Consider the following 138,507-nt stretch of genomic DNA (forward strand, 5'->3'; position numbering starts at 1 on the left):
GATAGCCATGTACATATCGATGGAGTTGTTTTAATATTCATTCGCGATATACCCGGTTTAAAGGGATTAAAATGGACTCCAACCCACCCAAAGAGCGCGCGTGCAATTTGAAGGTAGAAATGGGCTTTCATGGCAGTACTTTCCTGCGGAAACCGGCCCAAGGCTACAGTTTTCGGGCCCCAGACCCAGAATGCGAGGTACCAAGGCCTGCCTAGTCACTGAAAACGCCGCTTCTCTTCTGCGAGCCTGCACTAAAAAAAGCCAGAAGAATTTTGCCCCAGATCCATACCAATATCAACACAAGTTCTTCTCCAAATTGCTGGCATTAGAACTTTGCAAATTTTAAATTATGCACTGTATGGCAAACGGGGAACGGGGTTCCTCTTGCCTTAGTTCCAACAATGCAAAATTTATTTGAAAGTCATCGGTTCACTAGTTCATCACTGGCAGAATTAATTATACCATCCTCATACCGCCTATTCACATCTCTATCTCAAATAGGAGTACAGAACATTAAGCCTTTGATTTCTGGATTACGAGCAATATTTTGAAGTTTGAAGATAGATACTTTAATTTACCGAACACTCGGCACAGTAGTCAGTACAGTCACATAATTACACACGCACACGCTGGAGCTGCTATATTCGTCAAGAGGCTCCCACCTACGTATAAAAGCGTATAAACAGTGGCGTAATTCTTCTAGAGTTCAAGAATGGCGAGGGATTCTCGCAGAAATCAGTGGTAACTCGTATCTTCTCTTTAACTAAAAGCATCAGTCCATCAGTTATATACACACGAATTCCTTAGCATAACGTCACTGAGCTCACCGCATAGCCCGCTTTGTGGTAGGGGATCTTCACCTGTGAAGTTTACGAAGGAAAGAACGGTGCTATGGTTTTTCTGGTGGCTCTTGCTGTTTTGCTCTACTCCGGGACATCAACCTCTCCTTGATTTCTTTAAATGATTGGAGCTCTTCGAGTGCATCAGATTTCCTACGGGACACGACAGAACTGGTTGAGGCTGCTTCACTAGATTCAACCGCTGATGCTTGAGATGGACAATTAGAGTTTCGCAGAGGGCGTGCAGTTTTGAGCAGGTGCACCAGAGAGCCAACTGCGGCATCTTGTGATTTATGGGACGACGAACTTGCCTGATCTCTAGCTTCCTTCCCATCACTGCTCCTGTATATTATATAGTGCATATAGAAACGGTGTTAGAACCATAGAAACTCAGTAGTGGAAACAAAGAACCGAATAGTAGAAATACAAGAGGACATACATAACTGTTATATTTTATCAAAAGCCATGGGTACAGCTCAACAAAGATAAACATGAATGGGGTGAATAATAATAGAGGCACATATCCAGATAAGGTTATATTAGATCTGAATCTCCTGTTAATATAGGGTGCTGCGTCAAAAGAATATCTGATGGCACTGGGAATAGTAAAATAGACTAATCATCTTATTCAATACACCATATAGACTATCACGCAACAAATGTAGCTCAATGCATTGAATATAATTATCCTATTTTGGCACCACATAACAATGACCGCCCAAACAAGCAAAACTAGATGTTTAATTTAGAGTAAATTTCACATAACCTTATGTATTAGGACATGCCACTACAAATATGCCATTTTAGATAAATGCCACTACTATTCACGATATCGGCTACGTGCCACTAGAATTTGGGGAAATTAGAACCGTGCCACTAGTATTATGGTCCTTGTTGAACAAAACCACAAAGGTTTTGGCATGTGGCACAACCCCGGATATCATGGTTCTAGAGTTTCACAAAACCTCATTGTTAACCAATTGTTCTTTGTTTCATCATAAGTATGAGTTTCTAATATCAAATCTCAAAACTCGAATTAATGAATTTTTTTATCTATCATAAAAAACTTTAGCCATCTAAGTTAAGCATTTTTTATTTTGCTACAATGTCAAGTTAAATTTGTTGACGCCTTGACAGTGTGGTTTTATAAAACTATAGTACTATAATATAATACCCAAGGTTATGTGTCACGTGCCAAAACCCCCGTGGTTTTCTGCAATTTGGACCATAATACCGGGGGTTCTATGAAATTTACTATTTAATTTATGTACGAGTGTAATAAAAGTAAAAGGAAAACTCCATTTGAGCAATTCACTCTTCCTAAGGCCTGAAATTTGACCCTCGACCACAAACCAGATACTCAGCAATCAGCATCCCTGAATAATCATCATCCCTCTCCCATGTGCTATCCATCTAGCTTGTCAGATGTAGCATTTCTCGCCATTCAAGTTGTTCACTCAATATGGTGGTACAGTGACTGCCGGTTGGGGTTGTAGATTTCTGTTTTCAATGGTTCTGTAATTGATTTTTATGGTGAACTGTAGGGGAAGGCCCATATTGTATGGATTGTCATTAAGAAAATAAAGTGCTGAATTGTACTTTCCTGGAGCTCTTCTGCAGACTTATCTCACACGTGCAAGTAGTTCAACTAGCTTAGATTTTGGTGTAATAGGTAAATAAACTTCATTAGGTGTTCACAGAAGTCATTAGCAAGCAAATTTGCCTAACCCATAGGCATCAATGCCATGCCAGCTACTGTGATGGCATAGGTTTGAGTGACCATTACCTTGTTATGTGAGGACATAAGTTCGGTCGACCCAGCAAGCCAGATTATGTGTTACTACAGGATTAATCAGTGCCGTTGATCAGTTAAATGTTAGTTTGCGTATCATTTTCTTGGTTAGGTCTGTTTAGCTATTGTTGAGGATCGTTAGGAACATTATTTGGATATTGCAAACGACCTTCTCTATACAACAGAGGTGGCATTCATTATTAAACACAAGCAAGAACTTAGCCTACTCTCTTCTGTCCTGTCACTCTGTTCTCTTCCAGGGTTCCAGGGAGGTGAGGGTTCAGGCTGCACCCTCCTGTCGAGCACAACTACACCCTTTGCCATTTAAGTCCAGGGCCAAGCCATAACAAACATACTTGCACATGTAGGACATGTTTGATATGTGTTTGATGACCACTAGTACAATTTAATCTTTTATAAGTGCTTTGTTAGTTTCTTTCTGCCGTTCTGGTTGTATCTTGATATCGCTTTTGGTTGTTGGCCAGTGTGTTAATCATTGTCGAGTTGTAGCCTAGTGGCTATTTTGTTCCAGAAACTTTACCAGGATGGCCGGTAATCCCGACTACACTCTTCTATCTACCTATGCTTTCTATAAATAGCTTGGCTTTGGCCTTTTGTCTAAAAAACATTTTAATATGTTAAAACTTGTTGATTGTGACTAAGAGGCAGGTTACATAGAGGTTAGAACTTAGAAGTTGCAAAAAGAAAAAGTCATCGAGTCAAGTCCAAATTTGTGCTTTGCATTTGTAGCAACTGTTAGCTCTGACATATGATTGTGTTCACTCTAACTATAAAGCAAAGAAACTTAAGAACTGGTAACTATGCAAAATCTAGATCTTTGCAATAAACTACATATTGGTAGAGCTGTCGATCAAGGCACACCGAGTCCATGTTAACTAAGCCAATAACCCTCATTTTTATTATTCCTTTTTGCTATCTCTACCAGTTATTCTAACACTAGTTTTGTAGTATGACAAAATAACATGTCCAAAAGGTTTTCAAATCCTTAGTCCCCTTAATGTCATATTTAAACTTTTGAAAAAAAAAATCAAATAATGTGCAACATAATAGGATTTGATAGCTCTAACGATCAAATATTTGTGTAACCGGATAGCCTCTAGCATTCTTTAACAACTAGATCTATGGATACTAAATCAACTTAGTACTGCCTCCCTCCCAAAATATAACGGATAGGAGCTAGTACTTCGTATTTCATATGAATAGATAAGACTTCATGTAATTCGTTTCTGGCTTTATCTGATGCACTACTGCCCTAGCAAATGGCGAAATTCATCAAATCTATAGATAGAATATTTAAGTTACTACCATACATACCCAGGCTGGGAGCTCGGTGTATCAACATCATCCACAGCAAAGGGATAATCTGCATCATCTATATCATCTTGTCGAGGGGAATCACAGGAGGAGAGTGCAGAGAACCTGCCAGATTCGTCCTTAGTGTCCTTGCCCTGCACATGGGTCAAACGGTGTCAACGCAGACCCAACTCAAATACATATTTTTTTCCTGGCTTCAATAGCTAGAGGAAGATAAATAAGTTATCCATAGCTAATGCAGAGGATAAGATTAAGTCCCATAAAGGCAATCCACTAAATAAAAATTAAAAGTACAAGAGCAGACATATATTGCAGCAGACAAGGGTAATCCAAATATCCAACCATTTGAAGATCAAAAGCTGCTTTTGGGTAAGCCTCAGAAAATAACTAACTCAACAACCATTCTTCTGTTTCAACAAGTACTATGAACGCATTTCTTTTCAACAAATAATATGGTCTCAGCAAGAACCAAGAGACAATCGAAACAGTTCACAACTAATAAGAGACCCTGATATGTAGTCTATTTTTTGCCAAAAAAAAAAGGAGAGATGAGAGCTAAATGGTGTATATGCTAACAAACAGTATTTAGGCTGCTTCAACTCCAGTACTAATAATGGCTTACATTCCACTATCAAACATGGTTTGTTGCACAATATCATGAAGCTAAACTTAACATAACAACTTAAACTTGTGAATATGTACTGCTAAACATTGACTTGAAATAGCTCTTGGTAGAGTTTGTTTCCTAGTTTCCAAGGTAAATGCCAGTAGGCTCTACTCAGCCACATGAAAACAGAAAAGTCTACTTCAGATATACCAGATGAATTGCCTTACACTCACTCTCAAAAGTTATATGATTCATGAAGGATCCAGTATTGAGCAGTGATGAAGATAAGGCATACACAAGTATCAAATATAAGTTGAAAGCATATTGGAGGCTTTAAAACCATGGATCACCTTGCGTCCTGGCGACAAGCTTGCATAGGGATCCATTATTCGAAATCCATCTGCCCTCCCAAACGAGGGGCATCTCTCTGATGGAGACTGTTGTGCACTAGATGTTCCTGTCTCCCCTACTCTCCTCGGAGACGTTGGTGGCAATGTGATCGGCCGGTGAATTGGGCTCCTCCTGTCACCCACCTGTGGTATGCTCATTGGTGCAGACCCTCCCTTAGGACGAGATTGAAGATACCCGCTGGGAAAATTGGGTGGCGATGGAGTGGGTGATGCGTTGAGCAAATGAGGTGGCGAAAATCTAGCTTGCTGCCTAGGCGCCTGCGGCCAGAGCGCTGGCGTCGCCCAGCTGTGCGGGCGCTGCGGCTGATTGGACAGCGCCTGCGGGAAAGCGGAACCTGTGGCTCCTGTGAGCGAAGCTGGGAAGGCACGCATTGGCTCGGCAGCAGGGCTGCCCACGTAGTCGGCGATCAGCATGGAGGGCGACAAGGAGGAGATCTCGAGATTGAAGGCAGCGAGGCTGGGGAGGTACTGGACAGAGACGACGAGGCGGCCGTGCTGCGTCTCGACGGGGACGAACTGGTAGGAGCGCATGGCGGCCTCCTCGTCGCGGGAGAGCGGCACGGCGAAGGAGCCGACGCGGTGGACCATCTCGTAGTTGTAGGATTGGTTGGCGCAGAGGAGGCGGAAGACGCGGTACGCCGGCAGGAAGCGGAGCGTGGCGTACACCGACCGAAGCATCGTCATGCAGCGCTTGTACGCCCGGTTCACGGGTATCCCCTCGCCCGCCGCGGCGTCCGGCCAGGGCTCGCACACCACCGTCCATCTCTCCACCACCTCCCCGCCCGCTCCGCCGCCGCCGCCGCCGCCGGCTGCGGCGTGAGCCAGGAGGATGTCCACCACGAGCGGCTCCCCCGCCTCCGGCGCCTCCACTCCCTCCGCCGCGGGCGGAGGCTGCGGATCGTGGAGCGGGAGGTGGAACCACCTGTCCCGCCGCCTGAACGACGCCGACGCGGCCGGCTGCAGCGGGCGCGGCCCGCGCACGGCGAGCACGGCATGGAGCACCTTGAGGTGGAACTGCTCCACCATCAGCTCCGCGCCCCCGCGGCCGCCCGTCCCCGAGTCCGACATGCTGGACATTGCGACCGCCGAACCCCGACCCCAGCGCCGCCGCCGCCGCCGCCCGCCTCCTCCCCCTCACCACGGCTCAAGCTCCACGACATGGCTGGCGCTCCTCGCAGCAGCAGCAGCAGAAGCAGTACGGCCGCATAAATCCGATCTGCTCGCGATCGGAGGGAAGCGCACGGCGACGGGGGATAGATCTGCGCGTCGATGGGAGGGAAGAAGAGGAGAGGAAGAGGTTGGAGTTCGATGGATGCGGGGGGTGAGAGGAGTAGAGTTGTTTATCTGCAAGGATTAAGGATCGCTCGCTGGTTTGGTTTTGGATTTCTGGGGTTAAAGGGTCGCTGTTGGTGTGGTCATGATGAGATTATAATGGTGGCGACGACGAAACGAGATTATTTTCGTGCTCGTTTAAGATACCTTAAGATATTAAAGTTAACTGAAATTTTTTTATGGTTGAGTTTCAACGTAATTTTTCTTTCTCAACTCATAAAATCGTTCCCGGAATATAGGTACGTGTCAGCCCTTCTTCATTTTTGTTTAATGTATTGGCCATTCGACGTATATGAACATATGGCAAAGGAATCTTTCAATGGACGCCGGAATATTGTCAAATTTTAGTATCATTCATCATGTGATCTTAGTATACAGCTTCAGAGGAGTTACTGTTGTATATTTGTGTTCGTTAGAAGAATAAAGAAAATTAAATCCCTCATTTTCCGCTTACACTTCCGGATTGCTGAACGGGAGTTTTTTAAAAAAAGTGGATAGAAAAGTTATTTTAAAAAATTGTTAATTTATTTTTTAAAAATTTAAAATAATAACTACTTAATTAATTATATGCTAACGGTGGATCTAATTTTGTCCATTTTCTTAAATTTTTTATCCCCTTCTTTCAAACACATCCTTAAAAAACAAGAGGAGTTACTGTAGTAAATTATTAAAATATCGTGTGCTTTGCTAGCAGCTTCTTATCTTTGATTATGGGTAAATGTTTTGTCAACACCATATTCCACCTTCTTTATTGCGATCGAATAGCTTTACCTCTTACTCCTCTTTTTCATGGACTTTGACAAACGCTTCGAAATGGTGATTGCTGCAGAACTGACGCAACATCTCTAAACTACCCTGAAATTTCCCAGGAAAACAGCCCGTGCCAAAGCTGAAAATGAGCTGGAAAAAGACGAGTTTGGCAATTCTATACCGCCTTGTTTACGTTTTCATTCCGTCGGTGCTTCTTCACCAGTCAAGTCGTTCACTTCTTCCTCCAAAAAGGAACATCAGATGGAAAATCAAGTACGATGATCTGGTCAATTGTACTATTAAATTAATAATACAACGACCTTATCCATTATTATCCCATAGCATTATTCTTAGGACTCATTCCACTAAAAGTCCTGCTACAATTGTACCGCATGTACTATTAATAATAGAATCTTTTAGAGGTTCTCTCCTATCTTTAAGAGATACAATACATCCTCACCACCTCACCACCAATATCCCTTTAGACTGTCTCCAACAACGCGACGCATACTCATTTATCCGTCGTGCACAGTGATTTTGGGTAAAAAAAAACAGCCTCCAACGGGAGAGGCAAATGCGATACGCATATTGGGTAGCGGCCAAAGCGCTAGGCAAATATACGTCTCCTCTCTCCACCGAACACTGGAGCGGAGCTCGCGCAGTCGCGCGGTGGGCCAGGGTGAGGCAGAGCTGGTGCGGTGAGGCGGAGCTCCCGCGGCGGGGCGGAGGTGGCGCGGCGGGGCGGGAGCGCCGTCGGGGAGCACCGTCGGGGAGCGTCGTCGGAGCGCGCCGTCGGGGAGGAGGCGTAGTGGGCCCGTAGTGGCGTTAGGGCGGAGTGCGGCCGACGGGGAGAGTCCGCGGCGGAGCGCGGTCGTCGCAGTTCCCGCTGCTCCGTTCTGAGCATCGCCGCCACGAGGACGAGCCGTGCCGCGAGCCGCCGGTGGGTGTGCTCCGCCTGCCACCACCGCTCCGCCCCGACCACAGCCGTCGCGAGGAGTCGTGCCGCGAGCTGCCAGCCGTCGCGAGGAGTCGTGCCGCGAGCTGCCAGCGTAGGCTGTTGGAGAGAAGAAGATTGGGAGCACTGGGTAGGCTGTTGGAGAAGGGAATTTTTGAGTGTCCGACCTTTTTACTGTGCATCACTCAATCCATGATGAGTCTCTAGAATGGGTCTCCGCTGTTGGAGACAGTCTTAGAAGTTCTCTTCTATCCTTGGAAGACAATACATACATGGTACAACCTCGCCAATGGAGTGTAGAAAAGAATGTATGCCCGTAGCGACTGTTAAAACTGTTCCATGCTAGCTACGAACATAAACATTTGTTCTTTCTTTTTATTCAGCTGAGTGCCTGAGTCCGATCAAATATGATGGGATTGAGATTTTGTACAGCCGGTAAATATTGCCTTGCTTTGTACACAGAATTCAAGATTGGAACATAGACTCGCTGAATGGCTACTTCTGAATGCTGAGTGGCTGTTAACATTCGGAAGTCTTTCGTGTTAGTTGAACATACATTTTAACCTTGCAATTCAGGTGATATAGAACTCCTTTTGTATAAGATCGACCCTACTGATCGTCCAATAAAAAATAGCAAATGAGTTACATCTATCATACAGAAGTGCATGACAAAGGACCTAAAAGCAAAACAAAACAAAATGGGAAAACTGGAAAGCCCCCTTCCGTCAGTAGCATCTTGTAGGTTCAATCAGTTCAGAGAAGAGCGCCCATATCTCCAGCTATTGTAGGATCTCCGAGTGAACTGCTGCGGCGCAAAACTTAACCCAAACATCTCTCTCAGGGCCTTCCCTGGCTCAAGGAGTCCGATCAGTCTGGCAACAAGGGATGCACTCTCCCTGACATGCTCCAGGTCTTTGGTTTCGGTCCAAAGGCAACGAGCAACCTGTAGCCTTCTCCTCTTGGAGGCAAGTGAAACCCCCCATTTGGTGTACATGCTCTCTCGTTCCTCGATTGAGAGCCGTCTTTGCATCTGCCTGCAGAGCATCTCCCTTTCGCGCTGCAACTTCTTCGCACTGCATCCCGAGTCAATTTATCAGTAGGTATCGAAGTGTCACAACCGATGTAATGCAGTGAACTTGTAAGAAGTATGCTGAACATGACTTACCTTGAAACTAGAGAAGTATTCGGGATACTAGCTATCGCTCCATTGGAGTAGGTATCTTTAAGAAATGATAGCCTCCTAAGTTCCACTTCCATGTAAATGGAATCAGCTGGGTCTCCTTTGAATAGCAAGAAAAAATAGGTCCTATGGACCAAAGAAACATTGCATGCATGCCAAAAGTCAATAATCTCTTGTTGCTTCTTCTCGAATTCCAGGGGCCACCGTGAAGGTGACTGTAGGGCATCTGTAATCGGATCCAGTCCTACACTCCTGATGGTTCCTTCTGCCAAGTCTCCATTTCCACTCTGGCAATCGAAACAAAGAACAAAATCATAATTAAATGTGGCATATTGGACTATCTTAAAGTAGTGCAACGAGTATTTTTAGTTTATAAATAAGCCCTCCTTGAGCTATTAAAAATGTGAAGCACCATAACCGTGCGCAGTTCTCAAACAAGTAGAATGAGCAGCATCAACAGGAACAAGATAACATTTCCAATGACTCACATGACCAAGTTGCTTCTGATACTGAACCTGTGCCATTTCTTTCAGTTCAGCAACAAATTCACCTATGCCAGTAAATTCTGTGTCGCCTGCAACAGAACTGTTAGCCTTCAGTCCATCCCTCGTGGTAGTAATTTCAGAAAGCATTGACCCTGCCCTTGATAGGGTCTCGCTCTCTGCATCATAGTTCAGTGCAGATCCCCTTCTTTGACAATTTTGAGGTCTCCCAGCGAAATCTATGAAACTTCTGTTTGGTGGGGTGCAATCGTCCTTCTCCAAATCTTCAAACAAACTAGATCCAGTAAGAGACCTACAGCTCCTGCTCCTACCAAGTACTTTAGAGCTTGACGAATTACGTGTTGAAGATCCCAGATCTTTTACAATATTGGCAAAAGGTTTTCTGACATTTTCCAAATGCTGCTCAAGGGTAACTGGAGATTCATCACGAAGCCTAGAATTCATAGATGAATTTGAATCATTGTTGATATGCATACTAGAACCTGCATTTGGGTCTTGCAAACTATTGCTCCCCACAGCCGACGATTCCAAACATTCATTTCCTCCTGTTTCATTGGTTTCTATACACCGTACTTCTTTGCAGATATCATCTGAATCTTCATTAGAGATCTGTGAGAGATGATCACTTCTGTTAGTTGGGAGCATCCCACTGAACGGAGGACTGCTGACTGAGTACCTAGATGGGGTAGTAAACTGCACATTATTTTCAGCCTGCTGAGGCTTATGTTCCCTCTGTGCCACTCGCCGGCCTTGAAACCTAAAATTTTGGACACTGTCAACAACTTCTGATGACTCAGTTGTTGATTGCTCATCTTCACACGTCTGTGGAACATCGAAGGTAAAGTTCCTCCCAGAAACCTACATGTAGATAGAAGGAAAAAGGTAAATAACTTTATGTGGTTATGAAACGATAGTTATACTAAGGAAGTCTGCATACCGAGGACTGCTTTGAAACATGGACATGGTTATCTCCAACAACCTGAAGCAAATCCTGAAGCCTGGACTGAGCTAAATCACGCTGTAACTTCAATTCCTTAATTTCTTTCTCCATCTGCAAGGAAGAATATGTGAAATCTTTTACACCATGGCTAGAAGTTGGTGTATTGCTGGCATTGAAGAGAATTAGCATAAAGCATGCATAAAAATGATCATTTTAGGATCTACAAGTTCTTTAAGTACAAAGAAATAGCAAGAGTGAACACCATAAAGGTCAGAAGTAGCATTTACCTTCCGGATTTGGTTATCCTTTTCCTTCACCAATGATTCAAGACTAGAATAGGAAGCTGGACATCGCAATTCACTCTCCAACCTAGCAAGCTCTTTTTGCAATTGCTTAACTAGTGCTTTATCGGACATGACTACATTAACCTGGGCATTTGTAACTACTTCCTTTGCACAACTTGCAAATAGCAGAGTGTTTCTCGATTGTTCCATATGGCTACGGGCAGGACTCATTGTACAAATAATTGCAGTTCTTGCATTACCACCCAGAGAAGGTTGCAGTATGCGTGTGAGCTTTGAATCTCTGTATGGTATGTGCCCATTTCTTACTTTGCTGCATAGATGAAAGCAAGTAATCAAATGAGCCACAGCATCCATCCTCTAATGCCATGGGAAATTGGAATTCAACACGACACAAAGTATTAAGTTATGTTGTCAACCTTAGTTTCCGAATGACAGTTCCTAGGGTAAGTAAACTTCTATTAATATGACAGCCTTCTTTCAGCCTAGCACCAGCTGATAATGCCTGAGATGCACGTTCACTTCCTGCTAAATCAACAAAATTCTGCATGGTACAACAAAATGCGCTCAAACTTCACCATTTCTACATGAAAAAGAAATATGACCAAAATTTAAATGTCTCTTACCACACTAGCCACAAGTGTAGTTGATTTATCCTTACCCAAGAACTCACGAGCAGAACTTTCTATTGTCTGAAAGGACAGATGGGTAAGTTAGAGTTAATGGACCAATGCAACATCAATTTTACATATTTACTATAGCCTTTTTCTTTTCTAATGTGACTGCGTAGTGAACAAACCAGTTTAAGTATTTGATGCGATCTGGAGCTGTTTTCATTTAAGTATGTCTCCCCGGTTTTCCTTTGAGCTATATAAAAACACAGAATCAGATGGCAGTAATCACCACCTATAAACTTTTTTCTAGATAATGTATTAATGATTAATCTACCACAAACATCGCACCTTCACATACAGAAATAAGCTCCTTGAGATGGTTCCAGTCCCTCAATACAACCTCTGTGAGGTTTTCTACATAGGTTCCTTTCTGTAAAATAAACAACACCAAGATCATTAGTAGAAAGCAGGAGCCAAGCAGGATTTAAAAATAATTAGATAAGTAGGAGTTGTTTTGACCTCTGCATCATCCCAAAGTCTAAGAGGAGTGTTTTCTGCACTTAGCAGATCCCTTACAACTTCATTATATATTTCTATTGCTGAAAATTTCAAGACAAATGCTCTCTCCTCATGCTGCAAAAAGAACAACATGCCTATCAGCCTGACAGTTCAAATGTGTCTCGTTTCAACACCAGCTATGGATTAATAGGTACTAAGATAGGTGGCTGATTACCTTGCCAATGTAATCATAAATATCTGCTACCGTATATTCAGTTATGCCAGTCATGGTGTATGTCTTTCCACTACTTGTTTGACCATATGCAAAAATACTCGCTGTTACAGAACAAATTAAAAGGAAATAAAATGTGTTCAGTTAGTTCATGCAATCTTCAATCAAAACCAAATTGGATAAGATAGGCAATAGGTTTGGACTTAACAGTTAATGCCACTAACTACAGAGAGGGCAACCTCCTTGGCCCCTTGCTTGTATACTTCGTTCGTATCGCAGTCAGAGCGGAATACCCTATCTGCAATTGGAATAGAGTTGTGTCAAAAAACACAGCTGGAAAGTGAGAATATTAAAGAGCATACTTGTAGTACGAGCAAACTAAACTCCCACTTATCTGTATTCTAGTGGTGTGTAGTTGTCCACTACCAAAAAAAAATGTCCAATACATTTGTAAATGTAAACATTCAATTTCAGGAGGGTTAGCTTAATTTCTAAAGGTGTTCTGTCAGATTTTTTTTACTGGGACAGGAATGTGTCGATGTGTTCTGTTACTTGTAACAAACGACGATGTATAAGTAACAAATTACCAGTGATTGGACTCCGGCAGGTATGTTAAATTCTGAGATTTTAAATTTTAAAGAAATATACAAGGTTTGTCCTGATTTGAAGCAACTGGAATGCAATACATAAGAGCTGACCAGATAAGCAAAATCCTAACAGGAGATGCAGAACTAATGAATTACAGATGTAGAAAACCCAGAGTTGTGAACTTGTGATGAACTAACCGAAGGAGTATGCAGTCGGAGCCGATGGCCTGTCAGGGAAGGTGCTCCGGGAGATTATGGTAGTGTCATTGATGCACTCCCACTCCGACGGATCCCCTCTCGCAATCTCCTTGTCGCTGAGAGGCCTCAGCCTCACTGACACCAGTATCCTCTCCAGCTTCCCCACACCGCCGCCGCCGCCGCCATTGACCACCTCACCTCCGTCCATCTTGTCCCACTGCACCACCTCATCCCCGCCAATCGCCCCCATTTCACCCCTCTACACACACACACACACACACACACACTCCCCCTCTCCCCTGGCCCCTACACCATCTGCCAAGAGCCCAAAATCACACCATTATAAGCGACAGAAAAGCAGTCACATCCAAAATAATAATAATCAAACGGGTCAGCAAAGGCAAACTGGAATTCAAGAACCCGTCCTACTCGTTGGGCGGGGAGGGGAGCCACGGGGTGTTGAGTTGTTGCTCCTGCAGGTGGAGGAGAAGGCAAGGCAAGCACCTCTCGTGGACCCCCAATCGTCGTGGAGACGATTAAGATGGTGGTTAGAGCGTCGTCCGCAACAGTAGAATCGCACACTAACTAGGCCTAAATCTAGCAACCGCCCCGCAAGCAGAGCAGCTACTCTACTCATTCCAATGTTGACTATCGCGGCTACTTCCCGAGAACGCCTAAGCATATCCCGCAGGGGGCAGCATCGCGAGCTACTGCCAGATCACAATATCACATCAGTGAGCTAGGCACTAGCAGCCAAGTAGCAGAAACCCCGTAATGCTCAAGCCACAGCAAGGGAGGGAGCAAGAAAAACAAGGTGAAGGCGACGAGTCTACCTACCCTAGAGGCCGAGGCGGAGGCGCGCTTCTGGAAGCGGGAGCCGCCCTGCAGTGCCCGCCACGGCGCGACGGCCGAGCTTGGAGGCGGCCGCCATGGCGGTCGATATATGTGTCGGTTAACTATCGAGGGGGAGGACGAGTAGGGGGTTCCCGTCTTCCTAAGATGCGCCGTGGAGGTTCCGTTCCGTGAGCAGCAGCGGCGGCCGGCAGCCCGCCCTCCCCACGACGGCACGATCTGGCAGGTTTTTGGGCGATATCGTAGAGGACGGTGGCTTTTCCTTTTGGCCCCCTCCCTTCCTTTCCTCGTTTTCCCTTTTCCCACACGGTTGAGGGGAGAGAGAGCCGGAGAGGAGACCGTTGATTCCCTTGTCCCCACTCCCCACGTCGCTCTCGCTGGTTGCTCCTTGCCGTGCGTTTTTGCGCGATGCCCCTCTGCTTTTCGGTGTATTGCGAGCACTAAACATACGGAGGCACGGAGTAGTGGATCATCATTGGGTTGGGTATTCTTGTTTGCACAGGAGTTGAGGTCTCAGACTGGAGTGACTGACAGACTCACGGCGGCCAGACTGGTGCCTTCAGAATTCAGGAAGCAGGGATTACCACTAGCGGCACGAGGGATTTGATGATGAGATTAAGATGGGAATTTAATTTTTAATCCCAATATCTTGTTTGGTAGAGGTGATGAAAATTGATAAGGAATTTAGTTAGAGATTATGTCATTAATAAAAACGGATGGCTGAGATTTGCTTAAACAAAGTGAAGGAGGAATTCCCTCCCAATTAACTGCCCCTACCCAGGTATTGAAAAGAAAGGAGTTCCTTCCTCAATTCTCCATCCTCATCCCACCAAAATTTTCATGTCTCCCAAACAAACAAAACTCTTAATAGTCTCATCCCTCTAAATTTCCAATCCCTCCTAAAAACTTTCTCCAACCAAACGGACCGTAGGGGGTTAGGCGTGGATGATGATGCGTGGTTGTGTTTAGGAATTTTGTTTGGGAGAAAGAGGGAAGATTCATCTTGATGTGACTGGCAGTTACAGTCCCTTAGTGGTAAAGCAATTGCTAATTGGATTTTTCTGAGAGGTTACGTGAAACTTACTCGATCGGTATATGTTTACTAGGCGTGCTGCCTTAAGCGGTGCCATTTGCTTAATTAGCTAGCTCTTGTGGCTGGCTGTATGCCTGTATATGTTTTCTTGTACTGTCGATCTGTAAATGGTTGAGAAATCACACCTTGTTCTGCGTAGATGCGCACCTTCTGCATTACTTCAGCTGGTCTTGATCTGAGAATTTGTTTTCATTTTTGTCGATATCATTTCGGGAATAATAGCATGCTTGGCACTTAGATTTTGTCGCTTGATGAGGTGAATGATGATCGGCGTAGATGGTTCTGTCCCTTTGCCGGCCGTGCCAGTTACTGCGTCGCAAAAAGTTGCACTCATGCTGTCCAAGGCATAAGGATCACTGACCTACCCTTTCCCGGTGAACACGCACTCATTTCCCTCTCAAAACTTGGCGAACTAGCAAATCAAAAGACAATAGCACGGCTGGTACTACCAGTACAGTAGTACTGTCCACAACAGTGATCGAACGACCGATCGATTCGAAGCCACGATCGAGCTTCAAGGGAAAAACCTACACTACACACAACGAACTGTACGTACTTGTGACTACGTCTACGGTAGTAGTACTCCTAGTACATATAGTATCGGTTGCCATCCGCGACTGCAACCCCGATAGCTAGGCCAACGAAGTCAACAGCGCGCGCCAACCGAAGATCTCGCGGCATCATCTAGCGAGCGATTCGGCACCGCACCGGTTAACTCTCGCGCGGCGCGGCGCATGTGGCGTCCATGCGGACGGGAGCCGCGCGTCCCGTACCGCTTGGCAGCGACCGAAGCTGCCGCTCCCGCCGCGGGAGGAGGAGGAGGAGGAGGTGCGGCACGGTGCGTCGTACGGATTTTGTCGGTAGCCGCGGCGCGTATCGCGAGCGCGGACGTGCGAAGCGACGCGCGCTCCACGGCTCCAGTGAAACGGCGGTTCTTCGCGCGCATCGTCGCGCCGTGCGGCTGGTGCGCGAATCTGCTGGCTGGCAAGAGAAAACCGTTGTTTTTGGAGGAGGCGCTGCTTGTGTTTTTGGGGGAGAGGAGGGGGTCAGTCGAGAGACTGCACGCCTGACGGAATTCTTCGTCAGGTTAACAACAAATTAACGTCCTTTTAGGACGGGGTCCAGTGCGCGTACTTTGCCGGTTAACACGTGACAGGAATTTCTTTGGGTGAATCATTGTGCGTGGTCCAGTCGTGTATGCCCTCTAGAATCCAAAGTGCTCAAAAATAATTTATGGCTGATATTCTAGCCAATTGAATTCATAGCAGTATGTACTACTACACTGTTGTTCTACCAAACCACATTCTTACAGCCCACTTGCGTCGTCTCGTCACATTAGTTAAGTTAGGCAGTTGTCGGAAATGGTGATTGTGGTTATTCTTTTTCGACTTTGTGATATTTTGTTGTCAAAAGGTGCAAAAGAGAGGATGTCACTGATTGAGGTTGAGGGCATGCTTACCTTCAACTCTAATCAAAGTCGGGCTGTCTACTCTATTCTCTCCGTCCCAAAAAAAAAAAAGACAAACCCTAGATTTCCGTATCCAACGTTTGACGTCTTATTTAAAAAAATTATGAAAAAAAATAAAAAGACAAATCGCACATAAAGTATTAATCATGTTTTATCATCTAACAACAATTAAAATACTAATTATAAAAAAATTATATAAGACGGCCGGTCAAACTTTAGACATGGAAACCCATGATTTGTCTCTTTTTTTGGACGGAGAGAGTACATACGAAGAGAAAACATCTGGCACATGCTTCTTTATTGTTCACTGATATGTCGAGCATGTTTGATATTGACACATCTAATCTAACGGCAGGCTGGTTGGGTGATTGATTGATTGGCTACCCTTACCTATGATCAGCCAATAGCCTGAGGTTTGATACACTGATAAGCAAACCATGTAATATAATGTCCGAGTCCATTTTAATGAGCATCTATCCGAAAATTATTATTAAAGTAGAAACTTTATTTCAAAATAAGTCAATTCGTACCTTCTTATTACCCTCGTTCACAAATTGAAAAAAAATCTACCCTTTCATACCCTCTGCGGCTCTACCTACCCACCCACTCACCAATTCTAACCTTTCATTAATGAGGGGTGTTTTAGTCTTTTTCTCTAGCTCTTGTTAACTTCGGACGTTATGATTTTTTTTTTGATAAAAAAGCATATTATATGTGTTGCTATAGTGAATATAATGTATGGTCATAATGAATCTTTTGTCTCCTAAACACCATATAAATTGGCATGTCCATGTTCCATGTTACACCATAATGTTATAATGCTAAACAACATACACATTGTGTTCCTCAGAGAGATTTGTCTTTAGATTAAAAGGACAGGATTATATGTAGTTCTAACATGCTGATCATCTTCACTCCGTTGTTCTCCATCAAAATAAGCCGGACTTTGCAAAGTATGTGTAATAAGCTCTTGAAAAAAGTATCCACTCTGTTTTCTTAGGGGGGGGGGGGGGTAAAATTGCACCACCTGTTCATATTCAGGGTTGCAAACAACATATATGCAAGGCTAATGTAAATATTCAACTTATACCAAGGAAAGTCCATATTAGGTAAAATTTGTTAATTTTTAAAGTTTTATAAGTAAATTAATAGGACACTAAATAGAGTCTCATGCGAGTACAACTTCATAGGTATTAATTCTGGATGATGGAGTTATTTATCTTTATATTACACCACTTCCTTCGTTCACGACCTGTTTAATAGGGCTCCACCTCCTAAATTTAATTTGAAAAGCTAGGTCAGGCGTAGAGTGGATCAGAAGTAGAGTTGTAAAGCAGCCTAAACCTCACTACACCTATTTATTTCGTGATAGCACTTTAGCTCACTTCGTTCCCTTTTTGGGTGGAGTTAAAACCGTTTTGTCGGACTCCAGCTCTAAGAGAAGTGGAGCTGGAGCTCTACCAAGCATGCTCTAAATAAATGTAGTTTTAGCCTAAAAATTGTCCTTAAAAAAGTATATTTCCAAAGTATTTCACTAGAACTCTTTAATACTATTACCTTTTTTTTTCTTATTATTTTTAGTCACTGAACCAATAGTACTCTCCTTTCCCCCATTTTCCACTTATCGTTCTCTCGTATTAATGAAGGTATAGTAGGAGTAGTTTTTTAACCTTTGTTTTAATGCTCCACCTATTTAGAGACGGAGGGGGTACAAAAGATAGCTCTAAAAGCAACAACTAGATGTCCATGTAACCATGTTAGCTCTGGCTTTTGGAGGCCTAGTATTTACCACATTAAATCAGCAAAAAAAAAAGAGAAATGTATTCGATGTATGGCCTTAGTGGGTCCAGAAGCTATAATTTATACAAATTACAATTTATCTATTATATACTAAAAGTCCATGAAACTTTCTACAAACGCTCTCAAGCCACCACGTGGCGCTCTAATAAAATAGAGAAAATCCTATAAATTCTAAGAAAAAAGCATAACATATATCCCTTAATTTTTATTTAAATTGGTGGGTCCAATATTATACACCATTAGATAAAATTGATCCTAAAACAAACTAAATACCATGGGTCCCACCTATCCTCTCCTCCCGTGCATTGGCAGGTGGAGTATATACCGTACCCTCCCCCCCTTTTTTTCCTTTCTTCTTCTTTTTTCCATTTATATATATAATGGATATATTTTTTAAATAATGATAATTTTACAAACAAAGAATCTACCATCATATAACTTAAGCCGGTGTACTTTTTACTCTGTACTATTATTTTCAAATAATGCACTATTTTAAAATAAATTTTACACAATTATATCGTGTCATATCAAATAAACAATATCTATATTAACTAATTTATACGTGCACTTAAACTGATGGCTCCATTATATAAATCATCGGATCTACTTTTTATTACACTGGTCTATTATTCTCAAGTAATGCACTGTCACCATTATATTGTGTACCCATTAAATTAACAATTTAAAATCTATATTAACTAATTTACACTTACGCTAGAACTGGTGGACCTATTATTATAATCATCGGATCTATTGTTTGCTAATAAATAAAGCGTCCAAAATTCTCTTTTTGCCCGCTGCACAATGCACGTCTGCACCTTTGCTTTTCGCACGTGTGACAAAGCATAGTGTCTGAGACATCTAAGGTGATCACAACCGCTATAGTGCTACCGCTTTGCCACGTATTAAATCATATATGGAGATGATTAATTTTGTTAATAACATGAAAAAAAATTAAAGGTGTGATGCAGTGAGAGAATAATTAAGCACCATGGGTTGTGTTTTTCTCAACACTAATTAGCTCTATTTAAGTTGAAAATGAGAGTTGTTACATAACAATTATAATGTATTTGTGTTATTTCATATTTGGATTTTGTACTATTTGTTCGTAAAGGTGAAAGGAATCATTATGTTATAAATGTGAGCGCAATATTGACGAATATCAATAGAACTCTTACTATGACAAAGGTGATAAAGGGAGTTTAAGGCCCTCTCTTTTTTTTCCGATTTCATATTTTGGATTTTTGTTTGCACGCTTTCCAAGTTTCTAGATGGTGTCTTCTTTAAACAACATTATAACTTTTTAGAAGTCAATTCATTCGTTTATACCCTCAAATAGCTATCACATAAATTATATAATTCATCAATTTCAGCTATCCTAAACCTTAAGTACTACATATTTTTTTTCATGCGAGCCATGATGATCAGTAAATTGGTGAACAACGGATCATCAAAGTCGTAAGATGAATATATAAGAGTTGCTCTGAACAATTGTAAATAGGTGTCAAAATTAATTGTTATTAATTAGACATTTAATGGCTTGCTAGCCACAAAATTAATTTCTCTCTACATATATATAAACATGGACGAAGTTGGAACAAATATTACCATATGTCCCATACATATATATTGCGCAATTAACATTCTAATTAGTCATTTAAAATTTCTTAAAATGCTCTCAAGCTGCCACGTGGTGCTATAATAAATTAGGGCAAATATTAAATTCTAACAAAAAAAATCAAAGTATCTATTATTTTATTTCGCTTAAATCCGTAGGTCTAATATTATAAACCATTAGATTAAATTGATCTTAAAACAAACTAAATACTACGAGGTCCCACCTCGACATAGGTACGCACCTACATGCGCGGGTACGTACGCCTCCCCTCCCTTTTTTTTCATTTTTCTCTTTCTTCTTTTTTTCCTATGCATATGCTTCCCTCCCTTTATTACTATATCATGCGTCTTCATGAGACGATTTAATCAAAAGAATTTTGAGTATCTTGCACTCGCATTTTTAATTTGCGGGCATACTACACGATATGTATATACATGGACTGTATGATAATTAACTAGCAATAGTTTCTTATTTACTCGAGAAAAAAAACATGATTCAAAAGTCGTAAGTACTTAATCCATCTTCTACTCAAAAGTTTGTGAATGGTTTTCTAAGATACCTTAAGAAAAATAGAACCCTTAAATTATTATAAAATAACATTATCCAAACTTTAGTTTGCCCCGAATTTATGAGACAAAATTTCTGAACAAACAACAATCTTACCTTTCAAATAATATAAGTGCCCGCGTATACGCGCGGGCCACCTTCCTAGTTATATAAATGAAAATAGAAGTTAAACTTGTATACCAAATGCAACTAAGTGATACCCCACGCTTTACTATAAAATACATAAATGAATATATGCCAAATAATATATAAATAATGAATGTTCAATTATTATGAAAATAATGTGAGAAAGATGATGTAACATCCTTGTATGTTAAGCTCTACAATGTTCTCTTTTAGATGATGTATCTAGTATGAGATTTAAGATAATCTATAATATTAAATTACTAGTGGATAATGATGTGTTATGCTTGTATGTTGAGCTTTATAGTTCCTACTAATTATTATTAGTTGGTACCAACTATATAGAAGATATATATTCTACCTTTAAAATTTATTGTAAACATAAATTAAAAGTTGTATATCAAATTCTGTTCCACTTCCAAAATAAGGTGCGTGTAAAAATTGTGCAGGAAAATTCACTTGGACATTAAAAAAGGTTAAAATTAAGCTCCAAATAAACTATATAAAATTATGTATTTATTAATTCAAAACTTAGAAATTTATTGAGAAAACTAAACTAAGGCTCCACACCAACCTCCAACCTTTTAGAAATCTGTCAGCCTGTCACATGCGACTGCCATTCTGGATGATGCATTTTGATGCTCTCTTTTTTTCCGAGATGATTCTGGATGACGGTGGAATGCTAGTTAATCAAAAAACTCATCGCCACGTTGCTAATTTAGCTGACTTTGTCAACTTCGTCGAGGACACACAACACAACCACACACACAAATCCAGCGCAGCAACAGATCTATTGACTATCGACCATCAAGGGGATTGGATCGAACACACATACGTGGCAACCAAGTCTTCTGCTCCCTGAATTCCCTCGTCTAGATCTCACACGTCACAAGTCTCGACGACCTATAGCTTGCTTCACGGACGCAAACACAGGGGTTGCCGACTTGCCGTGCTACGACACTTCATGCGTAATTTCTGTGTGCTGATCGATGAACCAACTGCTGTCTCCGCGTTACTCTACGCATGCATGCATGTATATAAACATGCATATGGCGCGCAATTGTTTTCGACGATTACTATATCGCATGATTCTTCTGCATCTCCTGAAACTAGCATGGGTTCTGAGGCGCCTGACCCTGCCGTTGCTGCATCCGTGCCTCTCGTCCGCCTGAACCACGTCTCCTTTCAGTGCACGTCGGTGGAAAAGTCCGTCGACTTCTACCGCCGAGTGCTTGGCTTCGAGCTCATCAAGCGGCCGGAGTCCCTGAACTTCAATGGAGCTTGGTGAGTAATTAATTAACCTACATTACCCCTGAAGCGTCCAGCACAAAAGGACCGATCAAGATGTAATCTGCAATGCATGCAACTTCGTAGTTAGAAATTTGAACCAGTTGTCGAGCTGCATACACAATGCCTGATCATTTCAGTGTGAAATGCTGCTTGTTACAGGCTATACAAGTACGGGATGGGAATACATCTGCTGCAGCGGGGCGACGACGCCGACGGTTGCAGCATCCCGACAAGACCGCTGCCGGCGATCAACCCGATGGGAAACCACGTTTCCTTCCAGGTATCAGTCGCATGCACGCAGGTCGATCAGCTACTGTTATGTTCGAGAGCAGAGTTCGTATTTGTCTTAACTCGATTTGAGCGAATGGCAGTGCTCAGACATGGCGGTCATGAAGGCGAGGCTACGAGCCATGGACCGGGAGTTCGTCGTGAGGAAAGTGTGGGACGGGGAGACGGTGGTGGACCAGCTCTTCTTCCACGACCCCGACGGCAATATGATCGAGGTCTGCAACTGCGAGAACCTCCCCGTGATACCCCTCATCGTTGCATCGACGCCCGGGCTTCCTGAGCTGCTGCCGCCGGCGATGCAGACCAATGTCCATGGCTAGCTCGAGCTACGTTCTTATGTCTCTCCTTTGTACATAAATACATGATTAAATTTCATTCGTTTGAATTGGTTCATTCGTACGTTAGTTGTAAGTATTCTATTTGCTGCACCATGCATACACGTTAGTTGTAGTAATTGATTGCTGCCAAGATTACATTACTGCCCAATATATATATATATATATATGAACAAGTTGTTTATATATAATAAAGTGTTTTAAGTGTTCCAAGTCTCCGGTGTACGACGTACATGTCTCCCAAGTATTTTACTCTGTTCGTCCCATTTTAAGTGTAGCCATGATTTTCCGCGCCTAATTTTAACGGTCCGTCTTATTTAAAAAAAATTAAAAACATAAGTCACGGGTAAAGTGCTATTCATGTTGTATCATCACATAACAACAACAAAAATACTAATTATAAAAAATTTTCAAATAAGACGGATGATCAAAGTTAGACACGGAAATTTATGGTTGCACTTAAAATAGGACGGATGGAGTAATCCTGAACAGACTTTTCCCGCCTGAGAAAGCTTAAAATCACTACAGAGGCTTTTGCTTTGCCTTTCATGTGAAGCGATCATCACAAAGTGAAAAGGAAAAAAAATTACTCTCGTTATTTTAAAGGCCATGGAGTATGCGTATCCTCTGCTTTTGCTGTGCCGAGGAAAAGTGGGTTACTTCTTTAAGTATGAAATCACCGTCACACCACATGGAGTTATAAAAAAACAGTCACATACAAAGTTTTGTCAGAAATGCAACAGTATTTATCCATACCACACGAGAGCGCGTGCTGCTCAGCTCTGTCATGCAATGCAACAGGCCGTGCCAACGTCCACAGCCCAATACATTTGTGTGGTCAATTGGCCCAGAACATGTACGAGTCGCTGAAACCCAGTGCCAGAAATAGCCCTTATCCACACAAGCCACACACAGCCAGTGGCTCCAAGGCGGCACGGCACGGCAGCTTAGCCGCGCGCGCGCAGGCGCAGCAAACCTAAAAAAACCACCACCACCCACGCAACACAAACACAAGCCAAGCCAAAGCCAAGCGAAACAGCTGCGCGCAGCATGGCAACCACGGCGTCCCCGTTCCTGTCCCCGGCCAAGCTGTCGCTCGAGCGCCGGCTCCCGCGCGCGACGTGGACGGCGCGACGAAGCGTCAGGTTCCCGCCGGTGCGAGCCCAAGATCAGCAGCAGCAGGTGAAAGAGGAGGAGGAGGAGGCGGCGGTGGAAAACCTGCCGCCGCCGCCGCAGGAGGAGGAGCAGAGGCGGGAGCGGAAGACGAGGAGGCAGGGGCCGGCGCAGCCGCTGCCGGTGCAGCCGCTGGCGGAGAGCAAGAACATGAGCCGGGAGTACGGCGGGCAGTGGCTGAGTTGCACGACGCGGCACATCCGCATCTACGCCGCGTACATCAACCCGGAGACCAACGCCTTCGACCAGACGCAGATGGACAAGCTCACCCTCCTCCTCGACCCCACCGACGAGTTCGTCTGGACCGACGAGACGTGCCAGAAGGTCTACGACGAGTTCCAGGACCTCGTCGATCACTACGAGGTATACTACGCACCGTAACTCATAGGCAGAATTGGCAATTGCAAATGCAGGGTAGCAGTAGTGTACACCCATGGTCTCTTTCTCCAGGTGGAAATGTTAGTTGTAAGAGCTTAATTGGTAGTACCTGCTTAACTGACCTGGATTGAATTTACAGGGCGCGGAGCTGTCAGAGTACACGCTTCGTTTGATCGGATCTGATCTTGAGCACTTCATCCGCAAACTGCTATACGATGGGGAGATAAAGTACAACATGATGTCTAGAGTCCTCAATTTCAGCATGGGCAAACCAAGGATCAAATTCAACAGCAGCCAGATCCCAGATGTAAAATAGAATGCGTGTTGTACCCTAAAGAGAAAGCATGTAACTATCAATGATTTTCCCGTTCAAAGATGCCCAATGTATATTTTGCTCTTCCAGAAGAGCCATGAGCTAGGGTATTTCCGAACTCAAATCGGGTTCATACAAAAGCAGAACATTCACAGTCGATAATAATTTTGTCGACTCCAACATGGTTACATAAAGAGAAGCTGAGCAAACTGAGGGTATTACCCTGTCGTGAAGACTAAGGAAGGGTCTAGCACTCTAGTTTCATGGCATTTCCGTTCTATGGTTTTTGCTGAGTATTAGCGGTGTGAAAATGTCGATACTTCAGGTAATCCAATCACATTGAAATAACACCACTGCTTTATTGCTTTATGATGGTGAGATCAGGTAGAACATGGAATCCAGCCCTCAAATTCACAGGCAAAACTCAATGTTAAATTATTTGCAAAGAGGATGTGCGCATATTCCAATAGGGAATTATTTCTCGATCATTGGCAATATATTTATTTATCTCATTCCATATAGATACGAGACAATCTCTGCTGATGACATTACGTCACCCTTAAGAGAGTCATTCCCGCAAATAGATGTTTAATGTTTTGGACTTGAGGGTTTGACCAGCTGCAATGTGTAAATCTCAATCGATCAAAGGAATAACCTCGTGGTCTTTAGAAACATCAACCCATGGCCTGAATTGATCTTCATGTGCATTATTCTGCAAAAGAGTGTCATACAATTCAAAAATTGCCAATTACAAAACTGCATCTCAATCTTTTTTTAGAAAAATGCCATCGCTGCATTAAGTACTAATGTCATCATGCTACTTAGGTAGTTGTGTTGTACTAAACTGCAGAGTACAATTCCACGCAGTAAGAAAATAGTACTATTCAGTAATGCTGCAAATAAACTGTTTACGCTGCTACTTATATCAGGCTCACCTAGACTGATCTTAAAATGAACTGTATATTGAGCAGCAAATGAACCATCTATTCCGACTTAGAAAAAAAACATCTATAAGTTATCGAAAGAACACATTTGCTCTAGCAATAGTTCTATGTGGAGGGACTAAAAGATTTTGATGGTTAGGTAAGTCTTGTGCATAAGAAAGAGATGGTGGCAAGTACAAACTAGAATCATGAAAGCAGGTAATTCCTACACTGTTTATTTATTAAGAAACCAAAGCAATATTAATGAGGTTACCTGCAACCAGAAGAAAAACCCACGCATCAGAGCTAAACCATTTGGAAAGCTAGTGTGCATAACTTGGTCAACGAGATCTAAAGTTAAATAAACAAAAAAGACATTTGTTAGTGCAATAACCATGTAGAACTGCCAACAGATACATTATGTAAATCAGCCAGCAATACGCTATGCTACTAGTTTATAGTCAAATTTAAAAGTGGCAATGGTGTTTATAAGCAACAACAAAGAAAGCTAAGTGATCTGTTGAAGATAAAAGAAAGCTTCTCAAGAAAAATAAAACTATCACTTTCTTAATATCTAGTTTTGATCTTGGTATGGATCTCTGCATATAAGCTCAAAGTTTAAGCAAACCAATTGATAAGCTGACACTGTCCATACACTGCCGCTGGTGGTTTTAAAAAACATCAATCAAAGTGCTCCCATATCTGTAGATATCTTGGGCACAGAAATACTTTAATACTGAGACTTGGAGGTTCAACACTCTAGTAAAACTAATGCAGTGGCAATTGTTCAAAATAACATGGCATGTTTTCTTCTGGCCTTGCACTCACTTTTTCCTTTCGGAACCATTAGTCCTACAAGCTTATTTGCAAAATTAAGTACATCAAAATGTTGTTCTAAGATCCTATGCCTACAACTACACTCCAGAGATTAAACCAACACATCAATAAGCTATTTTGACTGTATACTAATTGGTCATGAATGTAACATCTTAAGAAGAAATTTGTAAACTTATAACAAACAGTTGAACAAAACTAACATCAATAAGCTATTTTGACTGTATACTAATTGGTCATGAATGTAACATCTTAAGAACAAATTTGTAAGGTTATAACAAACAACTGAACAAAGGGTTAATTTGTAAGGTTATAACAAACAAAGGGTTATAACAAACTATACTTAACTTGCAATGTTTGAGCGAGAAAACTATGAACACATGTAACCATAAATTATGGTCAACATATATTCACAAAGTGCAAATGGTTAACAGTCTGTAACAGAATATTAAGATTATCCATGGATTTAACTTTACCCAGTTACAATGACCATAAATATAATTCTGAGGAAAAATGCAATACACAACAGAATAACCAAAGAACAAACAACACATGTAAAACAATATATGTGCACGATACACAGGCATACCTGGGTAATGATCAAAGTATGAATTTCCCATTTCCTGTGTAGGGTAGAACTTTACATCATTGCGCACCTGCCGTAATTTTACTAATGGTGTACGAATAGAAGCCATGTCAAATAGCTTAATATATTCTTTTCGACTAAATGGTTTGCTGAGAGCATCCAATAACCTCTGCTTGAAATCTGAATCCGGTCTACTGTTGATATGTGCCGGCCATATAACACCTTGTGACCCCTGCATATTATAATATTTTTAAGTAATAAGAGAAGTGCATCATGTAAACAAGAGGAGAAAAAACCCTTATAGTAGATTTTATTGTTTGTGAGATAAATGCAAAATTGCCAGATCAATTGGAGAACAATGAAATACTTTAGCATGTACATTACATAACCTTAGTATTTGAGACTAATTCTTCTTTGAAGAGTCCATATGGGTGTTACTGTTACTGTTCCATAATTCAAGTAGGGGAAAATTTGAGAAATATCATCACAAAGATATGTGAGCCTGGACCCTCTCGTGTCAATGACACATCCGATGGTATTTTTCAACTCAGTGATTTTTGCGGTGGTAATAGGCAAATTGGCCCATAAAGTGGAGGGGATGTTCAGCGTGAATTTGCTAGAGAATAGTGTTCTGGTTGGTACAATACAGTATCAGCTTATTCATACATGTCCATCAACAGGCCTTTTGTTGAATCGTACTGAAATATCGAAGACTACTATCATCTTCTTTTGCGTATATTCTATTAGGCGAAAAACAGAGAACTATTTCTGGACTGAAAACGTGTATACGCTGCTCAATTCAAAGAAACAACAGTGCCACAGGTAACAACGATTGGAGATGTATAAAAAATTCTCACCGGGGGGATGGAAGGGCCGGCATTATTGGAATTGCTTGAACTCATCTTCCTCTTCTTCTTACTATCTAATGTTCGCACGGATGCGTCACCCACCGCCACCCAGTCGCATACTTTTGGGTCCGGAAGAATTACCACCGGCTCGTCTGAATCCATGGCCACCTCTTTCTCCCGCGCATCCTCGACCTCGCTGCTGCTCTCGGAGGACGCGGCGCACGGGTAGGTGACGACGGCGCCGTCAATCTCGAGCACCATGTTGTCGTTCACCACGCGCGTGTGCTTGAGGAAGAGGCGGTAGTCCTCGTCGATGTCGACGAGGGAGTCGATCCAGGAGGGGGCAGGAGGCTCGGCGTCCACCTCCACCGACGACTCCTTCTCCTCCGGCGGGCGGTTGGTGCTGGCGCGGCCAGGGGAGGGATCGGAGACGCACTCGCCGTCGGTGCTGCCGGTGTCGGCGGGGGCCTCGTACTTCACGAGGGAAGGAGGGGAGACGCCATCGGAGGGGAGCTCGAGGGTGTAGGAGTCGCCATCGGGGCGGATGTGGCGGAGGAAGTAGAGGTAGTCGGGGTCGACCTGGTCGGCGGGGTAATCGCCGGCGGCGAAGGGGAACTGCATGGCGGGGCGGCGAAGGGGTTTGGGCTCGACTCGAGGCCCGCCTTGGGAATTTGGAGGGCTCCTCTCATCTTGCGCCTATGGACGCTCGCGATTTATTGGTGGCGCCATATGTGGGGGTCAATGAATGACTGAAATTTAATGGTTTCCTGACCGAATTCAGCTATCACGCAGTATATTTATGGAAGCATTGCCCTTTTTTTATCTTATTATTATGGTACAGTGTAATACTGTAACTTGGAGTAAAAAATTTACGGATTTTTTGTGGTTCCAGACAGGCTCGACCGCTCGAGTGGAATAAACTGGAGGATAAGCGGGAATCGTTTTGTGCTCAAGTTCTTTTAGTAACAGGAATCGTTCGCATACGCAACAGTACATCAGCAATAATGTTTGTAATTTTTCCACCGGTACAACATGATTAAAAATGTCTGCATATTCAAAATGCAAAGTTCAGAATTTGTAATTTTTCAGGTCTGCTCGTCAGTTCAAATGTTTGTTGAAACTGGTCGATGAAGTGTTTGCACTGCCTGAATTTTGGTTCGCTCGAAGTTGCTACCTGTATTTTTTTCAGAAAGAGAGAGGAAAACCGCGAACACCAAGAACAACACGAAAAGGCCATCTTTTGGTGGAAACTTTAAATTTCCAACAAACAAATCGGACTTCTATCCCCGCTAAAAAAAAATCGGACTTCTATATCCACACAACCAAAAGTTACATGAATGTTTAGATTTCGACTCTCACTAAAAAAAATATTCATGCGTTGCAACGGGTGAAGACTATTTTAATTTATTATTATTATATTATTTAGTTAAGATGAAATTCACTGTGTTAAATTCGCTTAGATATATATTTTTGTTAGAAAATCATAAGCTGCAATTAGATGTCCGATCGTCTCAAATTAGTATGTGAGTTTTTAAAGTGATTTCTTATACGATTTCTTATGTATTTCTAAAAGCGAACGAACTTAAAAACCGAAACCGGATTTGTATTTTCAAAAGCGAACGGACTTAAAAACCGATTTATACACGGATGACGTACTAAAATACCAGTAAAATCATCTTCAATTTTTATATCGACTCTTATAAATAAGAAATGACGATGAAAATAAGAACAGAACTTGAAGACTGAGCTTCGAATCTATGCTTCCTGATGAGTCTCGCCACATCAAAAACCTGCATTCAGTCAGTCTTAATACGCAGCCCAAACTTCTGCAGTCCTTATTTGTGTTGCATTCGAGTTTTCGATGATATTCGAAGAGGAGAACCATCTAGCCCTGCAGCTCTAGTCTCATCGCCCCTACGACTCCCCTGAACCCTCGACTCCTTCCCACTAGCTCGCCGCTGCCTGAGCACACCGCTGGAGTTCCACGTGGGTGCAAGGATGGCGGCGGCGGGGTTCCTTTCAGCTCTCGGCAGCCCTCTATGGCCGCTTCTTGCGGGCGGGCAGGAGCGGCGGCTAGGCTTCGGGCGTGGCGTCGGCAGGTCGGCTGCTCCGGTGAGGACGGCGTCCGGTTGAAGCGGAACTCGCGACTCACTCTCCTAGTGGCAGAGTGGCGGCAACGCTGTTGGAGGTGGGCGGTGGGCCGGTGGCGCTGGCTATGGCTGGTGAAGCGGTGGTGTTGGCTCCTTCTGGTGGGGCGGCGCGGTGGTGATGGAAGCGGCAGATGGACGGCGTCAGCGGGGGAGTGGCGATGGCCTCAGGGTAGTAGGGGACGGCAGGTGGCATGCCGCTGCTAGGCAGTTGGCAGCGCCACGGCGGATTCCTCTGCGTGTGGCCTGTCCCCTTCGTCGCGATGGTGAAGATGGCGACGAAGGACAAAGGTATGCTCACCGGCAGTGGTGGTCCTAGGGGCAGCGGCTTACTGGTGTGACCTTTATGCCTAGATCTAGCCATGTGATTGTTAAGGGCGACAGCTGAGGTGTTCTGGAGTCAACGGCGGTGGCCTAAGCGTCGCCGCCGTATCCTTGGCAAGGAGACGGCGGGATTGGGTGGAGGTGGTATCGTTCGCAGCGATGTCTAGCAAAAGCGCCTGGGAGTCCGGGCGGAAGACTTCTCCGGCGGCGACGGCTGCCCTAGGGGTAGCGATCGAACCGAGACGGTGGCGGCCTGAGTGCCGGTGCAAGGTTCGCAGTGAGGAGGCGGATCCCGTTGGCGGTGGCTGCCCTAGGGGCGGCAGATGCCTGGGAGTCCGGGTGGAAGAGATTTTCCTCAACGGCAGCTGCAGAGGTCTCCGACGACGGCCCTTGGGGCGGCGACGAGCTGGGAGTCCAGGAGGTGGAGGAGGATCCCGAAGACGGTGGCGGCCCTAGGGGCGGCAGAGGCCTAGGAATTCAGCGAAGCGGAAATGGATCTTGCCGGCCCGCATTTGGTTGGCTTGTTTTGGCTGGGACGACGGATGAAAGTGGGCTAAACCAGGCGACGTTTGGCATCAACTCATATGAAGCGAATGAAGATGGCATCAACGGAGGCTCGCAACGATGATGCACTAGGAGCGTTGACGACTAGACAACTTCCACTCGCCGAATCTCGTTGTTTTAGGAGATGATGTCGGAAAGCAAGGATGTGTCAGGGTAGTTGGTTTTTCCTTTTCTTTTAGTTTTGTGTTCTCTCTTGAGATGTGAGTCTAAGTGCTCTTGTATATTTTTAGCTGTGTATATCCTTCGTGAATATAGAGGCCGGATTAATGAAAATTCATTATCTAAAAAATTGGTGTTGCATTCACCTCTAACAGACTCCTTTGCACTACTTCTACCTTCAGCCAAATCTATTCAATCCTGATCCGGCGGCTTCCGGTCCCTAGTGCCTTAGCTCACCGACGGTATCCAGTGAAAGCAGAGAAGTCCTTCCAACGCAACTTGCCACTTTCCGAATGAGCTCAAACAAAACACACCAGATCAAGCAACACTTAGACCCGAAATCTAGTATCGCGTCCCAGCCATCGATCGTAGTGGCAACCAAACCGTATTCTAGTATATATGCTTATTGCAAACAGATCACCCCGGAAAAATGGTAACCGTGATGATGCTGTCAAGTTGGTGCGTCAAAGGCTACCTATAGCAATCAGGGGCCATTACGATGGCTTGATTGACTTCTTTAGACTGATGTAATTAAGCAGGCCAGCTAGCTTCCAATTAGTCTAGTTGTCCATTGTTTCCATTTGTATCCTTTGGTCCCATTTGTACTGCTTTTACAGTTTTATAGTAGTCCATATATAGATGAATTTACTTATGGCGAGAGCATCTCCATGGTTTAAAGAAGAGCTTGTATAATCACGGAGCGTTGCCACAGGAAAGATCAAGCCTACTCCATCTATCCCATAAAAAACTAACATAGTAATGGATGTGATATTTTCTAGTAATGTCATCTCCAACATTATGTTGGTTTTTTAAGACGGAAGGAGTACACTTGAGTAATATAGGATGATAATGGATCCAATATTTTAGCATATAAAATGTAAGGGGATAGGTTTAAAAAAATGCTATAGTGAGATTCAATAGACTTTTGAGCTAAAAATATTTAAGAGTTGAGATAGGTGTCCCGTGTTAAAGAACCCATGGACATGGTCCCTGTCCCGTTACCACCCAACATGAGACGAATGATTGGGCCGGAACGGGATTGTGAGCATCGTGCGGTCCATATAGGAAAGTTTATATTGGTTGGGCCTGTTCGAGCTGTACTAGTTGGGCCGGAATAGTATCGTGAGCTACGCGCGGCCTATAATGGTATCACACCGACGTCGAGCACGCAGCATGGCTCTCAGGCTCCGAAAGGGCTAATCGGCGGTCACTCACGCGCGCCCTCCCGTGCGCGACTGGACACGTGTCGCGCGCGGAGAGGGGGCGCGGACGGCACGCGCAGGGAGACTATCGATTTTTCCGGTTTTTTTTCTGTTTCTGTTTGGTTTTTTCCGGTTTTCTTTCGGTTTCTCTTTTTTTTTGTGTTTTTAAAGATATATGTTTGCAAAGTTTATATTCGTATGTATACTAAATTTTGTATTCGCACGTATACAAAGTTTGTATTCGTGATTTTTTTCTCTCGGGTTTTAATATGTACATATACAAAGTTTGTACCGTTTTTTTTTTGACAAATTAGTCCTTTTGAAAACTTATTTTGAAACTAACCCTCGTAAAAAACTTCAACCAAAAATAGGTCGTGGGCTCAACGCCAATGTTAATGGCGCTAAGGTCCAAGGGATCAGCGCCACATTCGTTGGCGTTGAACCCGTGGCCACGTGGATCCGAAGCCGTTCTGCATTCTGACGTGGCGCGAGGTCAGCGCTAACTCTATTGGCGCTGAACTCATAACCCAGCGCTAACTCTAAACAATCATCAATGCTAATGTAGCGCGGTGGTGTGCCCTCTGTGCATGCAAGCAAGAGGTAGCAGGTTCGACTAGTTTACCGTACTTTTGTCCTGCTAGCAAATCTTTTTTTTTGTTCTTTTCTTCCGGCACTTCCCCTACATTCCGAAATAATACTGTAAGAAAAAGGAGATAATAATATGAGAAAAAAGAACGGAAGTATACTAATATAAGGCGTGCATGCATACATATCATTAATTAGCACCTCTTTTTCACTAAAATATTATTATTTAAATCATCCACCATTAAGATATCTAATTTTATTGGGTGCATACATTTTATTTATTAGGATAATCTAAACTATGATATGATAACAATTATTTCTTGGTATTTGAATTAAGGGTGGTTGTGACTTATATTTTGGAATGAAGGGAGTATATATTTGAATGTACCATTGGAGTATATATGTTAGAAATAGTAACGTGGGAAAAAATGATGGAAGTATTATATTTATTTTTGAAGTATTGGTCCAGAAGAAAAGGACGGTAAGAAGTATACTACATATTTGAAGGTACCATTGGAGTATATATGTCGGAAATAGTAACGTGGGAAGAAAGATAATGGAAGTATTATATTTATTTTTGAAGTATATCGGTCCGGAAGAAAAGGACGGTAAAAAAGAAGAAGTATACTACATATTTGAATGTACCATTGGAGTATATATGTCGGAAATAGTAACGTGGGAAGAAAGATAATGGAAGTATTATATTTATTTTTGAAGTATATCGGTCCGGAAGAAAATGACGGTAAAAAAGTTGCAATAAAAATAGATAATTTATGCTGCTCAAGGGAGTCAAACTTGTTACCTCAAGCTTGCATGCACAGAGGCCACACCACCATGCTACAATAGAGTTGGCGTTGACCTCATGCCACATCGACAAATAGATCAGCTTCGGATCCACGTGGCCACGGGTTCAGCGCCAACGGATGTGGCGTTGACCCTTTGGACCTCAGCGCCATTGACATTGGTGTTGAGCTCATGATCTATTTTTGGTTGAAGTTTTTTGCGAGGGTTAGTTTCAAAATAAGTTTTTCAAAAGGACTATTTGTCAAAAAAAAACGGAAGTTTATATACACGTATGTAAAGTTTGTATATGCGTATGCAAAGTTTATATACGTGTATATTTTTTATACGTCAATTTGTTGATACATAAAAAAATTATATATATGTATGTATATATTTTACATACATACATAGAAATTTTATATTGATACATAAAAATACAAAGTTTCTATGTGTATATATAAAATATATACATACGTATATATACATGTAGTAGTACTGTTATAGTAATAGACTAATAGTAGTAGTGCTAGTAGACTAGTAGTAGTACTAATGGACTAGTAGTAGGAGCCTGATCGCGCAGGGGTTAGGGCGCGCGACCAGTGGGCCTGTGGGCGGTGTCCATGGCCGCCGGCCAATCTTTGCACAAACCGTGACTTCATGAGGGAGATCGCTATGTTATGGATTCTTCAGGATCAGCACCACTAGCTCTCGACATCATCAGGCGCGGGTCGCGCATGCAGCTCGTGCTCGCCCATCTGCCGTGTGCCGGCGAGTAGCTAGCTAGCTAGCTGCCTGGCTAGCTGGGCAGGGTCGCCGAACCTTGGAATTGGATCTAGCTAGCTACCGCTCAATTGGCAGCTATGAGCTTGTGATTGTGTAAAGACGATGTTTCGTTTTTATTTTATTTCTGGTCATTTATTCCATGTGTACGATCGAGGCGCGAGTATTTTCGTGTACCAAGTGATACACAAACAGCGCCGTACGTGTTGACAACAGCTTTAAGCTTTTTACAGATCCAGCTATTGTACGTGTGACGTGTCTCCTCAGTCATCAGATCGGCATGTAGAGCGCGGTCGATCGAGATCGTACGCAGCTTAGAGATGGCTTAGCCGCGGCACCGGTACGGCGGACAGCCGCACTGCTCGCGGCGCGGTGAGCCCATATGTCTCCTCCATGTCGAGCTCGCCGGCCGACCCCGTCCCGCCGGGCAAGCTCCAGTCGAAGCCGTGGAGCAGCCTGGCCAGTGCTAGCTCCACCGCGAGCATCCCCAGCTGCATGCCCGGGACACCTCCCGCAAGCTCCAGTCGAAGCCGGAGAGTGATTTTCATCGACATGCCGAACACGAGCTCGCCGACGTTGACCACCGCGCCGCTGTTCTTGGTCACCTCCCGCAGGAGGCTATCGACCCCGTCGTGGACAGCTGCCCACGACGCGGCCCGGCGCCGGTTGAAGAGCCTGTTGATGCACAGCTTCCGCAGCTGGCGCCACAAGGGCCCGTAGCAGGGGCGGATCCAACGTGGGTGCAAGAAGTCCCCCCTACACCTACAAAACTCATGGATACCCCCTTCAATTTTTTTTTGCCAAGATTGGTAAAATAGGATGTGTTAATAGCATTTTAGCATAGTTTAATATTGAGATGATGTGTTTATACCGATGTACTCGATATGTTTAGTCCCCCAACTTTTTATTTCTGGATCTGTCTCTGGCCCGTAGGGGGCGAACACCATGTCGGCGCGGTCGTATGTGAGGTAGTCGATGGCCGCGGTGGTCGGGCGGTCGGCGAAGGCGCGGTCGTTTACATGGAGGACCAGCCGGGCCATCTCTGGCGTCGACACGACCACGGTGCGGAGGCGGCCGAGGCGGAGGTGGAGGAGGCCGCCGTAGCGCGAGGCGAGCTGAGCCAGGCCACGGTGGGTCATGTCGCTGGTATGCAGGATGTTGCCAACGAACGGCAGACCCCGCGGCCCCGGCGGGAGCGGGAGGCATCGCTCGCCACAGTGCCATGACGAGACCGTGTGATAGAGGAGAAGCATTGTTGGTAGGAGCACAAGGAGAGGCTGCCATGTTGGAAGCCACCAGCTCTCCATTACTGATTGTTATTTGCTAGCTAGCTCTTTGCCTTTCTCGTGCCTAGATGGATTGATCCTCGTCCGAATGAGAACGAAGACAGATGGGGAGACGAGAGAAGATGAAACAGTGGCCTCGTTGGTCTTACGGAGGATGGATTTCCATGGAGCAATTGAGTGTTCATTCAAGCCGCCACCACCCTAGGCGTCTCCCTCCTCTACTGCAGCAGCTGCAACCCACCCTGAATAGATACAGAAGAGAAGAGAGGATATTTCGAGGAGACACATAGCGAATGTGCATGAAGGAGCTGAATGCAAATTTGCATCCAAGGTGAACATCCATGTGGGAAACGTACAATGGACCTACCATGATACATCAAAACCAAGTCCAAGATATACGATTTACAAGATCGTGGACAAAGTGATATCACGTTGCAACTTTAAGGAATGGTGATGTAATTTACTTTACATGAAAGTATGTGTGTACATCATGTAGGAGAAGTCCCATATCACGTATCTTTATGTATCTGAGATATCCCATATCTAATATACCAACATATAAATAGGTAGATGCATATGTCAGGTGTATGCATGCATAGCTTGTATGGACAAAGAAATGGATTATAAAGCCCCCAACTAGAGCATCTGTTGTTTATTGTATGCGGTCCACAACGTTATAAAAGATATTAAAAATGAATAAATTTATCCTATGACAAATTCTTTCACAAACAAGCAATGTTACCGACATATAGAGGAATATATAAAGAAGAAAATCAACTGTAAATAAATATTTTTCTTCATATGTCCACGTAAATTTAATCCTATATTTCTTCATACTTTATTACTACTTTAGGATAACTTATATTGCCTATGTTTTTTTATATATATTTCTTATCTGTTTTGACGAGCGTCATCGCCAGAAAAAAAAAAAGAATTGTTTTCACATGGATAGCGTGGTTATGAACTTCGATATATAGGTGTCGTCTCTGTCGGAACTCGGGAGAGCTCTACGTTGGCCTACTTCCTCGTTTATCGGAAGAACTCTGTTAGTCTGGTTGATCAAGCGCACTGTGTACTGATGTTTCTAGGCATGTTTGTAAGTGGTTATCACAATAATTGTTCCTTTCTCCAAATCTCCGAAACGATCACATGAGATATTGAGATGCTTTCAGAGTAAAATGGCACTGCAAGTTACCTCCCAGAACAAGTAATATACCTTGTTAGTTTTTTTAATAATAGAAAGAATTTACATCTAAGCTACAGCTCCTGCCTATCCCTGTGGTAAGACATATAATAACCGATAAATTTGTTTTATTCAAATAAGGTGATAAGATAAAATCCCTAACATTCATTGAGTTTTCTAGACAATAATTCTACTGAATACTATGTTATTGAGTTTAGACCCTGTACACACAGTAATCTGTTGTAATGTTTGAACCTCCTAATTAAATTTTGCTGGGCGCCCCCTGAATTTTGTTTCGCACGAGGCAGGAGTAGCTGCCACCTGAATTAAAAAACCTTCAAGAACAGTTTGTTGCAATGGGAAATATAGTGCGAGGTCAGCCTATATAGCACAATTCAACGGAAGGATAAGCTCAATTGCAGCAAAATTAATCTGAAAGCAATGGGACCCCTCCAAATGCAAACACTTCGACTGGCTGTTGCTGCAAAATAGGATTTGGACAGCAGATCAGCTACATATATATCAGATAATGGTCAAATAACTATTCCTGTCAACTATGCTATAGGAACCTAGAAACATCTCAACGTCTCTTCAAGGATTATCCCTTTGTACGGTAGGCTAGGGAAGCTGAACTGCAATGAAATTGACCTGACACATGATGAAAATGAATCACTATTGAACTGGTGGATCATGAGAACAACTCAAGGTGGGAAAGACAAAGCCAAAGCAAAAAAATCAATCCACATGCTGGTAGAATGGGAGATATGGTGCGAGCGGAACTGAAAAGTATTTCGAAATCAAGAAAAAAAGCCCTGCTGCAGCTACTAGACAAATTCATGACGAAGTCAAGCTATGGAGAATATGTGGAGAAACAAACATTGCGAGATTATCGGTATAATAGTACTTTTGATCGATTATATTAATAGTTTTCCTCTCTCTTCTTTTTCCTCCTCTCTTTCTTTTTCTTTTCTTTTACTTTTCTTTTCATTCTATCCTTCACCGTTAGTGATTATGTAAGTAGTTTCTCCCTCTACTTATGCTGGCTCGGTTTTTTTTTTAAAAAAAGAAAGATATTGAGTGGCTTAAAGTGGCATAAATCTCCAACAGTAAGCACGTTGTCGTTTTATTCTTTTAGATAATGGAAGTTGTCGTTTTCTATAATGATCACCCTAAATAAATCTCTTGCATCAGATGATGATTCCCTAGAAAATTAACTTGCCGGCTGGTATGCCGTGTGGACTGCTATCCTGCCAACTCGCTTGCACTGTGTCATCATGTATCGGAACTTGCACACGGCTGTTCATGCATGCGAACTTGCGTATGAAGCTGTGGCGCATGTGCGACAGTGACGTATGATCTAATTTATATATTTTAAAATATTCGAAATATAACAAGATTAAAGTATAAATTAAATAAATATCTCTACTATTTAAAAAAATAAGAGGGGCTTCCATCGTCCGTCAAAAAACCGGGCGAAAAAAACCAAGTTTGTCTGATCAAAAAATAACCGGGCAAAAAAAGTGCGAAAAAAAACCAAATATGTCCGATCCAGAAAAAAAGGCAAAAAAACCGGGCTAGAAAACCAAAATTGTCCGATAAAAAAAACGGGCGAACAAAAACGTGGGAAAAAAAGAAAAGAAAAAACAAAATAGCGATAAAAAAAAGTCCAACTCGGTCCCGTAAAAAAATAGAGATAAAAATAAAAAAAAGTCCGACTCCTCGTTGCGATTCCCTCTCATAAGAAAAAAAAAGTTATCTGAGTCCCACTCCTCTCGGTTTGAGTCCGAGATACTAGGCAACACTTTTCTTGGTTTCAATCTATACCGTGATATTCCATACATCTTGGTGAAAAAAATTGATGTGCTAGATTGAAGATCTGTTTGTAAAAACGGAACCTACATGTCGATAACATTCTATTTTTATATGATTTCAATATTTGGGGTTGTACATTTGCATTTGAGTCCCTATAATTTTTATATTTACATTTGAGTACCTATAATCTTGCAATAAGATGCTTTTGGTCTTTTTAAAAAAAAAATAAATAAAAGGGATATAACAAAGGCAGAAAGGTGCATAAAAAGAAAAAGAAAAGCCACACAAAAAAGAAAAAAAACAAAAAAACAACAACAACAAAAGTCTATTTCCCCTAAGTGGCGAAAAAAACTGTAGATGCAAACGGAAAAAAAATCCGATTCCTATAAAAGGCAAAAAAAAAAGTGGTGAAAAAAAACGCTAGATCTCATTCCTTTAAAAACAGAAAAAAAAAGTCTAATTCCTGTAAAGGCGAAAAAAATCCGAAAAAAAATTCGTCTGATTCCCTAAGAAAGTGGCAAAAAAATGGTTCATAAAAAATAAAAAGCTAGTTCATATAAAATAAAAAATGCACGCGAGAAAAAAAATAGAAAGGGCGAAACAAAGTCCAATTTCTAATCAGTATAAATCTCGTCTCTATCTCTAATCTAATCTAACTATTTAAAAATAAAAAATGCACGAGAAAATAAAAATGGTCAAAAAACGTGTGAGAAAAAAAGTCAGAAAAAAGCGCAAAAAAACATGATGAAAAGGTTTTTCCGTCTTCTTAAAAAAATAAAAAAACGCGTAAGAAAAATTATTTCCATTGTCGGCAAAAACTTTTTAAAACAACATGCGAGGAAAAGACTGTCTGAAAAAATGCGCCATTTCTAAAAAAATGGTTTGAAAAAACCACGGAAGAAAAAAACACTATCTATATAAAAAAATCACTCTGAAAAATAGGATCCATTGATTTTTTTTACCATCTACTACACGGCTTTTATTTCGTCATATATTATCATGTATTGGAAAAAAGCAAAAAAATGACATTCAGAAAAAACAGGCAAAAAAACCACGCGAGAAAGTATTTGTCAGAAAAAATAGGCAAAAAAACACGCGAGAAAAGCAAAACAAAAAAGGGGAGAAAAATATGGTTTTCGTCATTAGTAAAAAAAAGGAAAAAAACATGCTAGAAAAAAACTGTTAGAAAGAAATGCGCTATTTGTAAAAAAATGGTTTGAGAAAATCGCGCAAGAAAAAACACCGTTTATAAAAAAAAGCCGCTCATTAAAATACAAACATTGTCATTGACATGATTATGCATGAAAAACTTATATTATCATTAGATTTTTTTCACCCGTTGCAACGCACAGGCATTTTTGCTAGTATATTATAATATTGAAGTATAAATTGATCGAGTATGCATCATAAAACTTCTCTCAAGCTCTCCTGCCACGCATGCTGGAAGTAGAGGAGGAGCAGGGGAGAGGGGAACGATGGGAGGTGGAAGGAGCATAGGCATTTTTTTTTCTAGCTTCCCTCTCACTTAGATGTGAACTCCATATATTTTCTTGATGACTGGACGGTCATGTGGATGTCGCGTCAATAAAAACTGTTCTTAGAACAGTTGAGTAAGTCGTTTTGCATGGTTGTAGTAGTTGGAGGAGTTAGTATATCCGGTTTTGCCGTTGAGTAATACAAAATAGATGCAACTTATATTAAGGGAGTTATATTGGACTTTTCTCCTTTGTGAGCAATATTGTTAGGAAGGATTGCAATTGGGCCCTTTACATAACCTACATAACTGGCCCATAAATAGCCCAAGTCCAAAAGTTCTCCTCTCTTAAGTATAGCAGCCTTGACACAGAATATTTTGTGTTGCTTTCTTGATTCTCATTCCAGGATGAGTGGTACTCCCTCCGTTTTATATTATAAGATTTTCTAGCATTACCCATATTCATATAGATGTTAACGAATCTAGACAGTATTAATATGAGCAATGCTAGAAAATCTTATAATTTGAAACAAAATGAGTACTTTGATTTATACCAATGAAATTCGTTGCCAATGGTGGGCTTTTGCATTGACCAGCCTATAACAAAGCTGGTCCAGCATCTCAACGCAATTGTGACGCATGAATCGTCCAAGGAAAGTCTGCACTGGGCCAAAATAATTCAGACATTTCAGTGGCACCGCCAGCTTTGTCTTGAGCTCGATCGAGGAGCATGGTTTCAGCTTGACCTTTTATCGCGTAATTTAACTCATGTCACCTTGACGATGTTCTTTACCACGGCTTTCTCACAGTCTGATTGCTTACTGCAGGTAGTACGTGCTCACTTCGCAACGGCGACATCCTCTTTGCTTGATGTGAAAGGCAAGTCAAATGGAAGGATCGATTTTGATGGCATCGATCGCCCATAAAACTCCCACTCTAGCGAGCGCACCACCAGGAGCGGAGCTAGAGCGAAACAGAGGGTGGTGCCACTTGCTTAATTTACTCTACTTTAGATTGAGTTTAAGCTGATACGAGTGTCTAAGTTTGTATTGAGGGGAGTGCATACATGGTGAAAATAGATGATGTATAGCTAAAAGATTTTCTTGACCGGGTTCCTAGGCACCCCCCTACTATATACTAGCTCCGCCCCTGCGCACCACCACCGCAAAAAGGAAGCTACGGAAGAACAGCCACCACTGTATACATCCCCATCCCCGTCCTTCCTCCTTCGACGTAACAAGGCCATGATTTGTCCTGCAACTGCAAGCAACGAGACCAAAAGCGGCCGGAATAGCTGGGTGGAAAAAGGCCGATTTTCTTTTTTGGTGTCGAACTGATGTGCGTGATTCAACAATCGCCGTCGAGTGGCAAAAGCACAGTGCATGCCAACGACGCCACGCCCGCGTCCTGTGTCTAATGCGCTGATACGCGCCATGCATCCCTTGGCGACTTGGCGCCTTTCTTTCTTTTGCTAGAGAAAAATCTCTTGCGATCTGCATATCTGGCAGCAATCCAGAAATAATAATGATGATATTAAACGGTATAAAAATGTCTATAGGTAAGGTGCGTCTGCGTGCACATGACTGCGTCCGTATTTTGCATCATGCCTGTGGAAATTTAGGAGGTCGTCATTCTCGGCACTGATCACAACAGCTATAAGATCAAGGTTGTTTTCGCACGGCGATGTCAAAGCTGCAAAATCAGCCTGTACGAAAAATTGCGAAATCAACAATTGACCACACACATCTCTGTAGCATATCGCATCGCCACACCGGCAGGCACAACGCCTTCAGCGCAGTAGGAAAGGGACGTGAGCATGGTAAGTGGATATGTACGCATCAATTTGGCACCTAAGCTCCCCGGCCTACTACTGGTAACTGGTAAGTGGTAACCGGTTGCACCTCACACGGCTCGACAGCGAAAAGATTCAAAAGCCTAATAAGATCGGTGCCGACTGGATCTTTGACAGCCACGAACACTACTCGATTGTGCCCACGCACCGCAGCCCACCGCAAAGGCCCAAACCGAACGGCCTCGCGCGGCGCGACGTCGCGTGCTCTCGGCGCGGCGGTGGCCCGCGTGGGGCGCCGCCTCCGACCCGCCGCGCCATTCCTGTGAGTTCCCCATACGGCCATACCCCATACGCGGTGAAGGGAACACCGAACACGTCAACTCGGAGCCCATGCATGCGGACGCAGATGCGTAGGCCCTCGACGCCTTTAAAGTTTTTAAGCAAATCTATGGATATCCACCGTCAATCACGTGGTGGGAGCCGTCTAGATGCATCGTCTCTTATCTTAGTTTGGCCCGTCGAATCTGACATCCCGATGAGTTTGAGCTTTCATCTTCACAACATTTGTCATCCATGATGTTTTGGCTATCGTTCCGGTTGGCCAGTTTACTCTGCTGCCGGGATTGTATTGACGATCTCGAATATTTATCTGCATGGTTGTCTGGTCAGTTTCATCGTGCCCCTATGCTGATTTTTTTTGTCGAGTTTGTCATCGAGAATTTTCCTGTCCACGGAAGGACAGAAAACTCGGCATCAGATTACCCTCCTGAAGATTGATCCTGTATTTTTGTCTACGCCTTCTGAAACTGACGACGAATTTAATTTCTGGAACGCACTGTTTTGTTGCCAAATCGTGGTCATTCGGTTAACAGTTAGCATCGTGTCAGCGTTGAAGAACATAATGGAATACTTGCAATCTTGCACACAGAAGTTTAACGCGCGGGGATAGCTACGGAAAATTCGCGAGTAGAACGAACATGGAGCCAGGTACTGTATTAAGTAGCCCAAAAACCTCGTGAGAGGCATCTGTTTTGACGTACAAGGAAAGTATGAACCGACAGCCATACTTACGGCCGCAGTAGTAGATGTACACGTACTGCGCGTACGTACGACCCTGCCTCTTCACTATTCACGCCATCGTTTTTATTCCACGGCCGTGCGCTGCTGATTTACCTCGCGACGAGGGCAACTCTGAGCTGAGAGACGACTATTATTATTACTCCTACTACTCCGTGGTCCACGGTCCATAGGGCCAGCTCCAGCCCAAACCCACACCGCCGCGCGGCCGTCCTCTCTGCGCCTTTAAAACTGCTTTACGTCGGGCGGTGAGCCGGCCCAAGACCCGGTCCACCTCTCGCAGCCCGAGCCCACCTGCCGCCACCGCCGCGCAGCGCGTGTCCGTACCCAACCAATCCAGTCACGCCACGTATTATCCGTGACGCGTCCAGCCGGCCGCCAGGTCGGATGACGACTCGGCGGCAGGTACGCCTCGCGGACCGCGCCCGTTCGGCTGACACGCGGGCCGCTGCTGCTCAGATGCGTTGCGTGTTGAGGCGACGTGCTGGGTCCGGGCCACCCACGTCGGCTTTTTTAACTTTGCCCGCGCCGCGAGAGAAGGCATCGTCGTCGCGCCCAAATTGTCTAAACTGCCCCGCTCGGCTCGTGGCACCGCGCGCGAACGGTGGCCCGGTTGGGCGACCCGAGAGCCGATGCGGTGTACCCGCCGCTCGGATGTATTTTTTTTTCCTTTCGTCAGGAAGGGTATTCCGGTAACTTCGTGTGACAATGGAAACGATTAGTCAATTTTGGCGATTCCCGCGACCCGCTCCAGCATACGGGCGTCCGACGAAGAAGCCACGCGACGCGAGTGCCGCCGCGGCAACGCGTGGAAGCCGGGCCGGCGAAGGAGGGAAACATTTGAACTGTGCTAATCTCTCTAATAATGGCTGCGAATTTCTACTCAATACTATTCTCATTTACGCTAACGTGGTATTTGAATCTTCTAAAAATAAAAGATTAAGTATTTCACGTAAAACAAGATGATAATAACTTGTGATTAATTGAGTTTTAATTATTATAAACTTGAAAAATATATTAATTTGAATTTTACAATAACTTTCATATAGAAATATTTAACACAAAACGAACCGTTTAGCAGTTTAAAAAGCATCCAATTAAAATCTTAATCTTCATCCAACTTTTATTGAAGAAAAGTATCAGACCTACTCTCTCTGTCCCAAAAAAGACAAACCCTGGTTTCCGTGTCCAACATTTGACCGTCCGTCTTATTTAAAAAAATTATGAAAAAAAATAAAAAGACAAGTCACCCACAAAGTATTAATCTTGTTTTATCATCTAACAATAATAAAAATATGAATTATAAAAAAAATTATATAAGACGGACAATCAAAGTTAGACACAGAAAACTAGAGTTCGTTTTTTTTTTTTTTTTTTGACGGAGAGAGACTTTAGCAGACTGTTCGGCAACATGGTTCGGTCGCTTTCGATGTTCCCTAAAACGATGGATGAAATTAAAACCCAATACTCGGGCTGCCTGTAAGGCCGGGATGCTTCATCTGAATGTAACTTTTTGTTTGGTTTACACAAAGAGGAAAATATGCCGTCAGTTTCGTCACAACAAATGGATTTGGAAAATCGCCGAAATAATATTTGATATGTTATACAAACAACCCTTTTATGCGAAGAATACAAACATCCTTTTGTGGGCATGCTTGTTTGAATTACGACTTCGAAGTCGATCTCCAATTTTAAATTATACAGTAATTTTATTATTATTGTTTACTTAGCATTAGTATTTTAACCGTTAGTACAAAAGTCTTACATTATAACTACTTTTCAATAAAATTTTACTATAAAATATAATCACTTTACGATTTAAGCAGTATGACACCACACATATGGAAACACTCTAAGAACGTAAAGAAAATACTATTAGGCAACACCCCTATAAATTTAATATTTTTGGGTAGATAATGGGGAGAGGAGGCAAATGTGTGTATCAGTGTATAGAAATATTGCACTGGAGTTACGGTGGGTTATGGGAATGAAAAATGGCTTCGGAAGTTCAGCCTTAACGAGGGGTTTTTGATTTCCAGTTGGAGCATTGGAGGATGAGCTTAGGTTAAGTTTCCCTTAGCAACTAGAGAGGAGGCAGAAGGGGATGACAAGGCAGAGGAGCCATACGAGAGATGTCTTGGGTGGCTAAGCGTCAACTAGTAAAACGACGAGGACAGCTTGAGGTGAGCAGGATCATCGAGGAACGATATGAATTCAGCTAGTCAATGTGTTGGTGGTGGCGTGACGGAATGACGCATGCAAAGTGCCTGACCAATGATCTAGAGTGTTTTAAGGTGGCGATGGGTCGATGGCGAGGCCAACATTTATAGGCGACGAGGGTTAAAACACGGGTCCTATATAAGCGACGAGGATGATGGCGACGCCGATAGCATGGAAGCAATGCTCAAGGTGAACTCTTGGCCACGGATAGTCAATTGGCTTGGCATCGGTGACAGTGTACGGTGGGTCGATGTCCGAGTTGGTCTAAGTGGAAAACACAAAGGACATTTACATTCTTTTTTCATGTGCGCATGTGCCCCTTCTCTCGTCCTCTACTTGAAAACATTAATTAAATTAACGTGAGCGATGTCTACCATGAAATTATCATGTTTTCAAAAATATGTTTAATTTTGCAATATCATACAACCAAAAACATTTATGGCGTTATATAGCAGTTTTTTCTTTACGCAGATCATGTGTTTTTGGCTTTTAACTGTTGGCTCAAAACTTCCTTCCCAACATGCACATTGTGTACTTGTTAGTTAGAAAAATGCAAATCCTATATTTCTATGTAGGGTGAAATGGATTGGATATTATCCGATCCGATCCGCTCTGAAACGAGTATATGGTATGTGTTCTAGAAATTTAGCGGATGCATATTATCCGATATTTCTATTGAATTATCCGATAGGCCGTTTGTTGAATAATACTAAGATTTCTTAGTCAGATACTTTCACCGTCTATCTCACACTTATTTAGATGTATTTCTATATTACACATATCATGTATTCATGTTGTTAGCACTTAATTACACAATTATTATTATGATGGGTCGTTTATTGATTATTGCATCGTTGACTTTGCATTGCTAACTCAATCGTTTATTACTTGCATACACATATAACATCCGATAAATTTAATCTATTTCTGATCCATGTCTGCGCCGATCCTGCACTATTTTCGACAGCCGAAACAATCCATATCCGCTCACTATCCATATCTGCCTCGAATCCGTTTAACAAATATGTTTAGGATATGGTATGATCACCATACATAATCCATTTCGTTTTCACCCCTATTTTTATGGAGACAATTTGCTGTGTTCGCAGAATACTACTATTAAAGCAGCCGATTAATGTTTGAATGGTTTTTCCAAGCCAATCTGTAAATGCATATAGGTATTTTTAGAAGGATGGACGTATATATACATTGATTAATACCAAATCCTCAGCACATGAATAATTGAATACAGCAACAGAGCCCTGGCAAAGATTGAACTGGAAGCAAACCCACCCATCCCGAGCAAAATCCAATTTGAACCTTTCCACAATCCGCACTCACATTTCAAAAAAGACGCCATTTATGATTTACCTCCAAAAGAAGAGAGGCATCAGTGCCTCCTGGCCCCACCAAGTGTCCCCCCCGGCCACTAATCCCTCGCTTACTTTTACCCAAACCCCATCCGTTCAATCGTCCGGCCCAGCCCACCCCCGTCACGCACACTAATCGCGAGGCGGCCCGGCGAGGCGGGGCGGGGTAGACCGGAAACACGCAAACGCTCCCGCGCGCGGCGCCCAAAGTCTGGCTGTCTGGGGGTGGCTACGGTTACCACCACTGCCCCATTTCACATTTCACCCCTCTCTTTTGGCTTCTTCGAAAAGAGGGCGTATACAAAAAGGGAGAGTGATATCAGACAGATGAGATTACGAAGTGGCAAGATAGGATTTAAAAAAGGCTAAAAAACAACTTAAAAAATCAAAGATAGAAAGCAGTAAGCACCAAGGGCAGAAAAAGAAAAGAAGAAAAGAGGAAAGATTTGGAAGGGAGGGAAAAGGAATTGGGGAGGAGTAAAATGGGAGAAAGGTGAGGGTCGAGGGGAAACTGGCGCATTTGTTGTGGGCACGGACTTTGGCAGCCATTCAATGCTCCACCAAACGCTCATCCCTTCTTCCACCCTTTCCTTCCCCTCCTCCGCCCCCCCTCTCGCCTCCTCTCCTCTTCGCCTCAAAAGCCGCCGCCACCGCCGCCCAGGGTTCCAACACCTCCCGCTCCTCCTCAGCCATGCCGTCCTACGCGCACCACCACAGTTCTCTGGTAAGGAAGGGAGCGTTAGCCTCAGGAGACGATAAGAAAACGACTCTTTTATAATTCTTTGATGGGATTTTTTATGGGAAGGGGGATGACGAGGAGGAGAACGGGCGTTTCTTGAGCCTGTGTTTGCTTGGTTTCTGGAATTTTGGGAATTTATGGTTTTTGCTGTGTGTGTATGTGGGTGCCTTTTGGACGGAGAAGGATGGGAAGATGGACGCGCTGAAAAGTAGTTGCCGGTCGGAGGAGGCGGCCGACGAGGGGGCGGCCGCGGCGCCGTCGGCGTGGGGGATGGTTGAGAGGGACGGGTTCTCCGTCGAGGACCTGCTCGACCTCGAGGAGTTCTGCGAGGCGGAAAAGGACGCCGCCGAGGAGAACGAGCAGGCGCTGGCCCTCGTCGCCGCGCCAGAGGAGGAAAAGTCGAAGGACGACTCCCAGCCGTCGTCCGTCGTAACGTACGAGCTTGTGGCGCCCCCGCCGCCGCCTCCGGAGATTGTTGACCTGCCGGTGAGGTTTCTCGAGACTCTCGTTGACCGTGCCTTTCGGCGGAAAGGCTGCGGCTTTCGCGATGGTTGTCTTTTTTTTCCCCCTGTAATTAATTTCTTGCTGTGCTGTATGGTTTCTCTGCAGGCGCATGACGTCGAGGAGCTAGAGTGGGTGTCGCGTATCATGGACGACTCCCTTTCCGAGTTGCCCCCGCCGCCGCAGCCTCCTGCGTCCGTCGTGGCGTCGCTGGCCGCGCGGCCGCCGCAGCCTCGGCAGCTGCAGCGGCGGCCTCAGGACGGAGCTTACCGCGCGCTGCCACCCGCGTCCTATCCGGTGCGGACTCCGACCATCTGCGCGCTGTCAACGGAGGCGCTGGTGCCGGTGAAGGCGAAACGCAGCAAGCGCTCTCGGGCCACGGCGTGGTCTCTCTCGGGGGCACCGCCTTTCTCGGACTCCACGTCATCCTCGTCCACAACCACCACCTCCTCGTGCTCCTCGTCGGCTTCGTTCTCGTCGTTCTCGCCGCTCCTCAAGTTTGAGTGGCACCCGCTCGGCGGCACGTCGGACCTCCCGGACGATCACCTTCTGCCGCCGGGGAAGAAGTCCAAGCACGGTAAGAACGGCAAGAACAAGCCTAAGAAGCGTGGCCGCAAGCCGAAGCAGCTCCCACCACATCCCTCGGGCGCGGCGGCGTCGGCCCCCGCGCCGGGCGACCGGCGCTGTAGCCACTGCGGCGTGCAGAAGACCCCGCAGTGGCGCGCGGGGCCGGAGGGCGCCAAGACGCTCTGCAACGCGTGCGGCGTCCGCTACAAGTCCGGCCGGCTCCTCCCCGAGTACCGCCCGGCGTGCAGCCCCACCTTCGTGAGCGCCATCCACTCCAACTCCCACCGCAAGGTGCTCGAGATGAGGCGCAAGAAGGAGGTCGGCTCCGGACTCCTCACCGCCGCCGCCGCCGCAGCGCCCGCCGTGGCGTCGTTCTAGCTAAAGCAAGCTAGCCACCCCGCGCGCCCCCGCGGTGGCTGTACATTTTTCCAGCCGTATTAGTCCTGTACCGTACCTGGATTTTTTTCCCCTTTCTTTTCCAGTATTATCTTAGTTCCGGTTGGATTAATTAGAGTTAGGTGCCTTTAGGTCATGTTAGGTCTAGGAATTCAGCTTTCCGGTGCTCCAGCTCAAAAGCTTTTACTATAGTTTGTTAGGGCACTGCTGCTGTAGCAGCAGTGCAGCCGCGGCAGCGCTAGCGCAGAACTTCATTTCCATTCTAGCTTACCCGAAGGAGTTTTTTTTTTCTCTGAGGTAGTACCTGCATATGCTTGGTTCATCAATGCCGGTGTGATTATTTCTGAGGCAAAAGGAAGAAGAAACCAAGAACCAAAGCGCCCTTTGCATGGCGAGAAGGGGAGGAAGACGAAAGCAAACCGATCGCCTTGTTTTATTCCCCAAGGCCAGGAGAGAAGAGTGCAGCACAGCACAGCAGCAGTGTGAGCGATGACAGGTTGGTGTGTGTTGCGTGCACCCTTGGTTACATCGCGTGATGGTGTCAACTGTAACAGCATGATATGCTTAGGGGGTGATTAGATGGGGCTAAAACTTGTTAGTCTATGTCACATCGGATGTTTGACGTTAATTTAGAGTATTAAACATAGACTAATTTAAAAATTAATTTCATAAATGAGAGCTTATCTGTGAGGCGAATTTTTTAAGCCTAATTAATCCATAATTATTAAAAGTTTACTATAGCATCATATTGTCAAAGTCATGTTGTAATTAGACTTAAAAGATTTGTCTCGCGAATTAGTCTAAACTTATGAAATGGGTTTTGTAATTAGTGGATGTTTAATATTTTAAATTAGTGTTTAAATATCTGAGGTGAATAAGTCCCTGAAAACCAAACAGCCCCTTAGTTAGGAGGATGAGGGTTGAGATAGCGAGGGGTAGAAGCAATCGGCATCAGATATAGATGGAGATGTTGCATGTTTGCAGAAGTTTGTAGTACTCCTGTGATTGAGATGAGGCAGGAATGAAACTGGGAGGTAGGGTCCTTTGCAAGTTAATCCAAGTCTAGTCTTGCTGATGCAAGTGTGTCCTCCCACTCTGCCTTGGTGGTGGGCTCTCTGTACCTGGAACAGAACTGTTTGAAAAATGGAACATCTACTGTACACCTCTACACCTCTTGGGGCTCTCCTTGCCTTTGCTCAGGTACATGGCCTCGCGTGCGTTCCCAGTAGTGTTTGTTTACGCACAAGCTTTGGTGCAGCAGCTGCAGCGGTAGCAGTGCTCGCTCAGAACCTGAGACACTGGCTTCTCGTGATCAAGCGCTACTGCTAGTACCGTGCTAGACGAAGATGATGGCATGGGAGTTTTGACGGGCGCGCGGGGCGAGATTTTTTTTGTTTGCACCGTTGTTTTTGTGGAAGTGCAGGGTGGTGGTGGTGACTCACTCGTTTGGACCCAGCTGCATTTTCCGACCTAACCAGAGCGGTAATGGCGATGGTGGTGGTGGTGGTGGGGCACCGAGAAGATATGTGGTGGTGACCGGCCGTGGTGACCGCGACGCGCCTTTTCTTCTACTGCCGCCTCCTCTGCTGCCGGCTGCCTCGCTGCCTTGCCCGGCCTGCGCGCGCAGCCGCGCTCCACGCACGCACGCGTGGCTCCCACTTCCACTCCCACACTAAACCCGTGTCTTGTCTTAAGCAACCACGCAATTGTTTTCGTTTTGTTCCGCGCCTTCGTCTCCCCTCCCCTCCCCACTCCCCAGCTTGGATTCTTTGCTCCTCCTCCTTTCAGTTCCGGCTGATCGTACGGGCTAACTTTCCTGCTCCGTTTTCGCTGATGTTCTGTTCCCAACTGACTGCGTATCTTTGCTTCTCGAGCTGTCTACGAAACAGGCAGGGCAAGCGTGATGAGTGCCTTCACGAGGACGGGGATTGCGCTGTCTGAGAGATAACCACTACGCCACCAGAAAACCTGTGTCGCTCACCGGTTGATGACAGGAGATTTCTGTAGCCGTGCGTCGGGGTTCAGTTTAAGCAGCCGGAGTGCCCGGGAATTTCGTTCCGAGGCAGCTTGTTTTCGGTTTGGGGGGTTTTTGGACGGATCGTGGGCAAGTCAGACTCGGGCCGGCGCGGATAAGGCAGAAGACGACGGATCGAATAATGCAGCTAAGACGCACCGAATCCATCCCGCTGTGAGCCTGTGACTCTATTCTTCCTAGTTTTTTCTTTCTTGTATCTTAAACAAATTTCACTCTCACAGTTCGTCACGTGAGCCCGACGGGCCCCGCAGCGTCGGCGCGTCCGGGTCTTTGCTCATAAAAAACCCCTCAAGTTCCCTCCACGATCCTGCATTTGAACATCCGTTACCGTAGGCATGTGTTGGATGCGTAGTAAGGTAGTAAGGGTCACAGACTATGATGAGGACGTCTGCTCTACTCTCTCCGTCTTAAAATATAAGTATTTTTAACTTCGATACAGTCTTCGATATGCTATTTTGATCAATAATATATATAAAAATAAGATATTTTAAATAAAAAGAGTTTTCATATTATAATAGTTTGTTTAAGATAAATCTAATAACATCAATTTTATATGATTGATCTTTTTTTTCTATAAATAGTTAAAGTAAAAAAGTATCACTTGACACTATGCTAATATTGCTTATATTTTGGGATGGAGGAAGTGTATTCTCGCCAAGATAGCATGGACCGTTTAGATTAGTCTTTTCCAAAACATAACAATTTTAAAATTAATTATACCGGGTTGGACTTGGAATTTAGCATTTTATTAGTGTATTCCAAATTCGAAATTAGTTTACTAGAAAGCTGTAATTGAAGTAAAGTATATTCTTATTTTAATTTATGCGCTATAATTTACTAGAAAATTAGTTTACTGGAAAATTTCAATATTTATAAAATCAATAACAGTAGTCTGTGCAACTGCAACATATGGGTTAGTAACCAGTGCCTTATCCATTTGTGCTTATAATTTCATCGGTTCTTCTCTTGTTGAATTGGCCCTTTTATGGATATTATGGATACACAGACAAGATGATTGATGAACGATTTACCCTAGCAGTTCGAGACTTCGAGGGCAATCTTAGTGTCCCGGTGAGGTTAAGCCTCTAGGTTTAGGAGCGGTATCTGGCACTGTGTAGCATTGCTAATGAGGTGAGACGGTGGCTTGGGTAGTGAAAATGAATGAAATCGTTAATCAGGTGACATATGTGAGGTCAAGTGTTCAACTGTTCGGAGTCGGTGTTAGGCAATATAATTGTAACTCCTTTGTTCGTATAGCGTATAGCGACGGTCGGTCCGGTCCTAGTTCCTTCGTCGGTTGTTTGTTTAGGTGATGTTGGTGTGTAGTGGTTCTTTTTCCTGACTTTAGGGCCCCTTTGAATCACAGGGTTGAAAAAATAGAGGAATAGGAAAAACACAGGATTCTAATAGGAATTGAAGTATAAAACAAAGGATTGCAAAACACAGGAAAAACACAGGAATAGTCGTTTGATTGGAGCGCAGGAAAAACGCAGGAATCGGATCAGAGAGATAGACTCAAAGGAAATTTCCCAAGAGGTTAGATGTAACATCTTGAAAATTCCTAATAATAAAAATCACTAAAATTTCGAACTTTTTAAAACTTTTGCATCATGCTGGGTGTTATGGTTGTCATTGCTTGCCAAATATAAATTGTAACAATGGAGAATCAAATTAATGGCGTACACCTGAACAATAAATATATGATACAAGAATACATTAGTGCACAAGAAAGCAAGCCAAATAAAATATTAATTTCTATTATAAATCATAGATCAAATATTAAATATTCGAACCATGTTGATAGCTCGATGTCAGGTTTAACTAATGAGATTGTAAGATTAAATCTAATGTATGTGGATCCAATCTCACATGAAGTATTATAAATTCACATGAAATGATGATTACCACTATAATGATCCTATTAACAAATGAGAATTTCATGGGAATATATATACATTAATATTTGAACACTTGATAAAGTCACTCATATAAAATAATGGTCATATAATTAAATTAAGCTTTATAAAATTATGTGAGTTTTTAATTAAACAATTAGATTAATATTGTGCCGAGTCTCAATTTACTATTTAGAGAATAAATAGATTGAACCCATCCGTGTAAAATATATTGCTATACAACTAAACTCGACCAATCTGCTAATGTATTAATCATGACAAGTCGTTATATTAAATTCAATATTACCTCAAAGTTTTCAAAAATATATAAGTTCACCTTAGGGTCAATAACCCAAATTAATCTAAAAAGAATTCATTTATGCGATAAATAAATAAATATGGGTGGTAATAATTTTGGATAAATTTTCATGAGGATTTAGTACTTAAATTTAGTTAACATTTAACTAAGTAAAATTAGAGTTTATAGGATTAAAATTGTATAGGAGATAGGCTAAAATGGGGTTTAATTAGGGATAGCACTATTCATTGCACATGAGGTGTTTGATGGAGTTCCTAGCCACCCTAGCCCTCTTCCTCCCCACTGCCGCACCTAGCCCTGCTGCGCCGCTGCCTTGCGCCCCGCGCGCCATCGCTATCGCCGTCACCGCGCGCCGCGCGCCGTCATCGTCACGTTGCCGCACCCTCGAGCCCCGCGCCCCGTCGCTGCCGCGCCGCTCGCTTGTCGCCGTCGGCCTCGCGCCCCGAGCCGCCGCGCGCCCCTTCCCTCCGCGCGTGCTGTCGCCGTCGCCCCGCGTCGCGCCCCGTGCCGCGCCGCCTCGCGCCCCGCGCCCCTGCCGCGCCGCGCGCGTCGCTGTCGCCCGTCGCCGTCGCCTATCTCCGCGCCGCTTGTGTCGCCGTCGGCTGTGCCGCGCCGAGCCCAGCGCCGCGCCGAGCCCCGTGCCGCTGCCGCGCCATCGCGTCACTACCGTCGCCATTAGCGCCTCGAGCCCCGCCCGCGCCGCGCACTGTCGCCGTCGTGCCCGCCGTCCCGTCGCCGCGCGTTGCCATCGCCCCGAGCCCCACGACGCCGCGCCATCCCGTCACCGTTTAAAGCCGGCCGCCCCTACCCCGTGCCCTATAAATACCACTTCCCTTTCCCTTCCCTCCCCATGCCATTTCCCCTCTTCTTCTTCTTTTTTTTCCCCTTTTCTTCCCCTCCACCGACGCCGCATTCCGCCGCCGCGCCGCCGCTGCCGTGCCCCGAGCCCCACGACGCCGCTGCCGTGCCCCGGCGCCTCGCCGCCGCCGTGCCCCGGCGCCTCGCCGCCGCCGCGCCGCACCTCGCCGCCGTGTCTCCACCGCCGTCGCCGCCGGTCCGGTAAGCCCTCCCTCCTCCCTTCGTCGCTGGTAGCCGCGCCGCGCCGTGAGAGAGGGAGAGAAGAGAGAAAACAGAGAAGAGAGAGAGAGAGAAAAGAGAATGGAGGAGAGAGGTTAGAGTGGGCCCCACGTGATTAGTAAATAGTAATCCTCCCCTTGATCTTTATTAGTTAAGTCCCTTACATGTGGGGTCCCTATGATTAAAATCTATGAAAATTCACTTATATATGTTGTGTCCATGGCAGGCCGGTCCCACAGGTTAGTCAATGTAAATTATGGAATAAAAATAAATGAGTTAGGAACAGTACTGTTTCGCAATTATTCAAATTTGAATATTTAAACTAGCATAACTCTCTCATTTTAACTTGGATTTGAGTGAAACTTGAACCTAAATTCATATAAATTCATAAGCTTTCCAATGGTATATAATTCACTATTTGATAAAATATATTTATAAATATTAAATAATTAATATCAAGATGATGCATAATAGTTAACTTAAAAATGTGCTAATAAATAAAATTGATATTGTACCGTAAAGTAGATGTCAAATAATTGTCCTTAACACGCTTCCTCACTATAAAACCTATGTAAACTAGTTAGGAGCATTGTTTCAAATTAATTAAAGCATAGGAAATACTAGTGCCATTTATTAATATATGTCAATATATAATTATACTCATGACGTCCAAATTGTATAGCCTCATACTTTGTGAGTAAAAGTTGAACACATGTAGATGAGTCTTTAAATTGTTTATGAGAAATAATAGCAGAGCTTGTATGATTAAATCACCAATATGAAATTAATTAACGACATTCCCTATACAGTAGTATATGTTTAGGTTGGAAATCGACCCTTAAGTTGTTAGACAGTAACTCACTCATAAATCCACTTAAAATCACATGTACTATATAGCTTAAAGTAAATAGCAGCTATTTAAATAAATTATTCAATATTAAGATATTGTGCACTCACATATACTGTACAGTCCATTATAGCTATACGTTGTAGTATTAAATCGCTTGATTGCATATATTAAAATTAAAGAGGATATATGACAAACATGTATGGTGGATAAATACTAATTATAAACCTTGACCTAATATAACACAAGTTCAATTGTAGATTAGGATTATTCATTGTAAAATTATGTGATGGGATAATCTGTAACTATAATATGATTAACCTAAACAACTTTAACATACAAAGCATGGATAATTATTAACCTTTTATAATTTATTGTGACAAGTAAAATATGTTCATAATTAAAGTAAAGCCTCCATCAACTAAATAATAATACAAATGATTCATTATTTGATTGATCCTAAATCCATCTAACAACAGAACCTCTAATATATAACCGTCCTATTTAGATATATGCATATATAGCCATAATCCTTCGATAGCTATTTGATAGACTAAACCACCGATTAGCCAAATATATATATGTATCCAATAAATGCTATGTTGGTTAACTCCTAAATAGACCATGATGACAATAGAAAGATTAAGAAACTTTAGCCCTTAGCATGATTGGAATCCATTAGCAAACACGAATATAACATTTTGTTGTGCACATTTGATTGTTGTTTGAATATTGGTTTTTCTCGCTTATTATAGAAATTGTGTATCAGTTAGTCGTGAGGCAACGTCTGCAGCCTCCAGGAAGTGAAGGTTGATCAAGAATTATATCAAGAATAAGGACTATCCTGAGCAGACAAGTCATTACTATTCCTTGAACATGTTGATACCAATTGCAAAATTATTTTGTTTACAAATAAAAATTGCATGCAATGATAAACATCCTACTTGCGATTATGCCATGCCTTGATTATTGTTTACCCCCTTATTCCTTCGTAACCATGTTTACGTATGAGTCCCTAGTCAATTATGACAATTGCTTAGAAATGCTATTTTAGAATCATGCATACTCATATTTATCAAATGTTATATGCTTGGGCAATTACCTTTGGGAAGGTAATTGAGATGCGGCATGTGGAGACATGAGCGCCACATTGCCCTGATGTTGATGACATGATTTGTGGAAGGAGAAATAAAATTAAACAACTGTTTTCGGCTGGGGCGGACGGAGGATTTGGGTGGTATCTGGAAAATGCTAGCACCGTCCCCGGTCAATTAAGGACCGAGCCATGAAGTTAAGCTTGAAACGACCCCCGTACAACCGCACTTCTCGTATGGGTATAGACCTAGCAGAATAGATAGCTGAGCGGAGGCAGTATCCATGCATAGTGGTTTCTTGATGTGTGAGGCAGGGGCTCTACGGTGGGGCAGCCATTGGTAGAACCGCGAGGCGGGTGTCTACAGTGGTGTCACCATCAGTAGGACTGCCATGTGAGAATTTAAACATAATTATAACTTAATGCATGTGTGAGTCTTTCCTTCCCGGGTGCGCCAGAACTCCTCTCACTGCTAGAAACCGTGTACGCCTAGAGTGCATGAGGATGTAAAGTTCATGGAGCGGGTACTGCCAATGCGAGGTTGTCGAAAAGTTTTGCCGTGACACATCTCATGTGTTGGGACGAGGCTCATGTGTTGGGAAGTCGCGGAGTGCGGGTAAAGTGTACATCCACTGCAGTGTGAGTAAACCAAATCTATTCGAGTAGCCGTGCTCGCGGTTATTGAGCACCGGGACGTGTATTACACTTGGCTAGACTCTAAATTCTTAACTTGTGTAGGATGGGTTATTGCATGATGATTTTATGCTGATGGAGCCACTTCCTAAGAGGAGGGAAGGTGGACGTTCTCAGAAAACCATGACGACTCAATGGCGGGAAGCTATCATTGGGATCACAATGGATGCTGGATAGAACCGTCGTTGTTTAATGTGAACACTGGTAATAAAACTTGATCAGTCTATGCTAGGTATTAAGCTTGTGAAAAGAATTGTAAAACTAGCTTTATGCAAAAGAACCTGAGGCCATTCCTTGAAATACCCTCTATCATATGCATTGTTGTTGTGGTGGCTTGCTGAGTACTGTTGGTACTCACCCTTGCTATTTATATATCTTTTAGGAGAGTGTTGAAGAGAAGCCCTTGTCGGTACGCTTGCGTAACCAACAAGATGATCGGAGTGCGGTCTTGTTCTAGGTCTTGTTCCCCAGTCGACTGCCTGTGGCATGTTAACCGGGCCCTTATATTATTTTTTTGTCTTCCGCTGTTGTTCTCTGATAGTTGTTGGCCTACCTGGCCCTAATGTAAGTATTTAACTCTTTTAGCTTGAATTCATTCGTGATATGTTGTGATCCAACTATGTATGTGTGTACCAACTACTGATCCAGGGATTGGTACGGATAAACACAGAAGATTTCCGATTTCCAAAAATCGGGGGTCTACATTAGAGCTCTTGCTACATTTCCTCCAAAATCCACATGCAATGTGCCATTCCATAGGAATTTCATAGGATTTAGAAAGTTTCGATCCTTTAAATCAAAGGGCCAAACATGAAAATTTCCTATAGGAGTTATATCCTATGAAATTCCTATATAAATCCTTTGATTCAAAGGGGGCCCTTAGCCTTTCAAGGTTTTAGTCTTGTAATTTTTATTGCTCTATTCAAAGAAACAATATGCATGCATATTTGTCTTGTGCTATTCGTTTTAAAAAAATTCCATGTTCCACGATGGATGAAGTTTCTACGAGTAGATGCTTGGCATTTGACATCTCTTAACCACAATATGGCAGTGTTGGAGATGAAGACTATGGTTGGTTTGTTGAGGCTTTACACCACACTTTTGTGAATGAAGTTTTATAGCTTGATAGGAGTAAGCGCGAGCAACATGATTTTTTTTTTCTAAATGTAATTCTCTAAGTGCTAAGCCTCGGGTACTGTTCTTTTCGGCTTATCGATTAGTATGCATTATCTTGGACACGCTTCATAAGTTGTTAAACAATACGATTTATTTGCAAGCATTCTTCTTATTATTTATTTGAAAATGTTTTAAAACCAACTTCTTAATTTTCTAATACTGGCCTTAAATAATTATCATAAACTCAGTTTCAACCACAATCCATTATATATATCAAATGGAACACCAAGGACCACATTTTAGTGAGAAAATAGAATATTTTCCACTTTAAAACTTGTCGCCTTCAAATACTAGCACTTTTTTTTTGTTACGAGGGGTCCTAAAATGACGAGTTGCGACATGAAAGCATGAAAATGTACATCTCTTTTTTATATATATCCATGCGACGCTGAATTGCTGAAACAAGGAGATTCGAATTGCAGAGCTCCTGGATTTTGTCTCTTGTGCCAATCAACTTCTGAAGAACAAGGCTGTCAGAATAGGGATAGTAGGTAGGAGTAGGATCGTTTTTATCATAACTGTATCGAATTGTAGAATCGGATTTTAGGATCATGATCATATCAGGTTAAAGTACATATTTTCACATATAATTTGTTAGACATTATATTAAAAACCGAAGCCCATAACATTGATTTTTGATAAATTTAATTTTTTGAAAACTTGAATAGACTTATTAACATTATTTTCAATTAAATGAAACTTAAATAATATATACATATCGTAAAACCAGGATCCTATATAAGATTCTAACGATCCCGTAAAATCGTGTGGAACTCGCACTAATTTAAAATAGTATGAAAAGTAGGATACATGGTAAGATCATTATCTTAACAGCTTGCCGAAGAAAAGAGAGGGACGATAATCTCTTTATCTAGCAGTGACTTTCGGACTGGCTATATTATTTGGTCGTCCAAACGTTGTTAGTATACATGACAACGCTGGATTGCTGGAAGCAATTAATCGCCTTGTTGCAGAGGATTCACCAAGCAGCCGTTCAACCTGCTTTCCATCTCAACCGTCCAAAACCAAGTCTTTATTTGGTAATCAGGGAAATGGAAAGGAAAAGGAGCACCGAAAGTCAATGGAAGCTCTAGCCTGCAGTGTACTGAGCGTTGCGGTTGAATTGAATTGAGCTTAGCTTGCAAACCTCTATAATTGTCTGCTCCGTCATGCCTACTACGTGGTGGTCACATGGAGGCTCAGATAATAATATCAACTTCAAAAATGAGTAAGCAGCAGCATTATATATGTATACAGTATACCCAGATGTTCATGTTCCTACCTACTAGTAGTACTGATCAATCAGCCAAACAACAACTACCAGATACATGTAGCAGCTCATTCTCCAGTTCTATACAGTTGATAATTCATAAGTGGAAAGGTTTGAGCTATTGGAGAACAACATCATGTGTGATGATTCCTATGCTCGTTTCAGCTTCCATCCATCCATCAAAACTCAACGATGGCTGTGTTTAGTTCAGCGCAAAGTTTAGATTTTGGTTGAAATTAGAGATGATGTGACTGAAAAGTTACATGTGTATGACATATTGATGTGATGGAAAATGACTGAAGTTTGGATCCAAACTTTGGATCTAAACACAGCCATGAAGTACAGTATATGGCTGGCTGGCTGCTGTATGGCCTCCAGCCCTTCCTTTCCATTTATTCCTCGTTTGCAATTCATTCCGTCTGGCCGTTTGGGTGCTAAACCCAGCAGTAGCATGGCAAATTCTGGCCAAGGGACAGAGCAACAGAAACTAACAGGGAATTGGTTATTGCAGGACGCATCCCTCTCCCTCTATTCCCAAATGAGTTCCTCCTGTCCATGTGGGCGCGATGGAATGATAGGTGCTACGCGAAAGCGAGGCACTTGCTTACGAGGGCCGTAATGATTAGCGGGTTAGCATGCACTCGAACGGCGAAACACGCAGTTCCTCACTCGCTCGCGGCCAGGTATTTTTGGAGCGGCGTGCTAGCCGTAGCCTCCCGTTTCTTTCTTTCCAATTTTTTTTTGCTGGGTTTGCATGATGGATCATGGCGGAAAGATGGGTACGGATTGCTTCCTCTCGCTCTCTCTTTTTTTGCCTGTGGTGTCTTGCTGCCTGTACTATCTGCTGTGCCTGTTACTTTTGACCACTTTAATTTACGCACGCACTGTCACCACACAGTGGCCAGGAGTATCTAGGGAGGTATATAGGGAGGGCCGGGGGAGACTGGCTTTACAGTGTGAGCAATCTTTCCCTTGGAATACAATCATTTTGATCAAAATCTGACGAAGAACTTGCTAATTCTATCCTGGCATGTGTGTTTCTCAACTTTCTCTCCGTCAGGTGTCTGGCTGATTACTGATATGGGCGAATTCGAGAGGACAGTTATCCAGCTTGAGGATGTTTCAGAATTTCAGAATATCAAGTGGCAGTTTACCAACGTTGCTACTTCCCCCCTTTCACAATGTAAGTCATTTTAGTATTTTCCACATTCATATTGATGTGTCTAGATTCATTCGCATCAATATGAACGTGGAAAATGCTAAAATGACTTACATTGTGAAACGGAAGGAGTATCTGTAAGTGGGTCTAGATTCATTCGCATCAATATAAATGTGAAAAATGATAAAATGACTTACATTGTGAAACGGAGGGAGTATCTGTAAGTGGGTCGGGTCGGAGAGGTGACAGGAGTGACACCGACGGCGAAGGCGGCTATCTCCCTCGTCGACTCGTCGTCCCTCCACCTCGCGCGCTCTCGCTGCCTCGGCCACTTGACGAAGAGAAGGGGTCAATCGCAGATCACACCGTGCAGTATATAACTGATTTCCGTTTACCCACTGGAGGAGATAAGCGATCGATTGGATCGGTAGGTCACCAGCAAATCAGCGATGAAGTCACTCCATGAGGCGAGGCGTATGTGCTGCATGACACATCGGCACGGAGTGGTTGCTGTGGGTGATGCAACTCTTTTTAGGTTTTACTCGTGTCATCAATTTCATTTTCCGTTCGGGGAGGTATGCATGCGTGTTCCGGAGAAGACGCATGATATGCATAAAGACGTCGCTGTTCACTGTTTTGTAGTAGTTTGTACCGTCTTCTGCTTCGTCTGTACTCTGTATATATTGGAGCTCAAAATATTCCCGGGCTCTGAATACACCAAGCTGCGGCCTGCGAGCACTGCAGACTCATGCTACATTGTATTAGGATTTGAAAATACAAGATAAAGAAGTAATCAAACTGGGTGTTTGGTCTAGTGGTATGATTCTCGCTTCGGGTGCGAGAGGTCGCGAGTTCGATTCTCGCAACACCCCCTCGATCAGTGATCATGGTGTTTTTTGCTGTTGTCGCATTGCTTTCATTAATTCGGTCAGTTTGTGAGGCCCAAAGCACACAACCATTTCGATAAGGCTCTGCCGACTGGCCACTGTCCCAAGTGGACCATCCGACACTGATTAAACCTGCAAGAAGTGGTGGGTGCTAAACTGATAATCTAATGCACTGCTAACTCTGCAACATGTCGATACTAGTACTTCGTTTTGCACCTTTGGCGTTTTCACTTTCACTTTTACACCGATTCCGTCTGCTCTTCTTGAACGGGGTGGTCCAGTCAATGGTAATTGGTAAATCTAAGCATTCAGGAAAGGATTACCGCCCTTAGTTAGAAGTTGGAACACCTTCTCGCCAGCAGTTTCGTCTGCTTGCTTACAGGAAACGGGCCGGATTCTGGTGGAGGCATGCGTGAAGCCATACAGAATCGGTCTGTTCAGGGCATCGTTGATCTGCCTTGACAAAGCTTTGATTTCCACGCCATCTTGTTCCCATCAGCATCTGGAACACGGAACAGCCACAGCCCACAAGTTACGAGCATGAAAGGTTAGGTTAGTCTGTTTAATTTTCTTCCAGAATCCGATGGTTTGGTAGCTTCAGGTTGACCGTTTCACCTCCAGTAGCATTCTCTTTTGGATTGGCCATTGTGTATACACAGGGATAAAAAAGAAGGTTACGAACTGCCTCAGTAAATACTTTACTCCCTTTGGAAACCAGGGTTCAACTATGTAAGGCCCTCTAGTGCCAATTCAGTCTACCGAAATGTCTTACAAACTATACCATTCAAAACTTGTAAATAACACGAAGTGTAGTCTATACACATGAATCAGAAAGCATCACGTGGAAGCTATAAGTGGGGGCAAAGAAGACGAATATACTGTTTCAACATTTGAAATCAAAACTACACACATTTATCCTCGAACTCCTAGAAAATATGTGGAACCTTGCTAGCTAGAACTCGCTCTCGTCTTTCGATATAACCATGTGGGAACCATCCTGCTTTTCCCTTGCATTCGCCTTCTGCCCAACCATTGGTTGATATCTGTGTTCGGACAAGACCACATTAGATTACTGACAGCTCAATTATGATATGTTAGCTGCCAGGAACTTGTATTTAGAAACATCGGAACAATATCGGCAACTCAATTGAAGATTACAAAACATGGACAGCAGAGGTATATTACCTTCCGGACAATAACAATGTCTCCAGCTGACAAGTTAAGCTCAGACTCACTTTCAGCCTTGAAGGAATCAAGGGCCTGCATCATAACGACCAAACAATTTATGTAAGAAGCATAACATCGGTAAATTCATGTTCATTTGGCAGATGGTGCAATAGATTTTGCATGAAAAGAATGCCAGACCTCTCCTAGGAAGAAATCTACAGATGTCACTGAATCATCGACAGAGGAGGATGCAAACATGCCATTGACTTCGTCATAAGATGGTGGTGGCTGTGCCATGTAATTTTCTGCTGATGGGGTCGGAGGTGCTTCAATCTTTTGACGCTCTGATACCATCTAAACCAATCAAAAAATAATCATTAACTTGATGAAGATAGGACTTCTGCACACTTGACAGTGTGTGGGCTGTGTCAACAGGCCATGTTTTAAAAAAAATGTAAATAGTGCTGGAGTATACATACTTCTTGTTCCAGGTGGTCAAGGATCTCCAGAACTCTCTGATGGTAGGCTCTTTCGGCTTCAACCTTCAGAGCAAGACTGATTAGCAGCTATATATAATTTTCAGATAAATGCAATAGCATGATGCACCAGAAAATGTAACGTTAACGGGTATAGCTCATGGTTACCATCGCAATAAGGCGCTGTAATGTCAATCTTTGTTGCTGAGCCTCAACGGCAGCCATTGCTGCAACAGCTTCCTTCCCTAATCCTACCATGCTTGACTTAAGTTCTTCAAGTTTGTATTCAGCAGCTTCCAGCTTTGTTATCACATCTCCATTCGGAGCTGACTCTCTTACTCTGTTTTGCCGTCTTGAAACTTCAACAGCCTAGGAAAGCGAACAGAAAAAAATAAGCTAAACAGTTCAGTTTAAACCAAAAGGTCAATGCACAGAAAAGGAACACAAATTACTTATGTTTTGGAATGACTCAACTAATCACATGATCTGAGAAGATAGTAGGATCTTAGATAACAAAGTCTGCGTGCAACTGAAGGCAACTTGGCAATGTCACTGGTATTATTGCTTTGCAACTTGCAAGTGACCATATTTTAGAGTTTCAAGTTATGGAGATTCTATAGATAAATAAGGTCGACAAGATCTGGCCGTACACATAATATAGTGTGATGCTTTCCAAAATATTGTGATGTTGAGAAATTTTGGGATAGTCCTGGTTCTCAGAGAATTCATAGCATTTTTCCTTTCCCAATAACAGTTTCTCCACTATGCATCTGTAAGCCTTGCGGTACAAGGAATTAGGAATGTGTGGAAGTAGAATCATAAAATACACAAACTATTTTTTTAATTGTATAGCTTAGGTTGCTCGTCAATGGATATTGTTTCAAATATGCTGTAAGTACATCTGAGAGCAATATCCTGGGATGTTATATAACCTTGAAGAGACTTAAGTAAAAGTTATACACTACTTCACCTGGGCTTCAGCTTCTTGCCTCATTCGGTCATATCTTTGGGCTAGATGTCTCGCATCTTCTAAAGGCGCACCCATGACCATTGCTCGCAGTGGCTCTGCCACCTACAATCCAACAATCTCTTACTGAAGTTATGCGTTCTATTCACATTTATCAATACCATAAGAATGGACCTCATTGTTCTGCACATAGTAACAACTAGTTGCACAGGTAAACTACTAGTATGCTAATCATACATGTCATAAGGTAAAAAATGTCGATCAACATGAAGTCATGAACAGACCTGTGTACCAAATGCTCTCAACATGTTCCCACGTTCCTTTTCCATCAGAGAACGAGCCTTCCCATAGTACATAGCAGCCTTGGATAAAGTGTTATCACTTGTACATGTGTTTCCAGTGCCATATTTCTGGCTATCGTCGGACAATTTATTTCCTATAAATTTAGGTTGCAACTAATCAACATACAGTAATGTAAACACTGAGTAATTAATATTGTGTCAAGCTAAAATTATTCTGATAAGCTAATATATAGTTGGAGAAACATACCTATGTCAACTTGTTTAGATCCAGTGACTATGTATCCCTCCACACCCCGGACAATGTCCCTTTGAAAATGCTGGCCAAAAGATGCCAATGTTTATCAAAATAATCTAGGTAGAAAGGAAAGAGATACTGTTTCTCTAATAAATTTGTCTTGCTCATACTTTAGCAGCACGAGTTGATAAGTAAAGTTTTTCCAGCCTCTGGTGTAGATTAACTTCTGATTCATCTGTAAACGCATTTTCTGAATTTCCATAGGCAGCTCCAAATGGCTTAAACACGCCCTGCAATGGTGTAGACAGGTACAATGTTACATGGTTCATACCAAGATTAAAAAGAGCTGACTTTTCGATGCAGTTAAATACCAAGAAAATATCCCACAACATATAAAGATAATGCAGTATATATTCCATGTGAAGGCAGATATGTAGCTGGCATTTAACAGCCCTAGAGTTTCCAGTTACTTTGCAAATCGCAGACATTAGTAATAACAACTCCTAACATTGGAACATCCGTTTTCAAAGACTATATATTCCAGGCAAAACTCATAGCAAGGAAATAGTAGTATAGGCCTACAGTACGAAACCAGAACACCTGAATAGATACCAGATATTGTTCCCTACTTTGTTGTGTAGACTGCTAATCTTAGCTGTCTTCCTAAGGCAGTGTAACTCCTTTCGGCCAACCCTCCTATGTTTGTGCAAGATGGATGAAAATAATCAAGGCGGTATTACTCAAAACAGCAAATTCGGGTAGGTCATGTTTACATGGTTCTATATTTCGAACAGGAATCACGAGCAACGCTTTTAAATAGAAAAGCCACAGGTTGCTAATAGCTTAACCAGATTGATCAACCCTGTCGTAAAATCATAACCTGATGTTTCTCATCTCAGGGATTGCAAACACGCGCATCGCGGTCCCAACCCTCACAATTGTTTTTTTCGAGAGCAAAAGCTTGGACCTCCCCCTCACAATTCATTTCACCACTCGCCAGCATGAATGAAAATCAACCTGAGACGCCTAACCATAGACGAGTACGGTAGCCTCTCAAAACCCATCAGCATAGACATCAAATCAAACTTATATAGAGACCGGATCGAACAAGACAGACACCTGAGAGGGATCGACATCGACCCACCCCGGTTGCGCAATCACAAACTCGGATCGATCGAGAACCGTACTAACACAGGAGTTCAAAGAGATCGAGGGGGATGGGAGAGCGTCACCTGGCGGGAGACCTGCTCCTTGAGCCTGGAGGCCTGCTTCCACAGCGCCTCCATGGCGCCCCGTCTCCGCCTCTCCGGACGCAAAAAGCCGCGGCGCGCTGACCGGGAGAGGGGAGGACGGCCGGGCCTGCCGCGTCGGTAGCCTCTCCCCGTTTTCCCCTTTTTTCCCCCTCCTTTTTCTTCGTTTGGTTCTCAGGCTGGACGACGACGACGAGGGGTTGGGGAAGGACGGCTCGCTAGTCGCTCCTCCGATGTTAGTTTCTTTCTCGTGGTGGTTGGCTTGGCTCGCGCACGGCCGACGGTGGCGCACGCACGAACCGCGTCCTCTTCCGCCTCCCTGGCCTATAAACGGCGCTGTCGTCGCGGGCCCACCAGTCGGTGGAGGTGGCGGGACGAGCCCTACGCTGACGCGGCTGGGCGTCATGGCTGCGTTGAGGACGACGTCCCCCGGTGTGGCACTGTGGCCCGTTCCAAAGAGGAAAAGAAGTACTCGTGTGGCCCATTGACCGATACTCTATGTGGCGAAAGATACCATTGACCAATAATGGGCCAGATATTTGCGAACTGGACCTCACCACAGCTAGAAGGAAAGGAAAAGCGAGAAAGGAAGGGTTAGGTATAAAACGGGCCTACCACCTCCACGGAGCACACTTTCGAAAGGAAAAAGTACACATAAGGTCCCTTATCTTGTTGCTGAGTTATAAAATCGCCCTAAACCGGAAAATCAGACATATGACATCTCTCAACTTATAAAACCGGATCACTTTATATCCTTAGGCAGTATTGACTCTGGTTGACTGCAATTTTATCCGATGTGGCAGCTGAGTCAATGTGGGACCCACATGTTAGTGAAACACAACTTTTTCTTCCCCTTTCCCCTCTCTTCCCTCATCTCTTTCCAATGCGTGAGTGGTGCCGGTGGTTGCGGCGGAGAGAGCTCACGCTGCGGGAGAGGAAAGGGTTGCGGCGGCAGGTGCATGCCGTCGTCGACGCGGCATGTTCGTGGGAGGCGACGCACGGTAAGCCTGTGGAGCAAGAGCCTAGGTATAGTAGCAGGAGGAGCCCAAGGGGAAGCGGAGGAGGGAAAGGGGAGGATAGAGGAAGTTCGTCATCATCATCGCCGACAAGGTGGGGGTGATGGTGGTGCATGTGGTGGAAAAGGTCACGGGCGGAGGAAGCCTTGACCGGCGACGTGGTGTGCCCGCTACCGACACCCTGCTCCACACCACTTACTCCTGTGGCGCGAGCTCTCTCTGTCGCGACCACCGATACAGGAGTGTCGTGGTGTACTGCTTGGCGAGGAACATGTAGGAGGAGGCGGTAGGCGACGAAGAGAGAGAAGCGGGGAGGCTGGTGGTGAGCGATGGAGAGGGAGGAGGCGGGGCCGGTGAACTCGCCTGCTCTGCCCGGCGCCGAATGGCGAGGAGAAGAGAAAACAAGAAGAAAGAAAGGAGAGGAGAAAATGGGAATGAGGATGACATGTGGGTCTCACAAGTGTCCCATCATTTATTTATTAGTTTTCTAGTGTAAATGATATGTGGGTCCCATGGTTTTCATTCTTTTTCTCGTATTGAATTGTTACGTAAGCGCCATGTCAATGTCACATAGGATGAAAACTAGTCAAAGGAGCCACGTAGACGCTACGTCAGCCAAAACCGGAGGATAATACCGCTGAGGGACGTAGTTTATATTAGTTTTGTAAGTTTGGGGATGTGTTGTACCTGAATTTGCTGTTTAAGGATGATTTTGCAATTCAGTGATAAGATGAGGGGCTTTTTGCTTTCCGAAAGTCTTTGTTTCCTGGCCCAGGCCTCTCTCTGAGCAATCAATCCGGATAGGCACGAAAATCTTTGTCATCTCGCGCGCTTTGCCAGCAGGCAGTAGAACACTTGCATTGGCTAAAACAGATCAGGATTCTATTGAAAGACAGAGGGTATGTCTAGATTGTAGTCAAAATAAACCTTACCAAATTTTAAAAATATTAAAATTTTGGTAAGATGGCAATATTACTAAAATTTATTGTCAAAATTTTGGCAGAATTTCTTATATATTTATCAAATTTAGTAACAAACTAAACATAGTTTTTTTTGACAACTTTATAAAAAGAATGATATGGTTGAAAATGGCATCAATCTGAACAGCCCAAAATCAAGAGGAAAGTTCTGATCGTTTCAACGAGGAAGAGCCCAAAATCAAGAGGAAAGTTCTGATCGTTTCAACGAGGAAGAGGACAAAAGCAGGCTTTTCCCCCAATAATCTGGGAGTAAAAGCAGGCTTTTCTCCCAAGATGCAGATCAGATCGCACCAATAATTAGCGCGCGAATATTCCTATCGTCCCGCGCCGTGAAAGCGTCGCCGCAGCCTCCTGCAAGCTGTGGCGCCAGCCAGCCAGGCATCAGCAGCGCCGCCTCGGGTCGGACTCGGACGTGAGATCGCCTCGGCACCGTTGCAGCTGGCCAGCCAGCTACCACCGACGGCCTACCAGATCGATCCCCTCCGAAATCGCGGTCGCGTCGCCGTCATCCCGCTCACGTACGCCGCCGCCGTATCGCTGTCGCCGGCAATAAAGCGCGGGGCCGGCGCTTGCCCATGCCCTCTCCGAAAGGGCCCGGTGATACAGCGATGCCTGCATCCGCATGGCACGCGCGGCAACTACCCACTCCCTCCGGCTACCACATACGATCCGTGCCAATCTCTCGTCGCACTACAGTCAGCGGCGGCGTTCGTTAATTACTTCGTTTTCCTGGAGCGAAAACGTTTTCCGTGGCGCAGGTTGCAGCCCTTGTGGCTGTCGCTCGGGGTATTCGGAAATTGGAGCCCTTTTCATGCATCGCTTCTGAAAAACCGATAAATAAAACGATGCCGGGGGATGTGGCCATCGTGTGCGTATAATGGACTGGTGGCGACGTGCAAGTAAAACGACGGCTTGACTTTCTGACTTTATCCAATGGCGTGTGATTATTGTTAATCACCCTCCTGAGTCCTGACCAAGAGGTAATCGTGGTACTACATGCAGTACTAGCGCTACTGTTGCCAAGAAGTTTTCAGTGCAGAGGCAAATACGGATCGATTGGATTATTCTTTAGCCGGGTGGACGAACCGAGTGATTTGTCAAGGCGCTCAAGGTGCCTTTTTAACCCAATAAAAAAATCTGTACTTTCTGATCTTCAATTAAGATATGGATCGGAGTAAGTTGGATCAACAGCAATGTGAACGGATCGTGCCGTATCTCCATGCTTGCGGCCCGGCACTGCTGGACGGCTGGTAAGATGCACGCAGATTATCTACTTATCTGATGATGCCAGGAGGATGCGATCTCCACGCCCATGACGCCAGCCGAGAAAAGTGCATACGGCCAAGGCCGCCCTTTTCGCGCTGGTCTCGAATGAACAACTCGGATGATGAGAAACCCCTGCGCGTTTTCTTATTGTTTCCGCTGTGCAGGTTGCCGGGGCTGATCTGACCTCTCCGCAAATATTAATCCGTGTCTCCATCGAATGGGGAATTATAGAACTTGAAGTGTGATGCGCAGCGACAGTGACATGTACCCAGCTATACCTGCAATCGACCTGTGGCGGGTGTACACGCCATTTCGTTTTTCACTTTCTTCATGCACACTGTGGCAAATCTCACGTTGTTGCTACATCGATTACCAATTAGTTAAAGAAGAAAACTAGTGAAATTTAGACAGACTTTTGCAAAATTTGATCGAACTGTTTTTCTATTTGTACCGGCTTGATAAGTTTGATATAATAACCATGATAATCAAACTACTACGTTAAATTTGTCAACCCTGTTCTTCCTTCCTAGCGACCTTCTTCTTGTTGAATGGTCGCATATGTAGATTTAGCCCCCCAAATCTAGCGGATCTATGCCAGAGAGGAGGGTACATATCCTAATAAAATTTCGGTAATTGAGGTCACCCGTGACATCAAATGGAAAGGAATTTCGGGGGATCAGTTGGGGGTTAGATTATTAGGATGCAAGCAAAGCAATAATAGGGGACCATAGCATTGTTCAAGAATCGTACGCCTTTTGAATTTGGATTTGTTATTATCAGCAAAAACGGCCTTACTTTTCAATTTCCCAACTGTTGCAGCTGCCATTGGAGCACTTGGCACTTGCAGTGTTCCGATGTGCAGCGCAAAGTATTCTAAACTGCACGATCTAGGAATGCGCTGTCGCCATGTTCTTGCGTAGCTGAGTATTTATTCATAGGAATGGCAGGGTGCGTACTGTTTTTCTTAAATAAATAAATAACAGTAAAGGTACAGAAGAATTGGACAATTTTGTAGAGCACATGTACAGCAAGGGGAAAAATATTTTGATCTCGCAGAAATATCCTCTCGTTTGTTTAAAAACGTTCATCCAAACGGTTATGAAAATTTTTGACAACACTCACACAACATATCTATACAACTCCACAAAATCTTAGGTTCAAACTCATCTCATACTCCGACATATATATATATATATATAAAAAGATAAATTCAGCGTATGAATAATAGGCTGAATTTAAACTTAATTTTTAGTGGACCGATGGATATCTCTATACTCTACATTGTCAATTTTCTTTTAGAATTTTTCACAACTATTTACATCAAGTTTGAAAGAAAAAGGTATACGAGGGGACATCCCCTTGAGGGATTAGAATCCACTCCCCTTGCAAGGTTGCTAAGCCTGCGACCATACATATGTATCATGTATCCATTTTAATTGTACTTAATTCGGTTAGAGATTGAGAATTTTAGAATATGCAAATGTTTTTATCAGCAGAATTCCATAGATAAAAATATGGCATTTATGTTCATGCATATAACTTTAAGGTATGGGAAGTCCTGGCCTTAGCTTGAAAAGCCAATTGTTATAAAGTTTACATCACAAATACCTGCATGAATGAATCCTAAAGGTAAGACACCAACAAACTTTCCGTTGGAGGTAGGCCATGAGGACCTTCGGCCAACTTGCTAAAACAACAACAGTAACAAGTGAAGGAGCTTGGGGAAGGGGCATACGACGAAGCCTAGGCCATGGAGCAAGGCCACACCACGAAGCGAAGCACCGGGTGGCGAAACCCCTAGTGGCAAAGCGGGTTCATTAGGTGGTGAAGCAAGTTCGGCTAGGATATGCTAATACTAGGAGAAGCCTAATAAACAACCTAGGAGGACCCTGATAAGGTCCATGGGCCGGCTGGTTGGGCCAAAAGATAAATGTTACCCTTATAAACATCCCCGCCAGAGGGACAACCATGTAAATTCACTAGCATACAAAAACCCTAGGTTGTAAACGCATTAATAGATCCCAATGGTTTTTTAATAGAGGATCCGATTTTTCAATTAATATATTTTTACTGTTTTCCTTTTCCTACCGCTCCGAGTGAAGCCTACCTTTCAACAAAAATGTTTGTCATTCAACAACAGTTTTGATGAAATGACATTGTTCGGGAATTAATCCTATCACTAAATCTCTGCCTTGATGGTGGCGTTGCCGGTGCTCTCCAGTGGCGATGGCCCTAGTGGTGACACCAAGAGCGGTTGCTGTTTGTGATAGTGCTTTCTAGTGTTCTATTGTGGACGGGCAATTGCTCTAGGCGCGGTGGTTGTTAGATCGTTGGTTTCCTTGTCCAGATCTAGTTACGTGGATTGGAGGTGATTGCAGCAAGGAGGGGCTTTGGCAGGACAGCGATGAGCTCAGTGGTGATGCTAGCGGCAACCAGGGAGGGAGGAAGGCGAGGAGCAGACGAAGGGCTCGCTGGAGGTGCCAGAAATGGTTAGGGAGCAATGTTTTATCTAGGGCCAAAGTACCATTGGATTGGAGATGTTTGTGCCCGGATCTATTCGTGCAACGTGAAGTGGCATTGGATGGAACTCTTCTTCTTTGTCCCCCTTAGATGGTGTGAGCGAGCAAATGCACTAGCGTTCTAGAGCTGTTGAGTCCAATGAATGAATCCGGTAGTTAGTAGGGGCAAGGCGACAGAGGAATCGAGATCAAAGCATCGATTATGAGAGGTTGTAGGAGATCGAGATGTTTCTCAAGATCATCTCAATGCGATTTTGTGAAGTGGTACTCCTCGCTCTTTTGCAACTGGGCCCATACCGAACTTAGTGTGCTACCTTGTATAGTACGTGCATATAAGATTTAATTGGAGTGTTGTTAAAAAAATGTCATTCTATTAAGCCATAGGACACAACATGTGCAAATGTCCCCTATTAAATAATGTCTCTTGAATTTAGATCCACTCCAACAAACAAACTCACAAACATATGATTAATACTATTCGGTTCGGTGGTACAAAATCAGCAACATGGGCCTTGTTCATGCATATATGATGCGATAAAAGAAAAGTTCAGCGTTGATCGGCTCGTATTTCTTCTTCTTCCCTTCGCTATAGGACACGTTATTTTCATATAAATTATGAATGAAGTCTGAAGGTTGAAGGATAGAACTTACATATTACTAACAAGTGGTTAGGTCCCGTTCTTTTTTCCAACCAGAGTTGGATGAAGATTAAGATTTTCGTGGCACGCTTTTCAAACTACTAACGGTACGTTTCGTGCGAAACATTTCTATATGAAAGTTGCTCTAAAATATCGTATTAATCTATTTTTCAAGTTTGTAATAATTAAAACTCAATCAATCATACGTTAATACCACCTCGTTTTGCGTAAAAAAAACTTAATCTTCATCTTCATCTTTATCTTTAGGAGAAAAGAACAACATCTAAACCATGTCGATGTGGAAAGTTTGTGAAGAAATCATATTTTTGAAAGTGTTAACTGAAGAATGCAAATTGCAGAAGAGGGATCAAGTTGGAGCCTTGGAAGACGATGTCCTTGTTGGTGATCATGACCTTGGAGCGCCCATGCGGCCATGTCTGACCTCTGATCACCATCAACAGCCCATTTCATGCCCATCATGGCATGATCCACGACCACAATCCTGGAACGTCTAATCAAATTGATCATTAAGCCGCACAAGGCTTGAACTTTCTTCAGTCCATTCAACCGAAAGGTGAGATAATGCGACGTGGGAATGGTAATGCGTGACTTCTTCTCTACAGAAGTTCAGAGGAAACTGGCGATCACAGCAACTCAGCTTTACAAATTCATCATCCTCTCTCAGTTGCACTTGTTGCACAAGACAGAGTTATCAATTAATATTGTGTGCACTAACTCCTGGGATGTAATTTATTTCTTAAGATATTGTGTACACTAACTATAATAAAACATTTTGCATTACCTGGCTATGTGGCATGATCCTTGCAAATTATTGACAAAAGCATGCGTTGAGAAAAAAAAAATCTCAGCACGAGCTCGTCGTGACGTGAGTACGGCACCAGGTGTGAAAGGTAACATTTTTACTGTCAGCTGTCAATACTACTGTAAACACACTGTTACTGCACGTGGAAACGAGCTTAATTGGACAGATTTAGCTCGGGTGAAGATGATCAGACCTTGATAGAATCAGCGCATGTGGTCCCGAAAACGAGTGCGCTTTTCCTTTTCAACATTTTTTTCTCGATATGAAAGCATGATGGAGCCTGATTTTTTCTTATTTATTGGATATATAATTGATCTCGACAGAACGACCTTTTTGCCCGCTTCTCCTGCAATATTTATTCGCCATATTGTGCCGAAGAAACGATTTACTAGACAGTAACTTGTCCTACAAAATGTGCTAGTTGTTCTTTTCTTAGTACAGAGAAAAAGTATTGCTTAGAGCACCAGATGCACATACAACATGGAGTTGATTAGTCCTGGCAATAATTAAGGTTACTTCTCTCACAAGCCCTGATCACTACCATGTAGTATAGTCATCTCCCAATCAGCACGAACACGATTCATAAGACTTTCACAAATCAGGGTTAGGTTGATTTGCAGGGGACACCGCCTTTTCAGCTTTATTTTCCTTTCACCTCGGCCTAAAACCGGCCGTGCCACTGCCGCCGCCCAATATATAAACACATCTACTCTCTCGTGCACTACAACTACCACTCGTCCACTCCTAATAACCTACCACTCTACTTCTCCTTGCAACATCGTCGTTAGTCCTCTAACCCAAGGCATTGACCTGAGCTTGTTGTGCGCTTCTGCCTTATCTGCATCCCCTCCCGGCCGAGACGCGACCATCTTTCTTTCCCGCTTCGTTAGCTGTCTCTGCCGATCGATCGGACTGGACGGGGAGACATGAAGGTGCAGTGCGACGTGTGCGCGGCCGAGGCCGCCTCGGTCTTCTGCTGCGCCGACGAGGCCGCGCTGTGCGACGCGTGCGACCGCCGCGTCCACAGCGCGAACAAGCTCGCCGGGAAGCACCGCCGATTCTCCCTCCTCCAACCGTTGGCGTCGTCGTCGTCCGCCCAGAAGCCACCGCTCTGCGACATCTGTCAGGTATGCACGCGGCGAGAGGCTGCTGCTCTTTTTCCTCGGGTTGCTTCTGTTGCTTGCTGCAACTCTGAAGCGTGTGGACTCTCGTCACTTCAGGAGAAGAGGGGGTTCTTGTTCTGCAAGGAGGACAGGGCGATCCTGTGCCGGGAGTGCGACGTCACGGTGCACACCACGAGCGAGCTGACGAGGCGGCACGGCCGGTTCCTCCTCACCGGCGTGCGCCTCTCGTCGGCGCCGATGGACTCCCCCGCGCCGTCGGAGGAAGAGGAGGAGGAAGCAGGGGAGGACTACAGCTGCAGCCCCAGCAGCGTCGCCGGCACCGCCGCGGGGAGCGCGAGCGACGGGAGCAGCATCTCCGAGTACCTCACCAAGACGCTGCCCGGTTGGCACGTCGAGGACTTCCTCGTCGACGAGGCCACCGCCGCCTCCTCCTCCTCAGACGGGCTATTTCAGGTCAGTTCATCCACTGTTAACGATCCAAACTTTCCATGGCAACGAAAACCTGAATACGTATTCAGTCCGGTTCATGCATGAAACCCTGAAAAACCAATCCACACACGTTCTTGTGAGCACCATGAACGAAGCACAGGCAAAGCACGGCGCGCCAAACTCTGTTCAGGCCCTGCCGGCCGTCGTGGGCACATAAGCCAATCTGTTCACAATATCGTGAGCGGACAAATTTTACCATGCAGGTAGTTTGTAGTCATGCTCACACAGCTAGCAATAACAAAAAATATATGTAATTGCTGGACCAGGGTGTCAGGATAATATCCTGTGGAGACCACAAAAATAAAATACTAAGCGATAAATCCATGAGGGTGGATTTTAAACTTTGAAGGGGACGTTCACTCATTGTTTGTATGTCGCTCAAATAGTTATAAAAAAATTTGAGAAGATGTACTAATATGTGATATATCACTTCATAAACATACAAGTTAAAATTCAATTTATATATATTGTAACGAAAAAAATAAATTTAATTGTATTTATACGTTAACTAGCTAGCTGTAGTTTAATATATTTTTTCGTTATGAGATATATAAATTGAATTTGAATTCACATGTTTATGAAGTGATATGCCACAAGCAACAAAAAGATATTTTCTTAAGAGTTTAGAATAATTTCCCGTAAACCTGCATATCATATTCATCCTCCCCTCACGAGCAGATTGTTCCCTGCTTTCCCTATTTGAAAATTTCCCGTACTCTGTCTGCATGTTCAAAACAGTAAGGTCGCTAGAAGCTTGTGCTTGGACTCATGTGGCAATTGGCATTTCGCTGCTTTCCTTCGTGCAGGGTGGGCTGCTGGCTCAGATCGGTGGGGTGCCGGACGGTTACGCGGCGTGGGCCGGCCGGGAGCAGCTGCACAGTGGCGTCGCTGTCGCCGCCGACGAGCGGGCCAGCCGCGAGCGGTGGGTGCCGCAGATGAACGCGGAGTGGGGCGCCGGCAGCAAGCGACCCAGGGCGTCGCCTCCCTGCTTGTACTGGTGAAAAAAAAACGTGCGCTTATCAGCCACAGCCAGTACGAAATGTACGATGCTTGTGTACCAGTGTACTGAGGTAGTAGCGTTAGAAGATTAGGAATTTAGTAGTGGATGTTGATTTTGAGCTTAACGCGTGTCTTGGATGAATCCCTGACTCCTGAATGTTTGGGGAATTAATGTGAGTGGTAGTGTCCTCTTTGGGCGGCAAAGAATTATACGCCCCTTGCGAACATGTCGAACTGTACGGTCTGCCATTTAATCTGCACGTTCACCCCTCTGCATCTTCTGTACTGCAAATCAGATTTTGTGACTCTTCCATTAGGTTATGAAGTTTTCAGGATGTTGCAGCGCAAGCTGAACGTGCGGCGATCACCGTTACTGAGCAAGCATTCGTATCTGTTTAAGCGACCCGTCAACAGAAGTGCTTCACTAAGGAGCTTTTCATATTGTAGCCAAAATAAATCTAACCAAATTTTAGTAAGTTGACAATATTACTAAAATTTTGATCGGATTTCTTATGAATTTACAAAGTTTTTTTAAAAAATATATGCACATTTTTAACAACTTTAAAAAATTAGTATGGTTTGAAATGATCAATCTAAACATCCCCTAAATTTTGAGTAGATGGTAATAATCACTTCCAGTTAGCAGCAAGCTCAAGACTGAAAGCTTAAGCACTCGGCATCACGAGCGGATCGACTTTGGGCTACGCTAATCACACCCTGTTGGAAAAAGTGCATGTGAGGTCCCTCATCTTGTCATTGAATTTCAAAATGATCCCTCAACCAAAAAAACTATCATCCCTCGACTGACAAAACATGGTCACTCTGGGTCTTTAGGCGGCATTGACTTTGGTTCTGTCCTAGTCAGCGTAGGACCCACGCGGACCCCACATATCAGTGACACCTCACCTTCTTCTTCCCCTTACCACCTCTCCCCCATCATCACGGCGCGAGCAGCGGCCGGCGCGTGCGACTGTCGCCGTCTCGTCCCATCCCACTGTCGCGTCACTCTTTCCTCCTCTTCGGCTCCCTCCTCTTCCCCCTCCGGTCCACCTCTTTCTCTCTCTTTCTCTTCCCCTCCATCGTCGGGCACCATTGCCGCCCCCCTGTGTCGTCATCGTTGGCGGTAGGGATGAGCTACTTCGGTAGCTACTCCACCTACCTCGAAACCATCTTCTCCGTCGTGCTCCCGCCGCTCGACTCGATTGCCTGACTAATTTCTGCCATTGTTTTCATGCAGTCAGAGCTCGTCATCCCATCGGCGCTAACAACGTTGTTCTACGTCTCCAACATCGTCTAATTTGCCAAGGTCATCATCTTGAGACGCTGTTGTAGTCAATGGGCATCGACGGGAAGCGGACGTACTACATCCTCACCGTAGTACAAAAAACGGACCGGCCCAGCGGTTGAACCGAGAAAAACGGAACCATCACTCTCACCAGGTCAGTTTGTTTTAAGGACCGCACATGCAATGGAACCGGTGCAAACCGGATGAACCGGATGGTTTTTGAGGAAAAACGGCGGCCCTGGCTATTTTGAACCGCCGGTTCGTGAAGCAGATGGCTAGATTCTAAGGCCCACTTGGATTGTTGCGGCCCAATTATCTTTTATTTGCCTAAAATGAGGAAAAAGTGCATCACATAGGGATCAATCCCTGGTTGATGGAATAGAAGCGCATCAACCACACCACCAAGCTAAGTTGGTAACCTTGTTTACGTCGGATTATGTATGATAAATATACTTTCCGGTTCAACAATCGAATCGGTCGACCCAGCGGTCCAACCAGTGACCTAGTGAACCAGGAGCTCAAGCGGTTCGGTGCCCGGTTCGGTTTTGTCTACGATTTGTTAGTGAGTGCAGCTAACTGCTAATTTTCAGTGGATGGATGTGAGCCATGTTGATGGATTTATGGAGTTTTTTTTACATATAGAGATCGATTAGTGGTGTTGCATTTTTTTTTGCCTTAAACGTTACTTACTGTCTTTCTTCGAGTTTGCCTGCTTTTTGCCACCATATCTCCTCCATCTTTCAACCAGGAGACTCAAGACTAGAGGCAAAAGAACCGCAGTATCGACCTCTTCCACTCTCCACAGTCTGCACCTACCTTCGCCGACTCAATCACCATCGCCGGAGGAAAAATTCCCGGAACCCTAATCCAGTTGCCACTCACTTGGCTCCTAAATTCATCGCACACATCGCCAATCCTACCAAATTGAAGGTAAAAATGAATTATCCATGCAAGGTACTTCATTTCCCCTCTCCGGCCCCAATGATTCTGCTATCAGAATGCCACCGGTGCTCCCTCCTGCTGCCACCTCTGTTCGGGTGCCACCGGACCACACGGTGCGTTGTTGCCTCACAATTTCCCGTGCCCATCCACCGCCACCTCGAGCTCCGCCATAGTCCCCTCGAACTCCTAGGCTGCCGTGCCCCTGCTTGAACTCGCCGAAGCGCCGCCGCCTGCTTCTACCCCATGCACGAACGGAGGAAAGAGGGAGATGAGGGATCAGGGTTGGCCGCTGACATGTAGGGCACACGTGGGTCCAATGCTGACTCAGCCTCCACGTCGGACAAAACTATGGTCAATACCGCCTAAGGACTCAGAGTGACCTAGTTTTATAAGTTGAAGGATGTCATATATCTGTTTTTTGGGTTGAGGGACGATTTTATAATTCGACGACAAGATGAGGGACATTGATGTACTTTTTCCCACTCTGTTTGATCCATTTGAGGGGAAGAGGGGCCAAGGTTGCAAAATGAACGGAACCCAATTGCCCAAAGACTGCTCGTTATCCCATAGAACGCTCTGTTATGGGCTCAGTGGTGATGGGCCGTTCGCTGAAATATGGTGGGCTCAAAGATGATGTCTCCATTTATTTCTCTTTTGCGTGTACAACAACATACAACAACATGGTAAAGAACTGATTTTTATTTTTTTTGCGAGGAGTGAAGAACATGGTGGATATGCAAGCAGCAAACGAGGTAACTCTTTTTTTACTGTGCATCCTACAGATCTTTTTAACATCACGGAGCTCACTCCGTGGTCCAAGAAAGAGCATCAATTACATTTCCCCCATTGTTCATCGTTCATCTCATTGAAACGAAGTCATAAACAGTCCCGCCTACAGAAATGTTTCCTTTTGGACACTGTCCCGCCTACAGAAATGTCTCGGCCAAGTTTCCTCATCACCCCAGTGGACCCCACGCGTCAGCGTGCTCCAGTCCACTCGATTCAAAACTTCCCTCCATATCTGGCAACCATGCGCGTCATCCGGTGTTGGCGATGTTGCAGAGGGGAGGAACCCTTCGTGACCAATCCGGGATGGCTTTCCAAATCGTGATCGCACTGGCACAGTGCCACCAGAAAACGAGCAACTCATTGCCAATGGATGAATGGAGTAGTATGTTAATACGAGTAGTAGTACCCGCTATCTTTGGCGTTTAATTCGAGGCTAATGCTGCCGTTCGTGTCACATCAGCGACCGGATTCATCTGCTGATCCTGTCGTCTTCCTCGTACCCTCTCTGCTGCTCCTTCCTCTTCCCTTTGTCGCCTACGCGAACCTGGTGCGAGGTGCCCCGTTGAGAAAAAAATTGGGTTCGAATTTTTCTCTGGTTCGCTTGTGATTTTGTGGGGGCTAAAGAATCAATCCTTCGGGGCTCGGAGCGATGGACGTGGACCAGCTGATCCTGTTCGTCTTTGTGTGCTGTTTGTCCTCGAGGTTTGCTGGTGAGCTCTGTGATATTCAAGTCATGTTTGTTTCCCGTGCTGTTTCTTGGACATCGCCGTCGTGTTTGCCCTCCGAGTGTTGTTCTTAGGTTTGATTGATTGAACTACGGTCGGTGATTTGTTTTCTCTATGTTTTGACAGATGCGTATGATCCGGTAGATCCGAATGGGAACATCATAATCAACTGGGATTTTCAGAGCATCGAGAACGTCTACACGGTGCGCATGCCTGCTAGTGAGTTTAGTACTGCCGTTAATTTTTCACTGTTTGGGATCATCCCAGTAGTAGATATGCAGTCGAATAAAAGATTCAGAATTTCAGACGTACCATCGTTGCAACTATCCTTTTTATCTCGATTCTAACTTTTCCCCATTATTTCCTCCGGTGAAACTTATCATTAGTACAGCCGAAATACGATATTCTGACAAAAAAAATTTGACGTTCGCAACCGCCAACACCACGAATCAATCGATATATCCTGTGCTTATGCAGGTCATGGTGAGCGTCCACAATCACCAGCTGTACCGCCACATCGAGCAGCCCGGGTGGCGGCTGAGCTGGAGGTGGGCTGGCAACGAGATCATCTGGGGCATGACGGGCGCGGAGGCGACGGAGCAGGGCGACTGCCACCGGATCCGTGGCGCCACCCGGCCGCATTGCTGCGAGAAGCAACCGGTCATCGTGGACCTGCCCCCCGGCACGCCGTACAACAACCAGGTCTCCAGCTGCTGCCGGGGCGGCGTGCTGTCGTCGCTCACGCAGAACAACCGGACGTCCACCGCGGCGTTCCAGATGGTGGTCGGCGGCTTCAGGCGCGCCACGTACCACGACGGCGACAGGGGCCCCGCGCTGCCGTCACGCTTCGGCGTCGGAGTGCCCGGGTACTCCTGCAGCAACGCCACCAAGGTGAACGCGACCAGGTCACCGATCGGCAGGCACCGGCACGTCCAGTCTCTGCGTAAGGCTTCTCCCCTTTCTTTCTTATCGCGGCGCGTGCGTTGAGCGGGAGTTCTGAGCGATTCTTGCTGCCGCGCGCGCGGGCGCCGTGTGCAGTGACATGGCAGGTCACCTGCACGTACTCGCAGTTCATGGAGGCCGCGTCGCCGACGTGCTGCGTCTCCCTCTCGTCGTTCTACAACAGCACGATCGTGCCGTGTCCGCGTTGCAGCTGCGGCTGCCCACGATCCCCCACGGCGCCGCAATGCATCAGGCAAAACCCCCCGCGCACCCTCGTTTCCCACACCGCTTAAATCCTGTGCTATATATCCCACTCACTCATCTGCATTTTTGGTTGGTTTAATTTTCCAGCGAGGGCGAGAAGCCGGAGCTGCCGGCCGGCGACGGTGAGGCGGTCGCGCCGGTCTTCCGGTGCACCGACCACATGTGCCCAGTCCGGGTGCACTGGCACGTGAAGATCAGCTACCGTGAGTACTGGAGGGTGAAGGTGACGATCACCAACTACAACCAGGTCAAGAACTACAGCGACTGGAACCTGGTGGTGCAGCACCCGAACCTCCGGAGCCTGACGCAGCTGTTCAGCTTCAACTACCAGCCTCTCATCGAGTACGGCACCCTGAGTAGGTATCACTCACTTTAGCATGATCTCCGTTCGAATTGGATGAACAGAGTGAACCACAGAAGTTGTTGTTTGATTTTGCAGACGACACGGGGATGTTCTGGGGGATCCAGTACTACAACGAGATGATGCTGCAGGACGGTAATGTGCAGACGGAGATGATACTGAAGAAGGACAAGAGCGACTTCACCTTCTCCGGTGGATGGGCGTTCCCGAGGAGGGTGTACTTCGACGGCCACGAGTGCGTCATGCCACCGCCGGATCAGTACCCCTTGCTGCCCAACGGAGGCCCGGACTCGCGCGTCTCGGCGGCGCAATTGATCGCCAGCTCGTGCTTGTTGTTGCCATTCATTTTCCTTATCATGTAAAATATTATTTCGCCATCGTAATTGTTCGAGTAGGAAAGAGAAATACAGGTGCAATCGTGCAAACTTGCAGAGCCTAAACTTTGTGTAAAATTACTAAGGGCTGGGGTCTAAAGGACTGGGCTGAATTCTATGTATGTGTGTATATACCGTTTTGGGAGGAATTCCGTAAAGACTTTCCCTTCCCAGGCCTCGTTTAGATGAAGCCCGGTAAATAACAATTTGTATTTTTTTTGAACTCCCTATCTATTTGTCGACAAATTCTTGGGCCAAAATCACCCAGATTTTTTTTTGCCTTTGGATTAGCATCCAAAGGACAGGGAAAAAAGGTCATAAACATATTTTTTCTGTCCGGACAAAATCAAAAGACAACATGGGCTGTAAATCAAGCCCACATAGAAAATACAAAAAAAAAATTTAAATCCCATGATTCAAAGTGAGCAGCCCAAAAACACAGGACAACTTTATAACAGCCCAAAAATAACAAAAAAAAACCATTACAAGGGGACTTGCAAACCAAAAAGGTCACAAAAAGACAAAAAAAAGGCAGAGATCACACAGATCACGCTACTTCACACAAAAGGAAATCCACAGATCAATCAGGAGAAATCGAGCACGCCATGGACAGCTACGAGAAAGAGAAAAAGAAAAAGAAGCAGATTCTAACCAAGAACATGGAGGTCAAGAAGATCAAATCAACAACAAATAATCTCCCAGGTAAGTTCCACTTTACCTTTTTGTTGTTGATTTCACCGGATATGCCATACAGTATCAAAATCAAACAAAAACAACTCAGATTTGAAAACTCTTAGGGAAATTGCATGAAATTTTGGATTCCTTTACATCAAGCAGTACTGAGTAGGGAAACATGACTTTTGATTCAAAAAGATCCTTCTAATAAGCTATAAGTTTCATATTGAAATAAGGGGAAACATAGGGCACCAGAAGAACATACATCATACAGTGCACATATCTCTAACTTTTGCATCCCAAAACATATTCTGTTGATCACAACTAGTATGTCCTTCAATGAACATGATCCCTGTACCGCCAAAATGAGGAGCAAAAAGAACAAATTTTACTACACTTCCAGCAACAAAAGAACCCAAGATTTATGAATGCTCAGAGGATAAGAATAATTTCTCTGCTAACAAAACTTACCTTCACCCACGTTGACATCAATTTCCTGTACAACAGTTCAAAAAAAACAAATGATTGATTTCCTAGATAGCAAGCACAGCAGAAGACAATTCAAAAAAGGAACACAAAACAAAATATAAGGAACAAATATTTCATTTACTGACCATTGCTGTCATCCCACAATCCAAGCAGCTCCAAGGCCCTTGCTCCCAGAATCAACACATGCAAGAGCAACAAAAGCCAAAACAAAGTTGCTAAAAAGTACACATATAACCCAGTCAATATCACACAGAGAACAATAGACCAAAAAAATGAAAATGTCATGTGGACACATCTAAAAATTATAGATAAGAATATCTTGCACATCTGAAATTAGAGACAAAAATTCCTCAACAGTTGCTATCTCAGATAACTTGTGAGATAACGGGCACCACACTAAACCTAAAAATTCCATGCTAAGCAATGGAAGTAAACTAGAGACAGTATGTCAAGCTTCTATCAAGGAAGAAGCCTCAGGTCAATCTATATTCTACCAAGAGAAATAGAGATAACAGAAAAAAAAACAGTACAAAACTAGGCCTACATTACTAACTAGCAAAAAAAAAATATATCAGGCACATATCTAAGAAAATAAAGATGCCTAGGGTTCCCCAAACTACAAGTCTCTGATAAAACCAATATCAATAATTAACAATCTAACTACCAATAGTCAGTTACAGTGCGAAATAATAAAAATTACAACTGTAACTAAGGTATATTTCCACTGTAAGTGGTGTGAGTTGCACTGTAAGTGTGTTTTAGGACTGCATGAAACCTAAAATATTGACTTCATCTGTTAAATCAAAGATTCAAAACTGAAAATACAATTTGAAAACTAAACTAAATCCCCAGATGAAAGAAGTGGGCATCAAATACCATAACTAAATCAAAAAAGATACAAGGTTTAAGATCAGCCATTCAAATGCCTCAAGAGATATATTTTTTGTGGGTAATTTCCTAATAGAAAACATATATTGAAGCTGACATCCACATAAATGCAACCAATAAAAAAACATGGAGCTATACATCCATAAATTTTTCTGCAAGAAAAAGTTTGACGATCATAGAATTTACCTGGCTAGTTCTCCTTTTCTGTTTTAATGAAAGGAATAAGTAGACACATAAGAGTTATGTCCCGGGCAGCACTTGTTAAGCAAAAACAAAGCAGAATCTATGCAAGACAAAGAAAGAAAGTTAATGTTGGTTGCATACATTAACAGACAACATAAATGAAGCGGCCTCACACTTGCAATGGCACAAGAAGGCAAGCTAATTTCAGTAAAAACATCTAATTAATTCAAAAATGGATGATAACCCTACACTGCATTGACTGGAAAAAAAATCTACAACATAAGGGGAAGCAATACAAACTCACTATTGTTTTTATGAAACTAAAAGTACACATATTCTAACTTATGCATGCACAACTGACAAAAAAGAGTCCCTAGGGTTCCCAAACTACAAGTGTCCTAGTTTTCACACAAATCAGTAATATACCCAAGGTCAATCAATTACAAAATCTAACTACCAACAGTCAGTTACAGTGAGAGATAACAGAAATTACAACTGTAACTTAGGTATATTTCCACTGTAACTGGACTGTAAATGGTGACGAGTTGTACTGTAAGTATGTTTTAAGTTAGAATTACTGTAATTTCAGACTGCATGAAATCCAAAAATATTTAAGTTAGGTAGTCAGATTACCTAGAACATATAAAACTAACATGCTTTTTAAATATTTCTATTACATGCACCAACCATACTTGATTTAAATTACATGCAGGGGCTGATAGAACAAAGTCTCAAGTAACAGGAAATACAACTGAAGAATTAAGAAGAAAGAAGACAGTTGAAGGTTAGAAAATCATGCTTACCTATTATTGTGCATCATATCTGATCTTCATAGAAAATTTCATCTAGCACAAATTTATGTATGTAAAAAATTAGTCATGAAGCATGACAAAAATTACAGTGATAATTAACCAAAAAATTAGAACTGTATATTCAGTTACAGTGAGAAATAACAAAAATTACAACTGTAACTGCAGTGCATATGGACTGTAACTGGACTATGACTGGAATCATGCATAACTTTGTCCAAAAATCCAATACTCATGCAACAACATCAACATTATTCCCTACTATAACATGATCTAAATCATATTATAAATTACCTAAATGATGGCCTATCTTCAACCAGAAAATCATGTCTACTATCAATGAAATTGAGAACTGAAATACTATTTCAAAACTTAACAAAATTACATAAGATTAGAACAGTCAGTTATAATTGCAAATGTAACTGAGGTATAGTTCCACTGTAACTTCACTGAGTTGTACTGTAATTATGTTTTAAGTTAGAATTATTGTAATTACATTTTGTAATGCTTTTATTTACATTTTGCAGGAACAATCTCAGCTGTAGAATCAACTAAGGACATCAAGTTGGACACCAAGAAAAAAGAACCACTACAGATGAAAAGTACATAAACAACTATAAATAGATACTATATTGTTCCCAATTAACTCAAAATAGAAATCAAACTATTTTGACCTATTGAACAAATTATATTAATGAACCTTTCATACTTACCAAACATAACACTGTAGTTTCTCATGAAAACTTCAATTTTCTCCAGTTGCAGGTCATGAAGAAGTACAAGATGAAAAAAGAAGAAGCCAAGAATCAGATAAGAGCAATATTATGGCAAAACATATTAAAGAAACCAAAAGTCAGACCACTGAAGTTGTTCCAGGTCAGAATGGCATTGTTATTACTATATTCATGCAAATCTTTCAAGATACTATTGAAACATTGTAATTATAGTGGACTAGCATTCTAAACTTTGTATACAACTAAAGTTGAACTATAACAGACCTAATTTTGACTACATCTGAGTGATAAAAACTGCAAAGAATCTAATGACATAATTACAAAATTATGTCACTAAACTATATGCAGATTTTCCTATTCAAACGAAATCAAAATTAAGTACTTATATAAACACAAAACATGCACAAACACATACTTGTATTGAATTTCTATTTCAGTACTAATGCAAGAACATCAGTATTAGTTCCTATTGTAGCTTCTATCAGAAATTCAGTACTCATGCAATAATATCAGCATTACTTCGTATTGTAACATGTTCTAAAAATATTAATATAACCTAACACATGCAGGGGCTGATAGAACAAAGGCTGAAGTAACAAGGAATTCACAATCAGAGAGATGTGGAAGTGACAGAATTGACTCTGAAGAATTAAGAAGAAACAATACAGTTGAAGGTTAGAAAAAACATGCTTACCTATTATTATGCACCATATCTGATCTTTGTTGAAAATTTCATCTAGTACAAATTATATAAGGCAAAAATTAGAGGTGAAGCATGATAAATAAAAATAATCTAACTACCTTAATTCAGTTACAGTTAGAAATAACAAAAGTTACAGCTGTAACTACAGTGCATATGGACTGTAACTGGAATCATGCTTAACTTTCTCCTAAAATTCAATAGCATCAGCATTATTCCATATTGTAACATGTTATAAAATGACCCAAAACATGCAGGATGTCATAGATTGCAGGCTCAAGTTACAGGGAATACACAATCAAAGACATGTGTAAGTGACATAATCGACTCCAAAGAATTAAGAAGCAAGAAGACAATTCAAGGTCAGAAAATCATGCTTACCTGTCATTGGCACCATATATGATATTTGTAGAAATTTTCATCTAGCACAAATTTATATACATTAAAAATTAGAGGTGAAGCATGATAAATAAAAATAATCTAACTACCTGCATTCAGTTACAGTGAGAAATAATAAAAGTTACAACTGTAACTACAGTGTATATGGACTGTAACTGGACTATAAGGGGAATACATTAAGCAAAATCAACATCATATGAAGAATTAGAGGCTAAGGATAATGCAGTAGTATGTGAAAGCAAAACTAATAGAGTGGGACTTATTCAGATTCAAAAATATAAATCAAGCAGTATTTAGCCTCAAAAATGGTGTCAAAACAATAAAAAAAGCCTTTCATTTTGTCAACATCATATGATTTTTTTTTGCAAAACTCAAATTTTGACTAATGATGCTTTCATTTTCAGTTCTAGGATCTCATTACCTCCAGGATTTTGGAAAAAGGCAAAAAATCAGCAACAATTGGATCAGAGATTGGCAAAAATAAAGCACAAATACTTTATGATCAATACACATTTCTTAACGAAAATGAAAGACTGGTAAGTACAATCATGTTTTCCAAAAATGAAGAATATATTTATTTCTTTGTCGAATAAATGTAAACAGGTGAAGGGGGGACAAATGAGCTATACTAACCTCATGCAACACATAATTCTAAGTCCACGTGTCAGCTTGCAAGCAAATGAAGTATCGGAGGTGTACAACTTGGGAATTTTCAAAAAGTAAATAACAATTTCTGCAAGCATCGGAGGTGTACAACTTGGGAATTTTCAAAAAGTTTCAAGATGAATTAATGGAGACATTAAATCTTGAAATGTCAGCTATACAACATGGAAAGACATACAAGGTATATGCAGCTGCAAATCTAATATACTGCTGGTTCACAAACCAGACAGAAAAATGTTTTCACATTTACTTTTACTATGCAGATTATATTGCTATATATAGACTATGCACTGTTCAGCATTCAGTACAGTTAAAGATTTGTCTCATTTCATGCTCTCCCCAAAGAAGAAACACAAAACAACTCTAATAAAACATGCACTAAATCAGAAATGTCAATTAAGAACCATACAGTCCATCCAAAGTCAGAAGCTAGCTCTGCCTCATTTCATTGGCAGAGAAGAAAGTACACAACATGTACCCAAGAAAAGGGGGTACGCACTGAAAAAGCATCCAGATTTTTAACTTGAAAGAACATCAAATTCAGCAAAAAAAAAAAATGAAGCCAAGACTCCCCACTCTAGCCCAGAGACAAAATTCAAAGCACCAGCCTTAAATTCCTGAAAGCATCATACAAGTTCTACTATCCTTGTTCAAGCAAAACAAATTCTGAACCAAAGAACAACATATACACAGAAAGAGCAACAAACCAAGAATCAAGGCAAAACGCATGCAGGGGATTGGATTTCATTTAACCAAACAACTCAGCATACTGGGAAATCAAGCCGCACATATCTGAAAAGAAGCGATTCATAAGATGAAGAAGGCAACACAAAACATACTTGGGGATGAGTTAACATGCATATGTGAAACGAAATTCTTCATATGCATAAAAATTCAGATATACGCAGGGAGTTGACAGATCAATCATCTCTGAAATGAAAATGCTTCACATGCAGAAAAATTCAAACACATGCAAGGCGTTTAACAGATCAGTCAACTAAATATCTGAAAATGAATGCAACATTCAGATAAAGTTGCAGCGATGCTTCCCCTACTGTATTCAAATGACACATATCAGCAATATAATGTTGTCATAATTAATTCCCCCTACCAATCCTACTGGGGTGGAGCTAGGAAATCCCCATCTACCAGCCACAAATCCAAGATCAGTGACAAGCCAAAAAAAAAATCACCGATTCGCTGTGCGCTAACCCCACATCACACAAAGCACAAAATATACACTGATCTGCTGCAAGTGATTTGCAGATTTGTGCATAGTAGGAGTTCTACTCCAGCAGAAACAAAACACAGACAACTACATGATACTAACATACAAAAAGAACACAATGAGAGGCCAGAAAATACTGGATTTTATAGTGGCTTGTTGCTAACTAATTTGGATCAGCACCACTGAACAATATTGGGATGCATTCATAATTGAAAAGAAAAATAAGGCACTGAGCAAACCTGAAAAAGTATTGATACAGTTATTATATGCTCATAATAAGATCAGGAACACACAGGGAAATTGGCAAGATGCCATGCCAGATTTACTTGGCATCATTAAGAAATATGAAACACACATGGTATATACCATTAACCATGTAGGTGCATCATTCAAAACTATGGAAACAGAGCTAAGCTTATGTGTGAAAAAAGCACCCCTTGGAAAATAACCTCTTCTCCTAATCAGAACCATAGATGTCTGCCAAAAAAACATAGCTAAGCTTATGCGTTGAATGTGGCATCTTCTTCCTACTTTTCCAAGCATAGACACATAAAAAAGCTGTACAGAGAAGCAAATCAATGATTACACAAATTTATAACTGAAGTTGCACAGATTTGAAAATGCAACTACAACAACCAGGGAGTGCAATACGTCGCCGAATGTATATGCAGTTTACACAAAACAAATGCAAGCCCAGTCCAGTCCTGAAAAATATGGTGTGCTAGTACGAAGCATCATTTGCTATCCGTCGGTACTCAGGCATGTGCTGGGTGAAAGTGAACCAAGAAACACAGAGAAACATTTCAGAAAGCAGAGTTGTCTCTCTTCGCCTCCCATGCAAAATTTTGAACAAGCAAATAATCTATAGAAATATAGCAGTGTCACTGTCTTCAGTCAGGGAGTTCATTTCGTGATCTCTGAGCCAAATAAGATCGCTGAAACCTTTCAAAACATCTCTCTCTCTCTCTCTCTCTCTCTCTCTCTCTCTCTCTCTCTCTCTCTCTCTCTCATTTGACAAGTACACAGTTCATCACTAAATCTGCTGCTTGCATATCACATATACAGAAGGAGTTGTGCATGTTAAGAACAGAAGGAAATAACAAAATCCCCTGTACAGGACAGAACAGAACAGAGGGGAAAAATCCTAGCAAACCTGTAAATCTGCTAAAAGGATGTCCAATTTACTCCGAAAAATGCAAATCAAACACAAAAAAAATCCCTATCTACCAGCCACAAATCCGAGCTCAGTGACAAGGCAAAAAAAAAAAAATCCAGCCATCGTTTCCACCGATGCCTAGTTCGTTGGTTACGATTTAGTCTAATCCCAAATCACACAAAGCAGAAAATTGATATGCTGATAATCTCATCCATGTACTCTATCTGGGCAATCCCTCTCAATCTTTCATCTCATGAACACAGAAGGAAAAGGTACTGTGAAAGTTCACCTGCAAAAAAAACAGAAATAACCTAGAAAATTTCAAATAGTGTGTCGCTTTACCTATAAATAAACAGATCAGAGCACTGCTCACCTAGAACTTAACAAAATAAAAAAGCAACAGCTAGGCAGTTCCCTAATAATTATTTGAACATATAAATCTCATCGGCATGACATAGAAATCAACAGATCAGGGCACTAATCACCTAGAACATATAAATCTGATCAACAATACATAGAAATCACGGATCCACTGAAACTAAAACGAAAACGAAATCGACTCAGGACCAAGCTTCGAAACCTTGACCGATTCAAATCGAGAAAACTAACCAAAAAACCGTTGAAAAAATTTCACCAGTGGGAACTACAAACGAAGATTGGACTCACCGGTTGAATCCAGGGGGAGAAAATCGATCCAAACGATGGATCTCTCTCCCTCTCGCTGGAGAGAATGAGAGAGAGAACAAGAAAGCGAGAGTGAACGAAAGAGAGAGCGCGCGCGGAGACAACGAGGAGAAAGCGATAAGTAAGAAAAAAAAAACGGCTACGGACATGGCGTGGAAATCGAAATTTAACAGCGCCACGAGACCGAGGAGACCAGGTTTTGACTCCCACGCGTCCTGATCCAAACCAAACCGTGCACGCATCTTAAAGTATATCGGACTACCAAAAAAAACGACAAATATCGGGAGAAGAAATTTAATGACAAATATCTAGCAAAATCGTTTTTTTTTCTTTCCCTATTCTATCAATATATTCCAGCACTGTCTAATACTAGCGTCTTCTCCGACGACGAAAAAAGGTGGTAGCACCACCAGATAGAGGGTTGGCCGGCGCTACGGTGGGCTGGTGGTGGCCATGATGGGGTGGAGATGGCGCCACCTTGGCCATGAGATAAAAGGGGACGGACGGTGTGGGACTGTGGGTGGCAAGAGAAGCTTGTTGTTGGCTGAAATTCAACCCAAAACTACTGAAATTGCACCTTAGTACCTTACATTTACCTTACTTAAAAGGTGGTTTCTTGACGAAACGTAAATTACAGGTAGCGCATTTTTCTTATATAATGCAGGCAGTACATTTTTGCTGCTTTATACTAGCAACTGCAAATCTTGTTCTTATTCACTAAGCGATATAAGTCTATATTTATTCTCATCAGTAGTCTCTTGGGCTAAATGCACTCACTTTGAACTCCACAAAAGCGATCACCAATTCCTTCCCACCAAATTTTCACTTCTTTAGACCGAGGAAGGTTAAGACGAATCCGACGTAATTGTAACGGTAGAGCTGTCGCATCATGGAGATCTTGCTGTCATCCCACGGCGGGTACCTGGCCGTCAGCTCGATAAGGTATCCTCTCGTCAGAACCGCCTTCTTGTGGCTGAACATCTCGAAGGAGTACTTGCCGTGGTACTGCCCGAATCCGCTCTCGCCGACGCCGCCGAACGGCAGCGAATCGATCCCGTACTGCAGAGGATTGCCACAAGAAAAGATGACATCAAATAACTCTGTAGTACGTACTGGATCTGCAATTCCTATGTTCTTGTTTGGATGGGCTCAGTTTGGCCCATATAAACTGATGGGCCGAGATTGAAGCCCATCAAGCAAGGCCTGGGTGGGGTAAGGCGTGTGTGCATACTTGTACAACTGCGTCGTTGAACGTAACGCTCCCCGACGACGTCTCCTCGACGATTCGGCGCCTCAGTGCGGCGTTTTTGGTGAACGCGTAGACGGCGAGCGGCCTCGGCCGCGCTCTCACGAAGGCGATGCTGTCCTCTATCTTCTTCACCTGTGAGAAAGGTAGCCGTTTCATTTGATCTGTCTAGTGGTACTCCGCTCTGCATAGAGGAGGATGTTAAGAACTTTTTAATTTACCGTGATGATGGGCAGGAGAGGGCCGAAAATCTCCTCTGTCATGATCGCGGAGTCGAGTGGGGGATTCAGCAGAATCGTGGGCTCGATGCACCTGAAATTTTTTCGTGAGTTGGTCAACTTTGGGTTGTCTTACCGACAGATTGATCAACGACACGCAGTTTTGTTCAGAATTTACAGGTTCTTGGCGTCCAATGTGCCCCCGTGGAGGACGGACGCCGCGACCGATTTGTCCTTGAGAAGGTCACTCAGCCGCTGGAAGTGCCTCGCGTTGACGATCCGCGCCATGTGGTCCGAGTCGGCGAAGAACTTCTTCAGCGTCGACTTGAGCGCCTTGATCTTCGGACGAGACCGACACGTGCACGCCGCGAGACAGACACACAAACGTCAGGCACAAATGCGACTCGGGTAGCAAAGCAGAGGAGGCGTGACGTGAGGTGAAAACGCACCAGGACGGGCACGAAGCGCTCCTCGACGAGGACGTAGTCGATGGCCAGGCAGGCCTGGCCGGCGCAGGACGACCACTTGCCCCCGACGACGCGGTTCACCGCGGTCTGCAGGTCCCGCGCGCTGCCGCCGATCGTGTCGAAGATGCAGGGGCACTTCCCGCCGAGCTCAAGCGCCACGGGCGTCAGGTGCTTCGCGGCCGCGGCCATCACGACGCGCGCGATGCGCGGGCTCCCTGCAATGCCGCGCGCGACAGAAACCCAACACATATCAACGGCGTTTCAGCCGGGGGACCCAAAAGCTACCAGTGTGTCCTCCATGGACCATGGTTATATTACCGGTGAAAAGGACCTTGTCCCATCTGTGTTCCATGAGCTGCTCGCCAACCTCCGGCCCGCCCTGGATGACCTTCACGGCCGTGGCGTCCATGTATTTGCCGACGTTGTCGCCGAGGAACTTAGCGGTGGCCGGCGCCAGCTCCGATGGCTTCAGCGCGACCGCATTGCCGGCCGCCAATGCTCCAACGAGAGGCTCCAGAGAGAGGCCTGCATGCATAGAGCACACAAAGTCGTTGCCTGATTAGTTGATACAGTACCCAAAAGTAGCCAGTCAGTGTACTACCCTTGTCCCTCATGGCCTCGTGGGCACCCACCCTTGCGTCTCTACTCTCTGGATTATTACATGCATGCATGTGCAAAGGCTGTGGATTGTGGTAGCCAGAGTGACATCCACAGGCGCAGACCGCGCGCAGATGAACGGTCAGTCATTTACGTTTTTCACAATTTCACTGCCTGTGAAAATTCTGACTGCTGTATCACATGCTAGCTAGTACTATCACCGTCCCAAAATAAGTGCAGCTATAGATATTCGTGCCCAACGTTTAACCATCTGTCTTATTTGAAAAATTTGTGAAAAATTTAAAAATATTTAGTCACACATAAAGTATTATTCATGTTTTATCATCTAATAGCAATAAAAATACTAATCATAAAAAAAATTTAAATAAGACGAACGGTCAAACGTTAAACGTGAATAATAAAAAACTGCACTTATTTTAAGACGGAGGGAGTACGTCGCTTGGTTTATGCTGAGGCGAGCATAGCAGGGGTACACATGCTAATACGCTGTTTTTGCAAAAAAGAAAAAAAAAGTAGAAAGTCCAAATTACCCTTTTGAGCACACAGTGAAATAAGTATGTTGCTATAGTAAAAAAAACAGTGATTTGCAGTTTTTACTGTAGAAAGTCACGGTACTGTTAACCTCTGACTTTAACACCTAAAGTCAGGATCTCAATCCGTACGAATTACCTCTCTCAATTAAAAAAACAAACATATTTTTTCACCCTCAACTTGTTACACTGAACGAAGGCCAACTCCAAAGCAGTTTCAGTCCTACGTGGCACACACATGGAAGTCCAATCAGCATAAAAAATATATAAACAAATATGGGGCCCACTTGTCAGTTATGCTTCTCTTGGTCAGTACATGTGGTCCCTATCTTTTTAATGTATTTTTATGATGACTGGACTGCCACATGTGTCATGTAGGACCTAAACCACTTTGGAGTCTATTCGAGGGATAATTCGTCTGGTATTAAAAATTGAGGACGATGAAGAATGTCTAGTTTTTTAATTGAGGGAGGTAATTCGTAGTACTACAATTTTTTTTTTGGGGGGAGGGAGGGGTATTCGGATTTTTTCAGAAAGAAACATGCTGAACATTGGGTTTGACGACTGAAGCAATATTCTGAGACAACGCCCCAAGTATAAACTGATTGCCACCCAAAAGAAAAGTACTTTAGTTCCAACTATCAAGCGTCAAACTAGCTACCAAAAGAAACAGTGGTAGCTCTGTGTATGTTGAGTTTTTCTGGGACGGAGAGATATATTCGTCTGAAGTACTACTACGAATAATCAAAGTTTGCATGTTAGCAACTGGCCCTACTAGCAACAGGATACCATAGCACAGCTATTCGCTGTTACTTAAACTCAAAAGCTGTATTGAATCCGACAATTCAAGGACTATCGTAAGCTAATCATGTGCACTGAGCTATGGTACTAGTACACCCTTTGAGCTGAAGGAGTGTTGGCCAGCCAGACAATCGGTAGGACGTAAATGAGTGTTGCTATACGTCCGATTTCCTCGTCCGACCCCCATCCAATCCAACCTTATCTACCAATCGTTTCGCTCCACGCAGACCAACTTCTCTCTATGTGGGCCTCTATGTGGGCCAGAGCAGTTACGGAGTAGCAGCTAAGTGCTGGTCGGACATACCAGTCATATGTATAGCGATTTTCGACGTTAAATACCCTCACACAAACACAATAAATCGAATAGAGCCTTCTAATACTCCGTATATACGTTTGCTATATATATATTGCTATTCTTCTATACTCTTGTACTGCTAGCAGCATGCATCGCCGCATGGCAGGCAGCCATAGCTATATTTGTCCCGACAAAGTATAGGTGAAAATTTAATGGACCGATTCATCAATGCGAGAGTAGCACCGTTTTCCTGACAATGCTTCACATGGGCAGCCGCACTCTCTGCTAATGCTCTTGCTTGAAGAAGGGTAAACGAAGGAAAAAAAATCGCTGTGACCTGTGAGAGATTGATGATGGTTTGCTTACCCAACGGGACATTCCAGCAAGAGAAGACGAGGATGACCCCGAGCGGCTGCGGCTCCAGCTGCGCCCTTGCCGGGAACGCGATTAGCGGCACCCAGACCTGCAACCAGCGAGGCGTCAGAACTCAGAACCAGGAGAAGCAAACCATTCATGTAAAATAATCGAACAGTGCACACTAAAGCGTGGTCAGATCAGGCTTGCCTTCTCCGGCGCCATCCATTTCCCGACCTCACGCAGCGCGGCGTTCGCCGACTTGACAAGCACGCCGATCTAAAATCACACAACCATTCGCATATATACAAGTTAAACGGAATCATATCAGCAGATCGATCAGTTGGCAGTTTGGCACACGGGAAATGCCAAATGCATATTCATCGCCAACTAATCAATTAACCTCGTCTCTGTAGGCCTCGGCTTGGTGCTTGCCGAGGTCCTCGCGGAGCGCCCGGAACGCGGCGGCCTCCTCCTCCGCCAAGAGCCGGAGGAGCCCCCGGAGCTGCGACTGCCTCCACTCCAGGCTCCGCGTCCTGCCGCTCTCGTACGCCGCCCTCAGCTCGGCCACCGTCCCGCTCACGGTCTCGCCGGGCCCAAGCGCGGGCGGCGGCTGCTCGCCCCCGACCTCCTCGACGCTAGGCGCCACCCTTCCCATCCTCCTTTCCTCACTCTGCTTCACCAACCTCACTGACTCACTCCAGTGTATTGAAACTTTGCAAGCAGAAAGTTGAAGAAAGCCTCGGGCCGGCGAGGCCAATTTATGGCAACTGACGTGCGCTTGAGCCTATGGCCTACGCTACGCATGAATGCATGATACGAATTAAATGCTGGCACCAGGGCGGTTCAGTAGAATTGACGTCCATTATTGTTGTAAACTGGTGCAAAGGTGCATCATTGGTACTACTGCCGGTTGCTAGGACCGAAAAAGTGAGCACATGCCATGCGCCCATGCCACGGAGAAAACTTGAGGATTTTGCCAGGGCCAGGGCGATCCATCGCCGTCCGGGTGAGTACGAGGGCGTGTGCTCGTAGCATGGTTGTGAATTATATTCTAATAATCTAACCTATAATTCACCAACTACCTCTTACATCCTTCATACTTTATTCATCAAATCTAACGGATGAAAATCATCGAATCCAACCGCTCCTGTTGCCCCACGTCTCCCCCGCCTCCCCTTCTCACACCCCATCACTCCTGAAATCACGGCGCATCCACCCTCCTCTCTTTCTCTCTAGCTCTTCTCTCCTCTCTCTCTCTCGCACTCACCCGACGTCGCCCCACCCGCGCGTCACCGATTCCCCATCCACGATTTCTCTCCTCTCCCGCGCCGCCCCTCCGTCGTCGTCGCGTGAAGTCCTCGCCGATCCCCCGCCTCCGTCGTGCCGATCCAAGTCGCGGCATCGTCAAACCCCTGTTCCCAGGTCGCCGTCACTGATCCCGCATCTCCTCTGCCCCGTTCTTGCCGATCCCCCGCCTCCGTCGCGCCGTCACGTCGCCGATTCCCTCTCCTCGTCGGGAGCGCCGCCGGGTTCAGTCGACGCTGATCCCCAATTTGTTGTCGCCGCCTCCTTCTCCCCTGATTGAAGTGTTGTCAAGTTTCTCCGAGGTGTTTGTTTTTCTGATGGTTAAAGTGTAGTACAAACTGTGCAAATAAAATCAATGTTTTCATCCCGTTCATTTGGTATCCATGACTAAAATTTTCATCCCGTTCATTTGGTATCCATGACTAAAAATTATTAGGACTTGATCTAGCCTGAGATAGCAACGATCGATTCATTTTTTTTCTTTTCAAGTTGTGCTAATGTATGTATGTTCAGAATTACATGCCATTTGGGTTCACATGTCATTAGAGTAGCTGGACTTTCATTCATTTATAGTTACAATAATTCCTGTTATCAATTCTCCAGTGGTATATTTGCTGAAAATATATGAAACTTATGAAACTTGACACAAATCTCACATCTTAATAGATCAAAATATATGTAATACTACTCAAATAAACTTTTCCTGAAGGTTTTCTATTGTGCTATATGTATTATATTTTCAGATATTCACAACCTATTTTATACTGTTGATTACTGATAATATGGGAAGCATTGGTAAGATGTACAGGAATGATGATTATAGATATATGGTACAGCAAATTTGTCTATCACCAATACCATGCAATTTAATGATTTTGTGCAGTCCTTGATTAATGACATCTTGAAGTATATATACAGTTAGGACAATGTCAGATTAAAATCTAAATCCATGCTTACAGTTACTTCACATCTGAAGTAAGATAAATTATCCTAGGAATTAAATCCAAGATTTTATTGGTATTTTGGTTCTTAGGATTAGGATTTTTGCATGAAAAGAGTACTACTAGATTGCAGCTAGGTCAAGGCTCTCCCTGAAACAGCCTTTTACATGGACACTGCATAGTAAGGTCCAGTGAGTTTTATCATTTCAGACGTGTGCAACTCTCTGTTCTTTACTCCTTGCCCAAATAAATTGCTCTATATAAGATATCCAGTTATAAGCTCTAGAATTTTGAATTTGATTTTTTTTTGCTCATTTTTGCCTACTGCACGTGGAATGGATATCCTGCTTAATGAATACTATCATGCTGCAGGATATCCTGCTTAATGAATACTATCATGCTGCACTTTTCCTTTTTGTTTTGGTGAATTTAGTACTATGCAGTTGGCCTTGATCAATTCGTGCTACTTTTGTTTGCAGTTAGTGAAACTGAGTTTGGTTCTTTCTATTCTATTCAGATACATTGTTTCATGCATGATCAATGACTCAAATCTCAATGAAGATAGGCATATTGCTATTCCAGGTTGGTTATCTGAATGTGCGCAGGTTTGCAATTTGCATATCATTGGATGTATATGGTTGATAACTTGATATGGGAGTAATTGGGAAATCTGTGATAAGGTATGAACCTTCCCTTTTGAAGCATTTCTACAGCACCATTGAAGTACCACATAGTTTTTTTGGCCATATTTATTTATAACCATGCAAGGAATAATAACTCTTCCTGATTAGGGCTAATTTTTTTTTACAAAATCTATGATTAACAGAATTGTTCTAATTTGAAACAGAGCCCTCTGGTTTAGAGCTTGATCAGTGAGTTAAAAAAATGGTAGAATATGTGAGTACCGAACATGTTATAATTTGAAGCGCACTCCTCTGATTGAAAACTTTTGACCAGTTAGGTTTGAACTTTGAATTATGTCTCATCTTTATGCATATACTTTCTTTCATTTCAGGTGAGGGTCATTTTATTTAGAGATTGATTTGAAAAAATTGTAGTAATAACTCTTTCTAATTAGGGCTAAATTTTGTATAAAATATTTGAGTAGAAGAATTGTTCTGACCTAAAACGGAGTCCTAACATGATATCAGTGAGAGTTACAAAATGGTTGTAATATCTGTGAGTACGAGGATCGTTCTAATTTGGAACTCAACTCCTCTGATGACAACTTTAATCAGGCAGTGTGAATTATGCATTTCTTGTTCTCATGAACAATATTTGTTTGAAAAGTGAAAGATCAGAGGTATGTTTTACCACGGTGGATGAACAGAAAGCCCGGTGAGGATGACAAACATGGAGTGAAGAGGGTATGATGTATGCTGTGGCCAGAAGAAGTTGCTCCTATGATGGAAATTGTGAGCAAGACAGGCCCTCGAATCCTTTTTTTTTCCCTGATGAATCTGTAATTTGGATATGCTGCTGGAATCGGTTGAAATCTATTTGTAACTCCACTTTCTCATTTCCCATCATATATGTATGCAATGCTGAAAGTGATGTGAAGAGGGGAATAGATAGCGTGTAGCCTGGCAGACTATGGATCATTGGATTGCATCTATGTTTTCGTTGGTCTTGCGGGTTTGAGACTTTAAGCTTGAGAATGTATTTCTATTTTTGGATTTGTCTTTCTGTCATCTCGATGGATGGATATTGTGGGTTTTTAGTTAACTTTTACCTAACTCATTTTATTTATGAATAAAAATGTAAGTTTAATAACTTATTATTTATTCAAATGTTATGGGATAAAATCCTTATTTGTCTCTGAAGGTTGACATTTACCGAATGGTACCGTAGCGTCAGCGCACGGGTAAGTTACTAGTGTGAACAATTCGATGGGAATACGGGATTGACCATGTGTCATCATCTGCATTACTGCAGGGAGAATCAACATACGTGTCCGATCTGCGTTCGTCGTCTTCAAGGTGATGGGTCGAATGCGCATGCTTCAGCCGTTCACCGCCAGGGAATATGCCGCGCGCGTTCTGATACGATTCATTTTCTTGTGGACAGATGAGTTCTCAACGTATAAACCTTCGCCCCCCTCAGGCCTTCCAGTAGGACGTAACTACACAGCGCTACCACTTCATCTATAAATCTATAAGAGCACACCATCTACCTATATTTCAAATACAATTTTCTTTTAAACTACTCATCCAATCTACGATCCGATTGCACCGTTGTATTCGTAACAATTAAATCTTTACAACAAGATCTCACATGATTATATTTTGATAAAAATCACAAATTACTTTTATGATATGTCTAAATTACTTTTAAATATCACTAAGTTACTTCTTAGATATATAAAAGTAAATTCAGTAAAACCTAAAAGTAATTTACATATATATTATAGAAGTAACTTAGAACAAAACGAAAATAACTTTGGTATGTCATTTGAAGTAAATCCGTTGTAAAGATAAAAACATGACTATATCTAGAAATTAAATTAATCAGCACAAATTATATATACGCATAATCCGTTGATCCGAGGTTTAAATCTGCATCTTGGACTCTTGATACCGTGCATTCATTTGTTCATTCAGCCATTCAGACCCTAGTCAGAGCCTGCTATTCTGGTTGGCGCGGCAGGCGGAGCATGTGGCGCGTGTCCTTTCCTTTCAGCCCCTCTCACGCAGCGACTAGTCAAACAACAGTGGGTCCAAACTCCAAAAAGGCTGCATGCCTTCATGGGCCCCAGGCCGGTATGTGGGAATAAGTTTATTTTATGTTCCTCCGTTTGTTGTCCCCGAGTCTGAAAATTATCCCTGGACAGCAAAACAACATAAAGTATCCCCAACTTACAAAAGCAGGCCAACAAGATCCCTCGGCAGCATTGTCCTTAGTTTTAACTGACGTGGCACCTGCGTTGGTCCTTTTACTAGGTTTTCGTCCCATGTGGCATTGATATGGCGTTTACGTGGTAATTCGATCCAGAAAAATAATAAAACCATCGACCCTATCAATTACACATAAAATAATTAAAAATGGTGGGGCCATATGGTCCCTCTCCCTCATGTCATCCTTACTCCTCCTCTCTTCTCTCTATCCTCTCTCTCTCTCTCTCTCTCTCCCATGCTAGGAGCGAAGCGGAGCAGGCGGGGCGGTGCCGGGCGAAGCGGGCAGGCCTCTAAGGAGGTTGAGCGCAGAGGATGTCCCCGTCGTCGTCAACTGCTGTCGCACCTGCCATAGCTGCACACTCGTCGGTGGCCGCTCGAGCTCCTCCATCATTGCTACCCCCTCCTCCGCTCGCTGCCCACCCCGCACAAGGGAGAGGAGCACCACGCGGGGCAACAACGGGGGAGAGGAACGCTGCACCACGGCCAGTGGGAGAGAGGAGTGGTTGCTCTCCTTTCCCTACCAGATCCCCGTCCCCTTAGCTCTAGCTCCACCAAGCTCCACCAGAAGCCGCCCGACAAAGGGGCAGAGAGGAAGGAGGCTCAACGGCCTCTCCGCTCCCCTCAACCTCCCCGTCTCCTCCTGTCCCTAGCTATTGCCTCACCGACCTCCCCGCCTCTCCCTCTCTGCCATTAGATGAAGACATGAGGAGATAAGGTAGAGAGTGTGAGTTGGAGGAAGTGGGTTCCACTGACATGTGGGTCCTACTTTTTTTTACCGACATACGGGTCCTGTTTGTTTTGTTTAATTTTTTTGGGCCTGTTTAGATTGTAGCCAAAATAAACCTTACCAAATTTTGGTAATGCCAAAATTTAGGCAAGATACCAATATGCCAAATTTTAATGTATTTACCAAATTTGGCAACAAACTAAACGCATACATTTTTTGGCAACTTTGTCCAGAAATGGTATGGTTGAAAATGGCATCAATCTGAACAGCCCCTTGGTTTTCAATTTTTCTTTTTTTTTTATCAAACTACCACGTAACCGTCATGTTAATACCATGTGGGACGAAGTTCTAATCAAATAAGCCACGTAGACGTCACGTCAACCAAACTCGGGGACAATACTATCGAGTTGCCCGGATTTTGTAAGCTGGAGGACGGGTTGTATTTTTTTTTGTTTGAGGACGAAAATCAGATAGAACAACAAATTTGAGGGACCTAAAGTGAACTCATTTGGTGTGTGGACATGTGGCTTGTTTTGCCGTGGTGGGCTGATGCGATCATGCGAAGGAATAAGGTTAATCTGAACAATACTAGATATCTTCACCACTTAACTATTAAAACCGGTGTAATGTGACTTCCTCAATGGTTTTTAAATGGTGGTTTTGCTGACGTGGTGTCTATGTGGTGGTGTTGACCGGACGCGGCTTGCCTGCTCCCCTACAGTGCTCCCATCCGTGCTCCCGATGCATCGGACGGCTTTGTTTCTCCAGCGGTGGGTCCTGCAGCTTCTTTTGTAGCCTTCCAAATCAGCGATGATGTTTTTCCAAAAGAAAAAAAATCTTCAACGAAAAGAGAAGGCTATGAGGTATTGGGGTATGGCGGACGACAAGATTAGTGTATGCTATAACTATTCCTTAATGATCCATTTCATTCTTTTCCTACCAAAGAAACCAAAGGTAATGACCTCAGATATGAGGGGAAGGCATCTCTACGACCTGTTCTATCTAATACTATTGGAATCTGGAGTCATATTGAACATGCATGACGTACAAAATATCCTAATAATCTGTTGCACAATGTTAATTACAACAATAATCAAGGTCAAATCAACAATCTACACTTGATCCTCAGCGTTGATGATATGATCTATCGCTTTGCCGAAGAAAATAAGAAATCTTGCCGCCGCTGATCTCCATTCTAACTCCTCATGACACACGTCACACACCTCCGTAGTCTATTCCAAGTTTCCAACAAATTTCTTCATTCCTCGCTGAATTGTCTGTGATTCCTTTGATTCAGTTATTTTGATGAAAGAGGACGAAGGTGATAAAAAGGTAAAGATGCAATGCAGCGACCGTTAGCAGGTCAGAGGAGTATGACTTAGGAAAACGAAAAAAAGGCCCCATCGCCGAAGAATCAGGGCCGTCCGATGCATCGGGAGCACGGATGGGAGCACAGCAGAGGAGCAGGCAAGCCGCGCACGGGAGTCATACTCCTCTGACCTGCTAACGGTCGCTGCATTGCATCTTTACCTTTTTATCACCTTCGTCCTCTTTCATCAAAATAACTGAATCAAAGGAATCACAGACAATTCAGCAAGGAACGAAGAAATTGGTTGGAAACTTGGAATAGACTACGGAGGTGTGTGACGTGTGTCATGAGGAGTCAGAATGGAGATCAGCAGCGGCAAGATTTCTTATTTTCTTCGGCAAAGCGATAGATCATATCATCAACGCTGAGGATCAAGTGTTGATTGTTGATTTGACCTTGATTATTGTTGTAATTAACATTGTGCAACAGATTATTAGGATATTTTGTACGTCATGCATGTTCAATATGACTCCAGATTCCAATAGTATTAGATAGAACAGGTCGTAGAGATGCCTTCCCCTCATATCTGAGGTCATTACCTTTGGTTTCTTTGGTAGGAAAAGAATGGAATGGATCATTAAGGAATAGTTATAGCATACACTAATCTTATCGTCTGCCATACCCCAATACCTCATAGCCTTCTCTTTTCGTTGAAGATTTTTTTTTTCTTTTGGAAAAACATCATCGCTGATTCGGAAGACTACAGAAGAAGCTGCAGGACCCACCGCTGGAGAAACAAAGCCGTCCGATGCATCGGGAGCACGGATGGGAGCACTGTAGGGGAGCAGGCAAGCCGCGTCTGTGTTGACCTGTTCTTTATGCCACATGGCATGGACATGACGCTTAGGTGACATTACAATTAAAAAAACATGTGGGCCCATTTGTCTTCGACGCAGCGAATTAAGGGAGGTAAAGTGAACTTATTCCTCATGTGAAGCAGTCTTCGACGCAGCGACATAAGATGGGCCTCAGCAATACGTCAGAAGCCCAACACCATCAGTCCGGGGCTCCGGGCCTGACCCCGGCGAGTATCCGACTTTGTAGTCTGGAAATCCGGGGAATCGTGGCGTGCAACAACCCGTGTTCTTCCCTCGTTCGTTCACCTCTCGTCCCTGCGGCGAGCTAGGGAGCTATTCCTCCATGGAAGTTCTTTTTACGGCAACGGCGAGGAAACTGCAGCCGCGAAGTTGTCCCACTCTCCACCCTCGCGGAGGACAGGGGCTAGCAGGCAATTGGTTCCATGTACCGTGCACGTCGTAGCCTCGTTGGATCAGGTGGCGGGACAGCCGTTTAGATTAGGGCGATTCCGTTTTCCTTCCGGCGTCGCGCGCCGCCGTAGCAAAGGAACTTCACCGTGCCAACGTATGAAAGTCTTGGCGTCAGTACACGATTGACGAGAAGAGGAATCAGTCCCGTCAATAAGAAAACAAAACAATGGTGCGTATGTTTTGGACTAGCTTGTTGATGATGGATGGCAATATAGCCGCAGCTAACAAACATGGCGTTTGTATTCAGAAGAAAAGGAATTATAGTCCTTATTATGTAAGCATTGAGAATTGCGATAGTCCAGATTTCAGAGTTGGCTTGTACGTGAATACAGACAGATATCGGATACAAAAGCGGTGGCAGTTTGTAGTATGTGCGTTTGCTTTAGAAAAACTTTAAGGATCCATACCAACATTATAAATTCTCTAGTTTAAAAATACTCCCTCCGTCCAAAAAAAAACAATCTAAGAGAAAATATGACCCCTCCTAGTACAATGAATCTGAACAAAAGGTTAGCTCTTTTTAGAATGGTGGGAATATATCCTATAATTCGCCTATTTATATTGAGTCCATTATAATTTTATAATATTTTAAGATTTGTCACTTTTATCCCTTCAATGCAATCTAAAAAAATTAGACTATTTTACCCTCGTCTTCTTCCTCATTCTTTTCTTCTTTCCCCTCTCTCCCTCATGGTCCATGTAAAAGGAGCTTTGACGTGGCGGCCTTCTCCGCGAGAGGGTATCTAGACATGAGGAAGAGAGAGGAAGGAAGAATGAAGAAGACAAGGATGAATCAATCAAAAAATTTAGTGGTGGCATATCTTAAATTACTGTAAAATTATAGTCACCTTTTACAGATATACGAATTATAATAACCCTTAGAAAAAAGTGAAAATCTGATGTTGCCCGTGTTGAACCTTGGACCTTTATGACCTTTACTCTACTGCCAAAAACTAATAGTTCGCTTTACGATGAATTTTCGCACATGAGACAGATGGTCCATTGTTTAGGCACGCTCATCTTCGCCGCAGGCACATATCCTTTTCTTTACAGAAAAGAATGAATAAGCATGCACATACTGTTATGCTACTTTACTATCCGTTGTTCTTTGACGCAAGCTGTGCAAAGCAAGATCCATTCTGCACGTGGTTGGAACAGAGACCACGTATAAACAGCTCATAAACAATAGGTTAGTAGGAGATTTTAATTGTGGACAAAAAAACATCCCTCAGCTAACCATTTTCGAGGCCAGCAGTCAGCAGAACAGGCCCGCACCCCTTGCCCCGTTGTCAGATTTTCAGTGGGTTTCAGTTTGGTCCAATGCAGCCATGCAGCCATGACTTGCATGTCACTATGAAGGAGGAAACATCCGAACTCAACCGATTCGCCGCTCTTAATTAGCCGCACTGTATTTAACATACCATTGCACTAGGACACTAAGTATAATGCATTAGAGTTCATGCAGTCTTGGACCTGCAGCTCCAGGCATATCAAATCAACAGATTTTCATCCAGAGGCAGCAGAGCACAGATACAAGTTCTAGTTCAAGTGTTCAACGGGGCACCCTCCGTATCTCTCGTCTCTAGATGTTCACAGTCACAGCGACATCAAGCTACAACTGAACAAGTGGTCATATTACTAATCACAAAGAATGCTATGGCCTCAAAGCCATTTGCATCAGGAAAAAAAAAAACATCATCTACGGTCAGATAAGCCTTCGTCCTAACAAGTAACCGTGACTTCTTTATGTTGCTTTGGGCACCTACTGCACACTTGTACGAATTCAAGTCTGCAACAGCAAGGCCTTTAATTTATGAGTCACAGCTAGCCAAATAATTTTGGTTCTCTTTGTCGTATGTCTTTGTTTTTTCTAATTTCTGGTCGCCTACAGGGTACTGGTTCGTTAGGATGTCACACGCAACACCTAATCTAATCTTTGGTGGTAATCTGCATCATTTTCATTGGTTTCCTTCTTATGGCTGTCAATTTTCGTTACTCGCTGACCACAGTTCTGTTTTTAAGAAGAAAAAACACCACACGATCCACGCTTTCACAAATGCACTCATGCACACGGATAGTGATTGTTGTCCTGCCATCTGCTCTGTTTTCTCGTGGGTTCAGTGCTGTGAAGTGTGAAACCATAGAAAAAAAAATCAGTCAGCAAGTGAAAAATGTAGCATATCTCGGTAAAATACATGACAAAGTTATATTTAGATTATATGAGTGCATTGTGCAATGACTCTTTCTATGCAGGAAAAAAAATGCTGAGCACACCTTTGAATACTGCTAAGATGAATTGAGGTATCCAACAAATCAGACACTTCACTGTTGCTAGCTAAACACATAAAGGAGAAAAAGAGAGTTACACACACTCAAACACGACAAACACATGTAGAATCTAGCTTTGGCGATAAAGCTTTCTGGTGAGCATTATGTGGAATGCGTATTGGTGAAACATCGTTCGAGCATTTCTTCAGGCAAATAATTGATCTTGTTTAATCCTATCCTGCAATGTCAAATGCATGTGTACCGACTACCGACACCTATTTAGTTGGTGATTATTGGAGCAGATTAATTTGACTATGTCATCAACCAAAATGAAACCAAATTGCTTGTCCACCACCAACCATCTAAAGTACTACTACCTAATACACGCGATCTACAAGGAAAGAATTTAATTACTGAACTACTAATATACGTTCACTGGTGCTACAAGATGCCATGACATCACAAAATTTTCTATCTGATCCAAAGGCTTAAACTAATCTACCTTCTCAAACTACACAGTACACACATTCTTCTCCTACCTACCCTAAAATACTGGTACTATTCACAGTCTACACCCAGAAAAGTTAAAACATCATCTTGCGGTCCAATCTCGATCCAACGGCCGAAGCCAACGCGGAGGTCTTCTCCTGGAGCGCGCGCACCACGTCGGCCATGGACGGCCTCAGCCCGGGGCTGTCGCCGATGCACTGCATGGCGAGCTCCGCCATGACAGCCGCCTCTGCGCCGTCGTGCTCGCCTCCGAGCCTCCGGTCGACAACGTCGGCCACCTTCCCTTCGCTGAGCATGGGACCTACGGCGGCAGTGAGACGCCGCCCGGTGTCGCGGCAGACGGCCTCCTTCCCCGTCACGAGCTCGAGCAGCAGCACCCCGAAGCTGTACACGTCGCTCTTCTTCGTGGCCACGCCGGAGCGGATGAGGTGTGGGTCTACGTATCCCGGGGAGCCCATGACGGCGCGCGCCGACGGCCTGCACCCCACCGTGGCCGAGAAGCCGACGTGGGCGAAGCCGAAGTCGCAGAGCTTGGCGTTCATGTTGGCGTCGAGGAGGACGTTGGACGCCTTGATGTCCCCGTGGATGACCGCCGGGTGGCGGCTCTCGTGGAGATACTCCAGCGCCATGGCCACCTGGAACGCAATCGCCACGCGCCGCGCCCAGGGCAGCACCGACGCCACGCCGCCCGCGACCTCGCTGCAGTGGAGCCGTTCGTGGAGGTCACCATTCGGCGCGTACTCGAACACCAGCACACCTTCATCTGTGAGAAGATCGAGACGCAAGAACGTTAGCACACTTGATACGGGCAGTAGTTTAATTCAGCAGCGAGCTTTGCAAAATCTGGTGTTGATGCGCGATGATAATTACCTCGTTCGTCGCAGTAGCCGAGCAGGCGGACGATGTGCGGGTGGCGGAGGGAGAGGAGCACCTCGAGCTCCTGGCGGAAGGCGCGGTGCAGGCGCTCGCTGCTGCAGTGGACCTTGACGGCGCCGAGGCGGGAGGACGAGAGCGACGCGAGGTACACCGTGCTGAACCCGCCGTGCCCGATCACCCGGGACGAGAACCCCCCCGTGACGGACTCCACGTCCGCCCACGCGAGCTGCCTCGCCGACGCGGCGGCGACGTTCTTGCAGCTCCCTTCCTCCTCCACGCCGGCCGGATCGGCCGCCACCCGCGAGCTCATTGCACCTGCCTCCCCGCGCTTCCTGACGTCGCCGCCATCGCACCGGCGCACGCAGGCGAAGAGACCACATCCGGTGAACATTGTGCTAGCGCGCGCCCGCCCCGAAGTGAGAGATCCACGAGCTCTGGAGGGCGACGAAACGGGAGAGAATCGAAGGGTACAAGTGAGGCGAGGCGAGGCGAGGAGTGTGAGTGGAGGGAGAATAAGTTCTCCCTCGTTGATCTGTGTAGCTTTCAGCTTTGTTGCTGTTAGTTGTAGCTACGTTCTTGGCTTTGCCTTACTGGATAAGAAGGGGACAGGTTGTGCAGAGGATCCAGATCAAAGAATTGCTAGTGGCTGGCTTCCCTGGCTCTTGTGTTGCTAACTTGCTACGAGTCAAATGCATACTTGCAGGTTTATATATGCCAGGGTGGTGCCTTGTGGCTGCCTTTCTTTGCATCTCGTGTTATTGTAAGAGTGGACCACCACTAATCATTGTGCAAAAAGAAAGGCGATTCTTTCAGCGAGGGATGATGAGTAAGGACGTCACCTGCATTTGCTTTTCTATTTCTTAATTCTGATCTTTTTATTTCCTGAATTTGCTACGAAACGTGCTCTCTTGACCATACTTGAGAACTCAAGATGACACTGATTAATAAATGACTACTAGTAGCATTCTAGTAAAGTGGTTCTACTACCTCTATCTAACGAAAACTTTATTCTACGTGTTGACTATGAATTTGTAGAAAAACGAAAAAACATAGCGTGGTTATCGGATACACTTTACCACAACTAAAATTAGATAAGCTGTAGCAGCCACAAAAGTTATGGTAGATAAATTGTTAGCCATAGAGTGTGATAAAGTTGATAAGGAAATTGAGTCTATGATGTATGAGGCATGTTATTAAAAAAATGTGACAAGCCACAATTATGGAAGTAAATCAAACACATACCTATAAATTGTAGTAGTACAAAGTATAGTGTGATAAAGTGTGATCATGAACCAAACACCCCGTAGTTTATTTTGGACATAGGTAATACTACTACTTTCATATTATTGGTCTTTCTTCTGAAAATTACTGAGCTAAAAAAATGCATTTGTCTTCTAAACAATGAAACAAAATAATAATTATAATAATAATACAGACGAGCCATAAATTTATCATTTTACATCCTACTTGCTCACGGAGGACAGTAATAACCTCGCAGTGCACCTCTCTAAGACATGAAACTACATCAACTTGGATGCTTGAAGATACTAGGAGACAATTAACACAAGCCATACTTATTTCAGTGGTTGGATTGCAGCAGTAGGAGTAATAACAAACCCTATCCAAGATGGTTAAACCAGCAGGTTGCGAGGACAAACACCACCTACCACGTGTCGTCCACTCGCGCAGGCACGAACACCTTTGCACCACGCGTGCTACAGAAGCCATCAGCGCGCTGCTCACAAGGCATAGTAAGATTCCCTCCTGTGTGCAGTCTCACCGTGCACTGCAGCGCACTCAGATTTGTTGTTACACGCGCGAGGCGCGTCGGCGGGCGCGCGCGCGTCTTCGGTGTGCGCCCAACCTACCTTCGCATTTGCAACGTGCCACGGGACACAGAAAAACAAGAAAAACGCCCATGAAATCTACAGGGGGCCAACCAGATACGCGATACTACAAATTTAAGGCGAACACGGCGAGCACCTGCCCGCGCGCACGCGCTTCCGGCTCGTTCGACCGACGTTGACTCACCTAACGACTCTCCTCCGCGCGCGCATGCTGATGCATGCATGCGCCACCGCCACCCACCCGGCCGTGTGCTCCGAATCCAATCTCTAATTCGACCTCTGCTGATCTGCTCTGGCTGTTGGGCTCCGTTTATCCGGAAACAAATCCAGGCGGTGCGATGATTTCGGCTAATCAACCATGCGCGCGCGCGCCAGGGGGACCGAACAGCGGCGCAGCGCGCGGATCACCGACGCGCCCGGCGCCTGTAGACCTCGCGGCGGGCACGCACCGCCAGTGTATCGCGGTTCCGACGGACACGGGGCCCGGTTGGCGCGATAGAAAAACGCGAGCCCGGCGCCCCGGCCCCGGAGACGGAAGCTTCGTGCCAGGAGCTGAATGCCATCGGCCCACGCAACAGTCTTTCGTACGTCGATCAAGGTCCTGTCGTATAGTGTAAGAGCAAGAACAGTAATAACGCTCTATTTAGTTCCTAGTTTCATCATATCACATCGAATGTTAATTTGGACATATACATAGAGTATTAAATATAGACAAAAACTAATTAAACAAATTGCGTGTAAACTGCGAGACGAATCTTTTAAACCTAATTGCTTAATGATTTGACAATGTGGTGCTACATTAAACATTTGCTAATGACAGATTAATTAGGCTTAATAATTTCGTCTCACAGTTTACAAGAAGAATCTGTAATTTGTTTTCTTATTAGTCTATGTTTAATACTTCAAATGTATGTCCGTATATCCGATGTGACACGCCAAAACTTTTCACCCCTGGAACTAAACATGCCTAAATGTGTGTTTCTTAGGAAAGTACTCCCTCAGTCCCATAGAATAAGTGATTTTGGGTGGATATGACATATTCTGTTACTACGAATCTGGACAGGGGCATATTCAGATTCGTAGTACCAGGATGTGATGTATCCACCCAAAATCCATTATAATATAGGACGGAGGGAGTAAAAGATAACATTAGGAAGATACACATAACAAAATACATCATTCGTATTAATTAAGTATTAATTATTTTAAATTTAAAAATAAATTAATATGCTTTTAAAAGTAATTTGTTTATTTTTTTAAAAAAAATACACCATTTAACCATTTGAGACGTGTACGCGTGAAAAAAGAGGCAACTTTCTTCTCTTTGTGCTGCTGTCAAAGTCAGCCAGCTAAGCATATGAGGCTATGAGCAAGGGACGGATGTAGAAGTAGAAGTAGAACTAGAACTAGCCTCTTGTACCATAATCATCTGTTACTTGTTAGTTGATTTTATCGGATACTACCAATACAGTTTGGTAAGAGATAAAATCTAATCAATTTTCTTTCCTAACAAGAAAAAAAAGATAAAATTGTTCTTTTGGTGATCAGTGCGAAAATTAATTAAATTTTAATAGGAGATAAACCGCTGAGCCTCACTAGTATACACTATGTAATGTAACGGGGAGGTCGTAGGGGAGAGGGGATGCGCTGAAATTCAAAACCTAATCGCCCGATTGATATGCTAAAAGGGGTTCGTGTGGCTATCTCACTGCAAGTACAGGTGGCCGAAAACCATCGATATCGGCGACCATAACTTGATGAAGCCAACATATCTGCCTCGACTATGGCGTTACTCAAAGCGGAGGATTCAAAAAGAAAAGAAGAAGAACAAAAGGATGCATCATGCATGGCAAGTAGACATCGACAAAATAAGAAGGAAATTTCTCTGGGCGGGAAGAAAAAACATTTATGGGGAAATGCAAGGTCAACTGAAAAAGAATCTGCAGGCCCAAAGACCTGGGATGGCTGAGAGTAATAGACCTTTAGCGCTTCGCATCCGCATTGCGGCTTAGGTGGCTATGGTATGAATGGACGGCCCCGGAGAAATCTTGGGTGGGAACGGCAGTCTGTGCAATCAGGAAGACAGGGAGCTTTTTTCAGTTGTAACAACCATAACAATCAGCAACGGTAGAACCGCTTGTTTCTGCGACTCCAAATGGCTAGAGAACCAAACTCCTCGAAAAATTGCTCCAGACATCTATGTAGCCTCAAAACGAAAGAATAGATCAGTCCATGATGCACTACAAGAAAGCAACTGGGTCAGAGACATCGACATCCTCCATATCACTCAGGGGGATCACGTGCAACAATTCGTCCGTTTATGGACTATGATCAGAAGAATGAACCCCCGACTGAAGACCAAGATAATATTCGCTGGAATTTGATAGCTAATGGACAATACTCAGCAAAATCTGCATATAGGCTCCAATTTATGGGGGCCACGAGATCTGCCTTCAATCAAATGATCTGGAAAGCGTGGGCCCTGCCAAAATGCAAATTCTTCTCCTGGCTCGCTATCCAAAACAGGCTCTGGACAACTGACAGACTTGAGAAAAGAGGATGACAAAACCAGAAGATATGCCCATTGTGCTGCATAATCGACGAGTCAACACTTCACCTGCTGGCACACTGCAGAGTTACAAAGAAGGTCTAGACAGAAATACAAAGGTGGACTCAAACCGACCTCCAAATGAACAAATGGAGTAATTGCGACTCGGTAGAACTATGGTGGAGCCTTGTGGTAGACTCTCCCAACAACCCCCGCATTCCCACGCGAACGTTGGTCATCTTGGTTTCTTGGGAAATTTGGTGCGAGCGAAATACAAGAATCTTTCGAAACACTGCCTCACTGCCGGCTTCCATCCTCGCTAAGATCAAGGAGGAAGGTCGGGCATGGGTAAAAGCAGGAGCCTCGAAGCTTCAAGAGTTTGGAATTTTAGGTGATATCACTTAACCCTCACTTTTTACGGGTTTAGTTCTTTAGACTAGCCATGTACATATTTCTGTCGCTCTATATTTTTCTCCATCTCTATCAATATACGAGGGAAAGCTTTTGCCCTCCTTTAAAAAAAAAAGTAGAAGAACCAAAAGTATCAGCTTCAATGGCTTCCCAAGGAGGTATGTAAATCAGTAATTTTCCGCAAAGCGGAAAGGTGATCTTGTTTAAGAATTGAATTAATCTAAATTAGACTTCAATATGACTCTTTCCTAGGCTTATCACTATCTATCTTTCAGCCGACCAAGAACTGAAAACAATTGTATATTTTCATTTCAAGTGCTATATCTCAATTATATATTACAATCGTCTATGCTCTCATAGCCGGTTGAGTGATTTGTTTTTAGAGCATTTATCCCCTATAAATCCCTTTATTAGAATTTGCAATGAGAACTTAACAAAATAACAAAAGTCTCTCCCGCAATCGCGCGCCCTCCCCTCACCAACAAATGTTCAATATTCTATCCCCTAAATCCCTTTTTCAATTTCCAATGAGAACATAAAAGATATAATTCTTTATAAGAGATAGCTTAAACTTAACTCCTAAAATAACAAAACTCTCCCGCGCAATCGCCCACCCTCCCCTCCATGAGATCACAGGCGAGAGGCCTATTGCGAGCGAACATGTTCCTGTAGGTGTGGAGACCGAGGACTTTGGTTTTGTGGATTTCATCTTTTTTTTTACTCTATCCGTTTTTTAATATATAATGTCGTTAACTTTTTGATATACGTTTAACCATTGGTCCTATCTAAAAATTTATGTAATATTATTTATTTTATTGTGACTTGATTTATTGTCAAATGTTCTTTTAAATATGACTTAATTTTTTTAATTTATACAAAAGTTTTGAATAAAACAAATGGTCAATCGTTTGTCAAAAGTCAACATCGTTATATATTAAAAACGGAGATATTATCCTTATAGAGAAACTATTGTATCCAACTTTTTTTTTACAAAATTCAGAAAAATTAAAATTATGATCCGTTTTGAACAAACTGCTGTGCATTCTCTTAGATCGCCTGTGCATACACCGTCCAACAAGGCAATACGCCTGTCGCCCTGTCGGCGTCGCACTGATCGATCGACGTCTGACGAATAACAAACTCTTGTCTCGAGCCATCCTGTCGTAATGTGTCAACCACAGTATCAGGGACTGTCACACTGTTGCCGATCCGGGGCCAGTACGACGAGGAGCACTCTTTTCGCACGGCAAGTTCGTGTCCTCCGTGCAAAATGCAAAAGATAATCGCTGTCTTTGGTCCGGGTGTGACACGATCGGTTTGGTGCGATCGGAAACTTCCACTGGGATGCTCCGTGCTCGGTGCTCGGATTGCAAAGCTGCTTGCTGTTCGTCAACTAACCGGTACAAAGATGCGGCAATCGCTTGTTTAATTCCAGGGTTTGATAAAAAAAAACCATAGTCTTATTTATTCGCACGTCCGTATCACTGTCTGTGTAGGAACATCCCTGAGAAAGCATGGCTTGGAAACGAATGATAAATCAATGTGTTACTTGAATGAAACATGCTAATAATACTCACGCGTCAACGCGCTACAGATATTTATAGGCAGGTACAGAAGCACACAGAGATACGTCTCCGGCCAGATTATCTAGATACAGTATCCCATCGGATAATTAGTGTATTCAATTTGATAAGACGTTCTGACTAACAAGGCAAAAGTTTTGCACTGCTGGATGAAGATTATTGATATGTCTTTGTCTTGTCTGAATTCTGTAGCTCAAAGGGGCCATTACAAACAGAGAATACTGTAGGCAAGTTGAAGAAAGCAAACAAAACAGTGCTCTGTGCTCGAGCTAGACAATATATTTACTGTAATTGTTTGAGAGATTAATATGTCAGAGCAACTACAGATCGTGGTGTAAGATTTTGGACAAGCCAGGATTTACCATTCGGATGGACCACGGGATCCCGATCTCCGGCGGTAAGGCAGTTTTTGGGAAATTTTGACTAAAATTTGCTTGAATTTATTGTTTTGAATTTGAATCTATCGAAACCGTTCAAAACCTGCCTCGAAATCTGCTTTTTGTCCCGTGTCGAGTGTCGACACTACGAAATTTCCCCTTCTTCGTCGGAAACGTGGACCTGGTAAAAACTTGTATTCTCTTGGATGATATTTGTATGGGCTATACTGTAATCTGGCGAAGCCCGTAAACTCTCACGAAGCCTGTAAACAGTCCGAACAAAAGCCCAGGTAGCCCTTCTGAATTTCTTGCAATAAGTTTATTTTGCTTCCCTCTGTGTCTTCTCATGATAGAATCATCTCCCCCAATTTTAAAAACTGGTGCAAATCAACTCCTTCGAGAGTTTAGAAAACTCCTTTGATAGTTTAGAAAGCAGTTTATGCTGACATGACATGTTAACTGTGATACTCGTTGAGTCAGTAGGTGAGACCCACATATAAGCGACCTCCACCACATCCCATCTTCTTCCTTGTCCCTCTTCCATTGATGAGCTGCAACGTGGCCAGCGCCTCCAAGTCCATCCTAAACCTCTCCCGCTCATTGTAGTACACCAGCCATTGTGGCTGCCCACCTCTACCCCACTCCCACAACCCTCGCCGAATGGCGAGGAAGGACACCGACGACAGCGTGTCCATAGCGAACTGAGGGCCGACTACACCCCACCCCTGTCGTGGTAGCCCATTCCTTCTCGTTGGACGTTGAGCCACATAACACCCAGCATCTGCACCATCATGGTTGGTTGGCCTCGCAGTAAGTGTGGGTACTGGGGAGAAGAAAATGCATCCTAGGGTTTGCGTAATTTGGGTCTCGAGGGTTTGGGGTTGGGGATGGTTGTGCTTGCCTCAAGAAGGATATATAGGTTTTGGTTGTCGGTGGTGGGAGGCTGTCCTCCTAGCCTCGCGAATGGCGAGGTTGCCTAGGATGTTAAGCAAGATGTTAATGCATAGCCTAGGAGTTTGAGCCCGCCGGTGGACAAGCGAGGATAAAGGTAGGCCATGGAGAATGCCGTTGGAGTGGTGGAAAGCCTTCTTCCTGGACGAGGAGTGGCGGTGGAAACGTGGACAAGAGGCCATCAGTGAAGGCAAGAAAACAACGGTCGAAACCCCATGAACCTTGTGCTTATCCCCTCCTCCCCCCACACGCCCCCGCCCCCGCCCCCACCCCCGCCCCCACCCCCGCCATGTATGGTCTTCATCTTCGGCGTCCGTACCTCCTCATCGGTGCATCGGCTAGTCACGCCACCACCTCAGCTGGCTCCACAATACCGAGCTCCACTTTGGCCTCACCTGGACATAACTCAAGAGAGGATGAAGAGGGAAGAGAGGAAAGAGAGATAGGAGGGGCAAGGAAGAAGATGAGATGAGGCAGAAGTCGTTGACAAGTTGGACCTACTAACTCAGCGAGTCGACCGCGGTTAACCTGCCACATAAGCGGAAACCACTTTCTAAACTATAAAATGAGTTGATTTGCACGGTTTTCAAAGTCGGGGGAGACGTTATACCTAGCTTTATGATTGAGGGAAGCGATTTAATCAGGAGCATGAGATGAGGTAGATGAATTAGACTATTCCAAATTTTTCCCCTTCTACACGTTCTAACCTGAGGCAGGCTCAGACCACATCAGAACCCATAACCTCTCGGCAATGACCATACGAATTGAATGGGCCTTTTTCTATGTACTAACACTCTGAAGTCTGAATCGTGTAATTCTATTATTCTACAGGTTATTTCTATTCTGATTTACTCTTCTGAACAAACGGAAATATTTTTCTCATCAGACCAACTGTTTGTTTTTTTGTTTTTTTTTGAAACCTAGACCAACTGTTTGTGAATTCCCAAGAAAAGTTTACGGTATTTATGCTGCATTAATAATCATGACTGATCAGAATCATGTAGTCCCTCTGTCTGTCCCTGACCTGAAACATCCGGTTGGAACTACATTTCAGGGCTTCGGGCTGGAACAGACACTATCTTGGACACGCTTCTACTTTGATGGTGTTAAGGTAACTAACTATTCTGGCCGGTGTCACAGTGACGCGTTGGCACTAGATCGTCTTATTTAGCACAACAAAAAGTTACCGCATCGAATTTTCGAACACGATAAAAGGAAGAGCATGCTGTGAAAAGTTTCGTAGAAGGGAAAGGAAACCTATCCACTTCAAAAGAACCCGTGGATCCAATCTGTTGACATCAGCTGGGTATGCGAGTGACTCCAAGCTCCCAATCAGCTGGACATATAAAATTCAGTTGTGGCTGCACTGACTGACACTGAAAGTAAGAACAAATAATATTCTTCTTCAGCACTTCCAAGTTGAATTCCCAGTTGCATGTTGCTAGGGGCCCCTACTAGGCATCATCAGCGTCACAAACTGCTCATGCTGTACTAAAAGAAGAATAAAGCCAGTGAGGGAGAAAGAAAGAAAGAAAAAAAAGATTAACCATGCCACTGGCCTCTTTTCTTTAGTGTCTGTCCAATCTGAAGTTGCCTGCTGCTTATGTTGTCACGGTGATAGCAACTCACATCAGAGAGGGAGGGGAAGGAGAGGCAGGAGCAACTCCATTTTCCTTAGCCGCGCATGTGATGGTGACTTTGGATCAAAGCATCGCTCTCTCTCAGATGTAAAAAGGGGAGGAGGGTAGTAGTAGCTAAGCTCGGATCATGAGGCATTAGTTTATTAGTCCAATGCCAAAGCGGCAGCCCATCTGCATCTGATGAGATGTAGTAAGAATTACTAAAAAAAAAACCTGATGAGGCATGGGCTTGTCCCCCAAATCCGAACTGTAAATTTTAAGCGTTGTGTGCATGATGTCACAGCTCACAAAGGTTCGTGCGGATTGCGGCCGGGTTTTATGAATGCTAAAGCTTTCTACTTTAAAGTAAAGAACACATCGGCGCAATATATACCTAGATTGATCATCACTACGCGTAGTTATCCTGGCATATATAGATAGTACTACCTGGAGCCCGCTGCTTTGTTTTGGGGGTAAACAGACGCATGATGCCAGAGTGTCATAGGCAATTCAAGCAGTGATGAAGCAACCGAATAGTAGTACCTTATTCGGGGTCAAGTTGGTCCAGTCCAGTATTTAAACCTAGACTTGCAAGTTACTACATCTTCTCATAATCGCAATCGATCTCGTGTTCGAATACACAAGGGGGAGATACTTGCTAGCGCGGTGATTCCCTCTGTCTCTCCGAAAGATCGAAAAAAAGGCATCCATACAAGTGTTCCCCCATCTAATACTAATCTGCCTATCTATCTGGATTATCCGCACTTTCCGGTCGATAAAACAACTCGAATTATCTTCTCCGATCCATTGTACCCCAAGTATTTATACATGCGTACGTACATATGGCTAGCTAGCTAGCTCAAAATTATGCTGGAATAAAACCCCAACAGCTAGAGCAGTTTGACTTCATCCACCAAAAGAGGGAGCAGCAGAAGGGAATATCATGTAAACAAACCAAAAAGTACGTGACGACCGCACCAGTGCTGGTGTATATAAATCCAAAGGAGGCGGGAGCGAGCGAGTGAAACCGGCGACGCGCATGTGATCGGCCGCCGAGGACGAGGACGACGCGCCACGCAGTATCCGTTGCCGTTGGGCGCGCGCGTACGCTCGTTGACGTGCTCGTGGTCTCTCCTGCCAAACGTACAACGCGCGCGCGAGTGGTGTGGTGCGCGCGAGATTTTACCGGCCGCGCGCGCACCGCTAAAAAACGATTTTCCTGAACAGAGCCTATTTAAATTGTAGAGCGTCTGAAAAAATAAGCTTTCACGTGTAGCCTATTAAGAGAGCCGCACGCAAAAAAATACACACTCTCTCTGCACTCCTACCCACTTTAAATTTTTCCCTTTTTTCTCTTCTCTCCTCTCTCCTCTCTCCTCTCTATCTCTCTATCTCTTTTTCTTCTCTCCTCTCTATCTCTTTTTCCCGTCCTCTCCTCTCCTCTCCTCCCGAGTCCCAACGGCGGCGGCGGGGGGCGTAGGTGGCGACGGTGGTGTGGCAACGGCGTGCGAGATCCGGTGGGTGGTGGCCAACCCTCGCACGGATCCGGCAGCGGCAGTGCGGCCGTAGGGGAACACGGATCCGGCGGCCTCCCCCCTCCCCCCGGATCCGGCTCCCCTCCCCTTCCTTCCCTCCCTATATCCGGCGGAGGGGAGGGGCGTCGGCAACGGTGCGGCCGGAGGGGAGCGCGGAGGCCGCCGCCATCGACGATGAGGGCGGGAGCAGCATCCTCGGCTGCCGAGAACGACGAGGAGGAGGAGGAGGCCGACGATGACGATGAGGAGGCGGCGGCGGCGCCGGATTCTAGGTTTTCAATTTTTTGAATTTTTTTCCGGATTTTTGTTTTTTCGTGCGGGCAACATAAGTACTTGCACCGATTTTTACGTGCGGGTGCACCACCCATTCACAAAAGTTATGATTTTTCCATCACACGTGAAAATTAAATTTGACCACACGGAAAAAACCGTTCTCCTAGCAGTGGCATGAGAGGCGGCGGTGAATTACGCAGCGCCGGGACGGCCGGAATTATGGTTGAGAGAGTACGTGATTGCTAGCGTAACGTGCGTGTGCGTGCGTACGAAACGCATATAATGCGTTTTTGGTTTGGCCATGCGACCGGCGCTGCGCTGCGTGTCCTGGCCTGGTGGTGGTGTACTGTGGGGGTTAAGCTAGATAGCGGTAGCCAGCTAGGTAGCTGTGGGCGTGACGCGTGCGGCGCGTCGCACCGCCTGGCCGGGCTAATCAGCAACCGATCGAAGCATGTATACTACGCATGGGTTGTAAGGCACTGTGCCGTGCGTGACTGTGCGTGCATGCGCACTAGCTCGATTGCTAGCTGCTGGGTGGTGGTGAGGGCCACCGCCGACATGATCGATCGACAACGGAACATGGAGTCATGCAAATTGCGCTCCCCCGTTCGTTCGTCTGCTGCCTAGCTATAGCTTACCCTATCATCTCATCCCATCCGTAAGTTACCGCGATCCAATTTAGCCTCTCTCCTGATTAATTAATTTCTCTTCGATTCACTCACTACCTAATTCTTCACTAAGAGCCTGATTGAAGAAGCTTAAGATTATGAAAAGTAACTAATTGGTAGTCACCTTTTGAGAATTTGAGGAGTTTGATTTTTTTCATCTTTGTTTTAGTTTATTTTCTGAATTCTACAATTAAATCTTTTTAGAATATAAAAAAGTTATTGTTTAAAGGTTTTTTTTGGGACAAGCTGTAACCATTAGAAGCCCTAAATTACGGTTACATTCCTCCTAGTTAAACTTGTTTGGAGTACTGAGACTACGTGTTGGAACCAAATCCAACGGGGATCCAATCACCGGGAAAGAGTGGTATGGTTTCTCTCTTTCATCTGCCCCCTCATGGGGGGCGAGATCTAGTTATATAGCACTTAGTACAAAGTTATAGAAAATTACAGCAGTATTCCTCCTTAGCCTATCTAGGGATGGCAATCGGGCACGACGGGCATGGGTTGTGACTACCCATCCCAGTGCCCGCGAGGTAATTCTCGCCCGCGGGCATGCCTATTACCACATGACGGGCAAGGAACACTGCCCATGCCTGTCACCTGCGGGAGCCATGTGCCTGCGGGCACACCCGTTTACCCGCCACATGTTCAACCACAATTCTCCACAAGCAGTGAGATAGTTCAGCACTTCAACCATACAAACATTACAAGCTCATCAATTTAGGTGGTGGCTTTTATACTGAAATTAAATTAGGGCTGGCGGCTGTGGAGGAAAGGGGAAGGAAAGGAAAGAAACCCTGGAATTCTAGGTGGTGGCTTTTATATTGAAATTAACTGAGGGTCCACATGTCAGTTAGTGACTACTCATGCCCGTGCCCGTTTGCCCGTTGGGTACATGTTTTGACCCAACAAGAAACCCATGGGTACTAAATAGAGAACAAACCCAACTCTATTAGGTTTTTACCTACATGTAAATGGGTAAACGAGTCAAATTGCCCTCCCTAAGCCTACCCCTTGGTAGAAGCCAACAGGTGGCCCCTAGGTAGGGGTAGTGAGGTAAAACCCTAGGGGACAACGAATGGAATTGTAGCCATTAGACTGCCATCTCGAGGACTCCTATGTTCCGCAGGGTGCACTTCTCGAGGCCATGGCGTGATAACGAGACGTCTCGGCCTCAACCCCACCTATTGTGCGGAGGGTGTTAGGAGGTAGCTGAGCACATCGATCAATGCGCCATTAAAGCTCCCACGGGCGGCTTCCGTGGTTGGATCTTTGGCTCCATAGCCAGGGCCGGGGTCTTCGGATGCCTTGCCTTGGACTCCTATCCAGAGCCGCCGGAACCTACCAAAGCGCATTGTGGCTTGGCACGTCCGGAGGCTCTCCGAAAGGCCTCTGAGAGATTTGATTTCCGAGGAGCAAGGTTACTCTAGGAAATTAATAGGGGGTACCGGTGATCTCTCTTGTTCAAGTCGAAGCCACTCCCCCAACACTGCATGCGACCGTGGTATTAGGCAAAGGAGGGTGGATGTGGATTGGACAAACATATATAGCTACGGTGGGGTGGCATTATATTGTGGCATCCATGCAAGCATACATCCTCATGTGTAGCCTAGCATAGATGAGCTAGCGCACGCATGTGACAACTACTAACGGGTAAGGGTACCTAGCGATCGATCGTCGTTAGGTGGGTTTGTATACACGGTGCCACAGAATACGTACAGATGCCTCAGATTACTTGTTAGGTAAACATTGTCCCATCCCAGCAGTGATACATATGTGCAGGAGCAGTAGCGACCTACTCCCTCTGTCCCAAAAAAAGACAAACCGTGGGTTCTTGTGCCAACGTTTGACTGTCCGTCTTATATGAAATTTTTTTATAATTAGTATTTTCGTTGTTGTTAGATGATAAAACATGATTAATACTTTATGTGTGACTTATCTTTTTAATTTTTTTCATAATTTTTTCAAATAAAATGAACGATCAAACGTTGGACACGAAAACCAAGGTTTGTCTTTTTTTGGGACGGAGGGATTAGCTATTTCCTATTAGCTTGAGGAAAGATGCACGCAGAGTGACGTGCTAGGTAATAATAATCTAGCTCGGTTACGAATTTATTGCTGGTACTGGTATCGATCGAACACATCGAAATTGATCCAAATTGGTACTAGCGAGTAGGCTGCAATCACATACTAGCAATTAGGAGTACACTTGATCAGAGATCGATGTATGTATTTATGTGCAAAAACTTGAGAGTAGATGCAAATTTTCAACAAATATAATTTCTTCAGAGAACGAGTATAAATCCAACAATTATTGATTTGTCCAAACTGTTAAGACATGAATTTCCTTGATTTTTCGCGACATGCATGGACCCATGGGCGAGATGCTGAGTTATTCGTGGGGCGCATGGTCCCGATTTAACTTTGAGCCAGTGCAGAATATAATGACGAAAATTGGAGAAACTACTCGAAGCAACAAACTATTTTTTCTTCCTCGCAATAAAAAGCAATATTTTTTTCTATACGATTCCCTGTTAGTACTTTGGAACATATGTAAATCCCAGGAAAAAGAATCTGGATTCACTGTACACCAACCCTGCTGATTTGAACTCCGCTGGATTTACTGTAGCTCGAGTGATGTCGGCGTCCTCCATAAAGTACAAACTACTTAAAAGCTAAGCATAATTTAGCAAGAAAAAAAACACTTTTTGACGAGCTTAATTTCCATGTTGACTCGGCAGGTTTCCTCATGAAGTTTAAGGTGTTTCATATTCCTACACAATTGCATACCGGGAAAAAGATGGACAAAATAAAAAAGCGAGGAGAGATAAGTATAGAAGAGCTTCAGTGTGAACCGATGATGTCGTCTTGTTAGGCAGCATGGTGGTCATTATCGGCCACTTACCGCCAATTTACGGTCACTTTCCGCCTCCTAATGATTCTCGGCTTCGGGTTCAATCGGAGCTCGCAACCAGGGACCTCTTTTCCCTGTTCCTTGATTGATTTGTATCTGGCGCCCTGCGCGTGCGCGTTCTTAATTCTCAGCCTATCCACCCGCGCGAGTGGTGACTTGGCCTCGCTTAGTCTGCACTTTGCTGTCTAATCCGGTTGAATTGCACGATTGATTTGTTTAGATACTATTTACTAGCCTTTTACAGCTTGGTTACGCTTAATTGGAAATATTTCCCGTTTGTATCCTTTTGATTTGATTTGAGCTCTTGGTGTCGCTACGCGGGCTTCGCTTGACCACATATTTTTTCAACATGATTGCTAAAATTATAGCGTCGTATTTTTCTCTTAATTTCAGTCATTTTTTCTTTACGATTGCTCCCTCTCCTATATATAAGTATGTTTTTGGGTAAAAAGATATCAGGAGGTATCATATTTTCTAATTAAAATTTAGTACCTCGATGTAAAAAAATTTAGTGTAAAATTTAGGTATCTCGAAATATTTTCTCAAGGAGTATAAAATTTCTCACATATTATTATCCTATCTACTACTTTAAGTAAATAGTAACTTATTTTTAATCCTAATTTTCTTATATGTTGTGTATTAGAAATTTTACAATACTTACCGTGTAAGTTTTCAAATTAACATTATAATTATAATGTAAGTGTAGGTACTTTATAGTGTAAAAATGATATGACTAGTTTTTATGTGGTTTGGAAGGTATATGTAATTTAGCATAAGAACATAATCTCTTAGTTTTTTAGTTGTTAACATCGTTGACTTTTGGACATGCTTTTGGTAATTCGCTATATAAAAAAGTAATCATTTGTTATGTTTTGTGATATGTTTTATCAAGATTTATATTTGTATAATTTTTTAAAATAAGATGAATGGTCAAATGTATATAAAAAATTAACAATGTTAAAACACTAAAACTAGAGGGAGTATAACTAACTAATCATGCAAAAATAATTTAACATGAAAAAATATTTTTGTCTTTCAAGGGAATACTGCCTTATTTTCTCAAAATACATGTAGATATTCACAACAAGTTATACTATCACTGAAGAATTCAGTCTTTGACCCAAAAATTTAAAAAGAAAAAGAAAAATCAAGGTGTAAGGCATCGTTCGTTTAGGGGTGATAGGGGAGATTGGCTCTCGTTTTCCGCGCGCACACTTTTCAAACTACTAAACGGTGCGTTTTTTGCAAAAAATTTCTATAGGAAAGTTGCTTTAAAAAATCATATTAATCCATTTTTAAAATTTAAAATAGTTAATACTCAATTAATCATGAGCTAATGGCTCACCTCGTTTTGCGTATCTTCCCAATCTCCTCAATCCCCTTCTCCTCAAACACTCCCTAAGTATAGATTTATAATGGATTACGCTTTTAGTACATTGTACGGCTATATTATGAACTGATCAATATCGAATCTAATCAAAATTTTAATATCTAGCTCTAGATAAAATTTAAATACGCAGTTTCACATTGGTTATAAAAGAAATGCCTACTTCCAAGAAACGCATGATATAAAGGTCCATTATCATGCTTAGATCCTATTAAATCACCATTAATTTCTGAGTTCTATATATATGGTTCGATAATTTTTGCCTCTCCCCATGGTTCAAAAACTGCCTACGGCATACTTCCTACGTCCCAATTTTTTTTAAAAAAAATGTGACACAACCTTGTACAATAATATAGACAAACCCGATTAGATTTATTGTGTTTATGTATGAAATCCACATTTAAAATGTGTTTTTTTTGGAGAAGAAAGTATACTGGTACTGGAAGAACGAAAATACCACGTATGTCCAGGAAGTATGTACGCGTTCCAATTGGTGATGTGCCAAAATTAATACCTGAAATATGATCTGATGCTACTGTTAATTTTCGTCTGTTTATGTTGGCGTTCAATGCATCGAGGAGCAAACGCCGAACAGACTTGTGATTTACAGTAGCGGTCCCCTTCCCTAGTCTGCGATGGGCCCTCTCTGGAACAAACAAGTTTATGAGGGCTAAAGTGTAAACTGCCTCAACGGGACGTGGGTCAGCCTGACACGTGCCGACATGCACATCACATCTTGTCTCGGTGTCCTTTGGCCTAGAGAAAATTACGGAGTAGTACTACTTGGATATATAAATTTTCTTAAGTTTCTAAAAGGTGTACTCTTCCATCCCAAAATAAACTTATTTATTTAACACTACTAGCAGTAAGTTGAGCGGTTAAAAAAAAATCATGATTGTCCATTTCTACATCAAATTTCTATATTTCCAGTTCAGTGATGAGGACCAAAATGCGTACTTACTCAATCCAAATAAATTGATTCTTACCATCTACAGTACCCTCTACTCATAAGAAGAATGCTGCTACCCCTATCTCTTTTTTACAAAGACTGTCAATTTATCTTTTTTCTTAGTCGGAAGATATACACACATATAGCATATGCTTATCAATACATGTGCATATCACATTCACACACCTGATATTGAGCTCCCTAGCACACGCTAAGGCTGCACACATTTAACTTTGGTAAGATATCCTTCGTAACATATTTGGTACCATTAATTTCACATGGCTCATTCATAGAATTTTGTTCTATTCAGTCAAGAAAAATACTAGTTGAATGATTAATTCTACTAGAAAAAATATTGATGCATTTAGATTTGCTCCTATTTCTGTTTTGAAGTATATTTTTTCTTACAGGATATAGTTTTCCCTGATGCCTGCAGCATGCTCACAGCAACAGTGATGTGCTTATATCCCTTCGATCTAGGCTCTAGTTATATCATCAGAACAACTACAGTATGACTACAGAATAATTCTACAATTCTTGGACTGACTATTAAAGACTGTATCATGTGAAGCGACGACTGATGGTAGAGCTGGCAAAAGAAACTATTGAATTGTCAACTGATCCCGCTGGGGAAAAAAACAAGTGCAAAAAAGCAACAAAGGTTATGGTATTGATTATATAGTAAGCATTCCATTTTTTATATTAACCCTGCAAGTAGTAGTACTATAATACTATATCCCCCTGGTAAATTTCTGCAGTCATTTTGGGATGCATGCATGTGATGCTTAATTAAATAGCTTCTCAGTAGGAAGGCAAAACCAAGCTAGAGTACACAAAAATCTCTACATTAATTGCAGAGACAATGAGCAAAAATGCAAAGTATACGAAGAGTAACCACACAATGTGCACAGTAACAACGTTTTATACCACTGCAAAAAAAACGGGTTAAAAGGAGACAAAATTCCCCACGGCAAAGAAAGAAAAGAAACAAAAACAAGACACCTTCTGACCTCTGCTCCAAATTGCTGGAAATGTATGTAATTGTTGTATACCCGTATACAAACTTGTATACCGCCGTCGCCGGAGGGGAAGGAGAAAAAGAGAGAGAGAAAAAAAAAACAGAGACATCAGGGACTGTTACATCGATGTACAATTCTTCCTTTACCACGACGAGGTGACCTATAGAGATAAAGTTACCCGGACTCATTTTCTCTACCACCCCCTCTGCTTCCTCGGGTTAAGGTGAGATCAGGGAGGGCTCTTATTACACAGAGAAATCAATAAATAATGGAATGGCACGGGAGAATTACAAGGTGAAGGAGAGGGATGCAAATCCACTGCTGTACTGGTGTCACTGGCATGTGGGTCCCACCTATTCCGGGCCCACATGTCATTGGCACTTACCGCACATGCATTACAGGAGAGATCCCAACTCGAAGGAGAGTGGTTGCTGATTGCTGATGCATGCATGGTGTTTGTGTTGGTGGTGGTGTAGTGAGAGGATGCGATGGTGATGGCGATGCTTTGATTTTTTTTCTTTGAACAAGTACGTACTTGGTGATGCATCGTTCGCGCGCCTATTGAACCATGGCGAGGAAGGTGCTCGTCGGAGTCGAGGTTGGCACCGCGGACGCCGGGGTTGTCGCCGGCGGAGGTGCGGTGTTGGCGCCGCCCGGGTTCGGCCTCTGGAACTGTATCCTGTACTGCATTTTGCCGTCGTCCTCGCCTTCCTCGCCGTCGTCGGTGTAGTCATCGCCCATGTCGTCACTGTCGGTCTCGTCCGTTGTGAACTCCCGGGGCGGCTGCTCGCTCAGCTCCCTCACAATGTCTTCTGGCTTCACGGCAAGCGGATTTCCGGTTAGCTTCCGCACGAACATTCGCATATTGAGCTTGAAACGCTAGCAGAAATTGGTTGGATGGAGAGTACTATGCGAGAATTGAGATTACCTTCTTCATGCCGCTATCGACGTCGAACGTGGCCGTGGTCGGTGCCGTGTCGCCATTGCTGGTGGGCACCTGCGCGCCGCCGCCTCCGCCGTTCTTCCTCTTGTCGTTGTCGTTTATGTTCTTCCCCTCTATCTCGTGCCGGTTCGGGTTCTGGTGCTCGATTGCCGTGGCGGCGACATTGGCCGCGGAAGCGCCGCCGCCGCCACCGCCGGTGAGGTGCTTCCTGCGGTAGATGACGTCGAGCTGGTGGAAGTACGGGCATGTCTTGGAGTCCTCGGGCCGCTTCTTGTTGCTCTCCTTCACCTTCTTGAAGTACTTGTTGATGTTCTCCCACTTCTCCTTGCACCGCTTCGAGCTCCGGTTGTACCCCAGCCGCCGCATCCCCGACGAGATCTCCTCCCAGAGCGGGCCCTTCGGCCCGGTCTCCTGGTAGCGCATATCGAGCTCCATGCGCAGCTGTATGAGTGCCTGCACCTCCGTCTTGGGCCACCGCGACGACGACGCCGACCCGCCCTCCCCTCCTCCTAGCCCGCTCTCGACGTGCTGCTCCGCCGCGGGCACCAGCTCGAGTGATGAGCCGGACGTCGGTGGCGCCCTGCGCGGCGTCACTGCCTCGTGGTGAATCGTCTCCTTGTGCTGCGGCTGCGGCGGTTGCTGCTGGAGGGGCGCGGCCGGGATTGGCGCCGCCTGCGGCGGCGGCGGCGTTGGCTGTGGCTGGTGCTGCCTGGCAGGTTGCTTGACCGGCGGAGGGGTCTGGAGCTGCACCGGTGTGGGCATCTGGATGACGGTGGCGGCGGGTGGGACCTGTACGGACTGACCGCCGATGCGTTGGAGGAAGGAGATGATGGCGGCGTCGCGGGAGGCCGCCGCGGCGCGCTCCTGGGCGAGCTGCTCCTGCTCGCGGTTGAGGCGGGCCACCTCCTGCCTGCGCCACGCCTCCTCCCGCGCCGTGCGCTCCGCCTCTCGCTTCTCCATAGTCTCCAGAAACCGCCGCTGCATCTCCTCCTGCCTGTCGACGACTTGCTTGATGAGCCCCTCGAAGAAAGTCGCCAGCCTTTTGCCGCCGGCGCCTCGCTTGCGCTTGCCGAGGCGGTCCTGGCTGCCGCCGGTCTCCGCCGTCATCTCGTCGTCTTCAGACTCATCGTCCGACTCGGACCCCGACATGGACGAGAAGCTTAAGCCTTGCAGGTTGATGGGCGGCTGCGGCGGCAGCTCCAGGGGCACCGCGGGAGCCGCAGAAGATATCGGGGCCGGCTGGATCGGCCCCGGCGGCGGTGGCATTGCGCTCATCGGCGGTGGCGCGGGAACCGGCGGCGCGAAGGCGTGCATCGCGGGTGCGCTGCTTGTAACCGGCGGCAACTGCTGCTGCTGCTGCTGCTGCGGCTGGGGCGTCTGCGGCGCAGCGGCATGCAACGCCTCCAGCTCAGTGAAGAAGCGGTAGCTCTTGCCGTCCTGCCTCCCGGCGCGCCCTTCCTTGGTGCGCTTGTAGTACTTGTGGACGTTCTCAAACTTCTCCTTGCACTTCTTGGCGCTTCTCTTGTAGCCCAACTCCGCGAGCTTCCTGAAAGACACGAGAGCGACAAAAGACCCAAGCTTTGCTGTCAGCCGCCGGCCGCTTCACACTTGCGTGCAACCAAAGATTGAAATAACATCGGGGATTAAATGATGGCAGCGCTTACTACGGGCAGGAGAAGCATCTAACGCAGAGGCATAGTAAGCATCAAGTGCTTGGCCGACTGCGTATGAGTGGTTTTTCTCCCGGGGAGAAAGGGACAAGGAGATGGGAATTAGGACAATGGCGAAGAGGAGGCAAGGAGGAGGGTGCTGTATATGCAGAAGGGAGATTAGTTAATCACAGGCCGTCTCGTCTTTTTAGGGATCAGGAGGAGATCGATGTGATGAAGTTGATGGCAGTGAAAAAAAATGAGAGTGAAGAGGGGGAGTGAAATGCTTAAATTAAGATGATGCCGCATTGGGATGGGAGCAAAAGGCTGCCTTCCTTCTTTTCCCAAAAACTGGAAACCATGAAAGCAAAAAAACGACAGTGTGGCAGACTGAAGCGGCAGCAGCTGCTGCCTGCCTGCGCTAGCACTCACACCGTGGTACGATCCCCAGGCGCGCAGATTCTTATCATCATCCTACCTACACCTACTCCCTGCCTCCCCCGTCTCGCAGAAACCGAGAAGTATTTGATTAGAGTTGGGAGAGAAATTGGAAATTTTGGAGAATTTGGGGGCAGTAACTGGATAATTATCCATCATTTCATGTGGGACGAGTGCTAAATTCCACGAAACCGTTAGCCGCTTTCTGCAGGGAAAAATTATGCCCGAGGAACGGAAGGAAGGATTCTTGTGCTGCTCAACTGCGAATGTGTTTGGGATTCGTTCTCCCTCCCCCTCTCTCTCTCTCATCCATGCTCGCACATGCATGCACACTGTGTGTGTCTCTCTCTTACCTGGAGACCTCCTCCCAGAGGGGACCCTTGAGGGTGGCGTCGCGGAAGGTGGCGTCCATCTCCGACCGGATCCTGATGAGGGCTAGAGTCTCCTCCCGCGGCCACCGGTTGCCGGCCGCTCCCGACCCACCGCCGCCGCCGCTGCCGCCGGCGTCGCCCAGCATGTCGTCGTCGGGGAAGCCGCCCGCGCCGGCGCTGGTCGCGGCGGCCAGCTCGTCGTAGCTCGTCCTCGGTTGCTGCTGCTGCTGCTGCGGCGGCGGTGGCTGAGACAACGCCGCCGGCGGTGGCCGGCTGCTCAGCGGCAGGGGGGCCGGCGCCGAAGCATGATGCGTCGGCGAGAACGGCCCCATGTCCGGCGGCACGGCCCCGTACTGGGACCCGCCACCCTGGTGCTGCTGCATGGGCGCCGCCCCACGGCACCGCCGCCTCTACTTCTCCGCCCTGAACGCCCACCAGCTGGAGGAGGAGAGACCACCAGAGCTCGGGAGGCGAGAACTAGTATGGCCGGCCGGCTTGGCTCCCTCCCCCACCTTGAATTGCGTACTTGTAGAGCTGTACAAGCAACCAGTAGAGCAATTGGGGAAGCAGCGGTACTGAATTGTAGGCAATTCTAGCTAGCTAGCAAGCAAGCAAGCAGCCGGCCTCCTCTTCCCCTCTCCCTCCCACACACCGAGTGGAGTGTGGCGGTGTGGGCGGCGAGAGAGAGAGAGGGAGGGAGGGTGGCGACTGTGGCGATGGGAGTAGTAGAATTGGAGGGAGAGGATGAAATTGGAAAAGAAGGGCTGGTACAAGTAGGGAAGGGGACTCCGGGCGGCCAAGGGCGGGCAGGGTGGAACGCCGGATGAGGGGAGGGGAGGGGAGATGGGAGGAGATGGTGAAAAAGATGGGAGCGTGGACAACTGGAAAGGGTCCAAAGGAGAAAGAAAGAAGGAAAGATGGTGGGGGATGGAGAGGGAGGAGGCCAGTCCAAGGAAGAGAGAGAAAGTAATCAGGGAGCGCCTACAAAAGGAAGGGCTGGTGGATGTGTATGTGTATGCGCGTATACACCCTCACTACCCTGCTACGGCGACGACTCTTCCCGATCTCCCAACGACAGCCGATCGAATTACTGACCGCAACTCATGTACCGCGTGTATGCGGCTGCAGGGAGGAAGGGTACTCACTGTTTGTTACAGGGACCGTGCCGTGTTTTTATAGCCTCCCCTGTGGGGGTCCATGGCGATAGGCATGCTGAGATTTATGAGAGCGGGGGGCATGGGGACAAAACAGCGCGGGTACGGTGTGGGCTGCGCATGCATGCAGATGCAGCCGCAGCGGTGAAACGGAATGAGATGAGGAGAGTCTCTCGCTCGGTTCACCGGACACGTATGCGGCGCCCGGCCGACGTGGCGCCCGCGCCCGGGGACAACTGGGCCGCGCTGACATCGCGCGCGCCGCGCGTCGGAAGTCGGAACACGGCGCGCGGCCACGCTACCCTACCCTCCTCACGCGCGCGGCATGCACGGGGTGCGCGGCCGTCGCGCGCGCGTGCAGCCCGTGCGCGCGGGCGGTGGAGATAGAATGACCGGAGCCGCGTGTGCATGGACATATATATCCCAACGTTGAAGAGCCACGACGACGTCCGTTGCGCGCGAGAGGCCTCCGTTCCGGGGAGAACCAGACGGCGGCGCCGCCTATATATTTACTCGCCGCGCGCGCGCGCCCGCGTCGTGCCACGGTGGGTGTCCTCGGCCTACCCGGCCCGACTGTGTTGGCTAGTAACTGCACGAATTTAATCATCTCTCCAGGACCTCATTTTTTTTTACTCTATCAGGCTATATCAGACCGACACATCTAGGAATATGCACAAGAAGCATTGGTTCGTCAGGTTTGGCATGGTGGCAGTTGCAATACCTTGCATGCACGAACCTTTTACCTTTGCATGGATGATCATTATTAACCATGCATCTCGATCCTCATACGCTGTAATATCGGTGCCTGGACGCACGGAGCGTATAAATATCTCCCAACACGATAAACCAATGGATCACAAGAAATTGAAAACGCACAGAAACGTACGGGAGTGGGAGAGGCTAACGGCTTGAAACGGGAGACCTCTCCCTAATGCACGGGTCCCTTGCGAAAGTGGACTGTTCTGATTGAGGTGAACACCGCGGTACAACGTGGTTGGTGGTGGGCCGGTACCTGTAGGCCCACGGTGTTCATCCGAGTAAATCGCCCATGCATCGGAGTATATACAGACACATGCCGACCGCGCGAGACTTTTATCTGAAAAAAATTACATGGGCAAATTATCCTTTAGTTTATTTTTGCGTGCACTTGATCTGTACGTATCTGCATTTAGGAGTATGCAGGTAGTGTACGACGGCACCAGCTGGGGTATGCTAATACGGTAAATTAAAATACCACCCGCGGCCCACCGCTAGCAACTGCTTGTTTTTTCAGATTCCTTTGGAAACGTCCAGTCCTAGAGTTCACATGTCAACAATTAATCATGTCTACAAATCTGTCACGTATCAGATTAATTGTATGTTTTTGTATCCATCTAGCTTCAAATGGGATTTATTGGCGGATGCATGTATACAAGATATAACACATTTATACAAAATATGCTGTGTCGTCAACAATTATTGTAGAAGAGCCAGGATAAACCGAACAAAAATTATGTACGATTGGTTGAAATTTTCACGCCATACCAGGTCGACAAACTAATCATTGGCTAACTAACGCAATATAAACTAAAATATTATAGTAGCGTGGGCTGCTTGTTTAATCCAGCTTACCGTTTACTCAGCTAAACAGGATAATGCAATATACGCGATCTAACTGATAGGTAACTCAATCGATGTTAATCAAGCTACTAGTTTGACTGGAAGATGTATATTTTACGTGCTGTTCGTTAATTAGTATACTACTAGACAAGCTAGAACTAGAATTCATAACAGTAGTTGTTGCTCTTTCAAGCATATGCTTCTATATGGCCTTGACAAAAAAAAGAGAAAAAAAAGAGAGAGAAAAGGAGCCTGAATTCTCGGGGCAGCGCAAAAACAAGGGCCTGTTGAGTGTTGAGACGCAATTGCTTGTCAGCTTGGAAGAGCGCAAATGATATAGTAATCCTTTCAACTATAGTACTTCCTCCGTTTTATTCTGAATCGTTTTGACTTTTCTATAAAATTTTTTAAATTTAATTAGATTTATAAAAATGTCATAATATTTTGTTGTAGCAAGGGGTTACCACCGCTCCTCTATATTCGGCCCAAAACACTGTAGAGAAAGAGATTGAGTTAGAATAGTATCCGAGTGGCAAATGGTCATTCGAACAGGGAAACGGTAAAACGCTGTTCGAATTGGAAAACACTATTCGAGTTGGAAAATACCGTTCGAGTACATTCTTGTCACTAAATCTCATTATCCGTTTTAAGTATTTCCTGAGTTAATAACAGGTCAGCTACCGGATAAGTCGGAAAGGGTGGTCGAGCTGGAAAAGACTATTTGCCATGAAAAAGACCCATGGTGGTGGAAAAGACCCTCGGTCGAGGAGAAGACCTATGGTGGTGGAAAAGACTCTTGATCATGAAGAAGGCAATTTGGACAACAAAGATGCCAAGAGAATATTCCCAAGGACCACTCAACCACTTCATCCAGCTGGCACCAAAAGACTATAATGACCTCCATAATGTACCAAAATGCCCTTAGAGTTAGCTGATATAGCAAGGGCATGATTGTAATTTCATGTGGGCCCAACAAAGGGCGCAATTGTAATCTCACATGTAAAGCTGTGAACTATATAAAGCAGACAAAAAGCCTGTAGCAGGCAAGATATCTCGGAATACTAAAAGTCTTGTCACTTAGTGTGTGTGTTCATTTGGTATTCGAGCTCATTTCTCAAGATAGGTGATAAAAGGGTGTTTTCCCGTCTATCCCCAATCTTGTCCATGACCTTGGGTCACGACAGTGGTGCCGTCCGTGGGGACGTGTAGTCTCCTTGGAGTGGGCTTGAATAGTAAATGAAACGTTCCCAAAGGCAAAAGTCAGTGCCAATCCGCTACACTGACACTTTTGCAAGCGCAGCAGCAACACTTGAAAGAGTGGGAAGAGATAACTGGACAATCAGCACAAACCAGAGTGGAGAAAGCAATGCCAGGCGGAAATACTGTCAGTCCAACAAGAGAGGAAACAAGAGAAAACCCGCCAAGTGAAGTAGAGCTCGCCGAGATGGTGCAAGCACAAGGGGCTGTTATGGTGAACAAAGAACAATATGAAGAACTGCAAAGAGAATTGCAAAGGCTTCAAGCTTTGCATGATCAAACCATAGGAGCAGGAGGATCTGGCAGAGAGGCAGAGACATTAAACACTGATGAAGGTCAACCGAATCAAGTCGGGAAAGAGATCCAAAGAAATGTTGGAAATGTGGAAAAAGAGAATCCCCAAGTAGGGAATGCTCCAGTTGATAAGTCAACACAAGAAGTTCCTCAAAACCAACTTCCCACTCAAATCCCACAATCCGTTCAAAACCAACTTTCCACCCAAATTCCGCAATCCACTCAAACCTTGCAAACTACTCAAAATCTACCTTCCATTCAAACCCAACAGCTCATACAACCACAGTTTTACAACCAGACCCATTTTCCTCAAAACCAAATCCCCCAAACCCAAACCAACATTCCACAAATGCAAATTCCACATATTCAAATTCCTCAAGTACAAACACGCCAAGCCAATATACCTTACATGCAAGCATCACATGATCAGACAATGCAAAACCCTAACCAACAGCATCAAGCCTTTCCCTTTTTTCACTCACAACAACTAGAAACAACACAAGAGCAATACTACATTCCACAAATGCCCAATCCAAACATAACCCAGTTTGCCACCCAATTCCCCAACCACATAGGCCAATTCGCATAAGCACAATCCTATTTTCAACCAGCGAGAGCAATCGATACCCAGAGCCCCTTGAGCCAAAATCTGCAAATGGCACCTTGGCCAATACATTTCAAATTATCAAACATCACAAAGTACAAAGGTGATACAGATCCAAATGAATATTTGAGGGTGTATGAGACGGCGGTAGAAGCGGCCGGAGGAGATGACACAACGAAAGCAAAAATACTTCCAACTATGCTAGAAGGAGTGGCATTGTCGTGGTATACCACCATTCCACCTATGACAATCTACTCGTGGGAGCATATGAGAGATACTTTTCGAGCAGGTTTCATTGGTGTATATGAAGAGCCAAAAGAAGCAGATAACCTATACGCCATGAAGCAGATGCCGGGAGAAACCTTGAGAAGTTTTATGGTAAAATTTTCAAGAATAAGGTGTCAGATCAGGCAGGTAGATGAAGAAATGCTCATAGCATCAGCAAAAAGAGCTTTGTTGCCTGGCCCTCTCCGTTTCGATCTTGCAAGGAATAGGCCAAAGACAGCAAAGGACCTATTTGAAAGAATGGAAAGTTTTGCAAGAGGAGAAGAAGATGAGCTAAGAGTGCAAGCAGAAGAGGCTGCATTGTTGGGAAAGAAGCAGACGAAGAACAAGCAAGTTTCTTTAGGGGAAGAACAAAAAGCAGAAAACACTGCAAAACCATGGAAAAAAAATTCAAGAACGATTACAAGCAAGATCAGAAAAAACAAGTAAACTTCATTGGAGATGACTCAAATAATGGAGAAGGAAAAGGGAAGAGACAATGGGAAAACACTCGTGGAGGAAGAAACAATTGGGGGCAGTCTGCAAGAGGTCGAGGACAATGGTGGAATTCTGGCAGAGGTAGAGGACAATGGTGGAATAATGACAGAAGCGGAGGAAAATAATATCAGCTTGATCATGGCAAGTTTTGTAAAGCACATGGTCTAGGTGGTCATTCTACGGAAGAATGCTATAGCAAGTTTTGCGAAATTCATGGTCTAGGAGGCCATTCCACTGAGGAATGTAGGCATATGGCTTAATTAGTGGAAAAGCATGTCAGTCAATATGAGAACAAGTATGAGGGGGCCCGAGATCAGCGAGGGCAAAATGCTATAGAAGCACCACAAGTCATGAAAATAGAAGCAATCGAAGAAGCTCCAAAAAGGGTGATAAATGCCATAACAGGATGCTCTTCCTTGTGAATTGAGTCAAAAAGACAAAGAAAAGCATATGTGAGACAAGTAAATCATGTAGGGACAAGCTATCAGTCAAATCCACCAGTTCATTCGAAGACAATAATTTCCTTTGGGCCTGAAGATGCGGAAGGAATACTTTTCCCCCACCAAGACCCTTTGGTGATCTCAGTGGAAATAGCACAATGCGAAGTTCAAAGAGTTTTGGTTGATGGAGGAAGCTCAGCGGATGTGTTATTCTATGATGTTTTCAAAAAGATACAAATACCCGAAGACAGATTGACAAGTGCAGGAGTGCCTCTGCAAGGTTTTGGTGGACAACAAGTACATGCAATTGGGAAAATACCTTTGCAAGTGGTTTTTGGGAAAGGCAACAATGCAAGGAAAGAGGAAATAGTGTTTGATGTGGTAGACATGCCGTATCAGTATAATGCGATACTCGGAAGATCAACAATCAATATCTTCGAGGCAATAATACATCACAATTATATATGCATGAAACTTCCTGGACCAAGAGGGGTGATAACAGTCTAAGGTGGCCAGTTGGCGGCAAGAAAGTTTGAGCTTTAGGGAACGCCAAATGTCAAAGGAGTCCATGTCGTTGATCAAAAGCATGGAGAATACTCTAAGTTGCAGAAACCAGTTCCTGAAGGGAAAACTAGGAATGTACAGTTAGATGATGATGATCCTGGAAAATACATTTTGTTAGGAGAAAATCTGGAAAAGCATGTTGAGGAGGAAATCTTGAAAGTAGGGAAAAGCAACATGGATGTCTTTGCTTGGTCACCAGAAGAACTAAAAGGGGTAGATAGAAGCCTGATCGAACATAACTTGGCAATCAAGTAAGGGTACAAGCCAAAAAAGCAAAAGTTAAGAAGAATGTCAACAGACAGGCAGCAAGCAACAAAAGTGGAGCTTGAGAAATTGCTCAAAGCAAAAGTGATAAGAGAAGTGATGCATCCTGAATGGTTGGCTAATCCTGTCTTGGTGAAGAAGGCAAATGGAAAGTGGAGAATGTGCATTGACTTTACAGATCTCAACAAAGCATGCCCAAAAGATGACTTCCCATTGCCAAGAATAGACCAGTTAGTAGATGCTACAGCTAGCTGCGAGTTGATGAGTTTCTTAGATGCATACTCCGGTTATCATCAAGTCTTTATGATGAAGGAAGATGAAGAGAAAACATCGTTCATCACTCCGTTTGGAACTTACTGTTTCATTCGAATGCCATTTGGCTTAAAGAATGCAGGAGCAACTTTTGCAAGGTTAATAGGCAAGGTATTGGCAAAGCAGTTAGGCCGCAATGTAGAAGCTTATGTGGATGACATTGTGGTGAAAAGCAAACAGGCGTTTAGTCATGGCAAAGACCTACAAGAAACATTCGAGAACTTAAGAAAATATTCAGTCAAGCTTAACCCGGAAAAGTGTGTTTTCGGGGTAGGAGCAGGAAAGTTGCTTGGTTTCTTAGTGTCCAAGAGAGGCATAGAAGCAAATCCTGACAAGATCGCAGCGATTCACCAAATGCAGCCACCAAAAAACACAAGGGAAATGCAAAGGCTAACAGGGAGAATGGCTTCTTTGAGCAGATTTCTTTCTAAATCTGCAGAGAAAGGCTTGCCATTTTTCAAAACCCTAAGAGGGGCAAACTCATTTGAGTGGACAGCCGAGTGTCAGAAAGCTTTTGATGATTTGAAGACATACCTACAGAATATGCCAACTTTAGCAAGTCCACAGAAAGGTCAACCTTTGCTAATGTATGTAGCGGCAACACCAGTGACAGTAAGCGCAGTCTTAGTGCAAGAGAAAGAAAACAAGCAGATGCCAGTTTACTTCGTATCAGAAGCTTTACAAGGGCCAAAGACAAGGTACACAGAAGTGGAAAAGTTGATTTATGCAATTGTGATGGCTTCAAGAAAGTTGAGGCATTACTTCTTATCATATGACATAACCATACTGTTAGCATACCCGATAGGAGAGGTATTGACAAACAAGGAGATAGCAGGAAGGATTGCAAAATGGGCAATGGAACTTCTACCATTTGATTTGAAGTATACCTCGAGAACGGCTATAAAGTCACAAGTTCTGGCGGATTTTTTGGCAGAATGGACTCCCAATGAGGTGGACCAAAAGGAAGAAGATGAAAAACCATGGATAGTATACTCTGATGGAGCATGCAATGCCACTGGTGCAGGGGCAGCAGCGGTTGTAAAAACACCGATGAAGCAAACACTCAAATATTCTACAAAGCTAGTTTTCCCATCAACAAACAACACAACAGAATACGAAGGAGTTTTATTAGCCATGAGAAAGGCAAGAGCACTAGGGGCTCGACGATTGATAATCAAAACCGATTCAAAGCTGGTGGCAGGTCACTTTTCCAAGACATTTGAAGCAAAAGAAGAGACAATGACAAAGTACTTGGAAGAAGCAAGGCTGAATGAAAAACACTTCCTTGGGATAACAGTAAAAGCTATAACAAGAGAATAAAATGGGGAAGCCGATGAGCTTGCAAAAGCAGCTGCCACAAGCCAACCATTGGAGAATTCATTCTTTGATGTGTTAATTCAACCAAGTTATGAGAAAAGAGAAGTGGCAAACATACAAGGCGAGATAGATTGGAGAGAGCCAATTCTGAAGTATCTGGTTAGTGAACAACTTCCAGAAAAGGAAGAAGAAGCAAGAAGAATACAGTTAATGTCAAGGAAGTACAAGGTGATAGAAGGGCAGCTGTACAAGAGCGGAGTCACTGCCCCTTTGCTAAAATGTGTAACAAGAGAAGAAGGGATGAGAATGGTGGTAGAAATACATGAAGGGTTGTCCGGAGCCCATCAAGCACCAAGATCAGTTGCATCGAAGGTGATAAGACAAGGAGTATATTGGCCCACGATCATCAAGGACAAAGAGAAGTACATTAAAACATGTAAGGCATGCCAAAAATTTGGTGCAACGTCAAAAGCACCACCAAGAGAGTTGCAACCAATTCCCCCGGTTCGGCTATTTTACAGATGGGGACTAGATATAGTAGGTCCTTTACCAAGAGCAAAAGGAGATTTACGTTTTGTCATTGTGGCAATTGAGTATTTCTCAAGGTGGATTGAAGCAGAGGCAGTAGCACGAATCACATCTGCTTCGGTACAAAAATTCGTTTGGAAGAACATTATATGCCGATTTGGAATACCCAAGGAGATAGTGTGTGATAATGGAAAACAATTCGAGTCAGGGAAATTCAAAGATATGTGCAAAGGTCTTAACTTGCAAATCAACTTTGCTTCTGTGGGTCACCCTCAAACAAATGGCGCCGTTGAAAGAGCAAATGGGAAAATAGTAGAAGCTATAAAGAAAAGGCTGGAAGGTTCTACCAAAGGAAAATGGCCAGAAGATCTGTTGTCAGTCCTTTGGGCTTTAAGAACGACAGTTGTTCGATCAACTGGCATGACTCCATTCAGGCTAGTATATGGAGATGAGGCAATGACACCAAGCGAGGTGGGAGCGAATTCACCTCGAGTTGTGTTTGATCAAAAAGACGAGGAAGGAAGGGAAATCACCTTGGAAATGCTAGACGAGATAAGAGTGGAAGCATTAGAAAAAATGGCACAAAGCACAGAAGGAACCAAAAGCTATTACAACAAAAAAGTGAAAATCAGGCAAATAGAAGAAGGTGATTTGGTCCTCAAGAAAACACTCAATGAAGTGGCTGTTGAAAAGTTGGAATCGAAATGGGAAGGACCATTCATAGTAAAAAGGAAGTTAGAAACAGGAGCATACAAGCTGGCACACCTCGATGGAGAAGAGTTAAAGCACACTTGGAATGCTATTTCCTTGAAGAAATTCTATGTGTAAAAAAAAGAAGAAAAGAAAAAAAAGAAGAAAAGAAAAAAAATAAGAAAAGAAAAAAAAAGAAGAGAAAAAAAAAGGAAAACATGTTGCTCGAAGTGTACAACACCGACCACCTTGTAAAATTCTGTTGTCTTCTCGATGTTAATACATATAAACAGGACGTAGGGTTGTTATCCATAATGGAGGCCCGAACCTGTATAAAAAACTTGTCTTGTGTGTTTGTGAATCGAGTAAACACTCCGCACGCTTCGGAGAGAAAAATCAAACTCGATAGCAAATCGAGAAAATCCTCCGCACGCTTCGGAGAGGATAATCAAACTCGATAGCAAATCGAGTAAACACTCCGCACGCTTCGGAGAGAAAAATCAAACTCGATAGCAAATCGAGAAAATCCTCCGCACACTTCGGAGAGGAAAATCAAACTCGATAGCAAATCGAGTAAACACTCCGCACGCTTCGGAGAGAAAATCAAACTCGATAGCAAATCGAGAAAATCCTCCGCACGCTTCGGAGAGGAAAATCAAACTTGATAGAAAATCGAGAAAACACTCCACACGCTTCGGAGAGGAAAATCAAACTCGATAGCAAAAAGAGTAAATACTCCGCACGCTTCAGAGAGGAAAATCAAACTCGATAGAAAATCGAGAAAACACTCCGCATGCTTCGGAGAAAAGCTAAACTCGATAACAATTGAGTAAATCCTACGCGCCAAGATTTAACCTTCGTCCGAAAACCTAACGATAAAACGCTCGAACACTCTTATCCGATTCGAGCAAAAAGTGGAAAATCCACACGACGAGGTAAAGCATGTTTTCGACCTCGTCACTTCTTTGAAAGGTAAGGAGGACGGCGGGTTTTCGAACAGATTTTACCTTCGTCCGAAAACCTAACGATAAAAT

General features: G+C 44.2%; 14 protein-coding genes, 3 long non-coding RNA genes and 1 other non-coding gene across 32 annotated transcripts; 9 read left to right on the forward strand and 9 right to left on the reverse strand.

Moving 5' to 3' along the window:
• Positions 1–549: 549 nt before the first annotated feature.
• LOC4336527 (autophagy-related protein 13a) lies at positions 550–6,338 on the reverse strand. The gene is made up of 3 exons (NM_001419720.1): positions 4,924–6,338; positions 3,967–4,100; positions 550–1,181 (listed from the first exon to the last, which is right to left on the reverse strand). Exons 1-3 carry the CDS (start codon positions 6,058–6,060, stop codon positions 890–892), a joined length of 1,563 nt encoding a protein of 520 aa, NP_001406649.1. The 5' UTR covers positions 6,061–6,338; the 3' UTR covers positions 550–889.
• Positions 6,339–8,493: 2,155 nt separating this feature from the next.
• On the reverse strand, positions 8,494–14,193 carry LOC4336528 (kinesin-like protein KIN-7F). Of its 3 annotated transcripts, none has more exons than NM_001419721.1 (14): positions 13,912–14,158; positions 13,075–13,389; positions 12,498–12,587; positions 12,293–12,393; positions 12,079–12,192; positions 11,908–11,989; positions 11,745–11,812; positions 11,572–11,637; positions 11,365–11,489; positions 10,931–11,258; positions 10,641–10,754; positions 9,689–10,561; positions 9,186–9,487; positions 8,494–9,093 (listed from the first exon to the last, which is right to left on the reverse strand). In NM_001419721.1, exons 2-14 carry the CDS (start codon positions 13,322–13,324, stop codon positions 8,769–8,771), a joined length of 2,838 nt encoding a protein of 945 aa, NP_001406650.1. In that variant the 5' UTR covers positions 13,325–13,389; positions 13,912–14,158; the 3' UTR covers positions 8,494–8,768. The 3 variants fall into 3 exon arrangements, with proteins under 3 accessions (NP_001406650.1, XP_066165266.1, XP_025880602.1); XM_066309169.1 differs by having other exon boundaries at positions 8,598–9,093; positions 13,908–14,193; XM_026024817.2 differs by lacking the exon at positions 13,912–14,158 and adding an exon at positions 13,504–13,585 and having other exon boundaries at positions 8,598–9,093.
• A 7,482-nt stretch (positions 14,194–21,675) lies between these two features.
• On the forward strand, positions 21,676–22,719 carry LOC4336529 (uncharacterized). Its single transcript, NM_001419724.1, has 3 exons — positions 21,676–21,879; positions 22,045–22,165; positions 22,257–22,719. Exons 1-3 carry the CDS (start codon positions 21,710–21,712, stop codon positions 22,491–22,493), a joined length of 528 nt encoding a protein of 175 aa, NP_001406653.1. The 5' UTR covers positions 21,676–21,709; the 3' UTR covers positions 22,494–22,719.
• A 799-nt stretch (positions 22,720–23,518) lies between these two features.
• On the forward strand, positions 23,519–24,739 carry LOC4336530 (NAD(P)H-quinone oxidoreductase subunit M, chloroplastic-like). The gene is made up of 2 exons (NM_001419723.1): positions 23,519–24,044; positions 24,199–24,739. Exons 1-2 carry the CDS (start codon positions 23,559–23,561, stop codon positions 24,373–24,375), a joined length of 663 nt encoding a protein of 220 aa, NP_001406652.1. The 5' UTR covers positions 23,519–23,558; the 3' UTR covers positions 24,376–24,739.
• On the reverse strand, positions 24,712–28,246 carry LOC4336531 (uncharacterized). The gene is made up of 4 exons (NM_001419722.1): positions 27,573–28,246; positions 26,719–26,947; positions 25,570–25,646; positions 24,712–25,084 (listed from the first exon to the last, which is right to left on the reverse strand). Exons 1-4 carry the CDS (start codon positions 28,182–28,184, stop codon positions 25,007–25,009), a joined length of 996 nt encoding a protein of 331 aa, NP_001406651.1. The 5' UTR covers positions 28,185–28,246; the 3' UTR covers positions 24,712–25,006.
• Positions 28,247–34,325: 6,079 nt separating this feature from the next.
• LOC136356232 (cytochrome P450 84A1-like) lies at positions 34,326–35,414 on the reverse strand. Its single transcript, XM_066309831.1, has 2 exons — positions 35,042–35,414; positions 34,326–34,828 (listed from the first exon to the last, which is right to left on the reverse strand). Exons 1-2 carry the CDS (start codon positions 35,412–35,414, stop codon positions 34,422–34,424), a joined length of 780 nt encoding a protein of 259 aa, XP_066165928.1. The 3' UTR covers positions 34,326–34,421.
• An 11,420-nt stretch (positions 35,415–46,834) lies between these two features.
• On the forward strand, positions 46,835–49,197 carry LOC4336532 (GATA transcription factor 7). Its single transcript, XM_015781196.3, has 3 exons — positions 46,835–47,045; positions 47,244–47,546; positions 47,670–49,197. The coding sequence occupies exons 1-3, from the start codon at positions 47,013–47,015 to the stop codon at positions 48,504–48,506; spliced, it is 1,173 nt and encodes a 390-aa protein (XP_015636682.1). The 5' UTR covers positions 46,835–47,012; the 3' UTR covers positions 48,507–49,197.
• A 9,133-nt stretch (positions 49,198–58,330) lies between these two features.
• Positions 58,331–60,904, forward strand: LOC107278331 (uncharacterized). 2 transcript variants are annotated; one of them, XR_001545162.3, is made up of 3 exons: positions 58,331–59,708; positions 59,828–59,885; positions 59,990–60,904. It is a non-coding gene; the product is annotated as an uncharacterized lncRNA (long non-coding RNA). The 2 variants fall into 2 exon arrangements; XR_003242015.2 differs by having other exon boundaries at positions 58,331–59,885.
• Positions 60,889–60,960, forward strand: TRNAP-CGG (transfer RNA proline (anticodon CGG)). The gene has a single exon. It is a non-coding gene; the product is annotated as a tRNA-Pro (tRNA).
• Positions 60,961–61,649: 689 nt separating this feature from the next.
• LOC4336533 (SH3 domain-containing protein 2) lies at positions 61,650–65,673 on the reverse strand. Of its 2 annotated transcripts, none has more exons than XM_066309711.1 (10): positions 65,355–65,673; positions 64,293–64,412; positions 64,135–64,193; positions 63,870–64,021; positions 63,589–63,690; positions 62,787–62,987; positions 62,622–62,684; positions 62,341–62,496; positions 62,161–62,235; positions 61,650–62,018 (listed from the first exon to the last, which is right to left on the reverse strand). In XM_066309711.1, exons 2-10 carry the CDS (start codon positions 64,382–64,384, stop codon positions 61,902–61,904), a joined length of 1,017 nt encoding a protein of 338 aa, XP_066165808.1. In that variant the 5' UTR covers positions 64,385–64,412; positions 65,355–65,673; the 3' UTR covers positions 61,650–61,901. The 2 variants fall into 2 exon arrangements, with proteins under 2 accessions (XP_066165808.1, XP_015633415.1); XM_015777929.2 differs by having other exon boundaries at positions 64,135–64,204.
• Positions 65,674–73,339: 7,666 nt separating this feature from the next.
• LOC4336535 (B-box zinc finger protein 20) lies at positions 73,340–75,518 on the forward strand. Of its 2 annotated transcripts, XM_015778537.3 has the most exons (3): positions 73,340–73,741; positions 73,835–74,191; positions 75,034–75,518. In XM_015778537.3, the coding sequence occupies exons 1-3, from the start codon at positions 73,541–73,543 to the stop codon at positions 75,226–75,228; spliced, it is 753 nt and encodes a 250-aa protein (XP_015634023.1). In that variant the 5' UTR covers positions 73,340–73,540; the 3' UTR covers positions 75,229–75,518. The 2 variants fall into 2 exon arrangements, with proteins under 2 accessions (XP_015634023.1, XP_015634022.1); XM_015778536.3 differs by having other exon boundaries at positions 73,366–74,191.
• Positions 75,519–78,327: 2,809 nt separating this feature from the next.
• LOC4336536 (COBRA-like protein 7) lies at positions 78,328–81,131 on the forward strand. Of its 3 annotated transcripts, none has more exons than NM_001419725.1 (6): positions 78,328–78,952; positions 79,094–79,170; positions 79,445–79,910; positions 80,006–80,162; positions 80,261–80,529; positions 80,613–81,131. In NM_001419725.1, exons 1-6 carry the CDS (start codon positions 78,892–78,894, stop codon positions 80,894–80,896), a joined length of 1,314 nt encoding a protein of 437 aa, NP_001406654.1. In that variant the 5' UTR covers positions 78,328–78,891; the 3' UTR covers positions 80,897–81,131. The 3 variants fall into 3 exon arrangements, with proteins under 3 accessions (NP_001406654.1, XP_025880328.1, XP_025880327.1); XM_026024543.2 differs by having other exon boundaries at positions 78,672–78,952; positions 80,261–80,533; positions 80,613–81,066; XM_026024542.2 differs by having other exon boundaries at positions 78,709–78,952; positions 79,094–79,186; positions 80,613–81,066.
• A 373-nt stretch (positions 81,132–81,504) lies between these two features.
• On the forward strand, positions 81,505–86,725 carry LOC9269566 (uncharacterized). Of its 5 annotated transcripts, none has more exons than XR_003241728.2 (8): positions 81,505–81,610; positions 83,856–83,927; positions 84,480–84,554; positions 84,712–84,828; positions 85,256–85,360; positions 85,644–85,748; positions 86,190–86,321; positions 86,389–86,725. XR_003241728.2 is itself a non-coding variant. In XM_026024544.2 (7 exons), exons 1-7 carry the CDS (start codon positions 81,514–81,516, stop codon positions 86,267–86,269), a joined length of 651 nt encoding a protein of 216 aa, XP_025880329.1. In that variant the 5' UTR covers positions 81,505–81,513; the 3' UTR covers positions 86,270–86,725. The 5 variants fall into 5 exon arrangements, 2 of the variants coding, with proteins under 2 accessions (XP_025880329.1, XP_015635926.2); XR_010740991.1 differs by having other exon boundaries at positions 86,442–86,725; XR_010740992.1 differs by lacking the exon at positions 83,856–83,927.
• Positions 81,691–89,594, reverse strand: LOC112938583 (uncharacterized). 2 transcript variants are annotated; one of them, XR_010740994.1, is made up of 9 exons: positions 89,499–89,594; positions 85,768–85,808; positions 85,381–85,422; positions 84,666–84,695; positions 83,947–83,988; positions 83,147–83,243; positions 82,198–82,287; positions 82,055–82,079; positions 81,691–81,935 (listed from the first exon to the last, which is right to left on the reverse strand). It is a non-coding gene; the product is annotated as an uncharacterized lncRNA (long non-coding RNA). The 2 variants fall into 2 exon arrangements; XR_010740993.1 differs by having other exon boundaries at positions 85,768–89,121.
• A 456-nt stretch (positions 89,595–90,050) lies between these two features.
• Positions 90,051–94,777, reverse strand: LOC4336538 (aldehyde dehydrogenase family 3 member F1). Its single transcript, XM_015780439.3, has 9 exons — positions 94,449–94,777; positions 94,256–94,324; positions 94,058–94,154; positions 91,766–91,972; positions 91,430–91,662; positions 91,159–91,319; positions 90,984–91,074; positions 90,748–90,897; positions 90,051–90,575 (listed from the first exon to the last, which is right to left on the reverse strand). Exons 1-9 carry the CDS (start codon positions 94,701–94,703, stop codon positions 90,339–90,341), a joined length of 1,500 nt encoding a protein of 499 aa, XP_015635925.1. The 5' UTR covers positions 94,704–94,777; the 3' UTR covers positions 90,051–90,338.
• Positions 94,778–95,313: 536 nt separating this feature from the next.
• Positions 95,314–97,240, forward strand: LOC112938622 (uncharacterized). The gene is made up of 2 exons (XR_003241795.2): positions 95,314–95,655; positions 96,812–97,240. It is a non-coding gene; the product is annotated as an uncharacterized lncRNA (long non-coding RNA).
• A 7,972-nt stretch (positions 97,241–105,212) lies between these two features.
• Positions 105,213–106,880, reverse strand: LOC4336539 (salt tolerance receptor-like cytoplasmic kinase 1). Its single transcript, XM_015778795.3, has 2 exons — positions 106,201–106,880; positions 105,213–106,093 (listed from the first exon to the last, which is right to left on the reverse strand). The coding sequence occupies exons 1-2, from the start codon at positions 106,595–106,597 to the stop codon at positions 105,405–105,407; spliced, it is 1,086 nt and encodes a 361-aa protein (XP_015634281.1). The 5' UTR covers positions 106,598–106,880; the 3' UTR covers positions 105,213–105,404.
• Positions 106,881–124,172: 17,292 nt separating this feature from the next.
• On the reverse strand, positions 124,173–128,834 carry LOC4336540 (trihelix transcription factor GTL1). Of its 3 annotated transcripts, none has more exons than XM_015781564.3 (3): positions 127,671–128,834; positions 125,216–126,776; positions 124,173–125,103 (listed from the first exon to the last, which is right to left on the reverse strand). In XM_015781564.3, the coding sequence occupies exons 1-3, from the start codon at positions 128,069–128,071 to the stop codon at positions 124,846–124,848; spliced, it is 2,220 nt and encodes a 739-aa protein (XP_015637050.1). In that variant the 5' UTR covers positions 128,072–128,834; the 3' UTR covers positions 124,173–124,845. The 3 variants fall into 3 exon arrangements, with proteins under 3 accessions (XP_015637050.1, XP_015637051.1, XP_025880668.1); XM_015781565.3 differs by having other exon boundaries at positions 124,173–125,099; positions 127,671–128,638; XM_026024883.2 differs by having other exon boundaries at positions 124,173–125,130; positions 127,671–128,638.
• Positions 128,835–138,507: the final 9,673 nt, after the last annotated feature.

This window comes from Oryza sativa, chromosome 4 (genome assembly GCF_034140825.1).
Source record: "Oryza sativa Japonica Group chromosome 4, ASM3414082v1".
Classification (NCBI taxonomy): domain Eukaryota; kingdom Viridiplantae; phylum Streptophyta; class Magnoliopsida; order Poales; family Poaceae; genus Oryza; species Oryza sativa.

Coding starts and splice junctions, on each gene's coding strand:
- LOC4336527 (NM_001419720.1), bottom strand. CDS start 6,060: ATGTCCAGCATGTCGGACTCGGGGACGGGCGGCCGCGGGGGCGCGGAG. Junction 4,101..4,923: donor GCTTGTCGCCAGGACGCAAG/GTGATCCATGGT, acceptor ACCCATGTGCAG/GGCAAGGACACTAAGGACGA. Junction 1,182..3,966: donor ACACCGAGCTCCCAGCCTGG/GTATGTATGGTA, acceptor TATAATATACAG/GAGCAGTGATGGGAAGGAAG.
- LOC4336528 (NM_001419721.1), bottom strand. CDS start 13,324: ATGGGGGCGATTGGCGGGGATGAGGTGGTGCAGTGGGACAAGATGGAC. Junction 12,394..12,497: donor TGTAGTTAGTGGCATTAACT/GTTAAGTCCAAA, acceptor GTTCTGTAACAG/CGAGTATTTTTGCATATGGT. Junction 10,755..10,930: donor AGGATAACCAAATCCGGAAG/GTAAATGCTACT, acceptor TCTTCCTTGCAG/ATGGAGAAAGAAATTAAGGA.
- LOC4336529 (NM_001419724.1), top strand. CDS start 21,710: ATGGGTTCTGAGGCGCCTGACCCTGCCGTTGCTGCATCCGTGCCTCTC. Junction 21,880..22,044: donor CTGAACTTCAATGGAGCTTG/GTGAGTAATTAA, acceptor TGCTTGTTACAG/GCTATACAAGTACGGGATGG. Junction 22,166..22,256: donor GAAACCACGTTTCCTTCCAG/GTATCAGTCGCA, acceptor AGCGAATGGCAG/TGCTCAGACATGGCGGTCAT.
- LOC4336530 (NM_001419723.1), top strand. CDS start 23,559: ATGGCAACCACGGCGTCCCCGTTCCTGTCCCCGGCCAAGCTGTCGCTC. Junction 24,045..24,198: donor ACCTCGTCGATCACTACGAG/GTATACTACGCA, acceptor TTGAATTTACAG/GGCGCGGAGCTGTCAGAGTA.
- LOC4336531 (NM_001419722.1), bottom strand. CDS start 28,184: ATGCAGTTCCCCTTCGCCGCCGGCGATTACCCCGCCGACCAGGTCGAC. Junction 26,948..27,572: donor CCGGCCCTTCCATCCCCCCG/GTGAGAATTTTT, acceptor TATAATATGCAG/GGGTCACAAGGTGTTATATG. Junction 25,085..25,569: donor GGTTTTTCTTCTGGTTGCAG/GTAACCTCATTA, acceptor ACTCTTTTGCAG/AATAATGCACATGAAGATCA.
- LOC136356232 (XM_066309831.1), bottom strand. CDS start 35,414: ATGGAGAGCTGGTGGCTTCCAACATGGCAGCCTCTCCTTGTGCTCCTA. Junction 34,829..35,041: donor CGCCGACATGGTGTTCGCCC/CCTACGGGCCAG, acceptor GGATCCGCCCCT/GCTACGGGCCCTTGTGGCGC.
- LOC4336532 (XM_015781196.3), top strand. CDS start 47,013: ATGCCGTCCTACGCGCACCACCACAGTTCTCTG. Junction 47,046..47,243: donor CGCACCACCACAGTTCTCTG/GTAAGGAAGGGA, acceptor TGGACGGAGAAG/GATGGGAAGATGGACGCGCT. Junction 47,547..47,669: donor CGGAGATTGTTGACCTGCCG/GTGAGGTTTCTC, acceptor GTTTCTCTGCAG/GCGCATGACGTCGAGGAGCT.
- LOC4336533 (XM_015777929.2), bottom strand. CDS start 65,408: ATGGAGGCGCTGTGGAAGCAGGCCTCCAGGCTCAAGGAGCAGGTCTCC. Junction 62,236..62,340: donor TAGATTTCTTCCTAGGAGAG/GTCTGGCATTCT, acceptor GTTATGATGCAG/GCCCTTGATTCCTTCAAGGC. Junction 62,019..62,160: donor ACATTGTTATTGTCCGGAAG/GTAATATACCTC, acceptor GTCCGAACACAG/ATATCAACCAATGGTTGGGC.
- LOC4336535 (XM_015778536.3), top strand. CDS start 73,541: ATGAAGGTGCAGTGCGACGTGTGCGCGGCCGAGGCCGCCTCGGTCTTC. Junction 74,192..75,033: donor CCTCAGACGGGCTATTTCAG/GTCAGTTCATCC, acceptor TCCTTCGTGCAG/GGTGGGCTGCTGGCTCAGAT.
- LOC4336536 (NM_001419725.1), top strand. CDS start 78,892: ATGGACGTGGACCAGCTGATCCTGTTCGTCTTTGTGTGCTGTTTGTCC. Junction 79,171..79,444: donor GCATCGAGAACGTCTACACG/GTGCGCATGCCT, acceptor GTGCTTATGCAG/GTCATGGTGAGCGTCCACAA. Junction 79,911..80,005: donor CCGGCACGTCCAGTCTCTGC/GTAAGGCTTCTC, acceptor CGCCGTGTGCAG/TGACATGGCAGGTCACCTGC.
- LOC9269566 (XM_026024544.2), top strand. CDS start 81,514: ATGGACAGCTACGAGAAAGAGAAAAAGAAAAAGAAGCAGATTCTAACC. Junction 85,361..85,643: donor AAGAAACAATACAGTTGAAG/GTTAGAAAAAAC, acceptor CAAAACATGCAG/GATGTCATAGATTGCAGGCT. Junction 85,749..86,189: donor AAGCAAGAAGACAATTCAAG/GTCAGAAAATCA, acceptor TTTCATTTTCAG/TTCTAGGATCTCATTACCTC.
- LOC4336538 (XM_015780439.3), bottom strand. CDS start 94,703: ATGGGAAGGGTGGCGCCTAGCGTCGAGGAGGTCGGGGGCGAGCAGCCG. Junction 91,663..91,765: donor GGACAAGGTCCTTTTCACCG/GTAATATAACCA, acceptor GCGGCATTGCAG/GGAGCCCGCGCATCGCGCGC. Junction 90,898..90,983: donor CTCTCCTGCCCATCATCACG/GTAAATTAAAAA, acceptor CCTTTCTCACAG/GTGAAGAAGATAGAGGACAG.
- LOC4336539 (XM_015778795.3), bottom strand. CDS start 106,597: ATGTTCACCGGATGTGGTCTCTTCGCCTGCGTGCGCCGGTGCGATGGC. Junction 106,094..106,200: donor CGGCTACTGCGACGAACGAG/GTAATTATCATC, acceptor ATCTTCTCACAG/ATGAAGGTGTGCTGGTGTTC.
- LOC4336540 (XM_026024883.2), bottom strand. CDS start 128,071: ATGCAGCAGCACCAGGGTGGCGGGTCCCAGTACGGGGCCGTGCCGCCG. Junction 126,777..127,670: donor CTCTGGGAGGAGGTCTCCAG/GTAAGAGAGAGA, acceptor CGTGTCTTTCAG/GAAGCTCGCGGAGTTGGGCT. Junction 125,131..125,215: donor TCGATAGCGGCATGAAGAAG/GTAATCTCAATT, acceptor TTCGTGCGGAAG/CTAACCGGAAATCCGCTTGC.